The following is a 143,045-nucleotide window of genomic DNA, read 5'->3' as shown; positions in this document are numbered from 1 at the left end:
TTGGAAACTAGACCCCTTGAGGAACCTAACAAGGGGTACAGTGAGCATTTACCCCCCACTGGTGTTGTCACGATTCGGCTACCTGGAGGTGGATCCTCTGTGCCAGAGAGGGATTGGCGTGGACCGTGTCGGTGGACCGGTTCTAAGTTGCTACTGGTATTCACCAGAGCCCGCCGCAAAGCGGGATGGTCTTGCAGCGGCGGTAGCAACCAGGTCATATCCACCGGCAACGGCTCAACCTCTCTGACTGCTGAGATAAGCGCGGTACAAGGGAGTAGACAAAAGCAAGGTCGGACGTAGCAGAAGGTCAGGGCAGGCAGCAAGGATCGTAATCAGGGGCAACGGCAGGAGGTCTGGAACACAGGCTAGGAACACACAAGGAAACGCTTTCACTGGCACAATGGCAACAAGATCCGGCGAGGGAGTGCAGGGGAAGTGAGGTATAAGTAGGGAGTGCACAGGTGAGGATACTGATTAGGCCTGCTGTGCCAATCAGTGGCGCAGTGGCCCTTTAAATCGCAGAGACCCGGCGCGCCGCCCTAAGGAGCGGGGCCCCGCGCGCCGGGACAACACAGATGGGGAACGGGTCAGGTACGGGAGCCGAGATGCGCATCGTGAGCGGGCGCGTCCCGCATCGCGAATCGCATCCCGAATCGCATCCCGGCTGGGAGTAATATCGCAGCGCACTCGGTCAGCAGGTCTGACCGGGGCGCTGCGAATGAGAGAACGCTGCGAGCGCTCCGGGGAGGTGCGGGGACCCGGAACGCTCGGCGTAACAGGTGTCTGACAGATCTTTGGAACAGTGGGCTGTGCAAAAGTTTTTATTTTCACGGACCACTGTTCCAAAGATCTGTCAGACACCTGAGGGGAGTAAATTCTCACTGCACCCCTCATTACATTCCGTGAGGGGTGTAGTTTCCGAAATGGGGTCACATGTGTTTTTTTTTTTTTTTGCGTTTGTCAAAACCGCTGTAACAATCAGTCACCCCTGTGCAAATCACCTCAAATGTACATGGCGCACTATGCCTTCTGGGCCTTGTTGTGTGCCCCCAGAGCACTTTTTGCCCACATATGGGGTATCTCCGTACTCAGGAGAAATTGCGTTACAAATTTTGGGGGGCTTTTTTCCCTTTTACCTCTTGTGAAAATGTAAAGTATGGGGCAACACCAGCATGTTAGTGTAAAAATTTTTATTTTTTACACTAACATTCTGGTGTAGACCCCAACATTTCCTTTTCATGAAGGGTTAAAGGAGAAATAGCCCCCCAAACCTTGTAACGCAATTTCTCCCGAGTACGGCGATACCCCATATGTGACCCTAAACTGTTGACTTGAAATACGACAGGGCTCCAAAGTGAGAGAGCGACATGCGCATTTGAGGCCTAAATTAGGGACTTGCATAGGGGTGGACATAGGGGTATTCTACGCCAGTGATTCCCAAACAGGGTGCCTCCAGCTGTTGCAAAACCGCCAGCATGCCTGGACAGTCAATGGCTGTCCGGCAATACTGGGAGTTGCTGTTTTGCAACTGCTGGAGGCTCTGCTTTGGAAACAGTGGCGTACCGGACGTTCTTATTGGGGGGGGGGGTACTGTGTAGGGATATGTGTATATGTAGTGTTTTTAACTATTTATTTTATTTTGTGGTAGTGTAGTGTTTTTAGGGTACAGTCACACGGGCGGGGGATTACAGCGAGTTTCCCAGCGCAAAATTTGCTGCATCTCAAACTTGCAGCGAGAAACCCACTGTAAAACCCTCGCCCATGTGAATGTACCCTGTACATTCACAGGGGGGGGTGCACCAGCTGTTGCAAAACTACAACTCCCAGCATGCATGGACAGTCAGTGCATGCTGGGAGTTATAGTTTTGCAACAGCTGGAGGCACACAGGTTAGGAAACACCGAGTTGGAAACAGTCAATATTTCCCAACCAGTGTGTCTCCAGCTGTTGCAAAACTACAACTACCAGCATGCACTGACTGTCCAGGCATGCTGGGAGTTGTAGTTCGGCAACATCTGAAGGGCTAGATGTTGCTGAACTAAAACTCCCAGCATGCCTGGACAGTCAGTGCATGCTGGGAGTTGTAGTTTTGCAACAGCTGGAAGAGCACAGATTGGAGACCATTATACAATGGTCTCCAAACTGGGGCCCTCCAGAAGTTGCAAAACCAAAGGCTGTCTGGGCATGCTGGGAGTTTTAGTTTTCAGACTCCTAGAAGCAGCAGTGAGGAGCTTCACTGCTGCCTCTGAGGACCATGTACTTACCTGCCGATCCCGCCGCTGCTCCTCTACGTGGCCGGTCCCGCCACTGCTCCAGGTAAGGCCGCCGGTCCCTGCGTGTTCCCCCCCCCCCCCCCAACATGCCGTAGGACCCCGCGAGCCCCCGCAGCCATCTTCCCCCGTTCTGCCTGACTTCCAGGTGCGGGCAGTGCGGGGGATCTGAACTTTCACCCCAGGTCACTGTGATTGGTCCACAGGGACCAATCACAGTGATCACTGACCAGGACCATGAACGGATGTTCCTGGGGGGGTGAAGCAGAAGTTGTCTCCTGCTGGAAACAGCGGAACTTCTGCTGGTTAACCCGTGCGATGCTGCGCATCGCCGGGTTAACTGAATGTCATTTATAAACGTTGGGATGCGCGAACGCACTGCACAACCTGGCGTTTATATATGACATTCTGCGGGAAGGGGCTAATTCCTTTAGAACACAGGGGTGAATGCCATCTTGGCCTGGTGATTTGTCTATTTTGATTTTTTTTTTTTTTTTTTTTGTAGGTGGCACTGTACTTCTTCCTGGGTTAGGCAGGTGACCTGTACAGGGGAGTTTACCTTATCTCGCTGTATTTCACCTGGCATTTCATTTTCCTCTGTGAATACAGTGGAGAAGAATTTGTTTAATAGATCTGCTTTTTCCTTATTCCCATTTATAATTTCTTCCTCATCATTTTTAAAGGGCCAACACTTTCATTTTAACGTTTTTGCTATTTATATAGTTAAAAAACATTTTGGGGCTGGTTTTACTCTCTTTGGCAATGAGTCTTTCTGTCTCTATTTTTGCGGCTTTTATCTGTTTTTTTTTACATAATTCACAATTTTCTATATCTTTTTAATGCTTCTTTACTGCCGTCCTGTTTTAGTAGTTTAAATGCTTTATTTTTGTCATTTATTGCCCCCTGAACACTTTCATTCATCCATTTTGTTTTTTCTTTTATTTCTGACCCTTTTATTCCCATAAGGTATATACATCTTGAAGTGAGAATTTAAGATATTTTTAAAAGTCTCCCATTTAGTGTCAGTATTCTTGTTTTTGAGGACATTATCCCAATTTATATTAAGGGCTTCTCTGAGTTGATCAAACTTTTGCCTTCCTAAAGTTCACTGTTTTTGTGGCTCCTCGAGAGATTCCCTTATTGAAGAACAAGTTATAATGTATTATATTATGATAACTATTTCCTAGGTCTCCTTCTACGTGCACATTAGTTACTCTGTCAGGTCTATTGGTTAATATTAAGCCCCCTCTGGTCAGGCCCTGCACCATTTGGGACAGATGATTGTCTTTTTCTATAGTCAGAAACCTGTTTCCTTTATGAGATTCACAGTCTTCCAGTTTATATCTGGATAGGTAAAGTCCCCCATTATTATCACATCATTCTGATTTGCTCCCTTGTTTGTTTGCCTCAGTAATTGATCTTCTGGCTCCTCAATTATGTTTGGTGGCTTACAGCAAACCCCTATCTCCATATATTTCTACCCATAATGACTCCATATTATTATTTCCGTCCCATATATCCTCCTGTAGTGTGGCCTTCAGACTCGATTTCACATAAAGACATACTCCTCCCCTTTCTGTTTTGTCCGTTCCTTCCTGAATAGACTATAACACTGTATGTTGACCGCCCAGTCACAGCTATCGTTCAAACAAGTCTCTGTTATACCCACTATGTCATAATCCTCCTCAGACATCAACCACCCCAGTTCCTCTGTTTATTGGACAGACTTCTGGCATTAGTCAACATGCAATTTAAAGGTGTATGTTTTTTCTTCCTATGAAGCCTATCCCTATTGACTATTCTAACCCCTCCCTCCGCTCAACCCCCAGGTATTTTAATAACTCCCCCCTCTCTATCTACACTATCTTCCGCCTCTACCTTGTAGGTTCCCTCCCCCCCCCAGTCCCTAGTTTAATCACTCCTTCACCCTTCTAGCCATCTTCTCCCCAAGCACAGTTGCACCCTCCCCATTGAGGTGCAGCCCGTCCCTAAGGTAGAGCCGGTATCCGACAGCAAAGTTGGCCCAATTCTCCATGAACCCAAACCCCTCCTTCCTACACCAGCTTTTGAGCCACTTGTTTACCTCCCTAATCTCCCCCTGCCTTTCTGGTGTGGCTCGTGGTACAGGTAATTTTTCGGAAAATATTACCTTGCAGGTCCTTGCCTTAACCCCTTAAGGACGCAGGACGTTTGAGTACGTCCTGTCAAATCCCGGCCCCCCGCCGCTAGCCGGAGGGGAGCCGGTGCCCGATGCCTGCTGAAATCGTTCAGCAGGCATCGGGGCATATCGCCCAGGGGGGTCATTATGCCCCCCCATGTCGGCGATGGCCGCAGATCGCTGGACAATTCAGTCCAGCGATCTGCGGCAGATTCCGGGTCAATCGGGTCTCCAGTGACCCGTTGACCCGGAATTACAGGCTGTTCGGGGCCGTCGGAGACGGCCCCGAACAGCCAGAGCCTGCAGGGGTGAGGTGGCACTGGTGCCACCTCACGATCGCCCTGATTCGTCGGCCAGATTATCGGCCGACCAATCAGGGCGCCTGCTGCGGGTGTCACTCCCGCAACCCGCTCCGCCCCTCTTCCGGAGGACGTGAGCGGGTGCGGGACGTGCACCCCGGGTGCTGGGGACCCCGATCCCCGGCGTCAATGTTGGGATCGGGGCCCCAGGAGCGACGGCCGCGGCGGAGACGACGAGGAACTGACCTGTGCGGCGAGGATCGTTGGAGGTGAGTGACAGCCTCCTGCTGTTGCTTAGCAACAGCTCCCAGCATGCAAAAAGGGCATGCTGGGAGCTGTAGTTATGCAACAGCAGGAGGCAGACCACCACAACTCCCAGCATGCCCTTATGGGCATGCTGGGACTTGTAGTTTTGCAACAGCTGGAGGCACATTTTTTCTATGGAAAAGTGTACCTTCAGCTGTTGTGTAACTACAACTCCCAGCTTGCACCAACAGCTAAAGTGCATGCTGGGAGTTGTAGTAGTGCATCTGCTGGTTGCATAACTACAACTCCCAGCATGCCCGTTGGCTGTCGGTGACTGCTGGGAGTTGTAGTTTTGCAACAGCTGAAGGCACACTGAGTTATGTAGCAAACCAGTGTGTCTCCAGCTGTTGCATAACTACAGTCCCCAGCATCCCCAGCCAAAGTAGTATGCCTCCAGCTGTTGCATAACTACAAGACCCAGCATGCCCTTCCGCTGTCCGTACATGCTGGGGGTTGTAGCTTTTGCAACAGCTGAAGGCACACTGGTTGCAAAACACTGAGTTTGTTACCAAACTCTGTGTTTCACAACCAGTGTGCCTCCAGCTGTTGCAAAACTACAACTCCCAGCATGCACTGATAGACCGTACATGCTGGGAGTTGTAGTTTTGCAACAGCTGGCTGTTCCCCCCCCAATGTGAATGTACAGGGTACACTCACATGGGCGGAGGATTACAGTAAGTATCCGGCTGCAAGTTTGAGCTGCGGCAAATTTTCTGTCGCAGCTCAAACTGCCAGCGAGAAACTACTGTGAACCCCCCGCCCGTGCGACTGTACCCTAAAAACACTACACTAACACACAATAAAAAGTAAAAAACACTACGTATACACATACCCCTATACAACCCCCCTCCCCAATAAAAATGAAAAACGTCTGGTACGTCACTGTTTCCAAAACGGAGCCTCCAGCGGTTGCAAAACTACAACTCCCAGCATGCACTGATAGACCGTACATGCTGGGAGTTGTAGTTTTGCAACAGCTGGACGTTCCTCCCCCCCCCCCCCCCCCCCCCCCCCAATGTGAACGTACAGGGTACACTCACATGGGCGGAGGATTAAAGTAAGTATCCGGCTGCAAGTTTGAGCTGCGGCTCAAACTGCCAACGTGAAACTACTGTGAACCCCCGCCCATGTGACTGTACCCTAAAAACACTACACTACACTAACACACAATAAAATAAAAAGTAAAAATCACTACAAATACACATACCCCTACACAGCCCCCCTCCCCAATAAAAATGAAAAACGTCTGGTACGCCACTGTTTCCAAAACGGAGCCTCCAGCTGTTGCAAAACAACTACTCCCAGTATTGCCAGATAGCCACTGACTGTCCAGGCATGCTGGGAGTTTTACAACAGCTGGAGGCACCCTGTTTGGGAATCACTGGCGTAGAATACCCCTATATCCTCCCCTATGCAAGTCCCTAATTTAGGCCTCAAATGCGCATGGCACTCTCACTTTGGAGCCCTGTCGTATTTCAAGGCAACAGTTTAGGGTCACATATGGGGTATCGCCGTACTCGGGAGAAATTGTGTTACAAATTTTGGGGGGTATTTTCTGCTTTTACCCTTTTTAAAAATGTAACATTTTTGGGAAAAGAGGCATTTTAGGTAAAAAAAAAATATTTTTTTTACATATGCAAAAGTCGTGAAACACCTGTGGGGTATTAAGGTTCACTTTACCCCTTGTTACGTTCCCCAAGGGGTCTAGTTTCCAAAATGGTATGCCATGTGGTTTTTTGCTGTCCTGGCACCATAGGGGCTTCCTAAATGTGGCATGCCCCCAGAGCAAAATTTCCTTCAAAAAAGCCAAATGTGACTCCTTCTCTTCTGAGACATGTAGTGCGCCAGCAGAGCACTTTTCACCCCCATATGGGGTGTTTTCTGAATCGGGAGAAATTGTGCTTCAAATTTTGGGGGGTATTTTTTGCTATTACCCTTTTAAAAAATGTAAAACTTTTGGGAAACCAAGCATTTTAGGGAATTTTTTTTTTTTTTTTTACGTATGCAAAAGTTGTGAATCACCTGTGGGGTATTAAGGTTTACTTTACCCCTTGTTATGTTCCCCGAGGGGTCTAGTTTCCAAAATGGTATGCCATGTGTTTTTTTTTGCTGTTCTGGCACCATAGGGGCTTCCTAAATGTGACATGCCCCCCAAAAACCATTTGTCGCTCCTTCCCTTCTGAGCCCTCTACTGCGCCCGAACAATTAACCAGAAATTGGGTTTGAAATACAAGTAAAAATTTTCTCCTTTTTACCCCTTGCAAAAATTCAAAAATTGGGTCTACAAAAACATGCGAGTGTAAAAAATGAAGATTTTGAATTTTCTCCTTCACATTGCTGCTATTCCTGTGAAACACCTAAAGGGTTAAAACGCTGACTGAATGTCATTTTGAATACTTTGGGGGGTGCAGTTTTTATAATGGGGTCATTTATGGGGTATTTCTAATATGAAGGCCCTTCAAATCCACTCCAAACCTGAACTGGTCCCTGAAAAAAAGGGAGTTTCAAAATTTTGTGAAAAATTGGAAAATTGCTGCGGAACTTTGAAGCCCTCTGGTGTCTTCCAAAAGTAAACACTTGTCAATTTTATGATGCAAACATAAAGTAGACATATTGTATATGTGAATAAAAAAAAAATATTTTGAATATCCATTTTCCTTACAAGCAGAGAGCTTCAAAGTTAGAAAAATGCAAAATTTTCTAATTTTTCATCAAATTTTGGAATTTTTCACCAAGAAAGGATGCAAGTTACCACACAATTTTACCACTAAGTTAAAGTAGAATATGTCACGAAAAAACAATCTCGGAATCAGAATGATAACTAAAAGCATTCCAGAGTTATAAATGTTTAAAGTGACAGTGGTCAGAATTGCAAAAAATGGCTGAGTCCTTAAGGTGAAAAAGGGCTCAGTCCTTAAGGGGTTAAGCTTGTGACCTAAGTCCCTGAAATAATTAAGGACACTCCACCTACCTCTTACTTTGTCCTTGCTGCCAATATGTGCCATGACTGTGGGGTCCTCTCCAGCCCCCCAGCAACCTGTCAACCCAATCCGCGATGTGCCAAACTCGAGCGCCAGGAAGACAACACACTGTTCGGCGACCCTGGTCTCTGTCACAGATCGCTCTGTCTGTCCCCCTAATAATTGAGTCCCCCACTACCAGTAACTGTCTGGCCTGCCCTGCACTCCTCCCTCCTTATTGGAGCAGACACCCCCCTCGCGGTCAGAGGCAGAGTCCTGCTGCAGTACTGCTTGCTCTGAAATGGCATCCATCTGCCAACCATTGGCTCATCTGCCAACCGAGCAAACTTGATGGGGTGTGCCAGTTCAGTACCAGTCTCCCTGACGCTTTTCCCTCTACCTCGTTTTCTAACTGTAACCCAGCTAGCTGCCTGACTGTCCTGCACCTCCGTCCCACTATCCTCCCCGACCTCTACCCCAGAGAGTACTTGCTTAGTGAGCAGGCGACTCCTCTCAGAGTTGTCAATGCGTTTCAGTGTTGCCAGTTGCTCTTCTAGATCCAGGAGCTGGGCTTCCAAATGAACAACTCGCACAACAATATGCACCCTCAAACTGCTGTTCAAGGATTGCATACTTTGTGCAAAATGCACACTGGGCTGCGTTTTCCAACATGAAAGCCATACTAGATTTAGGGATTGCAAAAATTAACAGTAAGAAAAAAACAATAAAATATTTCAATTAAACTCCCTGAATTTTAAGTCCCTTAATTTTAAGTCCCTCTCACTTTCATACTTACACTCACTTGTCTACTTCAAACTCTTGTATACAGACACACTCACTAGCTCAAATAATCACTTAGTGTACTTGCTTTTATAGTTACCAGATACTCTCTCTCTTCTCTCTCTCCCTGGAAGTGAATGCAAAAGCAACATTTTAACTGGTCACATTGCATTTTAACATAGGACCCCTTATTTGATAGCAGCTTCACATGTCTTGCATCCATTGAATTTTTGGACAGTTTCTGCTTGAATTTGTGTGCAAGATGTCAGAATAGCCTCCATGAGCTGCTGTTTAGATGTAAACTGCCTCCCACCCTCATAGATCTTTTGCTTGAGGATGCTTCAAAGGTTCTTAATAGAATTGAGGTCAGGAGAGGATGGAGGCCACATCATGATTTTCTCTACTTTTGATGCAGAGGTATTCTTTGCAGCATGAGATGGTGCATTGTCATGCATGAAGATGATTTGATTACAGAAAGCATACTTCTTCCTTCTGTACCAGGGAAGATAGTGGTCAGTCAGAAACTCCACATACTTTGCTGAGGTCATCTTTAAACCTTCAGGGACCCTTAAAGCGCAACTGTCATGGATATTATACCACCCAGACTAATACCATGATATTATAGATGATGAAACTTGTAATGCAGCTATACTTTTGGCTGTTCTTTATCAGCAGGAAAATAGTTTTAATTTGCAGTCAGCAACTGTCGGATAGGCATGGCAGGGGAGCGTAATCCCTCACCTCCACCACGCTTATCCCCTGTAAGTGAGCGCAGGGATCACTGTGTGATTGACACACAGGTCCCCACCCTCGATGTCTATGATGTGCGGTTCGGCATGACTCCACTGAGCCTATACATATTATGTGCACCTTTATGATATAGGAAATACAGTGCCCATACTCCTCTTCTCCTGGTGCCGGAGATGCATTACTTCTGCTTTTACTAGAGGCAGAGAGCTCACTCCCTGCCTCTAGCACTGCACAGGCGCACTGAGCAGACAACGGGAGTGAGCGCTTTCTCTCTGCCTCTAGTGAAAGCAGAAGCAGCACGTCTCCGGCACCTGGATAAGAAAGAGGAGGAGTACGGGCACTGTATTTCATAGATCATAAAGGTGCACATAATATGTATAGGCTCAGTGGAGTCACGTCGGACCGCACATCATGGACATCGGGGGTGGGGACCTATGTGTCAGTCACTCAGTGATCCCTGTGCTCACTTACAGTGGATAGGCGTGGCGGAGGTGGGGCATTACTATCCCCAGCCACTCCTATCCGAAAGTTGCTGACCACACAATAAAACTATTTTCCTGCTGATAAAGAGCAGCCAAAAGTATAGCTGCATTACAAGTGTCATAATCTATAATATCATGGTATTAGTCTGGGGGGTATAATATCCATGGCAGTTGCGCTTTAAGGGGCTGACTAACTCTCCTCCCATGATCCTGGCTCAACACATGACTCCACCAATGCCTTGTTGACGTCGCAGCCATGTTGGAACAGGGTGGCCATCTACCAACCATCCACTACGCCATCCATCTGGACCATCCAGGGTTGCTCGGCACTCATCAGTGAACAGGACTGTTTGAAAATTTGTCTTGATGTGTTTTTTCTGCCCAATGCAGCTGTTTTTGCTTGTGAACATTGGTTAGTGGTGGCCAAATAGAAGGTTTATGCACAGTTGCAAGACTCTGAAGGACTCCAGAGGCAACAGCAGCTTCAAATATCTGTTTGCTGCTATGTAACGGTATTTAAGCAGCTGCTCTTTTGATCCGATGCATGGATCTGGCAGAAATCTTCCTCAATGGGCCTTTATCTGCAAGAACCTCTCTGTGCTATGAATCAGCCACAAATCTCTTAATGTGCGATGACCACGCTTACGTTTTCGTGAAATATCAATTGTTTTCATACCTTGTCCAAGGCATTGAACTATTTTACTCTTTTCGGCAACGGAGAGATCCTTTTTCTTCCCCAAGTTTTTAGAAAATGGTGCTCTGCTTAATAATGTGGAACACCCACCTTTTAGTAGTTTTTATTAAATTGGGCTCACCTGGCAATCAAAATATTTAATCTTTGTGACACTTAAATAGAATTTGCATGATTTGGAATAGGGTGTATGGAGAACCTTTTAATAGTTTTTTTTTTTTTTTTTTTTAAATAAAAAAATGCATAGGGTTCCCCATATTTTCATTCTCAGTCAGATACCAACCAAACAGCAACAGCCTGACGTTACAAGGGTGGGCGAGGACCATTGTTACTGGCCTTCCCCAGCCTAAATAACGCCAGCCTGTTACCGCTTAGGCCATGGTGCGCAGTTTTTGACACTCTGGGGCTGTTGGGACCGACTCTTGTGGCGGTGGGTATCAGGGTAATTTTGGGGGTTAGCGATAGCTGTTTTTTAAGATGGCCTCCACTACTAAGCCTGAAAATTCAGTTTAACCCCTTAAAGACCACAGATGTAAATGTACGTCCTGGTTTGGCGGTACTTCGCGTACCAGGCAGGTGCTAGCATCATACACGGCAGGTAAAACATATTTTTTACAAACATATTTGGTATCACCGCGTGCGTAGATATCGGAACTATCAATGTATGATGTTAATAATCCCGAACGGTGTAAACGTAAAAAATTTTAAAAAATCCCAAAATGCTGCTTTTTGTCACATTTTATTCCCCCAAAAATTTATAAAAATGAACAAAAAGTTTTATACATGCAAACGTGGTACAAAAAAAAAGAGCCCTCATACCGCCCTATATACGGAAAAATTAACTGATTTTAGATTACTGATTTTGTACAAAAAGTTTTAGATTTTTTTTTGAGCAGTACAAAAATATAAAAGTATCTAGCCATGGGTATCATTTTAATTGTATTGACCCACAGAATAAAGAACACATGTCATTTTTACCGTAAAGTGTACAGTGTGAAAACGAAACCCTGCAAAATTGTGGTTTTAATTTAAATTTCCTCCCTAAAAAAAAAAATATTTTTTTGGGTTTGCCGTACATTTTATGGTAAAATTAGAGGTTTCATTACAAAGTACAATTGATCACACAAAAAACAAGCCCTTATATGGGTCTGTAGAACGAAATATAAAAAAGTTTTTTATGGATCTTAGAAGGGGAGGAGGAAAAAGCGAAAACGCAAAAATAAAATTGTCCTGGTCCTTAAGGTTAAAATGGGCTTGATCCTTAAGGGGTTAAAATAACACGACACATTAGAAAAATGTATTTAAAAAAAAAACACTCCCCCCTCAACCCTCGTTAGCCATTTTATCGACCCCTTCAGGACCAAGCCCATTTTGGCCTTAAGGACCAGAGCGTTTTTTGCACATCTGACCACTGTCACTTTAAACATTAATAACTCTGGAATGCTTTCAGTTATCATTCTGATTCCGAGATTGTTTTTTCGTGACATATTCTACTTTAACATGGTGGTAAATTTTTGTGGTAACTTGCATCCTTTCCTTGTGAAAAATCCATAAATTTGATGAAAAATTTGAAAATTTTGCATTTTTCTAACTTTGAAGCTCTCTGCTTGTAAGGAAAATGTATATTACAAATAAAAATTTTTTTTATTCACATATACAATATGTCTACTTTATGTCTGCATCATAAAAGTGACGAGTTTTTACTTTTGGAAGACACCAGAGGGCTTCAAAGTTCAGCAGCAATTTTCCAATTTTTCACAAAATTTTCAAACTCACTATTTTTCAGGGACCAGTTCAGGTTTGAAGTGGATTTGAAGGGTCTTCATATTAGAAATACCCCATTATAAAAACTGCACCCCCCCCAAAGTATTCAAAATGACATTCAGTCATCATTTTAACCCTTTAGGTGTTTCACAGGAATAGAAGCAAAGTGAAGGAGAAAATTCACAATCTTCATTTTTTTACACTCCCATGTTCTTGTAGACCCAATTTTTGAATTTTTACAAGGGGTAAAAGGAGAAAATGTATACTTATATTTGTAGCCCAATTTCTCTTGAGTAAGCACATACCTCATATGTCTATGTAAATTGTTCGGCGGGCGCAGTAGAGGGCTCAGAAGGGAAAGAGCGACAAGGGGATTTTGGAGAGTACGTTTTTCTGAAATGGTTTTTGGGGGGCATGTTGCATTTAGCAAGCCCCTATGGTGCCAGAACAGCAAAAAACCCTCACATGGCATACCATTTTGTAAACTAGACCCCTTGAGGAACATAACAAGGAATAAAGTGAGCCTTAATACCCCAAAGGTGTTTCACGACTTTTGCATATGTAAAAAAATATATATTTTTTTTCACTAAAATGTGTGTTTCCCCCCAAATTTCACATTTTTGCAAGGGTTAATAGCAGGAAATACCCCCCAATATTTGTAACCCCTTCTCTTCTGAGTATGGAGGTACCCCATAAGTTGACCTGAAGTGCACTATGGGCGAACTACATTGCTCAGAAGAGAAGGAGTCATATTTGGCTTTTTGAGAGCAAATTTTGCTCGGGGGGCATATCGCATTTAGGAAGCCCCTATGGTGCCAGAACAGCAAAAAAAAAAAAAAACACATGGCATACCATTTTGGAAACAAGACCCCTTGAGGAACGTAACAAGGGATACAGTGAGCATTTGCCCCCCACTGGTGTCTGACAGATCTTTGGAACAGTGGGCTGTACAAGTTTTCATTTTCATGGACCACTGTTCCAAAGATCCGTCAGACACCTGTGGGGGGTAAATTCTCACTGCACCCCTCATTACATTCCGTGAGGGGTGTCGTTTCCGAAATGGGGTCACATGTGTTTTTTTTTTTTTTTTTTTTTTTTTTTGCATTTGTCAAAACCGCTGTAACAATCAGCCACCCCTGTGCAAATCACCTCAAATGTACATGGTGCACTCTCCCTTCTGGGCCTTGTTGTGCGCCCCCAGAGGACTTTACGCCCACATATGGGGTATCTCGGTAGTCGGGAGAAATTGCGTTAAAAATTTTGGGGGGCTTTTTTCCCTTTTACCTCTTGTGAAAATGTAAAGTATAGGGCAACATCAGCATGTTAGTGTAAAAAATTAAATTTTTTTACACTAACATTCTGGTGTAGACCCCAACATTTCCTTTTCATGAAGGGTTAAAGAAGAAAAAGCCCCCCAAACCTTGTAACGCAATTTCTCCCGAGTACGGCGATACCTCATATGTCGCCCTAAACTGTTGCCTTGAAATACGACAGGGCTCCAAAGTGAGAGCGCTGTGCGCATTTGAGGCCTAAATTAGGGATTTGCATAGGGGTGGACATAGGGGTATTCTACGCCAGTGATTCCCAAACAGGGTGCCTCCAGCTGTTGCAAAACTCCCAGCATGCGTGGACAGTCAACGGCTGTCCGGCAATACTGGGAGTTGTTGTTTTTCAACAGCTGGAGGCTCTGCTTTGGAAACAGTGGCGTACCGGACGTTCTTATTGGGGGAGGGGGGCTGTGTAAGGGTATGTGTATATGTAGTGTTTTTAACTTTTTATTTTATTTTGTGTTAGTGTAGTGTAGTGTTTTTAGGGTACAGTCACATGGGCGGGGGATTACAGCGAGTTTCCCGGCACAAAATTTGCTGCATCTCAAGATGCGAGAAACCCACTGTAAAAGCCTCGCCCATGTGAATGTACCCTGTACATTCACAGGGGGGGGGGGGTGCACCAGCTGTTGCAAAACCACAACTCCCAGCATGCATGGTCTGTTAGTGCATGCTGGGAGTTATAGTTTTGCAACAGCTGGAGGCACACAGGTTAGGAAACACTGAGTTAGAAACAATGTTTCCCAACCAGTGTGTCTCCAGTTGTTGCAAAATTACAACTCCCAGCATGCCCAGGCAGCTGAAGGGCATGCTGGGAGTTGTAGTTCGGCAACATCTGAAGGGCCAGATGTTGCTGAACTAAAACTCCCAGCATGCCTGGACAGTCAGTGCATGTTGGGAGTTGTAGTTTTGCAACAGCTGGAAGAGCACAGATTGGAGACCATTATACAATGGTCTCCAAACTGGGGCCCTCCAAATGTTGCAAAACTACAACTCCCAGCATGCCCAGACAGCCAAAGGCTGTCTAGGCATGCTGGGAGTTGTAGTTTTCAGACTCCTAGAAGCAGCAGTGAAGATCTTCACTGCTGCTTCTGAGGACCATATATTCACCTCCCGGTCCCGTCGCTCCTCGTCCTCGTGGCCAGTCCCGCGCTGCTCCTCGGTCCCGCCGCTGGATCTGGTAAGGCTGCCGGTCCCCACGTGTTCCCCCCCCCCCTATGCTGCAGGTCCCGAGCGAGCCCCCGCAGCCATCGTCCCCCGTTCTGCCCGACTTCCACCTGAACTTTCACCCCAGATCACTGTGATTGGTCCACAGGGACCAATCACAGTGATCGCTGACCAGGACCATCAATGGATGGTCCTGGGGGTGAAGCAGAAGTTGTCCCCTGCTGAAAACAGCGGGACTTCTGCCAGTTAACCCGTGCAATGCTTCGCATCGCCGGGTTAACTGAATGTCATTTATAAACGCCGGGATGCGCGAACGCACTGCACAACCCTGCGTTTATATATGCCATTCTGCGGGAAGGGGTTAAAAGAAAAAAATCCAATTTAGTTCTGTAGTGCAATGAATCCGCCATAATCCTCTGCATAAATGAATCCGAAACGAGAAGAAAAGGAAAAAAAAAAACTCCAATTGTTGCAAAAGTACAACTCCCAGCAAGCCCAGACAACCTTTTGCTGTCCGGGCATGCTGGGAGTTGTAGCTTAGCAACAGCTGGAGCTTTCCTGTCTGGGAAGACACTGTCAGAAGGGTCTGTTCACTTTATGCCAAACGTACAATGTAAACAGAGCCTCACACTTACCAGCCTGGCTCCCTTCTGTAGCTCTGCCACTAATGACGTCATCACTAGGGGACGGAACTACAGGGACCCGGTGGACAGGAGCAAGGGAGGTAAGTGGGGTCAGGGGAAATATACACAAAATGGATTTGGTGTTTTGTGTTTCCCCATTGATTCCCTGCTAACATCTGGCCGCAGTGTTCTTCCCACAAGAAAACGCTATGCGGCCGTTATGTTTTTTTTTTTTTTTGCAAAACTCCCAAAAAAATGTAGTGGAAACTTTAAAAGCCTTTTAAAGCCTTAAAATGGAGCAAGGACAGTGGAAGCCCCCCACCCCACATGTGATGCCATCTTGGAAACTGTACCCCTTAACAAAACCTCAAGTGGTGCAGTGACCACAGGTGTCTGACTGATTTTTGTATGAGTGTTTTAAAAATGAAAAATTTTATTTTGTTAAACTAACATGTCGGTGTAGCCCCATTTTTTCATTTTCACAGTAAAAAGAAAAAAAGGACTCAAAATGTAACCCCTTTAAGGACTCAGGGTTTTTCTGTTTTTGCATTTTCATTTTTTCCTCATCACCTTCTAAAGATCATAATGCTTAAAATTTTGCACATAAAATTCCATATGATGGCTTATTTTTTGCACCACCAATTCTACTTTGCAATGACATTAGTCATTTTACCCCAAAATCCACGGCGAAATGGAAAAAAAATTCATTGTGTGACAAAATTGAAGAAAAACTTTCGGGCGCTTCCGTTTCTACGCAGTGCATTTTTCAGTAAAAATAACATTCTCATCTTCTAACCCCTATAACTTTTTTATTTTTCCGCGTACGGGCCGGTATGAGGACTGATTTTTTGCGCCGTGTTTTTAAGTTTTTATTGGTACCATTTTCGTATTGATCGGACTTTTTGATCGCTTTTTATTCATTTTTTCATGATATAAAAAGTGACCAAAAATATGCTATTTTTTTGCGTGTTCGCCACTGACCGTGTGGTTTAATTAACGATTATTTTTATAGTTCGGACATTTACGCACCTGGCGATACCACATATGGTTGTTTTTATTTACACAGTTTTTTTTTTATGGGAAATGGGGGGTGATTCAAACTTTTATTAGGGAAGGGGTTAAATGACCTTTATTAACTTTTTTTTTTTTTTTCACTATTTTTTGCAGTTCTATAGCTCTGCACACACTGATCTTTTACCCTGATCGCTGCAAAGCCATAGCTTTGCATGGATCAGGGAGATAGGGGCTCGATTGCTCAAGCCTGTAGCTCAGGCTTGGAGCAATCAAATGCCGATCGGACGCGACGGAGCAAGGTAAGGGGGGGTCTCTGCTCGCATCCTAGCTGATCGGGACATCGCTATTTTTATCGTGCTGTCCCGATCAGCCCGACTGAGCTGCCGGGAAGCGTTTATTTCACTTTCAGACGCTGCGGTAAACTTTGATCGCCGTGTCTGAAGGGTTAATAGCGCGCAGCACAACGAGCGGTGCCTCACGCTATTAGCCCAGGGTCCCGGCTATCGTTAGCAGCCGGGACCGACCCGGTGTGTCACGGCGTGACCCCGTTTTAAACACCGGGACCGGGCGAGGGGCGTACAGGTACGCCTTTCGTCCTTAAGGAGTTAAAACACAATTTGAGTTCGGAAATACCTCATGTGGATGTAAAGTGCTCTGCGGTTGCACAGCATGGTTTATAAGAGAAGAAGCACCGCAGGGCCCCAATCAGCTGAGAGGATGGCGGGAGGAGGGCCCTTGCCTACTTCCTTGACATCCAATCGGTGCTCCAGGAAGCCTTAGCAGCCAAGATAACACTGATCAATGCTGTTCTATGGAGCAACATTAAAAAGTGTAAACAGTCTAAAGATTGCAAGTAATTGTCCCCTATGGGGACTAAAAAATAGTTTTAAAAAATGTTAATAAATGTAAATTAACTCTTTCCCTAATAAAAGTTTGAATCCCCTTCCCATTTGTTAAAAACAATTATGTCAACAGAAATAAACATATGTGGTATCACCATGTGTGTAAATTTCCAAACTATAAAAATAATGTTAATTAAACCACACTAATAGTGTATACTGTATGTAAAAAATAAAGTTCAGAATTGCGTATTTTTGGTCACCTTGTACCATAAGAAATGTGTAAAAAGCGATCAATAAGTCCTGTTTAAAACAAAAAGAGTACCAATAAATGCTACAGATCACAGTGCAAAAAATTAGCCCTCATACATCCCCGTATACAGAAAATAAAAAAAAGTTTTATAGGGGCAGAAGAGGACAATTTCAAACATACTAATTTTCAAATAAACAGTAATAATCTCTTACAAGAAGTAAAACAAAATAAAACCTCTATAAATTATGTATCGTTTTAATCATATGGACCTACAGAATAAAGAAAAGTTTTTACCGAAAAGTGCACTACGTAGAAACGAAAGCCCCAAGAGTTACAAAATGGCATTTAAAAAATAGAAATAAAAAAATTATTGTGCCCAACAAATAATTTTGTTTTGGGTTTCGCCATTGATTTTGTGGTGAAACAATTGATGTCATTACAAAATAAAATTGGTGGCATATAAACAGAGCCATCATATGGGTCTGTAGGTGGTAAATTGAAAGTGTTATGGTTATTAGAAGATGATAGAGAAAACAAAAATGAAAAATTTCTCAAGGTTAAAAATCTTTCAGACACTTGTGGTGTTACATTCCTTGAGTGGTGCAGTATTCAAAATGGGATCACATGTGGGGTTTTCTTTTAGTATTTATGTCAGAACCTCTGCAACTATCAGCCATTGCAGTGCAAGTCACCAATTTAGACCTCAAATTGGCTCCCCCCCAAGCCCTGTAATTTTTTTAAGGCAACAGTTTAGGTCCACATATAGGGTTTTTCTATAGTTAAGAGAAATTGTTACAAATGTATTTATTTTTTATTTTTATTTTTTTTTGTCCTTTTGGAAAATGTAAAATGTGGGGCTCTACCAGCATGTAGTGTAAAATTTAGACCCCAATCACCTTTGTGGTCTAAATGTCCACTGCACCCCTTGTTATATTCTTTGAGTGGTATTTTTCTCCAGGTCTTTTTCTCCTTTGTGAAAATAAAATTATGGGGCAACACCAGCATGTTAGTGTAAAAAAGGTAGTGCTAGTGTAGCCTCCAGTTTTACCTGCATGTTGCATATGGTAGAGTGGGGTTTTGTAAAGAATATCCCTACTCCAATATTGGATAATCTTTCCTTTGTGCAAACCCCTCCCCACACACACACAAAAAAAAACACAAGACAAAAATCCATGTATCCCCCAAAAAAGTGCTGATCAGTGGAAGATTGGGTTAAAGCAGAGTGAGAAGTATATGAATTAGGGATCGGCCGATTATTGGTTTGGCCGATATTCACTATTTTGAACGTTATCTGCAATTACCTTGCCGATAATCCGATAATGCACAGCCCCCACCGCACAGTAGCAGGACTCACTAGGACCCCAGGACAGTGAGGGGGAGTGAAGTGGGTGGCGGCGGCTGTCTCTGGCACCGCAAAAGCCGCTGCAGTTCATTGATTTAAAGCGCCCGCTTTAAATCAGTGATCTACAGCCTTGTGGGAGGGGTGGGGGGGGGGGAATAAATAGCCAATAATTTATACCATTCATACACGTTCGCTCTGCTTTCATGAATGTAGCTGAGCAGAATAACAAAAAAGCAAAGCACTCAGCCAGGTGCTTCTACCTCTTTGTTCTAGCAATTAAACGTGTGGGGGGGAAGTCAACTATGATTTTCGATGTGTGGCCCAGCTATTTCCTTTTATGTCCCTGGATGTTTCCAAAGAAATCCTCTCGCTCCTGCTCCCCCCCTCCCTTCAAAGATGGACACCATATTATTCAAGCAGTGGCTTGGGGCCCCTCACCCACCTCTTTGCTACATGTGATGATCTCTCCTGTCCTACCCCCTCTGTTTTTGAAAGCACAGAGTGTGGCGACATAGAATAGGAGGGGGATTACCCAGCAGTCTGCATGGAGCCGCGCTTACTGCCTGGGCCTTAAAAGCAACATGCACCATGTCAGATGGGGAGAGAAAACCTTTCTGTTTTATTATTTATTTATTTAAAATTAAACTCAGAACTCCATTTGAGGGTGAAATTTGCCCGATTCTAAAGGGATTAAATGCACTAATGTAGAAAGTCATTTAATGTATGTTTTTGCTTGACAAAGAATATTTCAGGACACAAATCTTTCTGTACATAGAAATGATAAAGGACTAATTGGAAATATACAATCCAGCCATTACTGTCTAACCAAAAGAACCAATTGCAAAGAGAAATTAAATATTTAGAAACCATAGCTTTATTGACTTAACCCCTTCCCGACATATGAAAATACATTTATGTCATAATAAACATAGTAACCAGGTTGTTCCTGCAGACTAATGTAAATGTATGTCAAAGTACATATATGTTAGAAGTATTAATGTATTATACCAGCGATCAGGTTATCACATGGTCAAATCCTCAAGTGGAACTAAAAACATTTTTTGTTAACTTTTTTCTTTGTTAAAATATTACGTAAAGAATAAAACACAACCTTTTATATAACAAAAATAGAGAACCATAGCCGCGCATACAACATTTGTATTTTGATCTATTTGCTTCTCAGCATAATTTTAAAAAAACTAACAGATTGTTAGTATACATTTTGATTAAAAAGTACAAGCCCACTCGCCATGTCAGGGACACCCAGTCAGAGTGGGTCCCCAACCTGACACTGGCGTAGCCTCGGGTGGCAACCACTGCCTCAGAGACATCAAGCTCACCAGGGGAATTACCCAGTGGCCAGGCAGCCCCACTGCTGCTCTACCAATTCTCTGGCTCTGGGCCACACCACCCCACAGACAAAGCATAACAGAAACAATGGCCACCATAGAGAACCACACCCGTGTGAAACCTACCATGTGCTCCCTGCCAGAGGAAACCCTTAGGCAGTCTCCTGCTAATTAAAAAGGTCTGGGCCAAATGGGTGGAGTTGAGTGCTGGACATGGAAGGAGGGAGAGACTACAAATGTACAACAAAAATGGAGAAACATAGCCGCACATCCACCATATGCATTTTGATCCACTTGCTTTGAGCACTCTACTCCACCCATTCGGCCCAGGCGTTTTTAATTAGCAGGAGACTGCATAAGGGTTTCCTCCTAACATTCTCCCAGCCCTCTGGTAAGGAGCACATGGTAGGTGTTCTCATTGGTGTGGTTCTCTGTGGCGGCCATTGTTTCTGTGATGCTTTGTCTGTGGGGTGGTGTGGCCCAGAGCCAGGGGCTTGATCGGGCAGCCGTGGGGACCGCCTGGCCACTAGGTCATTCCCTTTGTGGGCATGCTGTCTCGGAGGCAATGGTCACTGCCCGACGCTATGCCAGTGTTAGGTTAGGGACCCAATCTGACTAGGTGGTCTTGACGTGGGGAGTGGGCTTGTACTTTTTGATCAAAATGTATACTAAAAACCTGTTAGTTTTTTAAATTATGCGTAGAAGCAAGTTGATCAAAATACAAATGGTGGATGTGGGGCTATGTTTCTCTATTTATGTTGTACAACCTTTTTTTTTTTTTTTTATCCCAATACAAATGTTTTACTGTGTAAAAAAATATATATAAAGAAAAAAAGGACTCCTAATTGATTTATACCATCTCCCCAAATAAAAAGCAGTCAAAAACTGAATGTGTGTAAAAATTGTACAAATAAAAACTACAGATCATTCCAAAAAATACAAGCACCCATACAGCTCAGTCGACAGAATGATGAATCATTAATGACTCTCAAAATATGGAGACATAAAACTGAATAATTTCTGTGTGATTACTATAATCATACTGACCTGCAGAGAGAAATTGATATGCAAGAACACCCCCCAAAATTGTGAAAATGCTATCCTCATCCCCCCCCCCCCCCCCCCCCGAAAAAAAATCAATTATAAACTAAAACCGTGATGGTCAGAATGAAAAAATACAGAAACCACTGCGTCCTGAAGGCCAAATAGGCCATGTTCTTTATAGATTGAATACATAATAGTATAAAGGAGACCTCAGATACAAAAAAAAATCTTATTGACTGTACAGAGAGAATACAAGTCCTTTTCGACTACCGTTTATTAGAATAGATTGTATTAGAATTTTGTCAGGATGTCATGTGATTTATATTGTTCTTAATTTATTTGTGTTGACAAATTTTTGTGTGTTTTTATAAACCTTATCAGCATAGTACAACTGAAAGAAAAAATGTTAACTGTGCAAGGAGAATGCAAGTCCTTTTCTACTACAGTATATCAGTATACAGTAGATTGCACTGGGATATGTCAGGATGTCATGTGATTTATATTGTTCATTAATTCATCTTGACCCATTCAGTGTGTTTGTAAACCTTATCAGCATAGTACAATGGAAAGAAAAAATTTTGTTTGAAATTCTGCACTCATGTTTGCTTCTAGAGCTGTGCTGTAGTACCACACTGCATGATGAAAGTTGTTTCCAGTTTTCGGTTTCTTTGTTCAGGGTCCATGTCTTTTATTTGAGTGCAAAAAAAACCCATTATGGAATGTTTAATGTTAAAAAATGAAAGGAATCAGAACTTTCCGATTTTTAGGATAATCTTTGAATGTTTGAAGGTAAAACCTGAAAGAAAAATTTAATTTATAATTACATTTAAAACATAATAATTACATAATTTGTAAATTTTTAGACATGTAATGCAATTAAATATCCTGTTATTAAAAAAGCCAAACTCCACTGAAACTTCAAATTCCTACTCGCCCTATCATGTTTTTTTCAATTACTAATACAAATTATTATTTCCATTTAATATGCCTAACTTGAATGTAATATAGAAGTGCATTTCTGAAGAGCTATATGCAAAGTGGAATTAAACATTTCTTTCACGTAAACTGTGTTTTAACAACATATATATGTTGTTATTGCAGCGACAGGATACATGTTCAAACTAGACTTGCGATGTACATAGTTGACATAAGTGTTTGATCCTATATCCTGCCACTGCATCAACATTAGGAACTGTACAAATGAAGGTGGCAACATTACATAGTAACATAGTTCATAAGGTTGAAAAAAGGCCAGAGTCCATCAAGTTCAACCTATAACCCTAATGAGTCCCTACTGAGTTGATCCAGAGGAAGGCAAAACTAGAGGCATACTAGAGGTAAAAATTCCTTCCCGACTCCAAATTTGGCTGTCAGAATAAATCCCTTGATCAACGTTCTGTCCCTATAAATCTAGTATACATAACCAGCGATGTTGTTATTCTCCAAAAATGCATCCAGACCCCTTTTGAACTCCTTTACAGAGTTCACCATGACCACCTCCTCAGGCAGAGAATTCCACGGTCTCACTGCTCTTACAGTAAAGAACCCCCGTCTGTGCTGGTGTAGAAACCTTCTTTCCTCTAAACGTAGAGGATCCCCCCTTGTTATAATGTAGATACAGTCCTGGGTAGAGCTGGGCGGTATGACCAAATATGTGTATCACGGTATTTTTGTAATTTATGGCGGTACCACAGTATATAACGGGATTTCTTTCACTCCTCCCCCTCCCAACACAAATCATGATACCTGCCAGCGCTATTCTGCTTCCACCCCCACCCAAATCATGTTACCCGCCAGCGCTGTTCTGCTCCCCCCCAATTATTTATGATCCCAGTGGGGTACTACTCACATATGTCACCCGCAAGCACTGCCCTACTCCTCTTTGTTGTGGGCCACCGGTGTGACGGACGATGGAACTCTATACTGTATGCCAGTGGTCTCCAACCTGCGGACCTCCAGATGTTGCAAAACTACAACTCCCAGCATTTTGAAGTCGGCCATTTTGAATCCAACTTTTGTTTTTTCAATAGGAAGAGGGTCATGGGACACATCAAACTTATTGGGAATTTCACAAGAAAAACAATGATTTGCTTGGTTTTAACGTAACTTTATTCTTTCAAGAGTTATTTACAAGTTTCTGACCACTTATAAAATGCCTTCAATGTGCTGCCCATTGTGTTGGATTGTCAATGCAACCCTCTTCTCCCACTCTTCACACACTGATAGCAACACCGCAGGAGAAATGCTAGCACAGGCTTCCAGTATCCGTAGTTTCAGGTGTTGCAGAATGGGCAAAACAAAAATTGGAACAGGACCCTCAGTTTACGCAAAAGATTTTGTTCAGTGATGAGGCAAACTTTTATATGAATGGTGAGGTTAACAAACAAAACCACCGCTATTGGTCTGACACTAACCTACATTGGATAGATCCCAAGACTGTTGGAACACAAAAATTGATGGTATGGTGTGGTATATGGGGTACAAAGATAGTGGGGCCATTCTTCATCAATGGAAACCTCAAGGCCACTGGATATGCAAAATTGCTACATGATGATGTGTTTCCCTCTTTATGCACTGAAGCTGGCACGTTCCCAGAGTTTTTCCAGCAAGATGGTGCACCACCACATTATGGGTGTCAGGTCCGAGCATTCCTATCCACTGGAAAGTGGATTGGTTGTCGTGGGCCAGTTGAACGGCCCCCAAGGTCTCCTGATCTGTCCCCCTTAGACTTTTATCTTTGGGGTCATCTGAAGGCAATTGTCTATGCTGTGAAGATACGAGATGTGCAGCACCTGAAACTACGGATACTGGAAGCCTGTGCTAGCATTTCTCCTGCAGTGTTGCTATCAGTGTGTGAAGAGTGGGAGAAGAGGGTTGGATTGACAATCCAACACTATGGGCAGCACATTGAACATATTTTATAAGTGGTCAGAAACTTGTAAATAACTCATGAAAGAATGAAGTTACGTTAAAACCAAGCACATCGTTGTTTTTCTTGTGAAATTTCCAATAAGTGTGTGTCACATGACCCTCTTCCTATTGAAAAAACTAAAGTTGGATTCAAAATGGCAGCCATGATATCCACCCATCTTGAAGAGTTTCCCCCCCCCCTCACATATACTAATGTGCCACAAACAGGAAGTTAATATCACCAACCATTGCCATTTTATTAAGGTGTATCCATATAAATGGCCCATCCTGTATATTAAATAGAATAGGACCCAAGACGGACCCCTGTGGTACCCCACTAGTAACAGTCACCCAATCACATTAAGTACCATTAATAACCATCCTCTGTTTCCTATCACTGAGCCAGTTACTTACCCACTTACACACATTCTCCCCCAGCCCAATCCTTCTCATTTTATGCACCAACCTTTTATGTTGCACCGTATCAAATGCTTTGGAAAAATCCAGATATACGACATCCAGCGATTGCCCCTGGTCCAGTCTGGAGCTGACCTCCTCATAAAAGCTGATCAGGTAAGTTTGATAGGACCGATCCCTCATAAACCCATGCTGATATGGAGTCATACATTAATTTTTATCAATATACCCCTTGACCCCTTTTTAAACTCTTAAGGACTCAGGGCATACCTGTATGCCCTGTGCCCGGTCCCAGTGTTTAAAACGGGGTCACGTCGTGACCCCACATCACACGGGGTCTGTCCCGGCTGCTATTCAAAGCCGGGACCCTGGGCTAACAGTGTCTGAAAGTGAAAGTAAACACTTCCCGGCAGCTCAGTCGGGCTGATCGGGACATCGCGATAAAATCACGATGTTCCGATCAGCTAGGACGCAAGCGGAGGTCTCCTTACCTGTCTCCGCGGCGTCTGATCAGGGATTGATTGCTCCAAGCCTGAGCTACAGGCTTGAGCAATCGAGCCCCTATCTCACTGATCCGTGCAAAGCTATGGCTTTGCAGGGATCAACATAAGAGATCAGTGTGTGCAGTGTTGAAGGTCATTTAACCCCTTCCCTAATAAAAGTTTGAATCGCCCCCCTTTTCCCATAAAAAAAAAAAAACTGTGTAAATAAAAATAAAAATGTGGTATCGTCGCATACGGAAATGTCTGAACTATAAAAATATATCGTTAATTAAATCACACGGTCAATGGGGTACGCGCAAAAAAATTCCAAAGTCCAAAATAGCGTTTTTCTGGTCACTTTTTATATCATGAAAAAATTTATTAAAAGCGATCAAAAAGTCCGATCAATACAAAAATGATACCGATAAAAACGTAAGAACACAGCGCAAAAAATGAGTCCTCATACTGGCCCGTATGCGGAAAAATAAAGTTATAGGGGTAAGAAGATGAGAATTTTTAACATATAAATTTTCCTGCATGTAGTTATGATTTTTTTCCGAAGTACGACAATATCCAACCTATATAAGTAGGGTATCATTTTAACTGTATGGACTTACAGAATAAAGATAAGGTGTTATTTTTACCGAAAAATGCACTGCATAGAAACGGAAGCCCCCAAAATCTACAAAATGACATTTTTTTTCTTCAATTTTGTCGCACAATTAATTTTTTTTTTCCGTTTCGCCGTGGATTTTTGGGCAAAATGACTAATGTTACTTCAAAGTAGAATTGATGGCACAAAAAAATAAGCCATCATATGGAATTGTATGTGCAAAATTGAAAGCATTATGATTTTTAGAAGGTGATGAGGAAAAAATGAAAATGCAAAAATGGAAAAACGCTGAGTCCTTAAGGGGTTAAATATTGGCACCACATTTGCCAATGTGCCAGTCCTGGGGAACAGTCCCTGTTACTATAGAGTCCCTGAATATAAAAAAACGGGTCTGTCTATTACATTACTTAATTCTTTTAGAACACGGGTGAATGCCATCTGGACCTGGTGATTTGTCTATTTTGATTTTTTGTAGGCGGCACTGTACTTCTTCCTGGGTTAGACACGTGACCTGTATTGGGGAGTTTACCTTATCTCGCTGTATTTCACCTGGCATTTCATTTTCCTCGGTGAATACAGTGGAGAAGAATTTGTTTAATATATTTGCTTTTTCCTGATCCCCGTTTATAATTTCTTCCTCATCATTTTTTAAAGGGCCAACACTTTCATTTTTGACCTTTTTGCTATTTATATAGTTAAAGAACATTTTGGGGTTACTTTTACTCTCTTAGGCACTGAGTCTTTCTGTCTCTTGTGTTTTTTTTTTTTTTTTTCATATTTAAAATTTTTCTCTATGGCTTTTTAACCCCTTCCCGCTATTGGACGTATGCATACGTCCAGGCGAACTACACGTTCGCGCAAATGGACGTATGCATACGTCCAAGCGATCTCCTGCTCTTCCGCGGGCAGCGCAGGAGATCGCCGGCGGGACTCAGCTGTCGATCACAGCCGGAGTCCCACCACAGCTGTCGGGGCCACGATCGCGCCGGTCCCGGCAGCATTAACCCCATAGATGCCGTGATCAGTTCTGATCACGGCATCTATGGTGTTTGCAGGGGGAGCGCACTCCCCCTGCCCACCAACGGCGGCACCGCGATAAAATAAGGGGGATCGAGGGTGTCCAAGACACCCTCGATCCCCCTTGAAGAGATAGGAGTGAGGTGGCAGGGGTGCCACCCCTCCTATCCCTGCTATTGATCGGCGGAGCGACCGACCAATAGCAGACTGGGGGCGGGGGGGTTAAAGTTCGGTTCCCCCCGCTAGGCCCACCCATCGGTGTCCGGGCACAGCGGGGGGGAACCGTGTAGTAGCGGCGGCAGTCACTTACCCGATGGCGGAGCTCCAGATGACGGCGGCGGCTATGATCATGGCGGCGGTGGAGGTGAGTATGGCGCCGCGTGTCCGGGAGTCTGCTGCCTAGTAACATCTGCAGGGCGACAGTTTGGAGAGTGGTCTCTAAACTGTGGCCCTCCAGATGTTGCAAAACTACAACTCCCACCATGCCTTGACAGCTGTTTGCTGTGTTGGCATGCTGGGAGTTGTAGTTTTGCAAGATTTAGAGGGGTTCAGGCTAGAGATTACTGACAGTGGTCTCTAAACTGTAGCCCTCCAGATGTTAAAAAACTACAACTCCCAGCATGCCCAGACAGCAGTTTGCTGTCTTAGCATACTGAGATTTGTAGTTTTGCAACATCTGGAGGGCCACAGTTTAGAGACCACTGTCAGTGATCTCCAGCCTGAACCCCTCTAAATCTTGCAAAACTACAACTCCCAGCATTCAGGAACAGCAAAAGGCTGTCTCGGCATGCTGGGAGTTGTACTTGCGTGCCTCCAGCTGTTGCATAACTACATCTCCCAGCATTCCCTTTGGCAATCAGTACATGCTGAGAGTTGTAGTTCTACAACAGCTGGAGGCACACTGGTTGGGAAATACCGAGTTAGGTAATAGGTTCTATTACCTAACTCAGTATTTTCCAACCAGTGTGCCTTCATCTGTTGCAAAACTACAACTCCCAGCATGCACGTTCTGTCAGTGCATGCTGGGAGTTGTAGTTTTGCCCCCCCCTCCCATGTGAATGTACAGGTTACATTCACACTGGCGGCGGATTACAGCGAGTTCCCCGCTTCAAGTTTTAGCTGCGGCAAATTTTCCACCGCAGCTCAAACTCTTAGCGGTAGACTCAGTGTAATCTGCCTCCAGTGTAAATGTAACCTAAAACACTACACTACACTAACATAAAATAAAGAATAAAACACTACATATACACACGTACACAAGTACGTATCACAAGTACGTACAAATTTGTAACGCAATTTCTCCTGACTACGGAGATACCCCATATGTGGGCGCAAAGTGTTCTGCGGGCGCACAACAAGGCTCAGAAGGGAGAGTGCACCATGTAAATTTGAGGTCTGAATTGGTGATTTGCACAGAGGTGGCTGATTTTACAGCGGTTCTGACATAAGCGCAAAACAATAAATACCCACATGTGACCCCATTTTGGAAACTACACCCCTCACGGAATGTAATAAGGGGTACAGTGAGCATTTACACCCCACAGGTGTCTGACAGATCTTTGAAACAGGGGTCTGTGAAAATGAAGAATAACATTTTTAATTTGCACAGCCCACTGTTCCAAACATCCGTCAAATGCCAGTGGGGTGTAAATTCTCACTGCACCCCTTATTACATTCCGTGAGGGGTGTAGTTTTGAAAATGGGGTCACATGTGGGGGGGGTCCACTGTTCTGGCACCCTTGGGGCTTTGTAAATACACATGGCCAAATTCTCTCTCCAAAAGCTCAATGATGCTCCTTCTCTTCTGAGCATTGTAGTTCGCCCCCAGTGCACTTCACGTCCACTTATGGGGTATTTCCATACTCAGAAGAGATGGGTTTACAAATTTTGGGGGGTATTTGCTGCTATTATCCCTTGTAAAAATGTAAAATTTGGGGGAAAACATGCATTTTAGTGTAAAAAAAATTTTTTTTTTTTTACATATGCAAAAGTCGTGAAACACCTGTGGGGTATTAAGGTTCAGTTTACCCCTTGTTACGTTCCCCAAGGGGTCTAGTTTCCAAAATTGTATGCCATGTTTTTTTTTTTTTTTTTTTTTGCTGTCCTGGCACCATAGGGGCTTCCTAAATGCGGCATGCCCCCAGAGCAAAATTTGCTTCCAAAAAGCCAAATGTGACTCTTCTGAGACCTGTAGTGCGCCAGCAGAGCACTTTTCATCCTCATATGGGGTGTTTTCTGAATCGGGAGAAATTGGGCTTCAAATTTTGGGGGGTATTTTCTGCTATTACCTTTTTTTTAAATGTAAAATTTTTGCTAAACCAAGCATTTTTGGTAAATTTTTTTTTATTTTTTTTACATATGCAAAAGTCGTGAAACACCTGTGGGGTATTAAGGCTCACTTAATTCCTTGTTACGTTCCTCAAGGGGTCTAGTTTCCAAAATGGTATGCCATGTGTTTTTTTATTTTTTTTTTGCTGTTTTGGCACTATAGGGGCTTCCTAAATGCAACATGCCCCCCAAAAACCATTTCAGAAAAACGTACTCTCCAAAATCGCCTTGTCGCTCCTTCGCTTCTGAGCCCTCTACTGCGCCCGCCGAACAATTTACATAGACATATGAGGTATGTGCTTACTCGAGAGAAATTGGGCTACAAATATAAGTATATATTTTATCCTTTTACCCCTTGTAAAAATTCAAAAATTGGGTCTACAAGAACATGCAAGTGTAAAAAATGAAGAATTTGAATTTTCTCCTTCACTTTGCTGCTTTTCCTGTGAAACACCTAAAGGGTTAAAACACTTACTGAATGTCATTTTGAATACTTTGCGGGGTGCAGTTTTTATAATGGGGTCATTTATGGGGTATTTCTAATATGAAGACCCTTCAAATCCACTTCAAACCTGAACTGGTCCATGAAAAATAGCGAGTTTGAAAATTTTGTGAAAGGGTACGTTCCCACACGACATATTTTGCTGCGTATTTGCTGCGTATTTGGTGCTGAATATTTTCCTACCCATTGGCTTCAACAGGGAAAATAAAATACGCAGCAGCAAATACGCCGTGTGGGAACATACCCAAAAATTGTAAAATTGCTGCTGAACTTTGAAGCCCTCTGATGTCTTCCAATAGTAAAAACATGTCAATGTTATGATGAAAATATAAAGTAGACATATTGTATGTGAATCCAAAAAAAATATATATTTGGAATATCCATTTTTCTTAAAAGCAGAGAGCTTCAAAGTTAGAAAAATGCAAAATTTTCAATTTTTTCATCAAATTTGGGGATTTTTCACCAAGAAAGGATGCAAGTTACCACAAAAAATTACCACTATGTTAAAGTAGAATATGTCACGAAAAAACTATCTCGGAATCAGATTGATAAGTAAAAGCATTCCAGAGTTATTAATGTTTAAAGTGACAGTGGTCAGATGTGCAAAAAAGGGCTGCGTCCTAGAGGTGAAAATGGGCTGTGTCCTTAAGGGGTTAATGCTTCTTCACTGTCGTCCTGTTTTAGTAGTTTAAATGCTTTATTTTTGGTTTTCTTTTATTTCTGGCCCTTTTTATTTCCATAAGGTATATACATCTTACAGTGAGAGTTTAAGATATTTTTAAGTCTCCCATTTAGTGTCAGTATTCTTGTTTTTCAGGACATTATCCCATTTTTTATTGTTGGGGGCATCTCTGAGTTGGTTAAACTTTTGCCTTCCTAAAGCTCATTGTTTTTGTGGCCCCTGCAAGATTCCCTTATTGAAGTTATAATGTATTTTATTATGATCACTATTTCCTAGGTGTCCTTCTACTTGCACATTAGTTACTCTGTCAGGTCTATTGGTTAATATTAAGTCTAGTAGGGCGCCCCCTCTGGTCGGGCCCTGCACCATTTGGGACAGATAATTGTCAGAAACCTGTTTCCTTTATGAGATTCACAGGTCTCAGTCTCCCAGTTTATATCAGGATAGTTAAAGTCCCCCATTATTATCACCTCATTCTGATTTGCTGCCTTGTTTATTTGCCTCAGTAATTGATCTTCTGCCTCTTCCATTATATTTGGTGGCTTATAGCAAACCCCTATCAGAATTTTTTTATTTTCATCTCCATATATTTCTACACATAATGCCTCCACATTATACTTTCCCTCCAGTATATCCTCCCGCGGTGCGGCCTTCAGACTGGACTTTTCATCATCCTCCTCCACGCTATCTGAGGAGATGGCACCTTCCTCATTCTGGATCCTCCTGGCCTCCTTATTCAGCTCGTCATTCCTCAGGGTCTCAGCAGCAAGGTTAGCCTCTGGGAAAGGATTAGAGGTCATCCCGGTAACTCTGGCTTTCCCCATCACCCTATCCCTTTTGGCTTTTATCAAGACATCTTAGTTGGACTGGTGTCTTTTTCTTGCTGTTCCTCACTGAGCTCTCAGTTCTCTCACCTCTGTTAATCCCCTCCCCAGCAGATTCTGGCTCCTGATCTTCATCCGCGGGGGCCAAGACCGCATTAGCAAAAGAACGAGGACAACGACTGAATGGGTGACCTAAGTCCCCATACAGGTGACACCTAATTTCTGCACAAGATGTGGCAAGATGGCCTACACCCCCACACAAGGCACATTTCTGTATCGTACAGTTTGCACTGAAGTGTGTGGGGTCACAGCTTTGGCTGACCCTGGTAGAAAATCTGGATACGATCCCTACCGAGAAAGGCAGAGGGTGGAATATGGATAACTGTATTTCCTGAAGGCTTACGTTTTACCAAAAACATCCAGGCTCCTGACCAGATGCCAAACTCGTCCCTGTTCTTCTGGGGAACTCCCATGACCTCGCCATACTGTCCTAACCAGGTGATGATGTCTATACAAAGATAGTGATTTGTTATGGGTCAAAATGGTCACTCTCTTTATTTAGTTTTGATGAGACAATGCCTGCACAACAAAGTCTCACCAGCCGGGCTCATTCTTTACCAATTCATAGTTCTACCAGAAAAGCTCAAGCCCCTCTGGCCAAACACAACTGATATCGAATTCAGGAGAACCATAGGGATGTATAAAGGCATAGATATCAACCACCTTGAAGCACATATTTAGCAAGAGCTCAACCACTTTGGTCCTTGATGGACACATATCTTTGCCCTGCCACCAAAGACTAACCACATTCCTACGGTTACTACCTGTCCCGGCTGTTGCGAGGGACCACACAGTATCCCCCCTCTTTCCTTTCGGAAGGCAGAGAGACCATGCCCTTCTATCCAATATGACAAATCAACTGCTCTACCCTCTACATTGATCGACCTTTCCTCCTTTTTCAGAGCTTCCAGAAGAAGTAGTTGCAATAAACCGTCCCTAGATTCAGGAGATGAGGAAAGTATCCTACTACCCCCAGCAGTGACATTTGCATAACTCCTGTCTGTCACCAATGGGGGGACAACCGGAGAAGACCCTACACCACTATTTTTAACAATGCCCTCATACCCAGTCACATTACCACCACCCCCAATAACATTATCTCTAAGCATATCATCACCCTCGATGACAACATCCCCACCACCCCCAACAACAACATCAGCACCAACCCCAATATCATGGTCCCCAACAAAAATTTTTCTAGCCCCATCACCACCACCCCCAACAAGAGCAACACCACCACCTCCCCCAAAAACACTTTCCCTGGTAACATCAACTTCCATCCTCTCCCCAGTCATACACCCCACACCCCCATTTACCTTCTCCCTCACACTGGCTGGACCAGAGACAGATAAAACGTCAGCAGCAGATGATGATAATGATGAATTTTCAGTCCATTTTGCCTCGGTATCACGGGGCACTAGGGCTGGAACAACCTCCGCTGGCTCTTTAAGGGACTGGGCAGCATGCTTACCCAGTCTAGAGAAGGCCCCAGCCCTGTTCTTATTAGTGCCCTCTGCCTCATCAGCAATTTCACCAATCCTATCAGGGCGCCGCTGATCAGTGGGATCAGCGGCGCCAATGCAAAACAATATTTGTCCCTTACTGTCCGGGCTTTCGGCCGATGCCTTCTCTGCTCCATCCCTGCTACTGCAAACAGGCATGGAGCTCTATGCCCTTTTAGTACCTGTACTCTCCCCGCACCTTTGAGTCCACCACAGAACAGGGGCTGGACTGGGTAACGGGGCTCGCACAATGAGCTGATCCTGCGGTCGATTCAGGGTTTACAGGGAGGGAGGTGTAGATGTAACTCGCCACTTCTTGCTGCTTTGGCTTGGTCTTCTTTCTTTTCTTCTTACCCTTAGGTGCCTCATCCGGGAGGTAATTTCCGAATACCAGGTTCTGAGGACACACTGGGGATTTAAGCATTCTTATCTGGGCCATCAGCGCCCCTCCCTGGCCACTGCTGTCACTATCCTCCCCTGAGTCAGCAGTTGACACTGCTGGCTGCTATGCAGGGGGGCCACTGTACTGGTCTTGCTGCAGGCTACCAAGTGGATCTGGCTGTTGGTCTCTGTCCATCTCCTCCGCATCATCCATCTGGCTTTCAGGTTGCAGCCCCATCAAACTTCTCTTTGTTTTCAGCCATTTCCCTGAAGCGGTCGTTGTTTACCATTTTCTCTTTAAAAGGGCCACTCCTCTCCCTTAACTCTGCTTTCCTCTCCTCCAATGCATTGATTTCAGCCATAAGTCTTTTTATCTGTGCCTGAATTTCTGGCTTCCTCTTCTTCGGAGTAACATCAGCCCTGGCACGGGCACATCTTAGTCCCTCCTGAAGCCTCCTGGCAGCTTTGCTGGCGTCTTCATACTCATGGAGGTGACATATTACCCGGGTGCCATAGGTGGAAATAGACTCCTGGGTCCTCCACACTCCCCAGCCTTCCTCGCTGAGGTCGGCTTCACCTCCATGAGTACTCTGCCTTCCTCCAGATGCACCCAGCTTTCCTGAGTTGGGATCTTCATTTCCAGAAACCTTTCGACTTCTATCCTCTGTGGGGGGGAGTTGGAGCCATATTGCTGCGACTCCGGGTGGAACGCCTCACTCCCACATCCTCTGATGTACAGGCCGCTTGCTGGCTTCTCCTGCTCCCCTGCGGCCTATTCTGGGGAGCAGAAGCCTGTGCCTCGCCTCCCTCACTCATCCCTGGAAACCCACTCTTTCCCTGGGGGGGAGGAGGAAGCAGGCTCCAGGGGGAAAAGATGGTAACTCCCTGGAGTTCAGGAGGCACAGCAGACACATCTGAACTGAAGCATGACCACACCCACCATGAATTGGTCAGAACTCCAGAGCTGTACGCACTATTCTGCTGGTGGGGTCACTGTGTACATACATTACATTACTTGTTGGGGGGTAAAAAAATGCTGCGGCCAGATGTTTGCAGGGAGTCAATGTGAAAATGCAAAATACCAAACCCACTTTACGTTTTTGGGTTTGGTGGTTTTTTTTTTCCCCCCTGATCTGTGCGTTTTGCTGTGATTTGGCACTCGCTGGCAGTTTTCACAAATCGCAGCATGCTGAAGCAAAAACGCCATAATTCTTACATCGTAGGTAAGAAGTAATGCATAGCATCACTGCTTATCACCACCACCATACAGTATCCAGCAGTGTATACAGTCCCTGCAGCTCTATTTAACTCTTTCCTTGCTGGGAAAGTGGATAGCGATAGTGCTCAGCACAGCAAGAACTGCAAAAGCACAAGAAAAAATGCCCAAAAATGCAAAAACAAGTGAAAAAGCAGTGGCAGTTTTTGTGTGTTTTTCTAGGTAAATAAACAAGTGGAAACCTAGCTTTGGGGGTCTCTGGGAGCAGGAATCTGAGGACTTAGGGGGGTCTGGGGAGGGCAGAAGGGTTTGGGGGGGAATTAGGGCTCGTCCACACTATGTACTTCTGCCAGCAGAATTCCGCTTGTTTTCAATGGGATTCTGCTGCTTCATGTACACTATGGAATTGTCACAGCTAAAATCTGCCAGTGTAATGGATGCCCACCCAAAGACACAGTGTGTGGTTATATTATTTTCGGGGGGCATGTTGTTTTGACAGTATAATATACAGGGGGCACAAGGTCTGGCAGTATTATATTTAGGAAGCACAGTGTCTTGAAGGGTTATAATATTGTTGACTTCGTACAGAAGATAAAGATAGTCTGGCAAAGGGAGGAATCAATGATTTCAAGGCCTCAAACTTTACAGAGGAAGATGGAGCTGGAAAAAGACACGGCATCTGGACCAGATAAAGAAGAAATGGAACAACAACAGAGGAGACGTCTCCTGTGAGTCATTTTTATCATTGTATATTTTCATGACTGTCCCATCACTGCTGTAGTCACTTCTAAGTTTTTCAGTAATAACGGATGAAATTTGAGGCTCTACAGCTGTTACAAAACTATAACTCTCATCGGAAGCTCTCCAGACATAATGCGTGTTGTAGCTTTGTAACAGATGGAAAGGGCAACTTGATCTGAGGTGATTTTAGACTACATGCAGACCATTTTATTTTAATGGGCACCCAAAAAAAAAAAGGGGGCTGCATAGCCTAATATGCCTAAAATAGGCCTATTTTTGGTATGTTTCTTACTTGACTAGACGGCAACAAGTCTCAGTGGGTAAGGAGGGGGGACTGCCTCGGGGGAGTTGTTTGGGGACCCCATCATGCTGAACTGCTCTGTCTTTCAGGCAGCCTTAATCTGGCCCTGGTGCCAAGCAACGAGGATATAGGCAGGAGGGGCTAGCTGATGCTGGAGAGGGTATAAGCATAGTACAGCAGAGGCAGAGCTGAAATGGTGTTATAGCAACACAGAGTCTGTGGAACAGCAGAGCTGAGGAACTCTGGCAAATGCAGCCAGAACTCTGGCAAATGCAGCCAGGTGATGCAGACTTGATGAGAGTTTACATACCAAAATGAAAAGCTAGCAGTCATAAATTATTACAACATCCAAATTAGGGTTAAAAAATAAACTATTTTATTGCACATGAAAGACACAAAACATCTAAAATCAATTAACCCCTTCATGACGCAGGGCATATAGGTACATCCTTGCGTCCTGGTACTTAACCCCTTAGGGTGCATTCCCACACGGCGAATACACAGCGTATTTCACACTGTGCAAAATTTACAGCAGCAGCGGGAAACACGCTGCGTATTCCCTGCTCACTATACACACAGGGCTTTCCGGCAGCAGCCCTATGCGTGTAGTGAGTTTTAGAGGAGTTTTAGAGGCGGGGCCATGTGCCGGCGTGTGCCTCCACCTCCAAAACTCACTGCAGACATAGGGCTGCCGCCAGAAAGCCCTGTGTGTATAGTGAGCAAGGAATACGCAGCATATTTCACGCTGCTGCCGTAAATGTTGCGCTGCGTATACGCCGTGTGGGAGCGCACCCTTAAGGACACAGCCCATTTTGACCTTAAGGATTTTGCATTTTTGGTTTTTTCCTCTTCGCCTTCTAAAAATCATAACTCTCTTATGTTTTCATCCGCAGACCCATAGGAGAGCTTGTTTTTTGCATGACCAATTGTCCTTCGTAATGACATTAATCATTATACCATAAAGTGTATGGCGCAACCAAAAAGGTATTATTTGTGTGGGAAAACTGAAAAGAAAACCCCAATTTTGCAAATTTTGGAAGGTTTTGTTTTCACGCTGTACTCTTTATGGTAAAAAGGACATGTTTTCTTCTGTGCGTACCTTTTCTAATCACTTTTTATAAAAATTTTTGGAATGTGATGTCACAAAAAAGCAGCAATTTTGGATTTAGTTTTTTTTTCTACGTTTACGTTCACTGTACGGGATCATTAACATTATATTTTGATAGCTTGAACATTTACACACCTGGCAATACCAGATATGTTTAATAATTTTTTTTTCGCTCTGGGATAAAATGGAAAAAAGAGTCCATTTAAATTTGTATTAGGAGAGGGGTGTTTTTTCAGCGATGACTGATATCCGCCATTACCGGTGGGCCCCTGGTTGTTGATAGCTGCCGGGACTTGCAGTGCATGATGCGAGCATCGGTCCATGGACCATAGGACTAGAGATGAGCGAACTTACAGTAAATTTGATTCGTCACGAACTTCTCAGCTCGGCAGTTGATGACTTTTCCTGCATAAATTAGTTCAGCCTTCAGGTGCTCCGGTGGGCTGGAAAAGGTGGATACATTCCTAGGAAAGAGTCTCCTAGGACTGTATCCACCTTTTCCAGCCCACCGGAGCACCTGAAAGCTGAACTAATTTATGCAGGAAAAGTCATCAACTGCCGAGCCGAGAAGTTCGTGACGAATCGAATTTACTGTAAGTTCGCTCATCTCTACATAGGACCATAATAAATAATATTACAGATGATTATCACTAAATATGTACATCCTGAGAATCAGGATTCTCAGAGGTTGTATTCTCACTCCATTTTTTGCATTGGTCTGCTTTTTCTACTCAGACTTATTTTTCCAGGATAGCACTATTAGCCTAGATCCAGGGCTATTCCAGGTCTTTTGTATTTATGAATTGCTTTATTTTTCATTGCGGTTTTTGTGTTATTATTTATTTGCAAAGACTTGCTTTACAGATCAGTGATTCTTCATTCCTGCATATTCGGATACCCACTAGTAATTTGCTTTTGGATGTATATATTTTGTGATAATCATCTGTAATATTATTTATTATGGTCCATGGTGGAGTTTTTGTGATTACCTCTGGTTATTACACATATATTTCTTGAGCTTATTTATGCTCCCCACAGGGGGGAGTGTAGTTGGTAGAAGATTGGTTGTCTCCACTCCATTTTTCTGATTTTAATTGATTTTAACCCCTTAAGGACCAAACCCATTATGACCTTAAGGAATAGAGCATTTTTTGCACATACTTATGAATTTGATTCCGAAATAGTTTTTATTTTATTTTTTATTTTTTTGTGACATATTCTACTTGCATCACTTGAAAATTCATTTTGGATGGATATGCCAGATAAATTATATATTGATTCACATATACAATGGGCGAGATTTATCAAAGGATTTAGACTGGTTTTTCCTATTTAAAATTGTCGCACAGAAAGTCGCAGTCTAAATATGTGCAACTTTTGATTTAGAGGATTTTTAGAACATGATGCATTCTAGTCTATTTTAGATGGAAAAATGCATTGGTGCAGAATTTACCAAAAGCGACTTCTTGGCGACAAGTCGCATCGGCTGAAAGTACGCCGAAATGTCAGACCATGCTGGAGCAGGTTTAAATACAGTCTAAAGCATAGATCATGCAGTCAGTGCGCAGAATTTATCAAGAGCCGTGCGACTTATGATAAATTAGGCGCACAATAGACCAGCCAAACACTCTGTAGTTTGGTCTATATTGATGCGGGACATAGACAGCTTTCATAAATCCCCCCCAATATGTCTACTTTATGTTTGCATCATAAAGTTGACACGTTTTTACTTTTGGAAGACATCAGAGGGCTTCAAAGTTCAGCAGCAGTTTTCCAATTTTTCACAATTTTCAAAATGGGAATTTTTCAGGGACCAGTTCAGTTTTGAAGTGTATTTGAGGGGCCCTCATATTAGAAATACTCCATAAATGACCCCATTATAAAAACTGCACCCCTCAACGTATTCAAAATGACATTCAGTAAGTGTGTTAACCCTTTAGGTGTTTCACATGAATAGCAGCAATGTGAAGGAGAAAATTCTAAATCTTTTTTTTTTTTTTTTTTTTTTAACACTAACATGTTCTTGTAGACCCAGTTTTGAAATTTTACAAGGGGTAAAAGTAGAAAAAAACAAAACAAAATATGTAACCCAATTTCGCTCGAGTAAGGAAATACCTCATATGTGGATGCAGGGGTGTGGAAATTAGAAAAAAAACTACTTGTCCAAGGGACTAAAGCGGAACACAATCTACTTGTCCCTCAAGAAAATCCACTTGTCCTGGTAGATGAAATAATTTCAACCAAAATAGTACGATCCCCCCCCATTAGACCACCAGGGATGGTTATAAGATCCCTTTAGACACTGCTGTCAACTTAGACAGCGGTGATCTAATGGTTTAATAGCGGCCACGGTGATCACAGCATGCCAGGCTATTAGCGGCCGGAGAGCTGTAGATAGCTCCTTTTACACCAGAGGCAAGCCCCCATCTGACCCCTATAACTCCAATTTCTCCATATACAGGGATGTATGAGGGTAATCTTATGTGCCGTGATCTGTAGTTTTTATCGGAACCATTTATTGTCAGACCTTTTATTAGGAAAGGGGCTTATTCACAATATACGCACTTTTTAAAATATTTTAATCACTATTTCAGTCTTCATAGGGACTTACCGTATTTTTCGCCCTATGGGTTCAAAATAAAGATTTTGAACCCAATAGTGGTCTTCAACCTGCGGACGTTGGCTGTCCGGGCATGCTGGGAGTTGTAGTTTTGCAACATCTGGAGGTCCGCAGATTGAAGACCACTGCATAGGAGGTAATACTCACGTGTCCCCGCCGCTCCGGACCCGTCACCGCTGCCCTGGATGTCGCTCCATCGCTGTCGCCGTGTCCCCGTCTCTCCGGAACGTCTCTGCTGCAGGCCGGGTATCCACGCTCTCCGTCGCCGCCATCACGTCGTTACGCACGCCGACGCACATATGCGATGACGTGATGACGACGAAGGAGAGCGCCGGCCATACAGGAGATCCCTGAACGGAGAAGACACCGAGGAGGCAGGTAAGGTCCCTCCTGGTGTCCTGTAAGCACTAATCCGGCTATTCAGTTGGGCTGTTCGGGACCGCCACAGTGAAATCGCCTGACTGAACAGCTGGGTTAGTGTCACTTTCCCTTCAGACGCAGCGGTCAGCTTTGAACTTCGCGTCTGAAGGGTTTATACAGGGCATCACCGCGATCGGTGATGTCCTGTAGTAGCCGCGGGTCCCGGCTGTTGATGGCTGCAGGGACCGCCGCGATAGGGGTGTATTCGCCGTATAAGACGCACCGACTTCCCCCCCCCCCCCCCTTTTGGGTAAGAAAAAGAAAAAGTGCGTCTTATACGGCAAAAAATATGGTATATATGGAGTCTTTTGATTGGATAACAGTGAACACCGCTGTGTTACTGGGGGGGGGGGGGGGGTTCTGCTTCTCCAGTTTTTGTGGTCAGAAAATGCTGGAAGTTGCATTTAGTTACTAGATAACTACAACTCCCAGCATGCCCTGATACAGCCTATGGTTGTGTGGGTGTTGCAGCATGTTGCACTGTATAGTAGTCCCATTAAAGTTATTGTGTAACATGCTGGCTCTGCAGCTGACCCGAACCAAAACTACAACTCCAAGCATGTTACACATTATAGTTCTACAGTTTAGGTTATGGTGTAACATGCTGGAAGTTGTAGTTTTGGTTCGGGCGTGTTTGCATGCATCCGTGGGGCTCTTGGGCGGTGGGTGAGTATTAAGGGGGTGGGATTCTGGGGGTGCAATTTAGTGCGGGCGGCCAGAAACCACTGAAAAAAAAATAAAAAAATTAGATAGCAAAACTAGTAGCAGCCCTTGTCAGTCCGCCCCTGTACAAAACATACATGCATACACATATCATACATACACATATACATACACCAGTCACTGCCCCCTATATCATACATTACATACATACATCATACATACATACATACACCCGCCTCTGCCCCCCATCATACATACACATATACATACACCGGCCACTGACCCTTATATTATACATTACATACATACATCATACATATACACATCATACATACATACACCGGCCACTGCCCCCTATATTATACAGTATGTACATACATCATAGACACATCATACATACATACACCGGCCACTGCCCCCTGTATTATACAGCATATACATACATACACAGGCCACTGCCCCCTATATTATACAGTATATACATACATAGACACATCATACATACATACACCGGCCACTGCCCCCTGTATTATACAGCATATACATACATACACAGGCCACTGCCCCTTATATTATACAGCATATACATACATACACAGGCCACTGCCCCTTATATTATACAGTACATACATATATCATACATAGACACATCATACATATATACACTGGCCACTGCCCCCTATATTATACAGTATATACATACATCATACATAGACACATCATACATACATACACCAGCCACTGCCCCCTATATTATACAGTATATACATACATAGACACATCATACATACACTGGCCACTGCCCCCTATATTATACAGTATATACATACATAGACACATCATACATACACCGGCCACTGCCCCCTATATTATACAGTATATACATACATCATACATACAGACACATCATACATACACCGGCCACTGCCCCCTATATTATACAGTATATACATACATCATACATAGACACTAGAGATGAGCGAACTTACAGTAAATTCGATTTGTCACGAACTTCTCGCCTCGGCAGTTGATGACTTTTCCTGCATAAATTAGTTCAGCTTTCCGGTGCTCTGGTGGGCTGGAAAAGGTGGATACAGTCCTAGGAGACTCTTTCCTAGGAATGTATCCACCTTTTCCAGCCCACCGGAGCACCTGAAGGCTGAACTAAATTACGCAGGAAAAGTCAACTGCCGAGCCGAGAAGTTCGTGACGAATCGAATTTACTGTAAGTTTGCTCATCTCTAATAGACACATCATACATACACCGGCCACTGCCCCCTATATTATACAATATATACATAGACATATCATACATACACCGGCCACTGCCTCCTATATTATACAGTATATACATACATCATACATATATACACTGGCCACTGCCCCCTATATTATACAGTATATACATACATAGACACATCATACATACATACACCGGCCACTACCCCTATATCATACATAACATACACACACACATCATACATAGACACATCATACATATACATACACCAGCCACTGCCCCCTATATTATACATTACATACATAGTTACATACACATCATACATACACCCGCCGCTGCTTCCCCATCATACATTACATACACACATACACCATACACACATCATACATACACAGACATCATACACACATCACGCATACACTCAAACTATACATATACACCATACACATACACCATACATATACACCATACATATGCACACATCATACATACACCCGCCACTGATACACCCCCCCTAATTATACATTACATACATATACAACCCCCCCCCCCCCCCCCCCCCCCTGAGATTTCCGAAGTCGGTCCGGCCCTGCTAGCCCGATACAGGGCTAAATCTATGAAAAATTCACCTGCCCGGCGCCCAAAACTACTTGTCCCAGGCGTCGGGCGATAGGATTCCCTCATCCCTGGGATGTAAAATGCTCTACGGGTGCACTAGAAAGCTCAGAAGCAAAGGAGTGACAATGGGATTTTGGAGAGTGAGTTTTGCTGAAATGGTTTTTTTTTGGGGGGGGGGCATGTGGCATTTAGAAAGCCCCTATGGTGCCAGAACAGCAAAAAAATAAATAAATAAATAAACCCCACATGGCACACTATTTTGGAAACTGCACTCCTCATGGCACGTAACAAGGGGTACAGTGAGCCTTAACACTCCACAGGTGTTTGGTGACTTTCCGGTAAAGTTGGATCTGTAAATAAATAAAATAAAATTTTCACAAAAATGTATCCTATGCGGGTGCACTACAATGCTCAGAAGAGAAGGAGCACCATTGGGGTTTTGGAGAGAGAATTTGTTTGGAATGGAAGTTGAAGTCCATGTGCGTTTACAAATCCCCCATGGTGCCAGAACAGTGTACTCCCCCCCCCCCCCCACCCCCACACATGTGACCCCATTTTGGAAACTACACCCCTTATGGAATGTAATAAGGGGTGCAGTAAGCATTTACACCCCACTGGCGTTTGACAGACTTTTGGAACAGTGGTCTGTACAAATGAAAAATATAAATTTTCAGACACCTGTGGGGGTAAATATTCACTGCACCCCTTATTGCATTCCGTGAGGGGTGTAGTTTCCTAAATGAGGTCACATGTGGGGGGCACTGTTCTTGTACCATAAGGGCTTTGTAAATGCACATGGTCTTAAATTCCAGCCAAATTCTCTCTCCAAAAGCCCAATGGTGCTCCTTCTCTTCTGAGCCCTGTAGTGTGGCAGCAGAGCACTTTACGTCTACATATGGGGTATTTATATACCCAGTAGAAATGGTTTTACAAATTATGGGGGGATTTTTTCCTATTACCCCTTGTGAAAATGAAAAATTTGGGATAACACCAGCATTTTAGAGAAAAAAAATTCATTTACACGTCAAACTTTAACGGAAATTCTTCAAACACTTGTGGGGTGTTTAGACTCACTATACCCCTTGTTACGTTCCATAAGGGGTGTAGATTCCAAAATGGTATCACATGTGGGTGTGTTTTTTTTTTTTTGCATTTATGCAAGAACCACTGTAACGATCAGCCACCCCCGTGCAAATCGCCTCAAATGTACATGGCGCTCTCTGTCCTGAGCCTTTTTTTGTGCTCACAGAGCATTTTACATCCACATATGGGGTATTTCTGTACAATTGTGTTACAAATTTTGTGGGTCTTTTTTTCCTTTTACCTCTTGTGAAAATGAAAAGTATATGGCAACACCAGCATGGTAGTGTAAAAATATATATATATATATTTTTTTTTACAATAACATGCGGGAGTAGACCCCAACTTAACCTTTTCATAAGGGGTAAAAGGAGAAAAAGCCTCTCCCCCCCCCCAAACTTGTTAGGCAATTTCTCCTGAGTACGTAAATACCACATATGTGGCCCTAAACCGTTGCCTTGAAATACGACAGGGCTCCAAAGTGTTAGAGCGCCATGCGCATTTGAGGCCTACTCTAGGGATTTGCATAGGGGCAGACTCGGGTGCAAGAATTACACTTTCCTCCAATACCAAAATTAGCCTACGGCAGTGTTTCCCAAACAGGGTGCCTCCAGCTGTTGCAAAACTCCCAGCATTCCTGGACAGTGAATGGCTGTCTGGCAATACTAGGAGTTGTTGTTTTGCAACAGCTGGAGGCTCCGTTTTGGAAACAGTGCAGTACGAGACGTTTTCAATTTTTATTGGGGTGTCTGTGTGTATAACTGTGTAGGGGTATATGCAGTGTTTTTACCCTTTATTTTGTGTAGTGTAGTGTTTTTAGGGTACATTCACAAGGGTGGGGGTTTACAGTGAGTGAGAGTTTGAGCTGCAGCAGAGAATTTGCTGCATCTCAAACTTGTAACGATAAACTCAATGTAAACCCCCGCCCGTGTGAATGTACCCTGTACATTCACATGAGGGGAGGGGGGGGGGGGGGCAAACCTCCAGCTGTTGCAAAACTACAACTCCCAGCACGCCCTTTTGCTGTCCGTGCATGGAGGTTATAGTTATGCAACAGCTGGAGGCATACTGGTTGCAAAACACTGGAAGTTTACTTAACTCAGTGTTTTGCAATCAATGTGCCTCCAGCTGTTGCAATACTACAACTCCCACCATGTACGGTCTGTCTGTACATGCTAGGAGTTGTAGTTTGCTACAGCTGGAGGCACAAAAACTCTGTTTCGCAACCAGTGTGCCTTCAGCTGTTGCAAAACTAAAACTCTCAGCATTCACTTACAGCCGAAGAGCATGCTGGGACTTGTAGTTATGCAAAAGCTGGAGGCACACTACTGCAACACCCAGCATGCCCTTTGGTAGTTTGTGCATGCTGGGGGTTGTAATTTTGCAACAGCTGGAGGTACACTTTCATAGAAAAATGTGCCTCCAGCTGTTGCATAACTCCAACCCCCAGCATGCACAAACTATCAAAGGGCATGCTGCGAGTTGTAGTTGTGCCTTATGTTGCATAACAACAACTCCCAGCATGCCCTTTTGTGCATGCTGGAAGTTGTTGCTAAGCAACAGCAGAAGGCCAGCCTTACCTCCTGCTGCTGCGCACGCCGGATCCTCCTGGGGACCCGATGTCTGGGATCGGGGGCCCCAGCCTCAGGAACATACTCTCGGTGATGGGTGAGATTTTCAAACCTGTGAGATACTCAGACTGCTCCTCCTCTCTGAACTCAGACTGCTAAGGAGCGAGCTCTGTATTCTGAGAACTTAATTTACCATGGGGAGGTTGTAAGTTTGCACAGGGAAAATACAGAGCAGGGGGCAGGGAGAGAGGACGTACATGCACAGCTCTTCACGGACTTCTATCTGTGAAAAACGACATACTGCACTGCACTGCACGGGCTGGGGATAAGGGGGGGGGCATACTGCACTCCTCCCCTCTCTCCTCCTCACTCCTCCCCGCTCTAGCTTCGGAAAACTTCGGAGAGCGGTCCGAGTATCTCACGGGTTTGAAAATATCACCCGTCACCGACACCCGCTCTCGTCCTCCGGAACAGGGGCGGAGCAGGTGATGTTGGGACACCCCTACAGCACTTATCACCCGTTTTTTTCCGGGACCCGAGTGACCCTGAATCACTGCAAATCGTCTATTTGAATTGATGAGCGATCTGCAGCGATCGCTGACATGGGGGGAGGGGTGTCTCAGCAAGATTTCAGCAGGCATCCTGGTCTGGTCCCAGCCCGGCGTGCGGTGGGGACCGGAATTCCTACAGTCTTATAAGTACCAGGACGTCAGGGCTTATCTGTATATTAAATGATTTTTGTGTCTTTCATATGCAACAAAATGTTTATTTTTTACACTAATTTGGATGTTGTGTATTATGGCTTCTAGCTTTTCTTTTTGGTACATGTTTGAATTTTTGCCAGTTTGTTGCACTTGCCTCACTACTTCAGCTGTGCCCATTCAACAATTCACTTTGTCTTTGATTAGAGTTTAGGCATGGTTGGCAGTCCAAGTCATAAACTGGAGAATCAAGCAGGTACAAGGCATCAGGCAAGAGCAAGGTTAGGATATCAGGCTTCTGTATTTAAAAGTTTCTATCATATTCCCTCTGTCTCTTCTTTCTTCCAAGCTATACATGTTAAGATCCTTTTAACCTTTCCTAGTAAGTTTATCCTGCAATCCATTTACTAGTTGGCAGCTCTTCTCTGTATTCTCTATAAAGTATCTATATCCTTCTGGATAAATGGTCTCCAGTACTACACACAATACTCCAAGTGAGGTCTCACCAATGCTCTGTACAGCGGCACGACCACTTCCCTCTTTCTTCTGCTAATACCTCTCCCTATACACCGAAGCATATGGCTAGCATTTCCAGCTGCTCTATGACATTGTCTGCCTACATTTAAGTCTTCTGAAATAATGGCCCCTAAATCCCTTTCCTCAGATACTGAGGTCAGGATTATATCACATATTCTATATTCTACCTTTAGGTTTACATGCCCAAGGTGCATTATCTTGCACTTATCCACATTAAAAGTTGCCAGAGTTTTGATAATTTTTCTAGTTCACATAAACTCTTTTCCATTTGGCATATCCCTCCAGGAACATCAACTCTGTTACATATCTTTGTTTTATCAGCAAAATGACCATTACTTTACCTTGTATTCTGTCACTCCTATACCAACCTAAACCACTTGACAATATGGGAATCAAAGATAAAAGATTACAGTTTATTGATAAGTCTTCTAAGTGGCACAATGTGAAAGGTCTTACTAGAATCTAGATAATCGATGTTTAGTGCCCCTCTAGAATCTAGATTATCGATGTTTAGTGCTTATTTTTGTCACCCAAAGAAAAAAAATATCAATATGATTAGTTTGACATGATCTCCCTGAAGTTAACCCATGTTGTATAAGCCATGTGATTTTAATTACTCCACTATTGATGTTAGACTTGGTATTTAATTTCCCAATTCCTCCCTACTACCTTTTTACCTTTTTTGTAAATGAACATTTACTAATTTCCAATCTTCTAGAACTAAATCTGTTAACTGTTTTGCTAGTACCACGCTATGCTCTTTTAAAGTAGTTATCTGGCGGGTTGATCCTAACAATTCCCATTGTGTGGGCTATAAAAAATAATAATAAACCTCTATTTCCCTCCAGTGCTCCCACTGTGCCTACAGTGTCCTACTCTGGTCCCTCTGTGCTATCATCTTCCTGTGCTGCAACGTGACCACAGTCACGTCCCACTTTGGCCAGTAGTAAGTACCAGTATATTTTTATATCCCACACAATGAGCATTGTTTGGAAACCCCATCCTCTCCATCTGGATAACCCTTTTAATAAGTTTGAATGTATCCTATCAGGCACCTGTAATTTATTTGTCTTAACATTAGACAGCTGACATAGAACCTCTTTCTCTGTAAAGACATGTGCATCCAATAATTATTTAGTCTTGCTCAATAACTGAGGCCCTTTTCTTTCATTTTCTTCTGTGAAAACTAAGCAGAAGTATTGATTGAGGCAGTCGGCTAGTTTTTTTCTTCTACAAACCTTCCTTCCTTAATTTTTATTTTAATTATTCCTTGTTTTAATTTCCTTTTTTTCATTTATGTATCTGAAAAATGTCTGATCCCCTTTTTCACTGACTAAGCTAGTTTCTATTCTGCCTGTGCTTTAGAAGCTCTTTCTAACTTGCTTGGCCTCTTTTTGCCTAATCTTATAGTTCATTGTTCTGTTTTGTGTTTTTATTTTTTTATTTTTTTTTTATAATTACCACAGCGGTCGCTTCCTGCTTTTGCTAGGTTTTGTGTATTTCCCTTTTTATTGTCATAAAAACTGTAATGAAATAAAAGGTCGTAAAATAAATGTCTTTTAAATAATAAACAGTTGTGCCTTACTTGTGGTGATGATAAGCCCTTGGCCCAATGCAACTCATGGTGAATAATGCAAAGGCAAATGCTGGCAGAGACCATGTTGCTATAGCAAAACCATACCATTCCACAATTTCACCCAGGAAATTGGCGCCAGTTACAAAGTTAAACATTCCTCCTATAAAGAAAATAATCAAATTAACACAGCATATCCAAACAGATAACAGATTTTTTTTATCATGTGTCTGTGATGTCAAATTTATTTGTTATGGTGGAAAATTCAAAAGAAAAATGCAATTTTGCTAATTTGTGAGGGCTTTGTTTTTACGTAGTAAACCTTTATGGTAAAAATGACATGTTATCTTTATTCTGTGGGTCACCACGGTTTAATAATCCCCACACTTTTCTATTATTGTACTACTTTTAATAAAACGTATACTTTTTTTTTTTTTTTTTTTTTTTTTTTTAACAAAAAGGTATGTTTAAATTCCCCAATTTTTTGACCTCCTATAACTTTATTATTTTGTTAACCAGTTTATGGGGCTGTATGGGGGCTCATTTTTTGCACAGTGATCTGTAGTTTTTATCTGTACCACTTTTGCATGTATGTGACCTTTTTAATAAATTTGTATCTCCTTTTTTTTCTAGGATGTAATTAAAAATCAGCAAAGCTTGTGTCATATATGGTTGGACTCCTCATTTTGATTTGATGGCAGAATTACTGAATTTAGAAGAATTGGGAGGTGTGCAAGTGGGCGTTGTAGTAATTATTTTATGATCTAGTGCTGACACACAGTGATTTTAAACAGTTTTATTACTGAAATAAATTGCATGCCCAATTGAAGCAGTGCATGTTTGTGAAAATAATCACCTATATTCATGGACGTAAATGTTGGCACCCCTGAAATTTTTCTAGAAAATGAAGTATTTCTCACAGAAAACGATTGGAGTAACACATGTTTTGCTATACACATGTTTATTCCCTTTGTGTGTATTGGAACTAAACGGAGGAAAAAAAGCTAATTGGTCACACCAAACTCCAAAAATGGGGTGGAAAAAATTATTGGCACCCTTTCAAAATTGTGAAAAATTAACATTTTAAAGCATGTGATGCTCCTTTAAACTCACCTGGGGCTAGTAACAGGTGGGGGCAATATAAAAATCACACCTGAAAGCAGATAAAAAGGAGAGCAGTTCACTTAATCTTTGTGTGTCTGTCTGTGTATGCCACACTAAGCATGGACAACAGAAAGAGAAGAGAACTTGAGAACCAAAATTGTGGAAAAATATCAACGATCTCAAGGTTCCAAGCCCATCTCCAGAAATCTGGATTTGCCTTTGTCCACAGTGCACAACATTATCAAGAAATTTCCATCCCATGGCACTGTAACTAATCTACCTGGCGGTGGACGGAAGAGAAAAATTTATGAAAGGTGTCAATGCAGGATAGTCTAGATGTTGGAAAAGCAGCCCCAAACAAGTTCCAAAGATATTCAAGCTGTCCTGCAGGCTTAAGGAGCATCAGTGTCAGCGTGAACTATCCGTCGACATTTAAAGGGGTACTCCGGTGCTTAGACATCTTATCCCCTATCCAAAGGATAGGGAGTCCCGCTGCTGGGGACCCCCGGGATCATGCACGCGGCACCCCATTTGTAATCAGTCCCCGGAGCGTGTTCGCTCCGGGTCTGATTACCGGCGACTACAGGGCGAGTGGCGTGTGACGTCACGCCTCCGCCCCCGTGTGACATCACGCTTCGCCCCTCAATGCAAGCCTACGGGAGGGGGTGTGATAGCTGTCACACCCCCTCCCATAGACTTGCATTGAGGGGCGGAGCGTGACATCACAAGCGGGCAGAGGCGTGACATCACATGCCGCCCGCCCTGTAGTCGCTAGTAATCAGACCCGGAGCGAACATGCACCGGGGACTGATTACAAACGGGGTGCCGCGTGCATGATCCTGGGGGTCCCCAGCAGCGGGACTCCCGCGATCAGGCATCTTATCCCCTATCCTTTGGATAGGGGATAAGATGTCTAAGCACCGGAGTACCCCTTTAAATAAAATGAAACGCTATGGCAGGAGACCCAGGAGGACCCCCACTGCTGACACAGAGACATAAAAAAGCAAGACTACATTTTGCCAAAAAATGAACTTGAGTAAGGCTCAGTTTCCACTTGTTTTTTTATCTGGCAGTTTTTGAAAAACTTCCACTGCAGTTTTTGAGCCAAAGCCAGAAGTGTATTCAAAAGGAATAGGACATATAAGGGAAGCACTTACACTTCCCCTCCCTTATGGATCCACTTCTGACTTTGGCTCAAAAACTGCAGTGGCAGTTTTTCAAAAACTGCCAGAAAAAAAAACAAGTGGAAACTTAGCCTAAGCCCAAATCCTTCTGGGAAAACGTCTTGTGGACAGATGAGACCAAGATAGAGCTTTTTGGTAAAGCACATCATTCTACTGTTTACCGAAAACAGAATGAGGCCTACAAAGAAAAGAACACACTACCTACAGTGAAATATGGTGGAGGTTCAATGATGATTTGGGGTTGTTCTGCTGCCTCTGGCACTTGGTGCCTTGAATGTGTGCAAGGCATCACGCAATCTCAGGATTACCAACGGATTTTGGGTCGCCCTGTACAGCCCAGTTTCAGAAAGCTGGGTTTGCATCCGAGATCTTTGGTCTTCCAGCAGGACAATGACCCCAAACATCTGTCAAAAAGCACCCAGAAATGGATGACAACAAAGTGCTTGAGAGTTCTGAAGTGACCAGCAATGAGTCCAGTTACTACAATCCTTTTCTGCGAGAAATACTTTATTTTCTAGAAAAATTTCAGGGGTGCAAACATTTACAGCCATGATTGTATTTCTTAAAGGGGTTATCCAGGAAAAAAAACTTTTTTTTTTTTTAATATATCAACTGGATCCAGAAAGTCTAAATGCTCTCTGATGACACGTGTCTCGGGAACCGCCCAGTTTAGAAGAGGTTCGCTATGGGGATTTGCTTCTAAACTGGGCAGTTCCCGAGACACGTGTCATCAGAGAGCACTTAGACAGAAAAGAACAACCTTAACTTCAGAAGCTCATAAGTACTGAAAGGATTAAGATTTTTTAATAGAAGTAATTTACAAATCTGTTTAACTTTCTGAAGCCAGTTGATATATATATATAAAAAGTTTATTCCTGGAATACCCCTTTAAGTAGCTATAACAGTAACCAACTTTACAATGTACTGGAGCATTGGACCAACATTTAGTAATTACACTTTTTTTTTGTGTGCATTTAACCCCTTAAGGACCAAGCGTTTTTCAGTTTTTGCACTTAAGGTTTTTCCTCCTTACATTTTAAAACTCATAACCCTTACAATTTTGCACCTAAAAATCCATATGATGTTTTTTTTTTTGTTATTTTTTGCGCCTCCAATTCTACTTTGTAATGACAGCAGTCATGTTACCAGAAAATCTATGGAGAAACGGAAAAAAAAATAAAATGAAGGAAAATGAAAGAAAAAACAAAATTCTGTAACTTTTGGGGGCTTCTGTTTCTGTGCAGTACACTTTTCGGTAAACATGACACCTTATCTTTATTCTGTATGTTCTTATGATTAAAATGATATCCTACTTATATAGGTTGATTTTGTTGTACTTCTGGAAAATATCATAACTACACGAACGAACGAACGAAAATGAATACGTTTAAAAATTGTCATCTTCTGACCCACTAACTTTTTTTTCCCACGAATGGGGCAGTATGAGGGCTCATTTTTTGCGCCGTGATCTGAAGTTTTTATCCATACCATTTTTGTTTGGATTGCTTTTTATGGTATAAAAAGTGACCAAAAAATACGCTATTTTGGACTATTTTTTTGCGCGTACACCATTGAATGATATATTTTTATGGTTCGGACATTTATGCATGCGGCAATACCACATGTTTTGTTTTTATTTACACACTTTTTTTTGTTTTTTAAATGGGAAAAGGGGGGTGATTCAGATTTTTTTTTTTTAGGGAAGGGGTTAAATCATATTTAACTTTTTTTTTTATGCAGTGTTATTGTTACGCCGAGCGCTCCGGGTCCCTGCTCCTCCCCGGAGCGCTCGCGGTGTTCTCCTCTCTGCAGCGCCCCGGTCAGACCCGCTGACCGGGAGCGCTGCACTGACATTCACGATGGGGATGCGATTCGCATAGCGGGACGCGCCCGCTCGCGAATCGCAATCCCAAGCCACTTACCCGTCCCGGTCCCCGGCTGTCATGCTCTGGCGCGTGCTCTCTAGGGCGCGCGCGTGCCAGCTCTCTAAGATTTAAAGGTCCAGTGCACCAGTGATTGGTGCCTGGCCCAATCAGTCTAATTAGCTTCCACCTGCTCCCTGTCCATATAACCTCACTTCCCCTTCACTTCCTTGCCGGATCTTGTTGCCTTGTGCCAGAGAAAGCGTTTAGTGTTGTCCAAAGCCTGTGTTCCAGACCTTCTGCTATCGCTATTGACTATGAACCTTGCCGCCTGCCCCGACCTTCTGCTACGTCTGACCTTGCCTCTGCCTAGTCCTTCTGTCCCACGCCTTCTCAGCAGTCAGCGAGGTTGAGCCGTTGCCGGTGGATACGACCTGGTTGCTACCGCCGCAGCAAGACCATCCCGCTTTGCGGCGGGCTCTGGTGAAAACCAGTAGCAACCTAGAACCGGTCCATCGACACGGTCCACGCCAATCCCTCGCTGACACAGAGGATCCTGTGAACCTGGTCCAGGGTAATTCTTCAGTAGGCGAGTACGCCATCCAATTTCGTACTCTCGCCTCCGAATTGTCTTGGAATAACGAGGCTCTCTGTGCGACCTTTAAAAAAGGCCTATCCAGTAGCATCAAGGATGTGCTGGCCGCACGAGAGATTCCTGCCAACCTGCAAGAACTTATTCATTTGGCCACCCGCATTGACATGCGTTTTTCTGAAAGACACCAAGAGCTCCGCCAGGAAAAAGACCTTGATCTCTGGGCACCTCTCTCACAGTATCCTTTGCAATCTACCCCTGTGCCTCCCGCCGAGGAGGCTATGCAAGTGGATCGGTCTCGCCTGACCCATGAAGAGAGGACTCGCCGTAGGGATAAAAATTTATGTCTGTACTGCGCTAGTACCGAACATTTCTTGGTGGATTGCCCTATTCCTCTTCCACGTCTGGGAAACGCACGCACGCACGCACCCAGCTCACGTGGGAGTGGCGTCTCTTGGTACGAAGTCTGCTTCTCCACGTCTCACTGTGCCCGTGCGGATTTCTCCTTCTGCCAACTCCTCCTTCTCAGCCGTGGCCTTCTTGGACTCTGGTTCTTCTGGAAATTTTATTCTGGCCTCTTTGGTGAATAGGTTCTGCATCCCGGTGACCCGTCTCGTCAAGACGCTCTACATTTCTTCGGTCAACGGAGTGAAGTTGGACTGCACTGTGCGTTACCGCACAGAACCCTTGCTTATGAGCATTGGACTGCATCACGAGAAAATTAAATTTTTCGTCCTGCCCAACTGCACCTCTGAAGTCCTCCTCGGTCTGCCATGGCTCCGGCATCATTCTCCCACCCTTGACTGGACCACCGGGGAGATCAAGAATTGGGGTCCTGCTTGCCGCAAGAAATGCATCACGTCTGCTCCCAGTCCCGTCTGTCGGGCCTCAGTGTCTCCTCCTGTGCCTGGTCTCCCCAAGGCCTATCAGGACTGTGCCGTGCCTCCTCATAGCCCCCATCCTGGTGACACTCTGCCCTGTGACATGCTTCACCCTCTGCCCCCCCTCCCCATTCCTACTGAACTACCTGCCGCTGGTGTAGCTACCCAGGACTTCTTTTTGTTCTAGAAGGAGACTCAAGAGGCGTCCCCTATGTTCTCGTCTCATTTGAAGGGACAAGGAGACAAAAAGAGGGGGAGACCTAAGGGGGGGTACTGTTACGCCGAGCGCGCCAGGTCCCTGCTCCTCCCCGGAGCGCTCATGGCGTTCTCCTCTCTGCAGCGCCCCGGTCAGACCCGCTGACCGGGAGCGCTGCACTGACATTCACGATGGGGATGCGATTCGCATAGTGGGACGCGCCCGCTCGCAAATCGCATCCCAAGCCACTTACCCATCCCGGTCCCCGGCTGTCATGTTCTGGCGCGCGCGGCTCCGCTCTCTAGGGTGCGCGCGCGCGCCAGCTCTCTAAGATTTAAAGGGCCAGTGCACCAGTGATTGGTGCCTGGCCCAATCAGTCTAATTAGCTTCCACCTGCTCCTTGTCCATATAACCTCACTTCCCCTTCACTTCCTTGCCGGATCTTGTTGCCTTGTGCCAGAGAAAGCGTTTAGTGTTGTCCAAAGCCTTTGTTCCAGACCTTCTGCTATCGCTATTGACTACGAACCTTGCCGCCTGCCCCGACCTTCTGCTACGTCTGACCTTGCCTCTGCCTAGTCCTTCTGTCCCACGCCTTCTCAGCAGTCAGCGAGGTTGAGCCGTTGCCGGTGGATACGACCTGGTTGCTACCGCCGCAGCAAGACCATCCCGCTTTGCGGCGGGCTCTGGTGAAAACCAGTAGCAACCTAGAACCGGTCCACCGACACGGTCCACGCCAATCCCTCGCTGACACAGAGGATCCACACCCAGCTAGCCGAATCATAACAGTTATAGCCGCCTCTAGTGGCGTTAACATTGCATACACTGATTGCAGGCACTGTTCAATGCATTGTCACGATGCCGGCTGGCAGGTAGTGGATCCTCTGTGCCAGAGAGGGATTGGCGTGGACCGTGCTAGAGGATCGGTTCTAAGTCACTACTGGTTTTCACCAGAGCCCGCCGCAAAGCGGGATGGTCTTGCTGCGGCGGTAGTGACCAGGTCGTATCCCCTAGCAACGGCTCAACCTCTCTGGCTGCTGAAGATAGGCGCGGTACAAGGGAGTAGACAGAAGCAAGGTCGGACGTAGCAGAAGGTCGGGGCAGGCAGCAAGGATCGTAGTCAGGGGCAACGGCAGAAGGTCTGGAATCACAGGCAAGGAACACACAAGGAACGCTTTCACTGGCACTAGGGCAACAAGATCCGGCGAGGGAGTGAAGGGGAAGTGAGGTGATATAGGGAAGTGCACAGGTGTAAACACTAATTGGAACCACTGCACCAATCAGCGGTGCAGTGGCCCTTTAAATCGCAAAGACCCGGCGCGCGCGCGCCCTAGGGAGCGGGGCCGCGCGCGCCGGGACAGAACTGACGGGGAGCGAGTAAGGTACGGGAGCCGGGGTGCGCATCGCGAGCGGGCGCTACCCGCATCGCGAATCGCATCCCGGCCGGAGGTGGTAACGCAGCGCCCCGGGTCCGTGGAACCGACCGGGGCGCTGCAGTGAGGGAAGTGTAGCGAGCGCTCCGGGGAGGAGCGGGGACCCGGAGCGCTCGGCGTAACAGTACCCCCCCCCTTGGGTCTCCCCCTCTTCTTGGGGCCTGAGAACCTGAGGATCAGACTTTTGTCCAGGATATTGTCCTCAGGTTCCCAGGACCTCTCTTCTGGACCACAACCCTCCCAATCCACTAAAAAAAAAGTTCTTCCCCTGACCTTTTTAGAGGCCAAAATCTCTTTGACAGAGAAGATGTCCGAGGAGCCGGAAACAGGAGTGGGAGGAACAGATTTAGGAGAAAAACGGTTGAGGATGAGAGGTTTAAGAAGAGAGACGTGAAAGGCATTAGGGATACGAAGAGAAGGAGGAAGAAGAAGTTTGTAAGAGACAGGATTAATTTGACACAAAACTTTAAAAGGACCAAGATAGCGTGGTCCCAACTTATAGCTCGGGACACGGAAACGGACATATTTAGCGGAGAGCCATACCTTGTCTCCAGGGGAAAAAATGGGAGGAGCTCTTCTTTTCTTATCTGCGAATCTCTTCATGCGAGAAGAAGCCTGTAAGAGAGAATTTTGGGTCTCTTTCCATATGGTGGAAAGATCACGAGAAATTTCATCCACAGCGGGCAGACCAGAGGGCAAGGGGGTAGGGAGGGGGGGAAGAGGGTGACGGCCGTACACCACGAAAAACGGAGATTTGGAGGAAGATTCAGAGATTCTGAAATTATACGAGAATTCGGCCCAAGGTAGAAGATCTGCCCAGTCATCCTGGCGGGAGGAAACAAAATGTCGTAAATAGTCACCCAAGATCTGGTTAATTCTCTCTACTTGTCCATTGGATTGAGGATGGTATGCAGAAGAAAAATTTAATTTAATCTTGAGTTGTTTACAGAGAGCCCTCCAGAATTTAGACACAAATTGGACGCCTCTATCCGAGACGATCTGTGTAGGCAACCCGTGAAGACGAAAAATGTGTACAAAAAATTGTTTAGCCAACTGAGGCGCTGAAGGAAGACCAGGAAGAGGAATGAAATGTGCCATTTTGGAGAATCGATCAACGACCACCCAAATAACAGTGTTGCCATGGGATGGGGGTAAGTCAGTAATAAAATCCATACCAATCAGAGACCAAGGTTGTTCGGGGACAGGTAGAGGATGAAGAAAACCAGCGGGCTTCTGGCGAGGAGTCTTATCCCGGGCACAGATAGTGCAGGCTCGCACAAAGTCCACCACATCAGTCTCTAGAGTCGGCCACCAATAGAAGCGAGAGATGAGTTGCACAGATTTCTTGATGCCCGCATGACCTGCGAGATGGGAGGAGTGACCCCATTTGAGGATCCCAAGGCGTTGGCGTGGAGAAACAAAGGTCTTTCCTGGAGGAGTTTGCCTGATGGAGGCTGGAGAAGTGGAAATCAGGCAGTCAGGAGGAATGATGTGTTGAGGAGAGAGTTCAATTTCAGAGGCATCTGAGGAACGAGAGAGAGCATCGGCCCTAATGTTTTTATCAGCAGGCCGAAAGTGAATTTCAAAATTAAATCGGGCAAAGAACAGAGACCACCTGGCCTGACGAGGATTCAGCCGTTGGGCAGACTGGAGGTAGGAGAGGTTCTTGTGATCGGTGTAAATAATAACTGGAAATCTTGATCCCTCCAGCAGATGCCTCCATTCCTCAAGTGCTAATTTAATGGCTAGAAGCTCTCGATCCCCGATGGAGTAGTTCCTCTCCGCCGGAGAGAAGGTCCTGGAAAAAAAACCACAAGTAACAGCATGCCCGGAAGAGTTTTTTTGTAGAAGGACAGCTCCAGCTCCCACTGAGGAGGCATCAACCTCCAATAGGAAGGGTTTAGATGGGTCAGGTCTGGAGAGCACGGGAGCCGAAGAAAAGGCAGACTTGAGTCGTTTAAAGGCGTCTTCCGCTTGAGGAGGCCAAGACTTGGGATCGGCATTTTTTTTTGTTAAAGCCACAATAGGAGCCACAATGGTAGAAAAATGTGGAATAAATTGCCTGTAATAATTGGCGAACCCCAAAAAACGTTGGATGGCACGGAGTCCGGAGGGGCGTGGCCAATCTAAGACGGCAGAGAGTTTATCTGGGTCCATTTGTAGTCCCTGGCCAGAGACCAAGTATCCTAGAAAAGGAAGAGATTGGCATTCAAACAGACATTTCTCTATTTTGGCATAGAGTTGATTATCACGAAGTCTCTGAAGAACCATACGGACATGCTGGCGGTGTTCTTCAAGATTGGCAGAAAAAATCAGGATATCGTCCAGATATACAACAACACAGGAGTATAGTAGATCACGAAAAATTTCATTAACAAAGTCTTGGAAGACGGCAGGGGCGTTGCATAGACCAAAGGGCATGACCAGATACTCAAAGTGTCCATCTCTGGTGTTAAATGCCGTTTTCCATTCATCCCCCTCTCTGATGCGGATGAGATTATAAGCACCTCTTAAGTCCAGTTTGGTAAAAATATGGGCACCTTGGAGACGATCAAAGAGTTCAGAGATGAGGGGTAGGGGGTAGCGGTTCTTAACCGTGATTTTATTAAGACCGCGGTAGTCAATGCAAGGACGTAGAGAGCCATCTTTTTTGGACACAAAGAAAAATCCGGCTCCGGCAGGAGAGGAGGATTTACGGATAAAGCCCTTTTTTAAATTTTCTTGGACGTATTCAGACATGGCAAGAGTCTCTGGGACGGACAGAGGATAGATTCTGCCCCGGGGTGGAGTAGTGCCCGGGAGGAGGTCAATGGGACAATCATAAGGCCTGTGAGGAGGTAGAGTCTCAGCTTGTTTTTTGCAAAAAACGTCCGCAAAGTCCATATAGGCCTTAGGGAGACCGGTTACATGAGGAAGCACAGGGACACGGCAAGGTTTACTGGGAACCGGTTTTAAGCAGTCCTTGGAACAAGAGGGCCCCCAACTCTTGATCTCCCCAGTGGACCAATCCAGGATTGGGGAATGGAGTTGAAGCCAGGGAAGTCCAAGAAGGATTTCAGAAGTGCAATTGGGGAGGACCAACAGTTCAATCCTCTCGTGATGAGATCCGATGCACATTAGAAGGGGCTCCGTGCGGAAACGTATAGTACAGTCCAATCTTTCATTGTTTACACAATTGATGTAGAGGGGTCTGGCGAGACTGGTCACCGGGATGTTGAACCTGTTGACGAGAGAGGCTAAGATGAAATTTCCTGCAGATCCAGAGTCCAAGAAGGCCACAGCAGAGAAGGAGAAGGCAGAGGCAGACATCCGCACAGGCACAGTAAGACGTGGAGAAGCAGAGTAGACATCAAGGACTGTCTCACCTTTGTGCGGAGTCAGCGGACGTCTTTCCAGGCGGGGAGGACGGATAGGACAATCCTTCAGGAAGTGTTCGGTACTAGCACAGTACAGGCAGAGATTCTCCATGCGGCGTCGAGTCCTCTCTTGGGGTGTCAGGCGAGACCGGTCGACCTGCATAGCCTCCACGGCGGGAGGCACAGGAACAGATTGCAGGGGACCAGAGGAGAGAGGAGCCGGGGAGAAGAAACGCCTCGTGCGAACAGAGTCCATATCCTGGCGGAGCTCCTGACGCCGTTCGGAAAAACGCATGTCAATGCGAGTGGCAAGATGGATGAGTTCATGTAGGTTAGCAGGGATTTCTCGTGCGGCCAGAACATCTTTAATGTTGCTGGATAGGCCTTTTTTAAAGGTCGCGCAGAGTGCCTCATTATTCCAGGATAATTCTGAAGCAAGGGTACGGAACTGTACGGCATACTCGCCAACGGAAGAATTACCCTGGACCAGGTTCAACAGGGCAGTCTCAGCAGAAGAGGCTCGGGCAGGTTCCTCAAAGACACTTCGAATTTCCGAGAAGAAGGAGTGTACAGAGGCAGTGACAGGGTCATTGCGGTCCCAGAGCGGTGTGGCCCAAGCCAGGGCTTTTCCAGACAGCAGGCTGACTACGAAAGCCACCTTAGACCTTTCAGTGGGGAACTGGTCCGACATCATCTCCAAGTGTAATGAACATTGGGAAAGAAAGCCACGGCAAAACTTAGAGTCCCCATCAAATTTATCCGGCAAGGATAGTCGTATTCCAGAAGCGGCCACTCGCTGCGGAGGAGGTACAGGAGCTGGCGGAGGAGATGATTGCTGGAGCTGTGGTAGTAACTGTTGTAGCATAACAGTCAGTTGAGACAGCTGTTGGCCTTGTTGCGCAATCTGTTGTGACTGCTGGGCGACCACCGTGGTGAGGTCAGCGACAACTGGCAGAGGAACTTCAGCGGGATCCATGGCCGGATCTACTGTCACGATGCCGGCTGGCAGGTAGTGGATCCTCTGTGCCAGAGAGGGATTGGCGTGGACCGTGCTAGAGGATCGGTTCTAAGTCACTACTGGTTTTCACCAGAGCCCGCCGCAAAGCGGGATGGTCTTGCTGCGGCGGTAGTGACCAGGTCGTATCCCCTAGCAACGGCTCAACCTCTCTGGCTGCTGAAGATAGGCGCGGTACAAGGGAGTAGACAGAAGCAAGGTCGGACGTAGCAGAAGGTCGGGGCAGGCAGCAAGGATCGTAGTCAGGGGCAACGGCAGAAGGTCTGGAATCACAGGCAAGGAACACACAAGGAACGCTTTCACTGGCACTAGGGCAACAAGATCCGGCGAGGGAGTGAAGGGGAAGTGAGGTGATATAGGGAAGTGCACAGGTGTAAACACTAATTGGAACCACTGCACCAATCAGCGGTGCAGTGGCCCTTTAAATCGCAAAGACCCGGCGCGCGCGCGCCCTAGGGAGCGGGGCCGCGCGCGCCGGGACAGAACTGACGGGGAGCGAGTAAGGTACGGGAGCCGGGGTGCGCATCGCGAGCGGGCGCTACCCGCATCGCGAATCGCATCCCGGCCGGAGGTGGTAACGCAGCGCCCCGGGTCCGTGGAACCGACCGGGGCGCTGCAGTGAGGGAAGTGTAGCGAGCGCTCCGGGGAGGAGCGGGGACCCGGAGCGCTCGGCGTAACATGCATTGCCATAGGAATGCGTTGATCAGTGTTTTCTACGCTTGATTGCTCAAGCCTGGATTTCAGGCTTTGAGCAATCAAAGACCGATCAGACAGCGATTTCACCGCGGAGATCCTGAACAGCTCCACAGAGTTAGCCGTTATGGATTTCTCCAGTTTTAGACGCTGCAATCAACTTTGATCACGGCGTCTAAAGGGTTAATACCGGACATCAGCCCATTCGGCGATGTCTGGTATTAGCCGCGGGTCCTGGTTGCTGATAGCAACCGGGACCCTGCAGATACGAAGCGCGGTCAGCTTCTAAGTATGCTTCACAGATCTGGAGCCGACTATGGACGTAAATATACGCCAGTGGTCGTTAAGGGGTAAAAGGGAACCCTTTATAAGTATCAGCAACACCTTGTACATCTGAAGAACAGGTCCCTGGCTGGATGTAGTCTTTAAAAACAACTTTTAAAAATGTCCTGCAGCATGTGTAAATTAGCCATTGTGGCCTGCAGCTTTTGGTGTTAGTCACTGATCCCCCCATTCATAGTTTGTGTGAGTGACAGCCCAGGCAAGTCTGATGTCACTGCTCTTCTTGTTAATTTCCTGCATAGGCATACATCATACAACATAACGCAGTGTGCATGCCCAGAGATCAAACTGTGCAAGAATTTGTCAAGAAGAGCAGTTATATCAGTGTGATTACAGTCTGGGGCACGATGACTAGTTCTAAAAGCCATGTGCCAATTTTAACCCCTTAACGACCGCAGACGTAAATGTACGTCCTGATTTGGCGGGACTTCCCGCACCAGGACATACATTTACGTCCTGTGTATGACCGCGAGCATCGGAACGATGCTCCCGTCATACACGGCAGGTTCCGGCGATCATGCAGATGTCCACCATTAACTCCTCAGATGCCGTGATCAATACAGATCACGGCATCTGCAGCAGTGCGGTACTTAGAATGGATGATCGGCCGGAGGTCCCCTCACCTGGCATCTCCTGGGGTCTTCTGCGCTGGCCTGAGATCGAGCAGACCAGAGCAGAAGATCACCGATAATACTGATCAGTGCTGTGTCCTATAGCACTGAACAGTATTAGCAATCAAAGGATTGCTATAGGTAGTCCCTTATGGGGACATAAAAAGTGTAAAATAAAAGTTGAAAAATTTAAAAATAAAAAGTAAAAAAAAGTGAAAAATCCCCTCCCCCAATAAAAATGAAAATTGTCAGTTTTTCCCATTTTACCCCAAAAAGCGTACATTTTTTTTTATAAACATATTTGGTGTGTAACTGTCCATACTATCAAAATATTATTTTAATTATCCCGTACGGTGAATGGCGTAAATGTTAAAAATTTAAGTCCAAAAATGCAGCTTTTTTTGTCACATTTTATTTAAAAAAAAATGTATAAAAAATGATCTAAAGGTTTTATGTGCAAATGCGGTATTGATAAAAAGAACAGATGAAGGTGCAAAAAATTAGCCCTCATACCGCCCTATATATGGAAAATTGAAAAAGTTATAGGTGGTCAAAATAAAGCGATTTTAGATTACTGATTTTGTACAAAAAGTTTTAGATTTTTTTTAAGTGGTACAAAAATATAAAAGTATCTAGCCATGGGTATCATTTTAATCATATTGACCCACAGAATAAAGAACACATGTAATTTTTACCTTAAAGTGTATAGTGTAAAAACAAAACCCTCCAAAATGCGCCAAATTTTGGTTTTCCTTTAAATTTCCTCCCTAAAATTTTTTTGGGGGGTTCGCCATACATTTTATGGTAAAATTAGAGGTTTCATTATAAAGCACAATTGGTCACGCAAAAAACAAGCTCTGATATGGGTCTGTAGATGGAAATATAAAGGAGTTATGGATTTTAGAAGGCGAGGAGGAAAAAACGAAAATGCAAAAATAAAATTGGCCTGGTCCTTAAGGGGTTAAAGGTTGTTTTTACCACTTTATTGGACGGCCAAAAAGTCACCCAGACATGGTAAAGAACCTTATCTTCAGATGTATATGGTGTTACTGGTATTTATAAAGTTTATGCGTTATGTGAACTTAAACATATTTAAAATGTGTAAGCATTTATACACCCTGTTCCAAATTATTATGCAAATTCAATTTAAGTGTCACAAAGATTAAATATATAGTTTTTCAGTTTAACTCTTGGATGGCATTGGGCATTGTGTCTCAGGGCTCTTTTGATCACTGAAAACAATCTCTGACACCTACGGTAGATTGCCAGGTGAGCCCAATTTATGAAAAAAACTGGTGGGTGTTCCATTATTAAGCAGAGCACCATTTTCAAGCAATATGGGGAGGAAAAAGGATCTCTCTGCTGCCAAAAAGAGTGAAATAGTTCAATGCCTTGAACGAGGTATGAAAACATTTGATATTTCACGAAAACTTAAGCGTGAACATAGCATTATTAAGAGATTTGTAGCTTATTCAGAGCACAGATAGGTTTGTGCAGATACAGGCACATTGAGGAAGATTTCTGCCAGATCCATGCATCAGATCAAGTGAATTAAAATACCATTACAAAGCAACAAACAGATATTTGAAACTGCTGGTGCCTCTGGAGTCCCACGGACATAAAGGTGTATAGTGCTCCAGAGTCTTGCAACATAAACCTTCTGTTCGGCCACCAATAACCAATGCTCACAAGCAGAAAAGGCTGCATTGGGCAGAAAAACACATGAAGATTAATTTTCAAACAGTCCGGTTCACTGATGAGTGCTGTGCAACCCTAGATGGTCCAGATGGATGTAGTAGTGGATGGCCACCCTATTCCAACAAGGCTACAATGTCAGCAAGGCAGGTGGAGTCATGTTTTGGGCCGGAATCATGAAAAGAGAGCTGGTTGGCCCCTTTAGTGTCCCCGAAGGTGTAAAGACTACCTCTGCAAAGTATGTGGAGTTTCTGACTGACCACTTTCTTCCCTGGCATAGAAGGAAGAACTATGCTTTTCTGTAATAAAAGCATCTTCATGCATGGCAATGCACCATCTCATGCTGAAAAGAATAGGAGAGAAAGTCATGGTGTGGCCTCCATCCTCCCTTGACCTCAATCCTATTGAGAAACTTTGGAGCATCCTCAAGCAAAAGATCTATAAGGGTGGGAGGCTGTTTACATCAAACAGCAGCCCTGGGAGGCTATTCTGACATCTTGCAAACAAATTCAAGCAGAAACTGACAAGTTCAATGGCTGTAAGACTTGTGAAGCTGCTATCAAATAAGGGGTGGCCTTGACGTGGTGAGTGGGCTTGTACTTTTTGATCAAAATGTATACTAACAAGCTGTTTTTGAAATTTATGCTGAGAAGCAAGTAGATCAAATTACAAATGGTGCATGTGTGGCTGTGTTTCTCTTTTTGTGTTGCACATTTGTAGTCTCTCCCTTCTTCCATGGCCAGCACTCCGCTCCACCCATTTGGCCCAAGTGTTTTTAATTAGCAGGAAACTGTATAAGGGTTTCCTCCTACCATTCTCCCAGCCCTCTGGCAGTGAGCACATGGTAGGTTTCATACTGGTGTGGTTCTCTGTGGTGGCCATTGTTTCTGTGATGCTTTGTCTGTGAGGTGGAGTGGCCCAGAGCCAGGGGCCTGGTCGGGCAGTAGTGGGGCTGCCTGGCCACTGGGTCGCTCCCCCGTTGGGCATGGGGTCTCTGAGGCAGTGGTCGCCACCGGGCGCTACACCAGTGTCAGGTTAGGGATCCACTCTAACGAGGTGGCCTTGACGTGGCGAGTGGGCTTGAACTTTTTGATCAAAATGTATACTAACAACCTGTTCGTTTTTTAAATTATGCTGAGAAGCAAGTAGCTCAAATTACAAATGGCGGATGTGTGGCTGTGTTTCTCTTTTTGTGTTGCCTATGTTAAAATGTAACCTGACCTGTTAAAATGTTGTTAAAAGTTTGATTGAAATTGCTTTTGATTTCAGTAAGTATGCTGCAAACACAACAAATGACAATTTTCAGTTCTTCACAACCTATAAAATGTTTTGAAACTTACTGTGTGTAATAATTTGGAACAGTAAATTGTACGTTTTTTTTATGTAAAAAAAAAATGTTATCATTTAGGTTTGTTCAATAAAATTTGAATTGTTGAATTGTTCTTTTTAATAGTTGATAACATGAGAATTATGCTGACTGTAAAAATAACATTTGCATACTAATTTGGAACAGGGTGTAAACATGTTGTGCTTGAGAGATATAAATACTACCCCCTATGTTCTCTCTTGGTTTTGTCCTGTTGCCCTTGGTTATGACTATCTTTGGGTATCCACTGAGATGGTTGGGCATACTTAGTTCAACAGCATATTGCTTGTTAGTATTTACTGTGTATGCAAGCAAGGGGCATTTGTGGTGTCCCAGCACCAGTAGCTGTCCCATGGCTGGGGTGTCTTGGGCAGCTTTACAGCAGAGGGTGTTGGGACCACTAGAGTTCTACTGTTACCTTAATTATGAGTGTCTTTTAATGCCAGATAACATATTTTTCTAAATTGATGTATGTAGTGTACTCTTAAATAAGAGCAGTGTGAACCCCATGTGATCCTGCCTGCCAATGAGAACCCCAAAAGTCTCCCCTATCAGTGGGGTGCAGGGGAGGAGTTAGTCTGTTCACCCTAGTGTGGCTCCTGAGCAACACCTTAGCTCAGGTGTGCTGTGTGTCATGTGCTCTAAGGAGAGGCCTACTTCAAATAAAATCTCTCATCCTGCATAATTACTCGCAAGGAAGAAATTCATGCCTCTGCGGACAAGTCTTCAGTATTTGACAGGACCCTAGCTACCAGGAATCAATCTTCCATCTCACAAGTCAGTATAAATCTGTTGGGTGTAAGCACCACAAGTCTCAGCAAGGCAACAGGGCTCCCAAGGGGTTACACTGCACGTTCACGTCAAAAGCTAACTGTATGTGTATTACCATCTGTAATCTAAAACCTGACGTCTGTGTGTTCATTTACTCCCCGTGTCTGGCCAAGCTGTCTCCAACTTAGAACCGTGTATAGGATAACTATGCCCTGGCGTCACAAAGTGATCAGGTATTTCCACGAACAAAACCCTTTGTCACCACAACCAAATCTTGGCATGCACGAACAGGATTCGGGTGTGTGCCTATAAAACCCCCCAGTCTGAACTGTATGCTAGAAGCCGCACGGAGTGTGCAACAGTTTATGCACCAGAACCATTTTACGGGACTTTGCGTTATGCAGACCGGCGTTAAGGAAATAGAGGGGGAGTACTTTTTATTCAAGGCCATACTGTGTGTGAAGATTGCTAAAGGCTATGTATTTCTAGTTTTCCAGTATGTGTAAGCAGCACAACAAATTCATGCTGTGTCACAGAATCCAATCTGCCCCAGCAGTGGTCAATCCAGCAACCGCAAGGAATTTCCGCCAGACGGAACGCCCCGCCCCTGGGTGTGGGAACCAAGTTGTTGTACCAAAGCCTAAGTGGAAGTCAAAGGACCGCCCCCCTGTTGCACAGGGAATTGTTGAAGAGGTTGCACAGATCATGTACTTCCGGTTGGTGGCCATTTTGGGGGACCCTGCTATAAAGCCTGCAGCAGGACTCCACCCATCAGATTTGTCTTGTGGGGAAGGAGGGGAAGTGCACCAAGATGGAGACTCCACGTGGGAAGCTTAGCCAAGCGGGCCCGCAGCAAGCGGCAGCCGCTGAAGTTTTGGCGGCCCGTTCCATCGGCCTAAAGGACCGCGTCAGTGATGCCAGCATGTCACCGGGGACTCCGCCGGCCAGCGAAAGTCCGAATAAGCAGTCTTCTGTATCATCCCAGGCACCATCACCAGTGAGGCTCTCGCCCCACTTCACCTTGTGGGGATCCTGGGCATTGCTCCGCAGTGAAGTCTCGGAGGTTAGTACCCCTTCAGTGACCAGGTTCACCTCACTGTGTCCTTGCTCCAGTTCTAAACCGGTGTTTGCCACCATGCTAGATCCGGAACCCATCGTAAGGCCCAAGTCGCCTCCGCTACCACGGTGGGTCTTTGGGGATGAGACCCAATTTCTGAAGTATATGAGGGAAGCCTTGGATCCGTTGCCAGAAAATGGAAGAGCTGGCGACGGTTCCCTTTCCTAAAGCTACAGCAATGCTGAGGGAGAAACTACACTGGTCCAAAAAATAAAGGGAACACTTAAACAACACAATGTAACTTCAAGTCAATCACACTTCTGTGAAATCACACTGTTCACTCAGGAAGCAACATTGATTGACAATCAATTTCACATACTGTTGTGCAAATGGAACAGACAACAGGTGGAAATTATAGGCAATTAGCAAGATACCCCCCCATAAAGGGGTGGTTCAGCAGGTGGTGACCACAGTCCACTTCTCAGTTCCTATGCTTCCTGGCTGATGTTTTGGTCACTTTTGAATGCTGGTGGTGCTTTTACTCTGGTGGTAGCATGAGATGGTGTCTACAACCCACACAAGTGGCTCAGGTAGTGCAGCTCATCCAGGATGGCACATCAATGCGAGCTGTGGCAAGAAGGTTTTGCTGTTTCTGTCAGCATAGTTTCCAGAGCATGGAGGCGCTACCAGGAGACAGGCCAGTACATCAGGAGACATGGAGGAGGCCGTAGGAGGGCAACAACCCAGCAGCAGGACCGCTACCTCTGCCTTTGTGCAAGGAGGAGCCCTGCAAAATGACCTCCAGCAGGTCACAAATGCGCATATGTCCACTCAACGGTCAGAAACAGACTCCATAAGGGTGTTATGAGGGCCACACGTCCACAGGAGGGGGTTGTGCTTACAGCCCAACACCATGCAGGGCGTTTGGCATTTGCCAGAGAACACCAAGATTGGCAAATTTGTCACTGGCGCCCAGTGTTCTTCACAGATGAATGCAGGTTCACACTGAGCACATGTGACAGACTTGACAGAGTCTGGAGATGCCGTGGAGAACGTTCTGCTACCTGCAACATCCTCCAGCATGACCAGTTTGGCGGTGGGTCAGTAATAGTGTGGGGTGGCATTTCTTTGGGGGGCCGCACAGCTCTCCATGTGCTTGCCAGAGGTAGCCTGACTGCCATTAGGTACCAAGATGAGATCCTCACACCCCTTGTACAACCATATACTGTTTTCAGTGGGCCCTGGGTTCTTCCTAATACAAGACTATGCTAGACCTCATGTGTCTGGAGTGTGTCAGCAGTTCCTGCAAGAAGAGCGCATTGATGCTATGGACTGTCCTGCCGACTGTCCAGGTCTGGGAGGACATCCCTCAGGAGACAATCCACCACCTCATCAGGAGCATGCCCAGGCATTGTAGGGAGGTCATACAGGCACGTGGAGGCCGCACACACTACTGAGCCTCATTTTGACTTGTTTAAGGATATTACATCAAAGTTGGATCAGCCTGTAGTGTGGCTTTCCACTTGGATTTTGAGTGTCACTCCATATCCAGACCTCCATGGGTTGATAAATGTGATTCCCATTGATAGTTGAATGTGCTAAAAAATTATGTAAAGACGAAAGTATTTCAAACGATTAGTTTATTCATTCTGATCTAGCATGTGTTATCTTGTGTTCACTTTTTTTTTGAGCAGTGTATGTTCCCTAACATCAGCGCCACGGTCCCCTTGCCTGAAGGTTTGGCCAGAAGAGTGGGTGCTAACTGTGTCTACTGCAGCGCGTGCTGCCTCTATTCAAGTGGTGGTCACAGTCAGCCCAACCTCTCTGGGTCCCAACTGTCCGGGGTCTTCTAGATCCAGAGTATTACTACACCCTCTGAGACCCCTCGTTCACCTTGCCATCTGATGAGGAAAGAAGAAAGAGGTTGTCCACCTGAGTGGGAACTCCAACCTCCACCCTACTAAAAGTCTGCAACGGGGGGGGGGGGGGGGGGGGGAAGTGTGGCGTGGCTTGGATGGCTGTCTGAGCAGACATGTGCTAAGTGAGCTCCTGCCATCCTGTAGATAATCCTGTGAATATCCTAACCATCCTGCTTGAAATCAAGTGCTGCACTGTCCTGCAGGGCCCCTGCTGCTTGGGGGATCCCTGTGAAGGTGCTATTTGGAGTTTGGGGGGTGCTTGGAGTGTGCCCGGCTGTTGGCTGTGCTTTGGGCCTTGAAGCCTGTGGCCTCCGGCGGCCCCTGCCTGCATCTGCTTGCTGCTGCGGGGCTCCCTGGAGAGCTGAAGAGACCCCCTGCCTACCTGTCTGTCCAGCGCCGGTGGGTCCGGTGCCCGGGAGCTGCGGAAGACCGGTGGCGGGGGCTTGCGGAGATCCTCTTCTGGGCGGCTGCGTGGTCCCGGGCGCCATCTTGGGAAGATCCTCTAGGCCTTCTGTCTCCGCAGCCGCTTGCTGGCGGGTACGCCTCCGCCTGTGCAGGGAAGTGCGCTAACGGCGGAGTCCTCGGGGACCCGGTGAAGCGGAGGAGGCCGCGTCGCTGAGGAGGAGCGCTTCGGTGGCACGGGTGGGAGAGTGGTCCTGAGGCGTGGAGGCCATCATCCTGTCGGGCCTGCGGGGGCTCTTGCCGGAGTCCCTGCACTGTGAGCAGTAAGTGGCTGGTCCTGCTGGGGAGACTTCCTGGGCAGTATTTTGAGGGTGGGGGGGCGCCCCAGTGACCTTGTCCTTGAAACAGCTGGAGGTTCCCTGTGTTGTGGGGTGGGGAGCTGCTGTATTGCACCTTCCTAAGGACTGTATGCTGGACTGTGTACTACCTGTGTGTATCTGGGGGTGCTGCCATACTCTCCTTTCCCCCCTGTTGCCCCATCATCCATCATTACCTCTGCTCCTCGCTCCCCCCTCCCTTCCCTCCTCCACGACTGCCGGCCCTAACATCTGGACTTTATTGTCTTCACTACTACTGGACTTTCCTCAGTATTTGCTTTCTCAGGGCACTGCGTGTTTGTTCTATTACATTATCTGGCCCTTGGTATGGACAGGAGGAATAAAGACAGCTCAGGCCCCTCACAGTAGGGAGCCGGCGGGCCTACTACATCTAGTACTGTGGTGGCGATACAGCAGGAGGTAGCTGCTAAACTGGAGCAGTTTGCACTGAGGCCGCTGTCCCCTGACTCTCCTATCCGTAAGGACGGCCCCTTACCAATTGCTAATATGGGGACCATTGTGGCGGATTCCTTGGTGTCGTTGCCGGACACCCCCTCTGCTCTCATTGGTGTGGCAGCTGTCGCCCTCAAGGGACCTCCTGCTGAACCCACCATGGCTGCTGTATTTGCGGAAATTCAAAGATGTAATACTACCCTCTCTCTGCTCACTGCTCAAGTGGGTACTGTGCAGATATATCCCTAATGAGACATGATGTTACGCCGAGCGCTCCGGGTCCCCGCTCCTCCCCGGAGCGCTCACAGCGTTCTCCTATTCGCAGCGCCCCGGTCAGACCTGCCGACCGGGTGCGCTGCGATAATGTTCCCAGCCGGGATGCGATTCGCGATGCGGGACGCGCCCGCTCGCGATGCGCATCCCGACTCGCTTACCAGACCCGTTCCCCGTCTGTGCTGTCCCGGCGCGCGCGGCCCCTTGCGATTTAAAGGGCCAGTGCGCCACTGATTGGCGCATGAGGTTTTATCAGTACCTTCACCTGTGCACTTCCCTTCTTATACCTCACTTCCCCTGCACTCCCTTGCCGGATCTTGTTGCCATTGTGCCAGTGAAAGCGTTTCCTTGTGTGTTCCTAGCCTGTGTTCCAGACCTCCTGCCGTTGCCCCTGACTACGATCCTTGCTGCCTGCCCTGACCTTCTGCTACGTCCGACCTTGCTCTTTTCTACTCCCTTGTACCGCGCTTATCCCAGCAGTCAGAGAGGTTGAGCCGTTGCCGGTGGATACGACCTGGTTGCTACCGCCGCTGCAAGACCATCCCGCTTTGCGGCGGGCTCTGGTGAATACCAGTAGCAACTTAGAACCGGTCCACCGACACGGTCCACGCCAATCCCTCTCTGGCACAGAGGATCCACCTCCAGCCAGCCGAATCGTGACACATGACCTGCAAAAAGTGACTGACCGTACCTCTGCTGCAGAAGGCAGGATTAGTGATGTGGAGGATGCTGTTGTTGCTTTAGTCCGGGACTCTACCAGACACAGTCAGGATATTGCCCTGCTCAAAGCTAAAGCGAATGACTTGGAGAATCGCTTGCGCCGAAACAATGTGCGCATAGTGGGATTGCCTGAAAAATGTGAGGGACGTTCACCGACCGAATATATGGAAACAGGGCTTAAGGATGTATTTGGAGCTGATAACCTGACTCCCCTGTTTGCGGTTGAACGAGCCCATCGGGTTCCCAAAAGGCCGTTCCTCCCCCCTGGTGGCCCACCCCGTTCTATGCTGGTGAAACTTCTCCATTACCGAGACAGAGAGTTGATACTTAGACTGGCTAGAGAGAAACCACGTGTAACTGGACAATGACATCATATTTTTTTTTCCTGATTTCTCGGCAGAGGTGCAAAAGAAGCATGCCTCCTTCCTGAATATTAAAAAGAGGCTGCGGTCCCTGGATATGCAATACTCCATGCTGTATCCTGCCAGATTACGGGTGGTTGCCTTGGGTACCACCCACTTTTTTGAGGGGGTCGAAGCTGCTGCGAGATGGTTAGACTCCCATGAATCCCAACTGCGCTGTAAAGCCAGGGGAGGCTCCCCGGGACCTAATCCGGACTGAACTGTTCCTCCATGAGCTCATGCTGATAGTTGCAAATGTTTGATGTTATTGAGTATAGGAATCTGTATTATCATGGGGGAATTCTTGTAGTCTGCGGTTGGTGACCTTCTCTGCCTGTTATCGATGTTACATTTCTGGTCTCATAGTGGGGTCTTTATAGTACTTTACTGTCTGACTATTGTTATTTACAGTGCACCTGTTGGTGGGGGGGGGGGCGGGTACTGTCGCACTATGGATGGGATGGTGTAAAAATGGTTGCTGTATAGGATATCATCAATATGTTTTCATTGCAGGAGTGACACGTATGCATATTCGATAGTGTTTGGTTGGCTGTTTGTATGCATGCTGTATGCTCTCACCTTGCTGAGGATCTCCTGCCATATTACCCGAGTAAGTCTGGTTATGTGTGGTGTGGGTATACTAGCGCCCCTGAGTGCCGTGTGACGCTGCGACTTAGTGTGGCTGTCTTTGTTCTTTGTTCTGGGGTGTTTGTTCTGTTTTCCGTCCCTCCCTATGTTGTTGTTTGCTATAACTGTGAGTATACGGTTGGTCTCTCTCGGTGTGAGGGTGTCATTATCACCCTTTTATGCTCAAATGTCCCTGATGGCGGTTATTAATTTTATAGGTTGGAATGTTAGGGGATGTGGCAAAGCGTTATGCAGTATTTAATTTGGTGAGACACTTTCATCCTGCCATAATATGCCTTACGGAAACCCATCTGACAGCGGACAACACCTCGGTCCTTCAAAGGGCTTGGGTCGGGTGTTCTTATAATTCTACCTTTTCTTCACATGCTAGAGGGGTTAGTATATTAGTTCATAAATCTATTCCGTTTCAGGCTAGTATTGACCCTGATGGCAGGTTTGTCTGTGTGTTCTGTGAGGTGTCTCACCGAATGCTTATTATAGTTGGGGTATATATCCCTCCCCCTTATAGTGGAGATGTAATGCAGCGTATTCTAACCATAGTTTCAGGACTTCCAGTGGCCCCTGTGCTTGTGTGGTGACTTTAACCAGGTATTGGATGCTTCTATAGATACATTTTGGGGATCTCATGCCCCTCCCTCCTCTAGACCTACTGGTCTTGCCAAGTTGTTGAAGGAAGTAGAGCTGTTTGATCTGTGGCGCCTTCGTAATCCCAGTATTAAACCATTCTCCTGTTACTCGGCTACCCATGGTACCCTGTCCAGGATAGACATGGCCGTTGGGAATGGGGATATGGCTAGCCTGGCTAGAGAAGTTGAGTATTTGGCCAGAGGGTTGTCCGATCATTCCCCGCTTCGTTTACGACTTGACTTACTAGGGGGCGCTGGAGGGGTACGCCCTCTATGGAGACTGAACCCGTTCTGGTTGCAATTGATAACTACTGCCGAAATTGTCGGCGTTGAACTCAGGGACTATATCGCCCTTAATAATGGTTCGTCTTCGGTCTCCATGGTTTGGGACTCGCTAAAGGCGTTCCTGCGTGGCCTATTTATTCGACACATAAGTATTCACAAGTCCTTTACTAGAGAGAGGGGTGAGAAGTTGAGATTGTCTGTTACTGACGATGAAGCTGGCTATGTTTTGGAACCTACCTAATGAAAAAGCCCCGGGTCCAGATGGTCTTCCGAGTGAGGTGTATATAAAAATTCTCCGGGATACTCCTGCCCCAGTTGTTGCGAGTGGTCGAGTCGGCGGCTTTAGATGGTTCTTTACCTCAGTCCATGATGGAGACCATTGTTGTACTTTTACCAAAACCTGGCAAGGACCCACTATGTGCCGGTTCTTACAGACCGATCTCATTATTGTGTGCCGATGTGATGCTGCTGGCCCGGGTACTCGCTAACAGATTAGCTGGGGTTGTGTTGTCTCTGGTCCATGGTGATCAGACAGGCTTTATGCCGGGTAAGTCTACAGTTGATAATATTAGGAGAGTGTACCTCAATTTGCAGATGTCTCAGGAGGGTGCAGGAGCAAGATCGATTTTTTTTCGTGGGACGCTGCCAAAGCATTTGATAGCGTCGAATGGAATTATCTGTGGAGGGTGCTGGGGGCTATGGGGTTTGGACCTAGATTCCTTACTTATGTTAAACTTCTCTACCAGAGCCCGACCGCCCGTCTCCGGGTTAATGGCCGGGTGTCCCCATCATTTGCACTATGGGGCACGCGACAGGGGTGTCCCCTGTCACCTGTGTTCTTTGCGCTAGCCATAGAGCCGCTGGCTTGTCTCCTGCGAGCCTCACCTGATCTGATTGGATTCCGCTACGGTTCCATTGACGAGAGAGTGGCGATTTACGCTTATGACATGCTACTATTTTTGGGTGATACTGCTAGGTCCCTGACCCCTGTTATGTCTCTTATTTCGGAGTTTGGTACCTACTCTGGCCTGCTTATTAATTGGGACAAGTCTGTTCTGATGCCCTTGGATACTCTGCCTCATATTCCTCAGATAGCCCTCTCTAATATACAGGTGGTTAAGGAATTTAAGTACTTAGGTATTACCATCACACAATTTTTGCATGATTTTATACCCCGGAACCTGACACCCCTGTTGGACAAAAGTTCTCAGAAGGTGGCTGTCTGGTGCAAATTGCCGATTTCGGTGGTTGGCCGGACTAATCTAACAAAAATGGTCCTTATGCCGCAGTTGCTATATGTGCTGCAGAACTCTCCTGTGTGGATAGCTCCTGTGTGACTTAATTTCGCAGAATACAGCGGCTTTTTAGACAGTTGGTATGGGGGGGGGGGGGGGGGACTGCTAGGATCAAACTTGAAACGTTACAAAGGGGAAAATCTTCGGGTGGGCTGGCGTTACCTAATCCCTGGCTGTACTATATCGCCTCGCAACTTCATCAGTTAAGAGGGTGGGCGAAGGCATCTTTATTGGGTCCTACGGGTCGTTTATTTATGGCTAAACATGGAGGGAGAGCGCCACTGCATATTCTTGAAGTTGGAGCCTTGACCAGACCTCCGGACTCTTCTCCCACTACCCTGCTCCTCTGCAAGCTCTGGGGCATTACGCGTAAGTTACTGGGCCTTACCAATTTTATATCACATACACCGCTGTGGCGTAACCCGGGCTTGCAGGTTTTTTACTCCTTTGCGGATGCTGGTTATTGGGAGAGGAGGGGATTGTGTGAACTGGGGCAGCTAGGTGTACAGGGGGTAATTAGATCTTTTGAGGAATTGCAGGAGGAATTTGCTTTACCGCGCTCCTCATTCTACCGATACCTGCAGCTCTGTCATGTGTATGAAACTCAGAATCGGCTGTGGCTGATGGAGGTACAGTTTAACAGGGTCCTAGAATCTGTGGTTACGAAAAGGGAGTCTGCAGGTATTATTTCTTGGCTTTACGGTGAGTTATTAAGCTCCTACCATGAGCATTTCCCCTTGACTGTTCGCGCTAAGTGGGAGAGAGATCTTGGTGGATTGAATGATGAGGAGTGGTCTATAGAGCTTTCTCTTACTCCGTCTTTGTCAGAGTCTAATAGATTATCACAATTGTTCTTTTTGCATAGGGTGTATAAAACCCCACTGTTCTTACATAACATTGGTGTTCGGTCTGACTCTGCTTGCCCCAGGTGTGGCATGTTGGAGGCTCATTTGTTACATATGATGTGGGCATGTCCTGTCTTACACACATATTGGAATGTTGTGATACGGCTTATTAAGACAGTTTACGGGGTGACGTTGCTTAATGCACCTGTGCTTACTTGGTCTTATTGGATGCGATCGGGAACCCTCCATGAGAGAAGTGGGAATTTTGCGTGTGTTATATCAGGCCAGGAAAATTATAGCGCAATTCTGAATCAGACCGTCTCCTCCGCGAGTAGCTGATCTCATCCTAAGAATATCGCAGATAGTGCGCTTGGAGAAAGGGATATATATTAAGCGTAAAGTTGTCAGGAAGTTTGATGGTATCTGGGGACCCTGGGTAACCCACTTTGACCCCCCGTCGACTGACTCCTAGATGATTGTACGTTCTTGGTCTGTCTTTGCTGTATTATGATTGGCCTACATGCTGGAGTTCTGTGAATGTGGCTCTATTTTTTCTCCTACTCACATCTTTCTTTCTACCCTCTTTTGGTGGTTTTGCTGGAGCGCCTGTAGGTACCGCTTGTTGTGGTTCTGAGTGTGTGGTGCGAGGGAGACTGGTCATCGGGACAGAAGTTTCTTAGAACCTTTGGTTAACTACAAGTGTGTTTTGTGCTGCAAAGGGATAGAGACGGAAGGTTTCTTTGTGTGCGGGTTTACTGTTTGTATGTTGTTTTAAAATGTTTGAAAAACCTTTAATAAAAATTATCTGATTTAAAAAAAAAAAGTCTGCAACGGCGGAAGTGAGCCACAATAATGCGCATCCCTTCAAGTGCCTCTTCCCTTTTTTTTTTTTTTTTGTGTGTTTTCCTGTTACCACTATATTTTGGCATCAGAGCTTAAGTTCAAGTTCCTGAGTTCATCTGCTATTCCAGTCTGTGTAGGACATTTGGTAATAATACCCCAGGACTAATACTTGTTCTATATACCAGCCTGTGTAGGACATTTGGTAACAATGCCCCAGGACTGCTATTCCAGTTTAAAGTTCTGCAACAGTTTAAAGGGGTACTCCTGTGAAAAACTTTTTTTTTTAATCAATTGGTGCCAGAAAGTTACACAGATTTGTAAATTACTTCTATTAAAAAATTCTTAATCCTTCCAGTACTTATTAGTGGCTGTATACTACAGAGGAAATTATTTTCTTTTGGGATATCTTTTCTGTCACTACCACAGTGCTCTCTGCTGACACCTCTGTCTATTTTAGGAACTGTCCACAGCAGCATATGTTTGCTCTGGGGATTTTCTCCTGCTCTGGACAGTTCCTGACATGGACAGAGGTGCCTTAACGTGCCTTAAAAATGTCTTGCCTAGTTAGGATTGCCTAGAGCAGAAAATTTTTATATCCTAGATAATCTTAAAGTGTACTTATCATATTGTCTCATTTAATCGTCCTTTCTTTAAATTACTGTCATGAGTAATGCATATAGCCAATCAGTTAAAAAAATGCCTTTTCACATCCAGTCAGGATGTATTTTTCTCTTTTTATGTTATATGTGTTAAGTGTTTCCTGAAGCACATGAGAGCCCCCAAAATTCAAGGAGGTACCTTGGTTGTTGTGGAAAGAGAAGTTTCTAGAAGCCAAAGGGTCCTGTGGCACCGGAACAGTTGCGAAATTATAGCCTATGGCAGCGCCGGCATACCTTCAGGAGTTTCCTCAGAATAGTCCTGCTGCAACCCATGGTGCACAGCAAGGCCTGTTCAATGTATGTCATGTCCTCTGTATTTGTACATCCTTATGCAGTTACAAGATTCAAAACCCTAGCATCATCTGTCTGGTTAGCACAAAACTTAAAAAAAAGCATTTGGTTTAACAATGGGCACCAACTTTAATTTCATGGTGAAGAGACTTCACCTTTTTGCACTACCTTCTTCCTCCAAAGGACTGCCCTTTGCCACTCCTCAGCCGCCAAGACTGGGCGCCGAGGGTGGCTGCGTTTATAAAGGAGGAGTTTGTGGTGTCTCAGCACCAGTAGCTGTCCCATGGCTTTGGACTGGCAGTTTGGCAGCACAGGGTGTTGGGCCCACTAGAGTTCTACTGTTCTCTAGAAGTATAGATAGGTAATCGGCTCACCTCTGCAGCCCTTTTAGCGACATTGGCCGGTACGGACCATGATCCCACAGAAAGTATCCAAACAGAGGAGGAAGGTCCTCAGAGGAAGGAAGGAGGAAGAAGGTTTGCTCAGATGCAAAAAGTATCTTTTATTAAAGAGTACCTGTCACCAAATATAACTTTTACTATAGCGTTCCTTGTGTAATTAGCAGAAACTTTCCCATTCACTTGCTTTAGAAATCAATATAAATATTTTTTAAATGTAATAGAATAAAAAGGCCACTAGGTGGCTCTGTTCTGTTCCCTGTCACAATTAATACAGTGAGTTTGGTCTCCTGGCCTGGCAGGGGACCAAACTCAGGAAGTGTTTCTCTGCACTGAGCTTGATTGACAGCTGCAAAGAGCCTAACTGAAAGCTGTAAAAAGCCTCACTGAAAGATGCACAGAGCTTGAGGTCTTCTATTCATCACAGCACTGCAATGATGTGATGGCAGAAGTGTTCTCCCAGCAGGCTTCAGTGATGTCATTCCTGCTGGGAAACGCCAACTTTCTCCTGCTGAGAGCAAGAATAAAGGTAAGATACAGAGCTTTTTAAAGTTCTGAAATGTTTTTTAAGGGTGGGAGGAGTGTTAGGAGTACTTAGGGAACATAGCCTGAGTTAGTTTAGAAAAGTTTATTTGGTGACAGGTACTTTTTAAACTTCACAGGACATGACAAATGCCCACATGTGACGCGTTTCGGTCACGTGTTGCGACCTTAGTCATACAACTATTGTAAGCACACAGATCTCTTCAATAGGGAGGAAGGGTTGTGTGCAGGTAAATGTAAAACACCAGGACCAACCATATTAACCCCTTCTTTACTCCACTTTACATGGTTCCTTAAAATATCTTGAACAAATATAAAAGACAAAACACAGACTCTATATAGAAAAAATACTATATATATTTATATATATATAATGTTCATTCCTAGTACAATATTCAAATTACCATCAGAAGAAAAAGCTTTAAAAACATTACATCAAAGTACCAAAAAAATTATATTTTTTTGTATCTTTTGTATATGGAAAAACTACATATAAAAGAGAAGAATTGTAGCAGAAAATTTGACTTCCAATCGTACAGGCACTCCAAGTACCCCTTATGAAAAAATAAAGCATGAGGCTAAACCAGCATGTTAGAGTAAAAAAAATTACATTTTTTACACTAACATGCTGGTATTGCCCCATACTTTTCCTTTTCACAAGAGGTAAAAGGAAGAAAAGACCCAAAAATTTGAAATGCAATTTCTCCTGAGGAAGGAAATACCCCATAAGTGTACATAAAGGGGGAGATTTATCAAAACCAGTCCAGAGGAAAAGTTGCTGAGTTGCCCATAGCAACCAATCAGATCACTACCTTTATTTTTCAGAGGCCTTTTCAAACATGAAGAAGCGATCTGATTGGTTGCTATGGGCAACACAGCAACCTTTCTTCTGGACAGGTTTTGATAAATCTCCCCCAAAGTGTACTGCAGGTGCACAACATGCCTCAGGAGTGAGAGCGCACCATGTACATGAGGTTTAAATTGGTGCTTTGGTCAGACGTGACTGACAGCTACAGCGGTTTTGACATAAATGCAAAAAAAAAAAGTGGTAAACTACACCCCTCAAGGAATGTAATAAGGGGTATTGTGAGCCTTAACATTCCACAGGTGTTTGACGAATTTTCGGCAAAGTTGGACATGAAAATGAACAATGTTATTTTTTTGTGACAGGTTGGATTTGTAAAGAATGCTCTTGTCCTTAGGGTCAAAATGGGCTTCGTCCCCAAGGGGTTAATGGTATGGTTTCTTCTCTCCCAAATATCAGGAATGGGCTATTAAAAGGGCCATTAAAGTAGCAGAAAAAAAAAAAAACAGAACAGAACTAATTTACAAAAATACTAATAAAGACAAAAAGATCCCGACTAAAAAACCACTTGTATTTTCCACAGAATGTAGTCAGGAATTTAAAATTATTTTGTGAATTATTAATAAATTCCTGCCATTGTTACTATATGATCCAGCATTTTCTGAAGTTTTCAAGGATGGTTATAAATGTGTAGCACGCAGGGGCCCCACTGTAGGACAATGCATTTCTAAGAGTTCATACTGCAGTAAAGATTCATCTAAACAAACATGGCTCAATACAAAGGGCAGTTACAGGTGTGGACATAATATTTGTACCTGTAACTAAGGAAACTTTGTACCTGTAACTAAGGAAACCATATATAAATTGTAATATAGTTAATGTCATTTACCTTATTACATGTGAGCCATGTCAATTACAATATGTCGGCTGCACTAGTAATTCTCTGAAGAGGAGGACTAGAAAACATTTATCAGCTATACCGCACTTTAATTCCCGCCATGTTTCAATGGCCACATAACATTGCTCCGAAATACATGGCGGTGACTTTTCAGTCCTCATTCTTCAGGGAATAGAAAAAGTGACAGCTCTCCTGAGAGGAGGCGTCATAAATCAGAAACTCTGCAGCAGGTACCTGTAAAGGCAGCATACAGAGGTCCTTCAGTGGCGGATCCGCAGCATAATACGCTGGGGATCCGCTTGTGTGAACGTACCCGTATACTGGATTATCAAGCTACAAACAAGATATCTTCAGTGTCTGAACCATAGACGAGAAGTGATATTACAAAAGTGATGGTAGTTAGACTATTATTTAAGATTTCCAGTTTGCCTCTCTATTTTCATCTATGTTCAAGTATGTTCACATTTACATGGTGCTCTAATTATAGTGAATGTGTAGGTGTATTGTATATACTGATATTGATATAACAGCTCAATATAGGTCTGTCAATATTCACATGGTGCGTTAACTGTAATGGTTTAACTTAATGTGTTAGTAGGTGTACCAAATTAATATATTTATTTGATGTTCTCCAGTTCTGTCAGCAAGTGACACATTTCCTTTATATGTTCAGTTTTTCCCTAATACAGGATATATACAAAAGATACAAAAAATTTACAATTATACATTTTTGGTACTTAAAAAAAAAAATTGTAATTTTTCTTTTGATGGTGATGTGAATATTGCACTAGAAATGAACATTATATAGTATTTTTTTTTTATATAAGATCTGTGTTAGTCTTTTTATAGATTTGTATACATTGTCGTTTTATTATATTTTAAGGAACCATGTAAAGTTGAGTAAAGAAGGGGTTAATATGGTTGGTCCATGTGTTTTACATTTACCTGCACACAACCCCTCCTCTTTCCCCTATTTAAGAGATCTGTATGCTCACAATAGTTGTATGACTAAGGTTGCAGCACGCGACCGAAACACGTCACATTTGTGCATCTGTAATGTCCTGTGAAGTTTAATAAAATACACTTTTTGCATCTGAGCAAGCACTGGACCTTCCTTCACTGTTTAATTAATTATGAGTATCTTATAATGCCAGATAATATATTTTTCTAAATTGATTGTTATTCGTATATGTATACAGTGACCCCCCCCACGACCTACGATGGCCCCGACATATGATCAAATCGACATTCGATGGCCTCTCAGAGGCCATCGCATGTTGATGTCAGCATCGACATACGATGCTTTTTAATGTCGGGGCAATCGCATTGTGCTATCCGGCAGCGCAAAATGCTTACGCTGCTGCCAGATAGCAGCTTAATGTTCCCCGTGTGGTGCGGTAAGTATTACTTACTCCTCCACGATGCTCCGGGGTGCCCTCCGGGTCCAGCGCTGGTCTTCCGGTGTCTTCTCGGCACTCTCCGATGACGTCAATACGCTGCTGCGCACGTCATCCAATAGGAATGGCGTACGCAGCGGCGTAATGACGTCGCTACGCAGGCCCAGTAAGGCCTTGCGGAAGAAAGCAGAGGACCAGAGAAGACAGCAGAGGACCGGAGAAGACAGCGGAGAGCCCAGCGGAGGCCCGGGGTCACCATCGGGAGCGGCGGGGACACCATCTCGAGCGGCGGGGACCGGTGAGTACAGCTTCCTATACTTTACATTGCACGAATCCCTCAACATACGATGGATTCGACAAACGATGGCTCGTTTGGAACGAATTACCATCGTATGTTGAGGGACCACTGTACATGTTTTATATGTGTACTGTACCCTTAAATGAGAGCAGTGTGAACCCCATGTGACCCTTCCTGCCAATGAGAACCCCAAAAGTCTCTCCTCATAGTGTGGTGCAGGGTAGGGGTTAGTCAGGTCACCTTAATGTGGCTCCTGAACAACAGCTTAGCTCAGGTGTGTTGTGTGTCATGCGCTCTGAGGAGAGGCCTACTTCAAGTCTAATCTCTCAACTGGTCATCCTACAAGGATTAATCGCAAGGAGAAAATTCATGCCCCTGCCGGCAAGTCTTCAGTACCTTAACAGGACCCTAGCTACCTGGAATCAATCTTCCATCTCACAAGTCAGTATAAATCTGTTGGGTGTAAGCACCACAAGTCTCAGCAAGGCAACAGGTCTCCCAAGGGGTTACGCTGCACTCTCACATCAAAAGCTAGCTGTATGTGTATTACCATCTGCATCAGACAGTTATCCGTAACCTAACATCGGTGTGTTCATTTATTCCCCGTGTCTGGCCCAGGAGAAGCTGCCTCCAACAAACCACCCTGTGTCACCACACATTGGCCCTGATTTACTAAGAGTGGAGTGGAGTTTTCCTTGTGGGGTTTAATTTCCTACAATTTTTTTTCCCACAGTGTTAACTAAGGTTTCCTTACATTTTGCACTTTTCCCTAAATGTAGTTCTTTTTTTACAAATGCTCTGATCTGTCGGGTTTTCCTCAGCTCAAATCCACTACATTTTCTGTGAAAACCTTAGTAAATATGGTGGATTTTTTTAATGAAAATTTCAGGGACACTCCCCCTTTTCAGTGGGCACTCCCCTTTTTCGGGTTTTCTCAGTTAAATGGGGAGTTAGACAAGTTTGTTTTGTTTTTTTCAATTCTGGCCCACAACCTAACAAAACATGTCAGGTTTACAATAGTAAATTAGGGCAATTGTGTGAATGTGTGTGCTCATTTCTCAGGGAAAATCAGAAAGTCCTCAAATCCATGGGGGAGGGTGGTACAGGGATGTAGCTCATTTTACATAAATACGGCACATTTGTATTCCTTTACATGCATCTATGTGGTACACATCAGATTTTTCCAACTTTTCTACTAACTTTGCTTTGTGATAAAAACTCTTTAGTTCAGTTGCTTTTTTACATGTATATTGGATGTACATAATCTAATATGTTACCTTGTGGAATTTTGTAAGTGACTTCAGTTGGTTTTCTTAAATTGCGCAGAATATGGTCACTATGTAGATTAATACTCATTCCAAGGAAGAAAATGACAACCCCTGAAATTGAAATACAGTCAATATAAACTACATTATACAATATGGGAATGCATTTTGTTGCCAGCTTTCAAAGTTGTAACTGTGGGCAAAATAATAAAGGGAAGGTAAGGGCTTTATTACACGGGACGATTTTTGGCCAATATGATCTTCCATAATAGGGCCAGTGATCAGCCGACAAATGACCGTTGATCGTGGCTATCTCCCTGGGGATGTGTGGCCATCACATGACAGAAGAAGAGGGCTGCATGAACAATCCAGTTATAACTCGTGCAGCCCTCCTGCACTTTGGTTGAGCCCTGCAATAGAATCTTTAACCCCTTAAGGACCAGGCCATTTTACACCTTAGAACCAGAGCGTTTTTTGAACATCTGACCACTGTCACTTTAAACATTAATAATTTTGAATGCTTTTACCTATCATTCTGATTCCGAGATTGTTTTTTCGTGACATATTCTACTTTATGTTATTGGTAAAATTTTGTCGATACTTGCATCGTTTCTTAGTGAAAAATTCCAAAATTTGATGAAAAAATTGAAAATTTTGCATTTTTCTAACTTTGAAGCTCTCTGCTTGTAAGGAAAATGGATATTCCAAATAATTTTTTTTTATTCACATATACAATATGTCCACTTTATTTTTGCATCATAAAATTTACGTGCTTTTACTTTTGGAAGACACCAGAGGGCTTCAAAGTTCAGCAGCAATTTTCCAATTTTTCACAAAATTTCCAAAATCACACTTTTTCAGGGACCAGTTCAGGTTTGAAGTGGATTTGAAGGGTCTTTATCTTAGAAATACCCCACAAATGACCCCATTATAAAAACTGCAGCCCCCAAAGTATTCAAAATGACATTCAGTCAGCATTTTAACCCTTTAGGTGTTTCATAGGAATAGCAGCAAAGTGAAGGAGAAAATTCACAATCTTCATTTTTTACACTCGCATGTTCTTGTAGACCCAATTTTTGAATTTTTACAAGGGGTAAAAGGAGAAAATGTATGCTTATATTTGTAGCCCAATGTGTCTCCAGTAAGCACATACCTCATATGTCTATGTAAATTGTTCGGCGGGCGCAGTAGAGGGCTCAGAAGCGAAGGAGCGACAAGGGGATTTTGGAGAGTACGTTTTTCTGAAATGGTTTTTGGGGGGCATGTTGCATTTAGGAAGCTCCTATGGTGCCAGAACAGGAAACAAAAACCACATGGCATACCATTTTGGAAACTAGACCCCTTGAGGAACGTAACAAGGAATAAAGTGAGCCTTAATACCCCACAGGTGTTTCACGACTTTTGCATATGTAAAAAAATTAAAAAAAAAATTTCACTAAAATGTGTGTTTCCCCCCAAATTTCACATTTATGCCAGGGTTAATAGCAGAAAATACCCCCAAAAATTTGTAACCCCCATCTCTTCTGAGTATGGAGGTACCCCATAAGTTGACCTGAAGTGCACTACGGGCGAACTACAATGCTCAGAAGAGAAGGAGTCATATTTGGCTTTTTGAGAGCAAATTTTACTTGGGGGCATGTCGCATTTAGGAAGGACCTATGGTGCCAGGACAGCAAAAAAATACCCACATGGCATACCATTTTGGAAACTAGACCCCTTGACGAACGTAACAAGGAATAAAGTGAGCCTTAATACCCCACTGGGGTTTCACGACTTTTGCATACGTGTAAAAAAAAAATTTTCACTAAAATGTGTGTTTTCCCCCCAAATTTCACATTTTTGCAAGGGTTAATAGGAGACAATACCCCCCCAAAATTTGTAACCCCATCTCTTCTGGGTATGGAGGTACCCCAAAAGTTGACCTGAAGCACACTACGGGCGAACTACAATGCTCAGAAGAGAAGGAGTCATATTTGGCTTTTTGAGAGCAAATTTTGCTCGGGGGGCATGTCGCATTTAGGAAGCCCCTATGGTGCCAGGACAGCAAAATAACCCCCATATGGCATACCATTTTGGAAACTAGACCCCTTGAGGAACGTAACAAGGGGTACAGTGAGCATTTGCCCCCCACTGGTGTCTGTCAGATCTTTGGAACAGTGGGATGTACAACATTTTTTATCTGCACAGCCCACTGTTCCAAAGATCTGTCATACACCAGTGGGGTGTAAATTCTCACTGCACCCCTCATTACATTCCGTGAGGGGTGTAGTTTCCGAAATGGGGTCACATGTGGGTTTTTTTTTTTTTGCGTTTGTCAAAACCGCTGTAACAATCAGCCACCCCTGTGCAAATCACCTCAAATATACATGGTGCACTCTCCCTTCTGGGCCTTGTTGTGCGCCCCCAGAGCACTTTGCGCCCACATATGGGGTATCTCCGTAGTCGGGAGAAATTGCATTACAAATTTTGGGGGGCTTTTTTCCCTTTTACCTCTTGTCTAAATGAAAAGTATAGGGCAACACCAGCATGTTAGTGTAAAAAATTGATTTTTTTACACTAACATGCTGGTGTAGACCCCAACTTCACCTTTTCATAAGGGGTGAAAGGAGAAAAAGCCCCCCAAAATTTGTTAGGCAATTTCTCCCGAGTACGGCGATACCCCATATGTGACCCTAAACTGTTGCCTTGAAATACGTCAGGGCTCCAAAGTAAGAGCGCCATGTGCATTTGAGGCCTGAATTAGGGATTTGCATAAGGGTATTCTACACCAGTGATTCCCAAACAGGGTGCCTCCAGCTGTTGCAAAACTCCCAGCATGCCTGGACAGTCAACGGCTGTCCGGCAATAATGGGAGTTGTTGTTTTGCAACAGCTGGAGGCTCCAATTTGAAAACAGTGGCGTACCAGACGTTTTTAATTTTTATTGGGGAGGGGAGAGGGCTGTGTAGGGGTATATGTAGTGTTTTTTACTTTTTCTTTTATTTTGTGTTAGTGTAGTGTAGTGTTTTTAGGGTACAGTCACACGGGCGGGGGATTACAACGAGTTTCCCGCTGCGAGTTTGACCTGCCGTGCAAAATTTGCTGCATTGCAAACTTGCAGCCTGATACTCACTGTAAGCCCCCTGCCCATGTGAATGTATCCTGTACATTCACAGGGGGGGGAACCTCCAGCTGTTGCAAAACTACAACTCCCAGCATGCACAGTCTATCAGTGCATGCTCTTAGTTATAGTTTTGCAACAGCTGGAGGCACACGGGTTGGGAAACACTGAGTTAGGAAACAGACAATGTTTCCCAACCAGTGTGCCTCCAGTTGTTGCAAAACCACAACTCCCAAACATTCTCAGGCATGCTGGAAGTAGTAGTTGGGCAACATCTTTAGAGCCAGATGTTGCCGAACTACAACTCCCAGCATGCTTGGAGTTGTAGTTTGCAACATCTGGAGGACTACAGTTTGCAGACCACTAATACAGTGGTTCCCAATCTGTGCCCTTCCAGATGTTGCAAAACTACAACTCCCAGTATGCCAAAACTGTCCAGGCATGCTGGGAGTTGTAGTTCTGCAACATCTGAAGGGCCAGATGTTACAGAACTACAACTCCCAGCATGCCTGGACAGTAAGGGCATGCTGAGGATGTGTAGTTTTGCAACATCTGGAAGGGCACAGTGGTCTCCAAACTGTGGACCTCCAGATGTTGCAAAACTACAACTCCCAGCATGCCCAGACGCCAAGGGCTGTCTGGGCATGCTGGGAGTTGTAGTATACAGGGTCCTAATACAGCAATGCATGTCGCTTTACGGCGACGTGCATTGCTGTAAATGGCCCGACCGCGGCTGAAGATCCACTCATCTGTCGCCGCCGTCTTAATCGCCGGGATCCGGGTCTTCAGGGACGAGGTAAGTACCGGGGCCGGGCCCCAGCATTCCCCCCGTCCCCCGCCACATCCTCCGGTCTTCCTCCCATCCTCTCCGGACTTCCAGGGGCCGAGCAGGGCGGGAGGAAGTAACCGCCCAATCCCCCCCCCCCCCCCTGCGATTGGTCGGTTAACTAACCGAAGAATCGCAGGGGATCGGAGGAGGTGGCAGGCTTGCCACCTCGCTCCTATACTTTAGCATGGTCCTGGCTGTCTGTGACAGCCGGGATCATGCTAAATTACCGGGCGGTCGGGTCCCAGAGACCCGATCAGCCTGGTATCGCCGCAGATTGCAAGGGCGATTTCCCTTGCGATTTGCGGTGATCGCCGACATGGGGGGCCTACATGGCCCCCCTCGGCGTTTGCCCTGGATGCCTGCTGAAGGACTTCAGCAGGCATCCGGTTCCAATCTCTGCCCGGCGAGCGGCAGGGACCGGAAAACGCCATGACGTCCTGGGACGTCATAGGTCCTTAAATGGGCACTGTCACCAACTTTATTTTTTGATATGTTGTAGTACTTATGTTCTACAACATATCTCTAATATACTTTTATTTTATTTTTTTCATTAAAAAGGTTTAATTTACATTTAAAAACCGGCCACTGAAAAAGGACTGATTTTGGAGTGGCAATCAGTCCTTTTTCAGTTAGGCTGCACTCGCACCCTGCCTGTCAATCAGACAGGCGGGAGCGAGCGCATTGGCTCCCCGGCCACTGGCTGGGAGGCCACTCCTCCCGCACATCGCCGCCGCCTCGTTGCCGCCGCTGTCCCTGCACGCCCGCTGCCAGACTCTGCAGTAACTGCAAGTGTAATGAGGGAACGAGGTATGCGGGGCGGGGGGGGGGGGGGAGGAGGGAACGGGCTAGTGCCGTAGCGGAGGGGGGGGGGAACGGGCTAGCAAAAAAAAAAAAATAGGATGGTGGGAGCTACCCTTTAAGGCCCAGGGTGCCATGACATCCCAGGACGTCTTTGGTCCTTAAGAGGTTAAATGAGCACAGAACTAAACCGGCGCTAATTTAAACAGTGCCTCAACCCATGTAATAGAGCCCTAACAGAGAGGTAGAGAGATAGATAGATGTAGAATTACAAAACTGACTCCATACTTTTACCTAATAGGAATCGAATATCCATGTACCAATCGTTGGGGTATGCAGCAACAAATACCATGCAGTGAGCTTGTAAGAAACCATTGTAGGAACAAAACAGCACAGCCATAGCTACTATATACAAAGGTGTAGGGCTTCCTCTTGTAAATGCAGAATAGATGAATGTCCTGAAAAAAAAAGAAGGTTACTGAGTAAGTAACTAACCAAAAAAGCAAAATTTTAACAGCTTACTAAAATGAATTATTAGAAAAAAAAAATGTAAAAATGTGTATAAATATTTAATTAAAGCGGCCAGTAACTTGTAAGGAAATATCTGGGGAAGTAAGTCACTTTTTGACCAGGAATTATATAATTTGTTTTATTTTCCTCCAATTTCCTCCAATTGTACTGACAAAGGATACTCTAATTGTATTATATTTGCTGACATTGTTACTTGGACTAGCTTTCTTTGTAATACATTTGAAATATCTTCATTTCAAAAACTGTTTCTGTACTTATAGCTTCATGGCTATTGCTCTTTATGGTAATCCTCTTTTAATGGTGACTTTATGGTTTCTATTACATATGAGATTTGTCGGATCTAAATTGATCCTAATGTAGCCCAATGACTTACAGTATGTTGGTTTAGTCAAACTTCTGTTATATTTATAGAATTCGATAGAGCAGCAAGCCACTCTGTTCTGCCCAGTACAGTGGTCTTTTAAGATAAAAAGGCCTTAGGTTACAATATTTCAGCATACAAGGGTCCTTTCTAGATGTAAAAATAAATGTGAATGCGTAGCTCAACAACATGAAATGCACGAGGTTAACTGAATACCTCTCACCCAAAAGAGGAGAAGAAGAAAATGTTCAAAAAGAAAAAGTGTGTCAGTAAATATGTAGTACTGCACTGCATTGTGGAGAGATGCCAACCAGTGCATGCACTTCAGGAATACAAAAGTTTTACCAATGAAATGCTTGCTCTGATTTATCAGATCTTCCAGCCATTCACATCTAGAAAGGAAAAGTGTGTCAGTGCATTAACTCCACAAAAAGTTAAATGGCCAATGTCTGGTATCGCCAAGAAAGGAAATAAACGTGATAAATGTACCAATAGGTATAGATTTATTATATATAAAAACTCATATAAAAAAATGTTATTGACAAAATATAATTAAAGAATGGTAAAAATATTGTGCCTTACATGGGGCCCCATGTGGGCACTGATAAAATGATAAAAATAGGATGCCACAGATCTGTATAGAGTCTGTGGTCACAAATTCACACAAGAATTGAATATCTCACAATATATGACTGAATTCAGTTTTATCCCCTGTAACAAAACATTAACCTGCAATAAAGAAACAACCTGTAATAAAAAAACACCTGCAAATGAGAAATATAGCTATAGATACAAATAAATATTGTAAGTTTTCGTTGGTTGTGATTTCCTGTAGGGGACTAGATCGCAATCTTAGTGCATAGTCCTGTGTGAGAATGTGGCCACATTCATATATCCCGTATATAATGTTGCAGTCTCTCAGTCTTTTAGTTATATTCTGCCAATTTCATCCTCTTTTTAATATTATCACATATACACTGTATCAGTGTTAATTCCGTGTATTGTGCTCTTTAAGTTCACTGTATTGACATGCAGCGTAATGGCTGTTAATAGAGTTGTCGGCACTTTCGTGCCACTCACCGCTCCTGGGGTCTGGCTGGCTGTATCACGCTCGAGCTGGGGTGGCGATATACGGCCACATCTCCCTCAGTGAGCTCCGAGAATAGCAGTACTTGGCCGGTCAGCGTGGTTCCCAGTGGCGTCTGACGTCAGCAGTCAGCTGATTGCAGGTCAGCTGACTGTTTAGTTGTAACGTTCGTTCCAAAAAAGAGGTTTAAAGTCCTTTTCAGCCTCAATGGGATACATCAGCTTGTAGTCAACATACGGTCAACGTTCTCAGGTGGATGTATGGCATACAGTTCGTTCCTATAACGTTGTTATAAGCAATGAAAAACGCACCGGGATAAGTGCTAAGTGTGAATGAAGTTTAGTGGCATCCGACTTGCAAATATACACAGATGCATTTTGGGGTATGGCAAATGAACACCCCTTCTTCAGTGGTGTATAGGTTCAATTCTTGTGTGAATTTGTAACCACAGACTCTATACAGATCTGTGGCATCCGATTTTTATCATTTTATCAGTGCCCACGTGGGGCCCCACGTAAGGCACAATATTTTTACCATTCTTTAATAATATTTTGTCAATAAATAGTTTTTATATGAGTTTTCATATATAATAAATCTATACCTATTGGTACATTTATCACGTTTATTTCCTTTCTTGGCGATACCAGACATTGGCCATTTAACTTTTTGAGGAGTTAATGCACTGACACACTTTTCCTTTCTAGATGTGAATGGCTGGAAGATCTGATAAATCAGAGCAAGCATTTCATTGGTAAAACTTTTGTATTCCTGAAGTGCATGCACTGGTTGGCATCTCTCCACAATGCAGTGCAGTACTACATATTTACTACTCTTTACCTGGGCAAGGCTGAGCTGATTGATTTACCATAGTTTTTTTTTTTTTGTATTTTGTACATGACCATGAAGAAGCACTTGCTTGATATGCATAAAGTGATTTGTAGCTTTCAGCAGCTCTTTACTTACAGTGGCTGTCTTGGAACCAATCAATATTTCTCTATCGGCTCCATTGGGGAACACAGACCATGGGTGTATGCTGCTGTCTCTAGGAGGTATGACACTATGGACACAAAAAAGTCTGCTCCTCCCAGCAGGATATACCCACCTCCAGGCCCTGAGCTAATCAGTTTTAAGCTTAGTGTCTAAGGAGGTGGACATGGTCTGGAGTTCTCTCCAGACCAGATCTTATGTTTTATTATTTTCCTAGATTTAGGGATGTGTTAGATTTTTTTTATTCCATTTTCTGTCCTGTTTTCAGGTGGGGACTCAGAAACTGCGGCTCACTGTTTCCCCATTGCGAGTAAGGGGGCACAGACATTGCGTATATGCGCTGTTCACCCCCTCTCGCCAACGGTCAGCGCCTGGGTTTGTACCTCATGGGTCCGGGTCCCCCTATTCCCTGCTCGCCTCGCTAGCACATGGTAGCCCGGCATGATGCAAGTGACAAAAGCTGGCTGAAGACTTTATAGGAAGACTTCATGAGGTAAGTTCTTCTGGCTGAGGTGAGTATATTTCCCTTTCTCCTTAGGTGCAGATTTTCAACATCTGGAGACCCTCAGTTTTTGGCCCACCTTTCTCATGGGTCTAATGGGGCTGGCCTGGACAGGGGGTCCTTTATTACTGGGGTGAGCAGTGGCAGTTTGGATGGGGCACAGCTTTCTTCACTTTATTCATATATGTATATATATGTGTGTGTGTGTGTGTGTGTGTGTGAAAACGACTGTGTGTCTGTTTTTTACATTGAAGTGGCTGACAGCCGCGGCGTTCTTCTATGCGGGCGCTCTGAGCGCCGGCTTACTTTCACTTTCAGCTGCCGCTGCTGCCTGCGGGTCTAGTCCGCTCAATTACCCGTGAGCTCGGGGCAAGGAGCGGGCGCCATTACGGGACTTCTTGTTAGTACTCCGCCCACCCAGGGCCGCCGAAGCTTCTCCGGGCGTGAACTGAACACCAATCAGCGATGTGCGCACGATTATGGTGGCAGGGGCCAATCAGCGGTGCCCCCTGCTCCTAACACTCCCCTCCCTTGCTATTGGCCGGCATTTCTCCTCTCTGACAGCCTGGAGACCACCATGGGTTCGAGTCCCGGGGTGGGACAGAGTGTTACAGTGTTGTGGCTTAATTTTAAAATAGGTTCATTGTGGTCTATGGGGATCTCAAGGCATAAGCAGACTGTATCAGCAACACAGTGGAATGGAACAGTGTCCTGGGTGAGAGAGTCCAAGAACGGCCTCCCTCTAAACAGATAACTGGAGTGTTAGCCACTCCTTTAATCCTTTAATACTGTAACTCTAAACTGTCTAGTTCTGCTGAACCACTTGTTCTGCCTGCTCCACTGCTCCCCCTGCTACTCTACCCTGGTTGTTCTTCCAGACCCGGTGGGTTCGGCCGCCCCTCCAGCCTGGGTTCCCTCCCTCTCCCAGTCTATATCCGACTTTGCTCAGGTCTCCCGTTATGTGCTGACTGCCTTGGAGAGGCCCTCCCTACACCGGCCCTCCGGAGGGTCCCGCTCTCCCCCTATTCTGACGCTCTCGCAGCATCATAGGGGTGTTTCATCTGACTCATCCCCCGAGTCTTCTGGCAGTCACGGGCGCTCCCCTCGCAAGCATTGCCCCGTTACTCCGACCTGTAGCAAGCGTAGCAAGCGTCGCTCCTCTAGAGAATGCTCCCAGGGTCGCCGCTCTGGCTCTCCAGACCCACGTACCAGGTCCGTCTCTCTTCCAGGGCCGCCTCACACGTTCCCATTCACCTGGAGAACTTGTGGAAGAAGTTTCTGATTCGGCCTCCGACTCAGAGGACCGCACGGATGTGCCTAATGTGGTGTACTCATTGGTCGCGGCCATAAGAGACACCTTCCAGCTAAAGGACCCAGGAACTTCGGACGTGGCTCCAGCAGTCTCCTTTCTTTGTGCCCGACCGGCACTCAAGACTTTCAGCTCTCATGCTGAATTTTACGCCCTGCGGGTATCCGCCTGAAGTCACCCTGACAAGAAGTTACAGGAAACGAAGAAGGTTCAAGTGCGGTATTCCTTCGCCAAGGATCTCATTGCTCGGTGGACCTCCTCTCCAACTGTGGATCCGCCGGTCTATCCTCTTTCTAAACCGCCTACCCGGCCGTTGGCTGATGCGGCTGCCTTCAAGAATCCAGCGGACATGAAGGTGGATACTTTGGCAATCTCTGCCTTTGAGACAGCAGGTTCTTCCTGCTTTTGCTTCTGCCTGGGTGTCAAAGGCCCTTTTAGTATGGTCTTCCAACTCCACCAGGGTAGTCTTCAAGATCCCTCCGGAGGATTTATTTAATCTAGCTCTCCGATGCTCCGCAGCCGGAGATTTTTCTGTGTTCTGCTTCCATGTGCAGCCACTGTGCTGCCTTTACCACAAGCTACCTGGTAGCCACCGTCCCTTCATGTGGCCTGGAATGCGCACGCCACCTTCAGGAAGTGAGGCGACGGGCGGGGAAAAAGAGTTCTTTATTACCTCTGATAAGACTCACAGAACCGCTTTCCGTGGTAAGTCTTCCTTCCGGTTCTGCAGACCTTTGGTACCAACAAAGGGTACCAACAAAGGATCCAGCCAGGCGCCTTCATGGGAAGAGGGCTCCTCTTTCCGATCCCATTCCTCCCGGAGGTCGGCTATCCGTTCCCAGAGGTCGGCTATCCGTTTGGCGGCCCAATCAGGCACCCGTAGGCCTTCCTCGGCCTGAAGGGTCGCCCCACCCGCCGACCTCTCTCGGGTGGTTGGTCGCCTCTTACCCTCCGGGATGCCTGGACATGCAGCTTCAGGGGAACGTTTTCAAGGTTTATTCCAACCTCTTTGTGGTCTCCAAGAAAAGCGTTTCTGTTCGCCCAGTCTTGTTTCTTGAGTATCTCAGCCAGCATCTTGCGTTCCCCGAATGGAGTCTCTCCATTCGGTGCTGGCGTCCATGGTTCAAGGGGACATCAAGGATGCCTGCCTCCACATCTCATTGTTTTCCGGTCATCAGCGGTACCTCCGCTCTGCAGTTCCGGACGGTCATTTTCTATTGTGGCTATCCATTTCGGTCTTTACCAAAGTCCTGGTGCCTATGATAGCCTTTTTACGGACAACAGTTGTTTCCATGATTCCTTATTTGGACTACCTCCTGATCTGAGCTCCAGCCAGGACCCAGATCCTGGAGAGTCTTAGACTCAACCTTCAGACCTTGTCTCACTTCGGTTGGATGGTCAATTGGGACAAGCCCAACCGCTCTCCTGGGGCTCCAGTTCAATGCGGCCTCTGCCTGCTTTCGACTCCGCCGACTCTTTTCAAGAGTCTGATGACTTCGGCTCCCTGCTCCAGTTTCCATTTGCTTTTGCATGGATGTCCTGGGTCGGTTGGTGGAGGCCTTGCCATTTGCCCAGTTTCATCACCGACCTCTTCAACAGGTGATTCTCTTCCGGTGGGACAGGTCTCCATTGTCTCTCGACCGCAAGATCGTTCTCTCTCGTCAGTCTTGTCGGTCCTTTTTATGGTGGCTTTGTTTTCCCCCTCATTTTCCTTCCTGTCCATCCCTGCCAGTCTGTCAGGCTGGGGAGGTGTTTTCAGGGACCGCCCGGTCTGGGGTCTTGGCCCCCCGAGAAGCTTTTTCCCCTTCAGCATTTTTGGGGCCTAGGGAAATTCTTTCTTTGCTTTCTTCTTGGGAATTTCCCTCCTGGGCGGAACTCAGGTTTCCAGCCATCTCAGTTATCTTCAGTCTGGCCGTCCCTGGGATGTGGTCTTCACGGTCGGTCCTCAGTCGTCCAAGGCCACTGGTCCCTACATCCAGGGGTGTTTGCTGTGATCTGCAACCACTGGGGTGCTCCAGGCGTGGACCTCTGCTTGTCCCGCCACAACCGAAGCGTTCCTCTCTCTTGGTCAAGCCTTGCCCTACCTTGTCTGTTTGGTGGTCGGGCTTTGCCCTACCTTATCTGTTTCCTCCCTTTCTTCTCTGTTCGGAGTCCTGAGGAAACTCTCAGTGGGGCGTTTCCGACATTCTAGTGGCCCAGCCTGGGCCCGGCGGGTGTGGTTCGTCGTCATGGTCAGGCTCCTGAACGACTTAACGTTGCGCCTTCCCTATCATCCAGACCTACTATCTCAGGTGTCCTGTGCCACCCCTATTACCGTCTCTGCTTTTGACGGCATGGCGGTCGAGACCACGGTTTTGAGAGCCGCGGTTTCTCTTCCCAAGTCATTCGCACCATGCTCAGGGCTCATAAGTCCTCCTCGGCAAAGATTTACCACTGTACCTGGCGGTCTTAATTTAGTTGGTGTGAAGCTCAGGTCTTGTGTCCTGTTACTTTTTCGGTTTCCCGTCTTCTCTCTTTCTTGCAGTCAGGATTGGATCTGGGGTTGTCTCTCAGTTCCCTTAAGGGTCCAGTTTCGGCCCTTTCTATTCTTTTCCAGCATCCTCTGGCTTCTAATTCTCATGTCCGGACCTTCCTTCAAGGAGTAGCACATGCTGCCCCTCCTTATCGGTCCCCTTCTCCCCTGTGGGACTTAAATCTGGTTCTGGGTGTCCTCCAAGGTCCCCCTTTTGAACCTCTTAGGGAATTGTCCTTGCGCATTCTTTCTTGGAAAGTGGCATTTCGTATAGCTATCACCTCTATTCGGAGAGTGTCCGAATTGGCAGCTCTTTCCTGCCATTCTCCGTTTCTGGTGATTCACCAGGACAAGGTCGTCTTCCGGCCAGATCCTTCTTTTTTGCCTAAGGTCGTTTTGGCTTTTCATCTCAATGAGGACTTCATCCTTCCGTCCTTTTGTTCCGCTCCTTCTCATCCCAAGGAGCGTTTACTCCACAATCTGGCTGTGGTGCGGGCCGTTCGGTCCTACCGCTCTGTCACTGCTTCCTTTCGTCAGTGCGATTCCTTTTTCGTCCTTACGGAAGGTCGTTGCAAGGGACAACCTGCTTCCAAGGCCACCATTTTTCGGTGGATCCGGTCTGCTATTTCGGAAGCCTATCACTGTAGGGGGAAGATCCCTCCCTTCAGGGTTTTGGCTCATTCTACCCGTTCTGTTGGGGCATCTTGGGTTCTCCAGAACAAGGCCTCGGCCCTGCAGGTCTGCAAGCGGCTACCTGGTCGTCTTTGCATACTTTCTCAAGGTTTTTACCGGGTTCATACCTTTGCATTGGCTGATGCTAGTCTGGGCCGGAAGGTGCTGCAGGCGGCGGTGGTCCAGCCGTCCGCCTAACAGTGTTTTCTTCTTCCCACCCAGGGGACGGCTTTGGTACGTCCCATGGTCTGTGTCCCCCAATGGAGCCGATAGAGAAAAGGAGATTTTTTTTTAACACTTACCGTAAAATCTCTTTCTCGAAGGATCCATTGGGGGGACACAGCTCCCGCCCTTATGGGTTTCTCTTTGGTTCTCTGTCCGAGGGTGAGTTCAGTTATATATTTTCTCTGGTTCTCGGACAGTTCGTGTTTTCTTCAAGACCTGTCGGTCCTCTGGAACTAAAACTGATTAGCTCAGGGCCTGGAGGCGGGTATATCCTGCTGGGAGGAGCCGACTTTTTTGTTGCCATAGTGTCATACCTCCTAGAGACAGCAGCATGCACCCATGGTCTGTGTCCCCCAATGGATCCTTCGAGAAAGAGATTTTACGGTAAGTGTTAAAAAATTGAATGGACCTACCCCTCCACCTAACCAACTTACCTGTCCACTTTACAGTGTGAGACACCAAAGGGGCATTATTACTGCTATAGGTGGCAAAGATGATTAAGGTGCTGCAAAAATGTGGCACCTACAGTATTTTTCCAGCAGGCTCTGCAGAGAGGAGTTATGGCTAGAAGAAATCATTGCGGCTGTCTGGGCAAGATAGAGAAAAAACAGGAAAGTGATCAACTCCAATCAGAGAAAACCTCTCCTGAGAGTCATGTTTATAGAGGGGTTTTCCCTGTTTTGTACTTGCAAACACGTTTTGCATAGATAGCTTTGTTCCATTGGGACAAAGCTGCAATAATTATTTTCAGGGGGTGCAATATAATTGATATCAGTGGGTACAATATGTATTATAATGCATTTCAGAGGGTACAGTGTGTTTTATTATAAATTTCAGGGGGCACAGAATTGCAGGAAGCATGGTTTGGCATCTGGTAGCTATAGTTTTACATTGTGAAAACTTCTATAGTGTGTTAACCTGACTTGGCAATTTGTAGATTTGATTATTAGAGTAGAAATGATTGATCTACATTATTAATGATGTCAGCAATACCGTATATACTCGAGTATAAGCCGACCCGAGTATAAGCCGAGACCCCTAATTTCAACCCAAAATCCCAGGAAAAGTTATTGACTCGAGTATAAGCCTAGGGTGGGAAATACATCATCCCCCCCTGTCATCATCCAGACCCGTCATTAACATCCTCATCATCATCACCGCCTGTCATCATCCAGACCCTCATCATCATCACCTGTCATCATCCCCTTGTCATCATCCCACACATCCCCCCTTCATCATCCCCTTGTCATCATCCCCACCCCCCTTCATCATCCCCTTGTAATCATCCCACACCCCCCCCTTCATCATCCCCTTGTCATCATCCCCACCCCCCTTCATCATCCCCACCCCCCTTCATCATCCCACCCCCCCCCCCCCCTTCATCATCCACTTGTCATCATCCCACACCCCCCCTTCATCATCCTCTTGTCATCATCCGCCCTCAGTGGTCTTCAACCTGTGGACCTCCAGAGGTTTCAAAACTACAACTCCCAGCAAGCCCGGGCAGCCATCGGCTGTCCGGGTTTGCTGGGAGTTGTAGTTTTGAAACCTCTGGAGGTCCGCAGGTTGAAGACCACTGCGGCCTTCGACATCATCCAGTCCCCTCTCACCCCCCTTTAGTTCTGTACAGTACTCACCTCCGCTCGGCGCTGGTCCGGTGCTGCAGAGCTGTCCGGTGAGTAGGTCGTCCGGTGGGATAGTGGTTCCGGGCTGCTATCTTCACCGGGGGCGCCTCTTCTCCGCGCTTCGGGCCCAGAATAGAGGCGTTGCCTTGACAATGCCGCAGAAGTACGTTGGCAATGAACGTACCTCTGCGTCGTTGTCAAGGCAACGTGACTATTCTGGGGCCGGGCCCGAAGCGCTTAGAAGAGGCCTCTCCGGTGAAGATAGCAGCCCGGAACCACTATCCCACCGGACCACCTCCTCTCCGGACAGTCCTGCAGCACCGGACCAGCGCCGAGTGGAGGCGAGTACTTTACAGAACTAAAGGGGGTGAGAGGGGGCTGGATGATGTCGAAGGCCGCAGTGGTCTTCAACCTGCGGACCTCCGGAGGTTTCAAAACTACAACTCCCAGCAAGCCCGGACAGCCGATGGCTGCCGGGGCTTGCTGGGAGTTGTAGTTTTGAAACCTCTGGAGGTCCGCAGGTTGAAGACCACTGCGGGTGGAGAGTTCACTCGAGTATAAGCCGAGGGGGGTGTTTTCAGCACGAAAAATCGTGCTGAAAAACTCTGCTTATACTCGAGTATATACGGTATTTAAAGGAGTACTCCAGTGCAACATAATTTATCCCCTATCCAAAGGATAAGTTATAGATCACGGGGGGTCCGAGCGCTGGGGCCCTTCGGGATCTTCTGGACGGGGCCACGGCAGTCTGCAGGAAGTGCAATTTCGTCCCCAGCAGAAAGCCGCGGCAGACACGCCTCCTCCATGTATCTCTATGGGGTACATGGAGGGGGCATGTTGGCCGCCGCCACATCATGCGGGAACGGAACTCCCCTTACCCCCCCCCCCCCCCCCCCCCACGTTCTACAACTATAGGGGATAAGTTATATTGCACTACGATGTCCTTTAAACAAGATTTACCCTGTTGGACAAATTACCTAGTGAGTGCCCTGAATACTATACTCATTTATGTTCTTTGAAATATCTTGTTCCTTAACAGCTGAAGCTCTACCATGTCCCATGCTTTTGTTATATAAAGATTTGTACAATTGTTTGCAGCAATGTTTTGGTTGAACTTTATTCAAAAGGTCATTTCTTTCATACTTTGATGGTTGTAACCTTTAATAACAATAATGAAGCTGCATAAAGCCCTTGTTTTTAGTCTATGCCATGTCTAAGGATTGCCTTTGACTCATACGTTCTTTTTGATCCATGGTGAATTGTTTTTTTATAATGCCTGTTGAGGTGCCGCCACAACACCAGTGACCACTCTTGTGTGACTTAAGCAAATAGTTATATTGAGGTTTTTGAAGTTGCGCTTCATTAACAATGACATTGCTAAGCTAGTGCATGTACAGTGACACAGCCTTGTATTTGTAGTGTTGTAGAAACCATAACTGTAATAAATGAATTTAGTTTTATATAGGTAAATAACCCTTTTACAGGGGGTCCTGTAGCTATTAGTCAGGATTACAAAAGATGTGTAACTGTCTACATAAAAACTTTAACACTGCAATACAACTCACATTCTTAACTTGCTTGCAGTAGCCTGACATTGGTTTCAGTGAAATTCTGCTGCTTATTTCAAACTAATGATGATATAGAAAAGTCTGTCAATGGAACAGCACTTATGTCCCCGACAGAATGTGTGACCGCTCACAGGGGAAAAGGCTCCAGGAAAGTATTCAGGATACATATGTGGCTTTCAAGTTCTGGGAGCTGTGGGGGAGCGATTGAGAGGTGAGTTTTGTTTTTCAATGAAAGTTAGTATTGGGGCCTACTACTATATGGGACAAAGTGGAGGCCCACTATACTGGGGCCCAGAGGGGGCATAACTACTCCATGGGACACAGAGGGGGCCTAATTACTATATGGGGACACAACATGGGCACAACCATTGTTGAGTGGGGCAATACATATCGAGAGAGTTTGAAGGGGGATTGGGCTGGAATATGGAACATAGTGTCCATCCAGCATATTCTGAAAAGACTGTTTTATGCACCTAGCTCCTAACTAGTACATCCTTATTCTATACTACACTAAGACATAATCCTTATAGTTTCACTCACTGTGCCCCTGAAAATAATAGTATCACACATGATACACCCCGAATTGTTCTGCACACACTGTGCCTGTGTATATAACACTATTCAACTGAGTGGGGCTAAATACACAATGGCCCCTGAATATAACATGCAACATCTGCCTCAAAAATCTAAACACCACAAATCATACTCCTTTCAAAAGATAGTACCACACAAGTACCCTGAAAATATAAATCTGAGCAGGTAACAGATGAAAAGAATAGAAACTCATCATTAAATGACAGAAACTGAATGATAGTGGAACAGGTGATGGCACAAAGTAGTGATAAAGTTTGCAGTCAGAAATAGTAGCAGAGAGAGTGAACAGGAACAAACTGACTAGATTTACTAGATCCTTAAAGAGTAATTCAAAAGTTAAAAAAATGTATATGTTGCTGGGGCCTGGTAAAAATAGAAAAAAAAACATAATTACCTACCTACAGTTCTTCGCTGATCCCTCCCACTCCTGTTATTCTCTTTTCAGTCCCCCAATGCTTCTGTGTTTTTGACTGCTGCCAAGACAATTGCTTGGTACAGTCCTTGCCCACTCAGGATGATCTCTACTATTTGTAACAGCAAGTTCCGTTACAGCCATACATATTTATGAACAAAAACACACATCAGTGGCTCCAGGAAAAGTAGGTAAATGTCTTGGAATGGCCAATAAGAGTGCAATGACTCGTCCTTGTCTGTCCCAAAGGGTTAAACTTTCTTGAGCTTTGGTTTGTTTGCTGGCTACACCCTAGATATCTGGGCTAGTCAGCTGATCATGCTGAGATTGCACCTGTGTAGCTGGCTATTTAAACCTGTAGTGTGCTTTTGGTCCTTGCCGGTGAAAGACTTTGTTTAGTAACCAGCAATCTTTATAGTGTTTCTGACTTCAGGTTTTGATCTTTGGCTTGGCTTTTTGACTACTCTCCTGCTTAGTGTTCCTGTACTCCGCTATTTCCTGGTACCGACCTCGGCTAAACTGACTGATTTTGACCGTGTGTGTTAGCGTATGTCTGTTAGTTTGTGGTGCCTACAGCTGTTTCCCGACTCCTACTGTTTTGTATTTTATTATTTTGACAACGCTGTCCTAGCACTTAGCAGGGAGGGTTTGTCATCGTGGTTGTCGATCCATCACTCAGGGCAGATAGGCAATAAGTAGGGACAGTGGCTGTGGGTGAGTTAGGGCTTCACTGTTCCCTGCCCATACATGACAAAGAAATTTAAAATCAATCAATTACACTGTGGACTATCTTAGAGAAGGCTTCACAAGGTACATTCTCCTTTAAGTTGATAATTATTAATTATTTTGCAATGTCCAAGTGTGCTCAGGGGATATTACCTATGGCTTTACTAAAAGATACAAAGGATTTTCCAATATGTTGCACTGGTGTCCTGTCCTGACCTTGGATGCCAATGTGAGATTGGTGGGGGTACACCTAGTAGATATCCACTGAAGCAGTGTTCAAATGTATGGTGCTGAGCTGCAGTACCCAACACAAACACAACTACTTGCGCATAGGCCACTGTTTGATAGAATTTGTTCCGATGTTCAGGACATGTTTTTTTTTTCTTGTGTTGAGCAATTGCTCTTTGCACTTATTTCAATATGTCCAATAGTACCTGGAAGTAAAGCAATAGAAAATGTGTTTCTTAGCTTAGTTTAGTAGTAGTCTAGTCAGACAATTCTATGTCTCCTCCTAAACACTGATCTACCTTATCAGTATTAGCTAGGAAAAGTAAAGAAAATGAGGAATGGAATCAGCCAGACTCGGGCTTTCATGAGTACTGTAACGTAAAAAAAAAGTTGACAGTTTTGATCAGTCAGTGCTGAGACCCTGACCAATTGTTAGATACAGCCAGGAGAAGTGCATAGCTGAGCAGTTCTCTTTCAGACTGGTGTCCTTTCATCCCCCAACTGTAGTGAACAATCAACACTTTTGACATGTCTCTACGATGTGTCTAAATGTTTGGTTTTTTTTTGTTGTTTTTTCACAGTGACATTTTAACTAACAGGCTTGGTAAATTCTGTTTTTAAAAGTACATATAAACATCATTAATTACAAAAGCAAAAACTAAACAGGGATGAACATGAGAAAAACAAAACTTAATTTGCAAAGATTTTATGGTACAAAAATAATACAACACATTTTGTTAATAAAATGTGTAGTACTATTGACCAAAGGATGCAAAAAAAAAAAAAAAGTGATGAAGTGAGAAAACTGTTGTATCTAGCAGAGTAACCCTGCACTTGGCACTCCTATATACAGTAATTAGTATAAAACACATGAACAAGTCTTTTCCTAATATCAGCCCATCATGTAAATGTTCAAAAAAGAGATAAACATGTACAAGGAACACTTATAACTGGCAACATCACATAATAAAATTCAAATGGCTTTAATAAGTGTAGGTTGTGTAACATATAGTGATGAGATTTGTGGTAATGAAACTTGTTCAGCTCCTTATATCAGTAGGACTTCACCGGGCAAAGTGAGCAGACACTGAATATCAAAGATATTTAACTTCCAGACCACAATTTCTAAATATCCTCATCCCTGATAATACATTTCTTTTCTAACCTAGATTACCAAGTACTTAAAGGTTTTTTTTTTCCATCTGACAAAGTTCTCTAGCCAAAGAATAGAGGTTAACTAGCTCATCGTGTGTGGTCTGACCGCTGCCCCCCCACAAACCCAGTCACATGTTGCGCACGCATGCTGTCCCTCCATTCTTTCTTAATGGGAGCTGTCAGAACCAGCCAAATTTTGTACTCAGTTGTTTATGATTCACCATGCTAGGTAAACAAAGATATATCTCCATTTCGTTGTCATACGCTTTCACTTACTTTGGCCAACAGTTATCTCTGACCTCCCCTTACACCCTCCTGTGGGGATACTAGGGGTAAGTTGCTGCCAAACAGTTCTGACACATGCTTATCTGTTCCAGAACAGTGTTTTTTTCCCCGCTGAGATCATCTGCACGTGAGTGCCGAGGTTGTCATATGTCTTAGATTGTCGACTGAACCCGCTGAAAGTGGCAGGTTTAACTGACTTCAGTCCAGGGTGTATGGACACCGTTACTTATTTAACTTCTATAGACCAGGAGAGGTGTCACTATTAAATCCTTTACCACCCAAGACTACCAGAGAATTTACCATTCGCATTAGACTTTCTGAAATATTACTATTAACCCCTTTACAACCTTAGATTAAATTAACATTGGTAGTATTTCTGTTACAAAACATACAGGTATCACCTATTAAAGAGTACCTCTCATGATCTTGTTAAATTTTATGATCCTCCCAGTTCACTGCCCCCATCATGATAAACCACCCCCTGCCTTTATTTTTTATTAGTTTTCTACCTTGATATTTCTCTGTATTTTCTGCTCAGTCTTAGTCAGATTCACAGACTGGGAAGGGGCGTTCCCCAGCAGGTGTGACATCATCTGAAGCCATACAGGGGGGAACTTCCTCCCTCATTCTGCTACACATAGCCCAGAACAGTTCAGTGTGTGCGATGAGCTATGATAAGGCTAAGTAAGGCTGCACACACACCCCTCAGCACTCCAGACTGCATTTCCTGATTTTGGACTTCTGCCAGGCCAGCAGGAGTCCAAAGTCTGTGCAAGAGATAGGGGAAATGTGGTCTGGACAGGTAGGGAGACACCTAGTGGCAACTTTTTTAAACACAAATAAAACAGAAAACTTCATTTTTTTTAAACAAAGTACATTAGAAAAAATTAGAGTGCAATAGCAAAAAATTTTTTAATGACAGTGCCAATTTAATCATAAATTTGATTTTCAGATACATTTTGTTAGATGCAATGTCACATTTCATGTCTGTACAAGTGCATCAGCCCTTTGATCAACTGGTGCCATATTGTTAAACATATTTGTAACTTACTTCTATTTAAAATATTAAGCCTTTCAGTACTTAACAGCTGCTGTATGCTCCAGAGGAAGATATGTAACATAGTAACATAGTTCATAAGGTTGAAAAAAGACCAGAGTCCATCAAGTTCAACCTACCATATTTTTCACTGTATAAGACGGCTGTCCGGGCATGCTGGGAGTTGTAGTTTTGCAACATCTGGAGGTCCGCAGGTTGAAGACCACTATTGGGTTCAAAATCTTTATTTTATTTTTATTTTGCACCTATAAATTGGGTGCGTCTTATATGCCGGTGAGTCCTATAGGACGAAAAATACGGTATTTCCCTAATGAGTACCTACTGAGTTGATCCATAGGAAGGCAAAAAACCCTCATACTCGAGGTAAAAATTCCTTCCCGACTCCAAATATGGCAGTCAGAATAAATCCCTGGATCAACGTTCTGTCCCTATAGATCTAGTATACACAACCAGCGATGTTATTATTCTCCAAAAATGCATCCAGACCCTTTTACAGAGTTCACCATGACCACCTCCTCAGGCAGAGAATTTCACAGTCTCACTGCTCTGACAGTAAAGAACCTCCATCTGTGCTGGTGTAGAAACCTTCTTTCCTCTAGATGTAGAGGATGCCCCTTTGTTATAGATACAGTCCTGGATATAAATAGATAATGGGAGAGATCTCTGTACAGTCCCCTGATATATTTATACACAGTTATTAAGTCTCCCCTAAACCTTCTTTTTTCTAAACTAAATAACCCTAATACTGATAATATTTCTGGGTACTGTAATCCTGCCACTCCTCGTATTACCCTAGTTGCCCCTCTTTGAACCCTCTCCAGCTCCACTACATCTTTCTTGTACACTGGTGCCCAGTACTGTACAAGAGTATTCTATCTGTGGTCTGACTAGTGTTTTGTACAGCGGTAGAATTATTTCCTTGTCATGGGCATCTATGCCCCTATTGATGCACCCCATGATTTTATTTGCCTTGGCAGCAGCTGCCAGACACTGATCACTACAGCTAAATTTACTGTTAACTAAGACTCCCAAGTCCTATTCCACGTCAGTCATCCCAAGTGTTCTCCCATTTAATACATAATCCCAGCCCGGATTTTTCTTCCCCATGTGCATTACCACATTAATCAGTGTTGAACCTAATCTGCCACTTCCTAGCCCAAACCTCCAACCTATACAGATCCATTTGTAATAGTTCACTGTCCTCTATTGTGTTTACCGCTTTACAGAGTTTAGTATCATCTGCAAAGATTGCTACTTTACCATTCAACCCCTCTTCAAGGTCATTAATGAATATATTAAACTAGCTGAGTACCCGGCGTTGCCCGGTTTTTCCTTCCTAATCCTTTTTGGATAGGAAAATCAACAAAGGAGGAAGCTTTTGACTTCATATCCCATCCTCATATATTATTGTGATATCCAAAACCCATATCCCATCCTCATATCTCGTCGTCATATCCTAACCTCCTATCCCGTCCTCATTTCTTGACCTCCTATCCCGAACTCATATCCTGTCCTCATATCCCGACCTCATCTCGACCTCCTATCCTGACCTTCTATCCTGACCTCCTATCCAGTCCCCATATCCTGACCTCCCATGCCATCCTCCTATCTCGACCTCATATCCCGACCTCCTATCCCAACCTCCTATCCCATCCTCATATTCCGACCTCATATCCCGTCCTCATACCTCGACCTCCTATCCTGACCCATAATATGTGTACCAGGTATTATTGAAATATCTCCAGCCATACGGAAGTTATGTGGGAACATACATTTCCCATTGATTTGCATGGGACTTTAAGCAAAAACCCCGACCCTCACAAATGGGGGTATTTAAGGATTAAATTAACTATCCTATATTTTAAGTGGACATATAAGTAACATGTGACCAAGTATTATCGAAATATCTCCAGCTGTTTGTAAGTTATGCAGTAACATATATTTCCCATAGACTTGTATGGGACTTTAAACAAAAACCCCGACCCTGGCAAATGGGGGTGAGTAAGGGTTAAATTACCTATCCTATGTTTGTTGTTGACCTATAAGTAACATGTGTGCCAAGTTTCATGTTAATTTCTTTAGCCGTTTGGACGTGATGCTGGAACACACACACACATACATACACACATTGAGTTTTATATATATACTACCTGAGTACCCGGCGTTGCCCGGTTTTTCCTTCCTAATCCTTTTTGGGGAGGAAAATAAACAGAGGAGGAAGCTTTTGACTTCATATGCAGTCCTCATATATTGTTGTCATATCCCGACCCCACATCCCGACCTTCTATCTCGACCTCCTGTCCCGACCTCCTATACCGTCCTCCTATCCCGACCTCCTATCCCGTCCTGCTATCCCGACCTCCTATCCCGTCCTCCTATCTCAACCTCCCATCCCGTCCTCCTATCCCGACCTCCTTTCCCATCCTCATATCTAAACCTCCTATCTTGACCTCCTATCCCATCCTCCTATCTCAACCTCCTATCCTGACCTCCTATCCAGACCTCCTATCCCGTCCTCCTATCTCGACCTCCTATCCCAACTTCCTATCCAGACCTCCTATCCCGTCTTCATATCCCGTCCTCCTATCTTGTCCTCCTATCCCGACCTCCTATCCTGACATCCTATCCCGACCTCCTATCTCGACCTCCTATCCCGTCCTCCTATCCCGACCTCCTTTCCCATCCTCATATCTTGACCTCCTATCTTGACCTCCTATCCCGTCCTCCTATCTCGACCTCCTATCCCAACCTCCTATCCAGACCTCTTATCCCGACCTCCTACCCCGACCTCATATCCCAACCTCCTATCCAGACCTCTTATCCCGACCTCCTACCCCGACCTCATATCTCGCCCTCATATCCTGTCCTCCTATCCCGACCTCCCATCCCGTCCTCATATCCTGACTTTTAATATGTGTACCAGGTAATGAAATAGCTCCAGCCTAACGGAAATTAGATGGGAACATACATTTCCCATTGATTTGTATGGGACTTTAAAAAAAAAAAAAAACCTGACCCTCACAAATGGGGGTAGTTAAGGGTTAAATGAACTATCCTATATTTTAAGTGGATATAAAAGTAACATGTGACCAAGTTTTATCGAAATATCTCCAGCCGTTTGGAAGTTATGCAGTAACATATATTTTCCATAGACTTGTATGGGACATTAAACATAAGCCCCGCCCCTGGCAAATGGGGGTGAGTAATGGTTAAATTACCTATCCTATGTTTGTTGTTGACATATAAGTAACGTGTACAGAGTTTCATGTTAATATCTTTAGCCGTTTGAAAGTTTTTGTGGAACATGCATACATACATACATATATACATACATACAAACGCACACACACATTGGGTTTTATATATATATATATAGATAGATAAGACAGGACCCAAGACAGACTCCTGTGGTACCTCACTAGTAACAGTCACCCAATCAGAATAAGTACCATTAATAACCACCTTCTGTTTCCTATAACTTAGCCAGTTACACTCTTACACACATTCTCTCCCAGTCCAATCCCTCTCTTTTTATGCACCAACCGTTTACGTGGCACCGTATCAAATGCTTTGGAAAAATCCAGATACCCCTGGTCCAGTCTGGAGCTCACCTCCTCATAAAAGCTGATCAGGTTAGTTTGACAGGGCCGATCCCTCATAAAGCCATGCTGATATAGAGTCATACATTTATTTAATTTTTATCAAGATATTCCAAAATAGCATCTCTTAGAAAACCCTCAAGCAATTTACATAAAGCAGAGGTTAAACTAACAGGTCTATAATTCCCGGGGTCACTTTTTGACCCTTAAATATTGGCACCACATTTGCCATGCGCCAGTCCAAGGAATCAGTCCCTGTAAGACAGGGGTTTGTCTATTACATTACTTAATTCCTTTAGAACACAGGGGTGAATGCCATCTGGACCTGGGGATTTGTCTATTTTGATTTTTTTGTAGGCGGCACTGTACTTCTTCCTGGGTTAGACAGGTGACCTGTACTGGGGAGTTTACCTTATCTCGCTGTATTTCACCTGGCATTTCAATTTCCTCTGTGAATACAGTGGAGAAGAATTTGTTTAATATATTATCTTTTTCCTGATCCCCGTTTATAATTTCTTCCTCAAAATTTTTTAACCCCTTAAGGACCAAGCCCATTTTCACCTTAAAGACCAGAGTGTTTTTTGCACATCTGACCACTGTCACTTTAAGCATTAATAACTCCGGGATGGTTTTACTTTTCATTCTGATTCCAAGACATATTCTACTTTATGTTTAGTGGTAAATTTTTGTCGATACTTGCATCATTTCTTGGTGAAAAATTCCAAAATTAGATGAAAAAATTTAGCATTTTTCTAACTTTGAAGCTCTCTGCTTGTAAGGAAAATAGACATACCAAATAAATTATATATTGATTCACATATACAATATGTCTACTTTATGATTGGATCATAAAGTTGACATGTTTTTACTTTTGGAAGACATCAAAGGGCTTCAAAGTTCAGCAGCAATTTTCCAATTTTTCACAAAATTTGCAAAATCAGAATTTGTCAGGGACCAGTTCAGATTTGAAGTGGATTTGAAGGGCCTTCATATTAAAAATACCCTACAAATTACCCCATTATAAAAACTGCACCCCTCAAAGTACTCAAAATGACATTCAGTAAGTGCGTTAACCTTTTAGGTGTTTCACAGGAATAGCAGCAAAGTGAAGGAGAAAATTCTAAATCTTCACATGTTCTTGTAGAACCAGTTTTTGAAGTTTTACAAGGGGTCATAGGAGAAAAAGCCCCACGAAATTTGTAACTCAAATACCTCATATGTGTATGTCAAATGTTCGGCGGGCGCAGTAGAGGGCACAGAAGGAAAGGAGCAATAATGGGATTTTGGAGAGTGAAGTTTGCTGAAATGGTTTTTGGGGGCCATGTCACATTTAGGAAGCCTCTATTGTGCCAGAACAGAAAAAAAAAAAACACATGGTATACTTTTTTGGAAACTACATCCCTCAAGGCACGGAACAAGGTAACCCTGCACAGGTGTTTGACGACTTTTCGTTAAAGTCGGATGTGTAAATGAAAAAAAAAGTTTTTTTCACTAAATGTACCATTTTTACAAAGGGTAATGGAAGAAAATGCCCCCTAAAATTTGTAACCCCATCTCTTCTCAGTCTGGAAATACCCCATGTTAGGACGTAAAATGCTCTGCGGGCGAACTACAATGCTCAGAAGAGAAGGAGTCACATTTGGCTTTTGGAAAGCAAATTTTGCTGAAATGGTTTTTGGGGGGCATGTCACATTTAGAAAGTCCCTATGGTGCCAGAAAAGCAAAGAAGAAAAAAACCCACATGGCATACTATTTTGGAAACTACACCCCTCAAGGAATGTAACGAGGGGTACAGAGTGAGCCTTAATACCCCACAGGTGTTTAACTACTTTTTATTAAAGTCAGATGTGTAAATGAAATGTTTTTTTTTTTTTTTTTTTTTTTACTAAAATGCTGGTTTTTCCGCAAATTTTACATTTTTACAAGGGGTAATAGGAGAAATGCCCCCCAAAATTTGTAACCCCTTTTCTTTGGAGTATGGAAATACCCCATGTGTGGACGTCAAGTGCTCTGCTGGCGCACTACAATGCTCAGAAGAGAAGGAGTGCCATTGAGCTTTTGGAGAGAGAATTTGTTTGGAATGGAAGTCAGGGGCCATGTGCGTTTACAAAGCCCCGTGGTGCCAGAGCAGTGGACACCCCAACATGTGACCCCATTTTAGTGAAAAAAAAAATATTTTTTCATTTTCCCATCCAACTTTAACAAAAATTTGTCAAACACCTGTGGGGTGTTAAGGCTCACTATATCCCATGTTACTATCTGTGAGGGGTGTAGTTTCCAAAATGTGGTCACGGTCAGAACCGCTCACACTCCTGAGCCTTGTTGTGCGTCCCCAAATTTTGGGGGTCTTTTTTTCCGTTTACCGCTTGTGAAAATAAAAAGTATGAGGTAACACTAGCAAGTTAGTGTAAATTTTTTGTTTTTTTACACTAAAAGGCTAGTGTAGACGCCAAATTTCCTTTTCATAACGGGTAAAAGAAGGAAAAGCCCCCCCCCCCAAAATTTGTTACGCAATTTCTCCCGAGTACGGAAATACCCCATATGTTGCCCTAAACTGTTGCTTTGAAATACGACAGGGCTCCGAAGTGAGAGAACACCATGCACATTTGAGGACTGTATTAGGGTTTGCATAGGGGTGGACATTGGGGTATTCTACGCAAGTGATTCCCAAACACTGTGCCTCCAGCTGTTGCTAAACTCCCAGAATTCCTGGACAGTCAGTGGCTGTCCGAAAATGCTGGGAGTTGTTGTTTTGCAACTGCTGCAGGCTCCATTTTGAAAACACTGACGTATGATACGTTTTTCATTTTTATTGGGGGGGGGGGGCAGTGTAAGGATGTATATGTAGTGTTTTACCCTTTATTATGTGTTAATGTAGTGTAGTGTTTTTAGGGCACATTCACATGGGCGGGTTTACGGTGAGTTTGCGCTGCGGCAGAAAATTTGATGCAGCTCAAATTTGAAGCAAGAAACTCACTGTAAACCCACCCGTTTGAATGTACCCTGTACATTCACATGGGGGTGAGGGGGGGGGGGGCAACCCTCCAGCTGTTGCAAAACTACAACTCCCTGCATGCACTGACAGACCGTGCATGCTGGGAGTTGAACTTTTGCAACAGCTGGAGGCACACTGGTTGGAAAACCTTCAGTTAGGTTCTGTTACCTAACTCAGTATTTTCCAAACAGTGTGCCTCTTGCTGTTGCAAAACTACAACTCCCAGCATGTACTGATCATCAAAGGGCATGCTGGGAGATGTAGTTATAAAACAGCTGGAGGTACGCAACTGCAACTCCCAGCATGCCGAGACAGCTGTTTGCTGTTTGGGCATGCTGGGATTAGCAGTTTTGCAAGATCTAGAGGGCCACAGTTTAGAGACCACTGCAGAGTGATCTCCAAACTGTAGTCCTCCAGCTGTTGCAAAACTACAAATCCCAGTATGCCCAAACAGCTGTCTGGGCATGCTAGGAGTTGTAGTTTTGCAACATCTGGAGGTCTACAGTTTAGAGACCACTGTATATAGTGGTAGACTACTCGCCGTGTTCCGTAGGATCCATGGAGCCTGCTGTACGTCATTGCCGCCGCCGAAGATCGCTGCCAAGGGTAAGTGACCTCCGGCGCCGGTCACCGTTGGTTCCCCTGCTCTGCCTGGACTACAGTGGGTGGGCAGAGCAGGGGAACCGAACGTTAAACCCCCACCCCCGATCTGCTATTGGTCGATCGCTTATGATCGGGTACGGAAATTCCCACGGGTGTATAGGTGCGCCCTTGGTCCTTAAGTACCAGCAAGCAAGGGCATACCCATATGCCCATGGTTCTTAAGGGGTTAAAGGGCCTACACTTTTTTTTAACCTTTTTGCTATTTATATAGTTAACTCCTTAACGATGCAGGACGTATATTTACGTCCTCCGCCGGCTCCCGCGATATGCGGCGGGGTCACGCGTTGTCCACGCGTCATATTGTGTCAGTCCCGGCTGGTATCAACGGCTGGGACCCGCGGCTAATACAGGACATCACCGATCGCGGTGATGCCCTGTATTAACCATTCAGACGTGGCGATGCATCCCGAACAGCTTACAGGACACCTGGAGGGCCCTTACCTGCCTCCTCGGTGTCTGTTCGACGAATGACTGCTCCGTGCCTGAGATCCAGGCAGGAGCAGTCAAGCGCCGATAATACTGATCACAGGCGTGTTAATACACGCCAGTGATCAGCACGAGAGAGCAGTGTGTGCAGTGTTATAGGTCCCTATGGCGCAAAAAATGAGTCCTCATACTGCGCTGTACGTGTAAAAATAAAAAAGTTATAGGGGTCAGAAGATGACATTTTTAAACGTATAAATTTTCCTGCATGTAGTTATGATTTTTTCCAGAAGTACGACAATATCAAACCTATATAAGTAGGGTGTCATTTTAACTGTATGGACCTACAGAATAATGATAAGGTGTAATTTTTACCAAAATATGCACTGCATAGAAACGGAAGCCCCCAAAAGTTACAAAATGGCGTTTTTTCTTTGATTTTGTCACACAATGATTTTTTTTCCATTTCGCCGTGAATTTTTGGGTAAAATGACTTATGTCACTGCAAAGTAGAATTGGTGACGCAAAAAATAAGCCATAATATGGATTTTTAGGTGGAAAATTGAAAGGGTTATGATTTTTAAAAGGTAAGGAGGAAAAAACGAAAGTGCAAAAACTGAAAAACCCTTAGTCCTTAAGGGGTTAAAGAACATTTTGGGGTTAGTTTTACTTTCTTTGGCAATGAGTCTCTGTCTCTATTTTTGCGGATTTTATCAGTATTTTTTACATATTTTAAATTTTTCTCTATAGCTGTTTTATGCTTCTTCACTGCCGTCCTGTTTTAGTAGTTTAAAGTGTACCTCTCATCAAAAAATGTTTTGATATTTTATTACAAATAAAACGATTTACTAATTGTGTTCAATTAAATTTTTTTATTATTCTATGTTTTTTATGTCTTTAAACTTTTGACCACTAGGGGTCTCCCTAGGAGTTAAATTTTTGTTGATTTCGGACTCACCGCCGGCCTGGCGGCTGAGTCCGAAATCTGATACTGAGCGCTGCTCCCGCCTGTCATGCAGACAGGCGGGAGCGAGCACTGTGCGCGCATCCCTTCCATTTTAATGAACGTAATGTTATCCCTGCAGGGCACGGCAGCTCAGTCATACGTTCCTCTTCTCTGTATGGCTTGCACATGTATATCCATCCCGAGACGGATCGCAGCATACAGGAAGAAGGGCGGAAGCAGCCGGGCGAGGCTTCAGATGACGTCGCGCCTGCCGGGCCCCGCCCACTTCCTCCCTTCTCAGACGCTCCTCTCTGAGCTACCGAAGATGAACAAAAAAGTAATTTTAAGTGTTTATTTATAAAAAAAAAAACGCTGGGATAGACAGTTAGTGACAGGGACAGATGGGGAGGGGGCTTAGGGAAAGTGGAGTTGATGATAGGTGCTCTTTAAATGCTTTATTTTTGTCATTTATTGCCCCCTTAACGTTCTTATTCATCCATATTGGTTTTCTTTTATTTCCGACACTTTTATTCCCATAAGGTATATACATCTTACAGTGAGAATTTAAGATATTTTTAAAAGACTCCCATTTAGTGTCAGTATTCTTGTTTTTGAGGACATTATCCCATTTTATATTGTTAAAGGGGTACTCCGGTGCTTACACATCTTATCCCCTATCCAAAGGATGGGGGATAAGATGCCTGATCGCGGGGACACCCGTGATCATGCACGCGGCACGCCTCCGCCCCCGTGTGACGTCATGATGCAAGCCTACGGGAGGGGGCGTGATAGCTATCACACGACGCCGCCCTGCGGTCGCCCGTAATCAGACCCAGAGCGAACACGCTTCAGGGACTGATTACAAACGGGGTGCCGCGTGCATGATCACGGGCATCCCCAGCTGCAGGACTCCCGCGATCAGGCATCTTATCCCCTATCCTTTGGATAGGGGATAAGATGTGTAAGCACCAGAGTACCCCTTTAAGGGCATCTCTGAGTTGATCGAACTTTGCCTTCCTAAAGTTCATTGTTTTTGTGGCATCTCGAGAGATTCCCTTATTAAAGAACAAGTTATAATGTATTATATTATGATCACTATTTCCTAGGTGTCCTACCTGCACATTAGTTGTTACTCTGTCAGGCCTGTTGGTTAATATTAAGTCTAGTAGGGTGCCCCCTCTGTCTTTAGCTATAGTCAGAAACCTGTTTCTTTTATGAGATTCACAGGACTCCGTCTCCCAGTTTATATCAGGATAGTTAAGTCCCCCATTATTATCACATCATTTTGATTTGTTGCCTTGTTTATTTGCCTCAGTAATTGATCTTCTGCCTCTTCCATTATGTTTGGTGGCTTATAGCAAACCCCTATCAGAATTTTTTTATTTTGATCTCCATATATTTCTACCCATAGTGACTCCACATTATAGTTTCCCTCCCTTATATCCTCCCCACAGTGCGGTCTTCAGACTCCTCCCCCTTTCTGTTTTGTCCGATCCTTCCTGAATAGACTATAACGCTGTATGTTTACCGCCCAGTCACAGCTATCATCCAACCAAATCTCAGTTATACCCACTATGTCATAATCCTCCTCAACTCCAGTTCCTCATTTTTTCTTGGAGAGACTTCTGGCATTAGTCAACATGCAATTCAATGGTGTATGTTTTTTTTTCCTATGACGCCTATCCCTATTAACTATTCTAACCCCTCCCGCTCCACCCCAGGTACATTAATAAGTCCCCCCTCTCTATGTACACTATCTTCCTCCTCTATGTTGTTGGTTCCCTCCCCCCCTGTCCCTAGTTTAAACACTCCTCCACCCTTCTAGCCATCTTCTCCCCAAGCACAGCTGCACCCTCCCCATTGAGGTGCAGCCTGTCCCTACAGTAGAGCCGGTATCCGACAGTGAACCCAAACCCCTCCTTCCTACACCAGCTTCTGAGCCACTTGTTAACCTCCCTAATCTCCTGCTGCCTCTCTGGTGTGGCTCGTGGTACAGCTAATATTTCGGAAAATATTACCTTGGAGGTCGTTGCCTTAAGCTTCCGCCCTAAGTCCCTGAAATCATTGGAGCCAATATGTACCTTGACTGCTGGGTCCTCTCCAGCCCCACCCAGCAACCTGTCTACCCGATCCTCGATGTGCCAGGAAAACTAAAACACTGTTCGGCGATCCCGGTCTTTGTGACAGATCGCCCTGTCTGTCCCCTAATAATTGAGTCCCCCACTACCAGTACCTGTCTGGCCTGCCCTGCACTCCTCCCTCCCCTCCTTACCAGAGAAGACACCCCCCTAGCGGTCAGAGTCCTGCTGCAGTATTTCTAGCTCTGAAATTGCATCCCCCTCATCTGCCAACCGGGCAAACTTGCTGGGGTCTTCCAGTTCAGAACAAGCCTCCGTGACACTTTCCCTCTACCCCGTTTTCTAACTGTAACCCAGCTTAACTGCCTGACTGTCCTGCACCTCCATCCCACTATCCTCCCCAACCTCTACCCCAGAGAGTGACCAGGAGACTCCTCTCCAGGTTGTCAGTGTGTCTCTGTGTTGCCAGTTGCTCCTCTAGATCCAGAATCTGCTGTTCAAGGATTGCATACATTGTGCAAGATGTACAATGGACTGCATTTTCCAACATGAAGGCCATACTAGCTCATTCCAGCCTGACCACAGTACTCTCTGCTGCTACCTCTGTCCGTGTCAGGAACTGTGCAGAGCAGGAGATGTTTGCAATGTGGATTTGTTCTTGTTCCGGACAGTTCTTGACATGTACAGAGGTGGCAGCAGAGAGCACTGTGGTCAGTCTGGAAATAACTACACAACTTTTTCTATAGTATACAGCAGCTAGAAAGCTTAAGATGTTTTAATAGGAACTTAATGCTGAAAAAAAACTTTCGTATTGGTTCTGCAGGGAACAACACTGGATATTACCTTCCAACAATTAATATAAACCAAGAAACTGGGCTATTGTCGCCAGTGATGGAAAGTGCTTAAAGGAGATCTGTAGTGTAGCGATCTCCTGTACGGGGCCACGGCAATGTACAGGAAAGGGGGCGTTCCGTCCCCGCATGACGCGGCAGCCAGCACGCCCCTTCATGAATCCCATAGTGATACATGGAGGGACGTGCCGGCTGCCACGTCATGCGGGGGATGGAACGCCCCCTTTCCTGTACATTTACGTGGCCCTGTACAGGAGATCGCGGGGGGCCCCAATTGATTTTAAAACACTTTCCATTTTCCAGTGGAGTACCCTTTTAAAGAAAATGAGAATTCATCATTGGTTTCACCCTATTTTTGTGGTGTAGCTGTGTCTCACAATTTCTCTTTTGCTGTTTAGAAACTTTTCATTGCGGCTTTTGCTTTAGAAGCTTTTTCTAAAGTTGAATAGCTATGCCATGGTCTGGTTTAACTTTTTGAAGAAGTCAGGAATTTATCATAGCACTTTGTCACACAATTTTGCACAAATCTGCACCAGCCCTGTCCTAGCTTACAAAACCGACGTGAATAGCATTTAAAAAAAAGTCACACATTTTGGCACACAGGTTAAAAAGTTGCAGAAAAAGTCACAATGGAGGCACCATACAAAGTGAAGTACTGAAGTAAAAAATATGTACCAAAACCAGATGCCCTGCACCGTTGAATAAATTCAGCGCACATACAAAGAGTTCACCACACAAATTAAAGGAGGTAAAAAGACCACTCTTGATGAATAAATTCCCCCCCCAATGTTTTATCAAAAAATGAATTATTGTTTAAATCTAATTTTTATGTTATACATATTTTGTTTAAGAATTTTTCAAATTTTCCATTTTATTATCTACATAACAAAATAATCCCGAAATATTGCTATTTTTAGTTTAGCCACCAAGCCTAAAAATAACATGATAATTCCTGTTCTGTGAAGACCAGCGGTCTTCTCCTTATCATCACAGACTATTAAATGGGACATCAGTATTTAGATAAGATGGGATCAGGCTGTTCACAAAAGGTGATGCTGGGGGTCAGCCTGAACAATAAACTCTGCAAAGGTTACATGCCTAGAAAACATTACCATGAAATTATAGGGTTAGTTTTAATCAATTGTGCATACGTCCATGAATGCTGTTAAAAGAAGCTCGGGCAAGATGGCTACCCCCCCTCCCCCATATGTAATGTACTATAAGGGAATATGAATATTTAAAATGAGTAAATAAAACCAGATTAGCGAAAAGAACATGTTACAATATCTGGCTGTAATCAGTAAAAAAAATCTAGTACATACATTCCTTTTAGGTTGTATTCACACATACTGGATGCTGCACATTTGAAGCTGCAGATTTATGCTGCAGAGTTCAATTTAAATTAAATGAGTGAACACAGAATCAAATCTGCAGCTTAAAATCCTGCACATCAAATATTCGCAGGATAATGTAAATACACCCTTAAAGGGGTACTCTGGCCCTAAGACATCTTATCCCCATCCAAAGGATAGGGGATAAGATGTTTGATTGCGGGAGTTTTGTTGCTGGGGAATTCCGCAATCTCTCCTGCAGACACCCACCTGTGGCGGCTGCTCAGAGCAATGTTCGCTCCGTGTCTGAAGGGTCACGACTATGGGGCCGGAGTTTCGTGACATCACAGGTGAGTGTCTGCATGAGAGATTGCAGGGGTCACCAGTGGCAGGACCCCAGCTATCAGACATCTTATCCCCTATCCTTTGGATAGGGGATAAGATGTCTTAGGGCCGGAGTACCCCTTTAAGAGTTTTGCCTTTAAAAAAAGTTATCCCCTTTCCACAGACCATTGTAATTGTGATCACCTACCTTTTAAGGCCATGTTCACATGGCACAATGTCCGTGCTGCCTATTTTCTACAGCTGATTTTGTCACCCATTGACTTCAATGGGTAGGAAAATTCACAGCAGCAAATACTCAGCAAAATATGGCATGTGTGACCCTACCCTTAAAAAAAAAAACTCTTTACATGTCACACAGACATTTCAAAAGTTTTAAACAGTCATTGTCTTGAAACCTCCATATTTCAAGGAAAAATGTATGGAGCCCATCTGCTGCCATGAATTGGACTGAGTGGCAAGCAGAAAACAGCATAGCTGCATGCTTCTCACACTGTATCTAGAGATTGGCGTGGGTCTCAGACTCTGACTGATCAAATCTTTAGACATGTCTGTGTGACATCTAAAGTTATTAAAATGACAATAATGCTTTCAAATGTTTCATAGTCATCATTACTATAAAAAAACGTAGTTCTATATGTTCTTACTGCTGTCTTTGCATTTATTATAAGCATGTACTGTATTGTCATTGTGTGAGCTAGTGATTTCACTCCTACACATACCTTACTACTGTATGTGCTGTCCTTGAAAGCACTTTTATTTGGTGTACTGCAAAAATTGAAACATTGTCCCTATCACAGCAAATGTTTCCTGAAATTCCACAGTTGACTATTCTATTGGCACAATACTTAATGTACAAATATTATTTAGTGGCATGAATGGATTTATAAATATGGCACATAAGACTTAGGGTATGTTTACACACAATGGGGTTTATTTACTAACGTGATCCCGACTCTTTTTTTGTCGGGTTTTGCACCCAAATTGTGTCGCACGTCTCTTGCGACACAATTTGCGACCAAAAAAAACCCCTCCATTTTACAAGCAAAATCCAAAAAGGGGGCGTGGTCATGGGATAAAATGGGTGTGGTCCAGACAAAGGGGCGTGGTCCTGACAGTTTTGAAAAATCCCAACATATTTACAATGGTTTCCATAGAAAATGTGGTGGATTTGAGCTGAGGAAAACCTGACAGATCACAACAGTTGTAAAAAAAAAAAAAAAAAATGTAGGGAAATCTTAGAAAATACCAGTTGAAAACTAAAACCCACAAAGAAACCTACACTCCACTCTTAGTAAATAAACCCCAATGGCTTGTTAGAGAGATTTCTGCAACTGAAAATCTGTACCATGCATGCGAATGGTGTACCTACAGCATAGGCACAGTTTTCTGCAAGCCCCATTGTGGGTACTCCGCCCCTAGACATCTTATCCCCTATCCAAAGGATAGGGAATAAGATGTCAGATCGCCGCGGTCCCGCAGCTGGGGAGCCCCGGGATCCCCGCTGCGGCACCCTGCTATCATTACAGCACAGAGCGAGTTCGCTCTGTGCGTAATGACGGGAGATACAGGGGACGGAGCAGCGTGACGTCATGGCTCCACCCCTCGTGACATCACGGCCCGTCCCCTTAAAGCAAGTCTATGGGAGGGGGCGTGACGCCCGCCACGCCCCCTCCCATAGACTTGTATTGAAAGGGGCAGGCCGTGACATCACAAGGGGCGGAGCCGTGACGTAACTATGCTCCGGCCCCTGTATTGCCCGTCATTGCGTGCAGAGCGAATTCGCTCTGTGCTGTAATGATAGCGCAGTGCCGCAGCGGGGATCCCGGGGATCCCCAGCAGCAGGACCGCGGCGATCTGACATCTTATCCCCTATCCTTTGGATAGGGGATAAGATATCTAGGGGCGGAGTACCCCTTTTAAAGGGTTTTTGACACCTTTATTATGTTGAAAAAAAAAAATCATTGCTGTTATTATGGAGATGTTACTTGCCCACACTATGAGGCTTCCGTGTGGCCCTGTCCTCTTACACCACCTGGCTCTGATTTTGCTTGATCTTCGGTCCCTGCCGGCATCTGGATGGTTTATCGTCAATACATTGCTGCCTATGGAGGAGAACGTGATGATACACGTTATGTGTATTGTCATGTGCTCCTACATATGCAGCCATGTATGGCCAACTGGCTGCCCAGCTGCTGGCAGGGACGGAAGACCAAGCGGGAGTGGAGCCGGTGATGTAAGAGGACAGGGCCACAGGGAAGCCTCATAGTGTGTGAAACATCCCCATAATAACAGCAAGTCCACAATAAAAAAAAGAAGAAATGGAGCACTCACCAGGTCTTGAAGGACAATTCAAGCTTCCTTATTTAATCTTGCTTGACAACACATAAACACGAATGGGAGAGCGGACAGTACGTTTTTTTTTTAAAGGTTTCTTTGTCTAGCACTGAGGTTGTTGTCATGTGTATGTAATTGTATCCATGGTATTGGTTTCCCCTTGCCTTTATAACACACCTGTGGAAGTAATGAATCATGGGCCTGACGAAACGCTACGTGCGCGAACACGGACTGTCGCCCTTAGCCTCTCCCCCACCTGTTTGTACTGTCCGCTCTCCCTTTCGTGTTTATGTGTTGTCAAGCAAGATGAAATGAAGAAGCTTGCATTGTCCTTCAAGACCTGGTGAGTGCTCCATTTCTTCTTTTTTTTTATTGTGGACTTGCCATTACACTTACCTGATGTGAGCACAGGGAAGGTCTGACGGAGTGCAGCGTTAGCGGTTTGGTGGACGGCTACACAGCAGTGCCAGGCGCCTTTCCGTTTAAGGACTAACCATAATAACAGCTGTGATTTATATAAAACCATAATAAAGGTGGCCAACCTCTTTAACAAAAACATATGTAAACATGTCTACAGAGTTAAAATATAAATATTCATATTGCTTTTGACTTTTCCCTAGGCAGTATGTTCCATGCCAAATCATTTAAATAGCAAAAATGATAGTAAATTAGAGAGTCAATTTTTCTTTCTGCTATGATAAAGTGTAGAGTACTAAGAGTATTACAATGAGTAACGTAGCATTAGCTAAATTTAAAATAGCTAGAATGCATGAAGCTATATATTGCTCATTAACTTTGTGTAATAGAGCTATTCCCCAAGCACGTATCTCAACAACCACAGCTACAGAGGGCACTGTTTGCTTAGAGTCATCTTGTTTATATAGTCATGTACATAGATCGCTATAGATATATACACCTACATAAAAAACAAATAGTACCTCCTCCTAAATTTCCAGCACACAGAGACCAAACTTAAAAAGTTTATTGGCAACAAAAAAGGTTACGTTAGCCACAATTGCCTTCTACAACAACTAGGATATGTTAAAAACCCTGTATACAAATGAAATATAGTTATTTCTCACCTTTGAAAATAGTGTCCACAAAACATGAAGAGCAGCATCTTACATCCAGTAGTATGACATGATCCATTATACAGTATAATCACAAGGGGGATGAGGAATGAAGGTAGCTCCTGGATAAACCAACCAAACTTCGCTGAAACCAGAATACACGTTTGTTTATACTCTTTTTGAATATGCTTCCCATAACGAGCCGGCTTGTTCCCTTGTCTTAAAAAAAATAAAAGTCCTATAATCAAGAGTGATATACTCATATAAAAGTCCAAGTCTTGGGTGCAGTACATTCTTCAGTCTGATATTTGCTCGGGATTACAGGCTGTGTTGCACTTCTGGAGCTCTGCAGTGTTGTAATATCCACCTCTTCATTTACTATGAATCCTACGAGTAGAAAAACATCACTACTGAGGTGATTGATGATGGATGTTCTGAAACATTATACGTTCTGGGAAAAAGTACAATGAGAGTGGAAGCAGAAAGAAAACCTTCACACTTTCTCACTGAATGAAACACAGAGACTTTCCTTTGTTTTGTTAAAAAAAAATTATATTCACAATGCACAATATATAATTATTATACCAAATACTTTAGATGTGCCATCTCTGATATGAGAACAAACAATTCATTGTCATGTTCAATTTCCAATTTTAAATAAAAAGTAGGAAACTGCACAAATGGTGGTGTGTTTGTACCTTTTCTCTACAAAAGATGTCCTCAAGAAGTAGCTTATTTCACAGCCATGTGCAGTTGGACTCCCCTATTTCTATAAAGTGGCTATGTCTCTCTTCCTCTGCAGTTAGTCCATGCATGGGCAGTTTGTCGGTTTTGTCTTCACAGTAAAAAATGAGCATATGTAAAGCACTGTGCTTAACCCTTTGCTCAAACTCCTTGGCTTTTTGTTGGTACCATTCAATTCTGTGAGAGCTACAGCTAGGCATGCGCAGAAGACTAGAAGCATGAACCACCAATGTGGAAAGAGCATTTGAACTTAAACATTTTTATTGAAATACTAAAAATAATAGAAGGTTATACCAAGGGTATCATTCTGTGCAATTTCCTTAGAGTATCATTAACTTCAGGCAGGGTGTAGAAGAGTAGCGACTGTTGACTGCACACAGAAGAGCAAAGGGAGATGCAATATACTTTAGATAGTTGTTTGGCCATGACATTTTTGTTTTGACTTCACCATAAACATGCACTCTGAGACAGAATTAGAGTGTTTATATTTTTTTCTAAAGTGAGAGGAGGGATAAGCCAATGCCAGACTCCTCTGGCAGTGGCTTATCTAACAGGGTCACAAAGTATTGGGCACATTGGATGACAACATGTCTGATCTGGCTTTCACCCCCACATCTACTATATGAAATCAGCAGATTTTCCAAAGCTTAAACTAATAATAATTCCAAAGTGTATTCACATGTACAGTATCCTGTGCATATTTGATACACAAGATTTGATGCACAGGATTTAAAGCTGTGTTCATTCATTTAGTTTACATTGAAATCTGTAGCAAATACTGTACGTGTGAATAGATCCTCAAAATAAAAGTATAACGTGCAGATGTCTACATAGTTAAAGGAAATAACCTGTGTATGGTGTCAAAAAGTATAATAAAGCTACTTACTAATGTAATATTATTAACCACTGATATCCACATATCAGCTCTCCTCCTAGCTGTGAAAGCACATCACTCCCCTCCTCTCTGTTCAGGGTGAGGACATTGATGTGAAGAGGGAAAGCTCACATCAATACATTAGATTTTGTCAGCAGAAAGCATTTCTCAGTCTTAAGAGTTTCAGTAAGAAACTGCCGTCTTATCTGAGAAAATCTTCCTGCTATCTTAAAAATCTAATGCCCAGTAATATGAGCTCCCCCTCTTCACATCAATGGTCTCACCCTGAGCAGACAGTAGGGGAGGTGGGCAGCAGGAATGGAGCTCTGAGTGTGACGTGATGTCACAGCTACAAGAAACAAATCACAGCTGATAATGGAATATCTGTGCACTATGACCAATAACATTCTATTAGTAAGTAGCTATATTATACTCTTTGTCACTATACACTGGTTGTTTCTTTTACTTGACATCCCCTGTAATATGTAAAAAAAAAAAATAGTTGTCCATCAAGGTCAGCCAAGGGTGGAGAGAAGATGGTGATGTTGAGGAGAGATATGGGGAACCTTGCTTTTCCTTAATCCAGAGTAAATTAAGAAATCCATGAGGCAAAAATCTGTCAGCTTGCCCCACGTACCCACCTCCCCCGTACCCAGCGGTACTTGCTGATAGTACGGGGGACGCTGATCAGTTTTATGTCTACTGTGCCAGGATCCGCCTGGCCAAAATCTTTTTCTGTGTATGCTAATTAGGTGCTATCTGGCACAGGCGGGGTAACTGGGACTCCGACGTCAGCGGCCGCAGCTCCGCCCAGCTCATCAATATTCCTCCCCTCCCTCCGCCTCTCCCTCTTAATTACAGAGTGAGGAGAAGAGGGAAAGGCGGAGGTAGGGGAGGAATATTGATGAGCGGGGTGGCACTGCAGCCGGCGGCTGCTGACGTCAGAGTGCCAGTTACCCCACCTGTGCCAGTTAGCACCCAATTAGCATATACGGAAAAACAAAGATCAGCCAGTACCGCTGGTAAGTGCGAGGGTAGCAAGCTGACAGTTTTCCTTTTAATTTGGTTCCTGGTTTTATTTATCTGGCCAGGTAGGTTAGTTGATAGGACCCGCACCATTTGAGAAACCTTGGCATGGTGTGCGGGCTCAAGTGTGTCCTTCATATAAGGATATACTGGCTAATGTCTCAATTTTACATCAGTTTTGAGGGTTAGCTAATGTCATTGTTTACATTAACCACAGTTGTGAAACCACATTGTGATCCATAGGTGCAGGTCATCCACGCCAACGTAGGTGCACAACTGCACTTGGAGTTGAGCACCTTGTATCACCTTAGATCACATCAATGTAAGCAGTTTTCCTTTTAAAAAGAAAAATGACCTTCCTGATAGGAAGTGACGATCAGACTGGATCAACATGAAAAAACTACAATTTTATACACTAAAATGAGCATTAATGTTATTTGGTTGTAAGAAATAGTGTAAGCCTTTTTTGAAGCCCTCAACACGGTTGTTATGATAGTCTTTTCGCCTCTAGAGATTACATTTTTCTTCTTCCAGAGGGAGTGTACCATTGTCTTGTTAAGGGGTTTAACACAATACAGCTTTTCACCATATTTTTTACAGGCCATTTATATATTTAGATGAGTCAATGATGCCCTTACTTTAGACATCTCTTCCCATAAGTAAGATCATCTATCAGTTTAGTTGCTCGACTTTGTACTTTTTCCAACTCCATCCATTATATGAACTGGTGCCAAAAAGTAAATCTAGATAACCCTGCATCAATGCTTTTTAAAAAGGAAGTTGTAAAGTTTCAAGTAATAGTGTGATTAATCATGTATGTGTTGAAAGCCAGAAGATCAGTGAAGTATACAGATGAAACTCGAAAAATTAGAATATCGTGCAAAAGTTCATTCTATTTAATTAATGCAACTTAAAAGGAAAGGAAGCATGAAGTGCTCCAAAATCTCCTGGTAGACTGATGCGTTGACCCTGGACTTAATGAAGCACAGTGGACCAACACCAGCAGATGACATGGCTCCCCAAATAATAGTCATTGGGGGGGGGGGGCTTTGGGGTTTTCATGAGCTGTAAGATGTAATCATCACAATTATGACAAATGAAGGCTAGAACTATCTTGCTTTGCATGTATTGAGTCTCTCTCATATATTAATTTCACATTTTAAGTTGCATTACTGAAATAAATGAACTTTGCATGATATTCTAATTTTTCAAGTATCACCTGTATTAAGAGTTGTCTCTGTAATGGAAGTCAGGACTCCTATTTCTCCTCCGGCTGCTATGAAAGTTGCATTATTACATTTACACATAAATAGTGTTGTGCTTGGGGTATCCTACATGAGTGCACTTGGCAAATGAGGATCAATGTGGATAAATGAAAAGTTATATCCTAGAGGGAAAAAAAATCAGGAGAGTCACTTGTAGAAAAGGATCTGGGTGTACAGTATGTATAGATCATAGACCACAAAACAGCATGTAATGTCAGTTAGGCCATCATGATATTGACAAGTATTAACAGCATTCAAGGATGTGCTTACAGTTAAGCCAAGTAGTTAACCATACAGTTTAAAGGGGCTCAAGGAGGCAGTAAAAACTGTAAAACCATCCCTTGTGTATACCCCATGTATATTTACTACCTTATGCTGTCTTCATGAGTATTTATTGTCCACTAGTTTTCCTCATTACTTTTCATGTTCTAAAGTCCAAAGTTCAATGTCTTGTATTCATATGTTATGGGAATTCAGTGCTGCTTCACAGTCCTGCATGACACTCCTGCCAGCAGCAAACTTGTTTGTAGAGTTCCCCATGCTCTTGTGAGATTTAGTATGTGATATCATAACTATTGTAGAGCGGCCAGTTGGACATACATCCACAAGCTCAGAAGTCATGGCTTCTCCAGGGAATTGCTTGACTCCCTGGATCTCACATTTATATGCTGTTAATCTTTCAGAGCACGGAATCTACTTTATTGTAAATATACACATTATTGCATTCATTTCCAAATGCAGATAAGCTTAAAGGGGTACTCCGGGGAACTAAAACTATAACCCATCCTTTCCTCTCACCAACCTATTTATTTGTCTAAATATCATTCATTAGCTATATAGAGCAGTTTCCCTCTTTCAGCTGTCACATGCATCAAGTGAGAGAAAGACATCATTATCAGATCCCCCTTGTCTTTGTGCAAAGCTCTCACTGAGACTAGCCCACACCCTCCTGGAAGACAAAACACCACGTGATTTCTGTCTTGTCTGGCTTCACAGCCTCCCCCTCCCCTCCCTGTGTGAGGATCTTGCCAGGAAAAAACAGCCCAGCATCTCCTCAGCACATAATGTGGTTCTCTGCCTGCTGTAGATCTAATCACTGACTGCTGCCATTTAAAGAATAGCATGATTTATTGCTGGGGGCAGGATAGTTTAAAAGAAAAGACTTGTACAGTGTGTGCTGCTGACTGTGTTTACAACAACGAAGCATGCATACACATAGTAAAAGCAATTGGCTGGCAGCCATTCCATAGAACCGCACTGACTGCTGGGAGTTGTAGTCTGGGCTGCAAGCAAGGAAAAAGAATATTCAGGAGATAACAGGTGCCACAGGAGCTGGCAAAATCACAATGATTAATACAGGGGACACAGAACAGGTATTGTGGTGGCTTTGGGGCATTTTTATTTTTCTTAACTTTACCGGACCACCCCTTTAAAATGTTAATATCATTAAAAAAAACTTTTTATATTTCATACAGACATGTCAAAAGTTTTGATCAGTTAAGGTCTGGATGTATAGACTCCAACCAATTGCTAAAACAAGCCGGAAGAAGCACTAGGCTGCTCTCTCTGAATCTCTGCCAGAACCAGTCTCCTGCAATGAGACAGAGAGATAACAAGCTGAGGGGACATTGTGAGGTCTTAAGGATAGGTTTCCACACAGGTTTTTGTCTGGCTTTTTTTGCTAAACTTGAGCCACAGTTAGAAGTGTATTCAAAAGGAATGGGGAATATAAAGCAAGGACTTCTACTTCTCTTTCCTTTATGAATCTACTTCTGACATTGGCTCAAAAACTGCAGTGACAAATTTCCCAAAAAATTCCAGAAAACAAACATGTGGAAACGTTACCGAAAACCCACACTTTGGCCAAACAAAACGTTTGACATGTCTGCATCAGTGGCGTAGCTATAGAGGTCGCAAGGGTCGCAATCGCAACCGGGCCCCTTAGCCCTCCCCCAGCTTACGAGCAGTGCGCGGCCGTACAGATACGGTGGGTGTGTAATGACGTTTCCAAAATCACAGTAAGGGTGCGTCACTATGCTCTACGTCATTACGCGGCCGCCGTTTCTGTATGGCCACGCACAGCTCGTCATCTGGGGGAGGAACTTCTGCCCAGCTTCCAAGGTATCTCATCTCCAATGCGAATGGACCGGGGACCGGAGTATTGAATGAAAGCCAGAAGCGGTACAACTTTAGCTTTTGCCTCCGACTCCTACAGCAGCAGCAGCAGCTGCATCGTCCTCTATGAAAAGTGGTGCACTGCTGGATGCAGCTACATGGTAAGTGAAGGGGACTGTCTACTGGGGGGGGGTCTAATCTGAGGGGGGGGTGATATGAGATTGGGGGTCTAATCTGAGGGGAGGGGGGAATGATATGAGATTTGGGGTCCAGAGGAGGGGGGGGGGGGGAATTATATGAGATTTGGGGTCCAGAGGAGGGGGGGATGATATGAGATTTGGGATCCAGAGGAGGAGGGGGGATGATATGAGATTTGGGGTCCAGAGGAGGAGGGGGGATGATATGAGATTTGGGGTCCAGAGGAGGAGGGGGGGATGATATGAGATTTGGGGTCCAGAGGAGGAGGGGGGGATGATATGAGATTTGGGGTCCAGAGGAGGGGGGGATGATATGAGATTTGGGGTCCAGAGGAGGGGGAGGGGGGGAGATATGAGATTTGGGGTCCAGAGGAGGGGGGGGATGATATGAAATTTGGGGTCCAGAGGAGGGGGTGGGGGGGAGGGATGATATGAGATTTGGGGTCCAGAGGGGGCGGGGGATTTGGGGTCTGGAGGCAGCGGGTGTATGAGTGATGTGTGTGTGTGTATGTATATGTATGAATGATAAATATTGTGTAATCAAGATGTATATATGATGTGTGGATATGTATGATATGAGTTTATGTATGTGTATGTATGAGGTGTATGTATTATGCATGTGTGGGGGGTCCAGAGGCGGTGTTTGTATGAATGATGTATGTGTACTGTATGTATATGTGTGTATAAATGATAGATATGTGTAAGCAAGATGTATATGTATGATGTGTGGAGATGTGTGTAAGCTAGAAGGATGTATGTATGATGTGTGGAGATGAATAATGCAGAGGGATCTGGAGGCGGCGGGTGTATGTATGATGTGTGTGTGTATATATTATGCATGTGTTGGGGGGGGGGGGGGTCCGGAGATGGCGTGTGTGTATGAATGATGCGTGTTTGAATGATGTGTGTGTATGAATGATAGATGTGTGTAAGCAAGATATATGTATGTATATTTATGTATGTATGATGTGTGGGAGGGTACAGCATATAGCATGGTTATTTTTGAGAGTTTATATTCAGGGGCACAGTGTGTGGCAGAATTATATTCAGGGAGAACAGTAGGTGGCAGTATTATATTCATGGGCACAGTGTGTGGCAGAGTTATATTTAGGGTGAACAGTAGGTGGCAGTATTATATTCAGGGGGAACAGTAGGTGGCAGTATTATATTCGGGGGGTACAGTAAGTGGCATTATTATATTCAGGGGGTGCAGTGGGTGGCAGTATTATTTTCAAGGGGTACAGTGGATGGTTATTTTATATTCAGGGGATACAGTGTGTCGCAGTATTATATTCAGGGGGGACAGTAGGTGGCAATATTATATTCAGGGGGTACAGAAGGAGGCAGTATTATATTCAGGGGGTACAGAAGGAGGCAGTATTATATTTAGGGGGAACAGAAGGAGGCAGTATTATATTCAGGGGGAACAGAAGGAGGCAGTTTTATATTCAGGGGGTACAGAAGGAGGCAGTATTATATTCAAGGGGTACAGTGGATGGTAATTTTATATTCAGGGGATAAAGTGGGTGGCAGTATTATATTCGGGGGGTACAGTATTTAGCAGCATAATAATGATTATTGTCTTCATACAGAGGATGAGGATCTACTGACAAAGTGAGAACCTATGGTGTCTGGATGTCAGACTCTGCAGTGAAGATGGAGCGGGAAGACGTCCTGACATCTGGACCAGATGAAGAAGGAAACAAAAGATAACAGAGAAGACGTCACTCAGGTCACAGATATCATTGTGTATTCTCCTGACTGTCCCATCAGCTGGAGTCACTTGTAAGTTCCGCAGTGATGATGGGTGACGATGTACCCTAATCTATGGCTCTCCATCTGTTGAAAAACTACAACTCCTATAATGCCTGAGGCTCTCCAGACATGATGGGAGTTATAGCTTTATAACTGGTGATTGGTGGGGGTCCCAGCAGTTGGATCCCCATCAGAAAAATGGGCTTCTTATTCTTAAATGCCTGTTTTGTCTGTCTGGCCCTGCCTGTTAGTCACTTCTATAGTTGTGTATTCTCCTGACTGTGTCCCATGCAGTATCTTTGTGCAGCCGAGTAAGGGGTCGTCTGGGATTGGGGAAGAGGGTCGTCAGGTGGTAGGGGGGCACATGGCAATTTTTCGCACCGGGGCCCCATGGTTTCTAGCTATGCCCCTGGTCTGCATCAAATGTCAAAAGCTTTGTTCAAATGGTTGTAATGCTTTAATATACACAACTTTATTCATACCATTTGATTACAGAATAAAAAACATTAAAATATCTTCCTTTTGTCAGATCCATCATAAAATGATAAATATACGATAAAAAAGGCAGATACCTAAGGAAAAACTAAATTGCCTATATAAAGCATAATAAAAATATTACTCACATTGGTGTTCTAATATAAGGCAACCAGAGTCATTTACAACCACCTGGGTGCCTACTGATAAAAAATGGAACTGTTCAATTTTATTGTTCTATCCATTCAGAATGAGTCTATCTATGCTATAAATATCTATTTACTTTCTGCTTTGGGCATTTTTTACTATAGATCCCTGTCCTTCATTCTACGTGCATTTTATCTATGGCAAAAAATATTCCTGTCAGGGAAAATGTTCCTACCAGGGTACCTAAATGTACTTCTGCAACGGTCTCCAAAATAAGTGCCCTAAGTACCTCCTTATAACATTTCCCATTTGGCAAGTGAATGCACTGTTCTACAAGCTTGGTGTCATTTGGAAAAAAAATACTGAGAAAAAAAAACTGCTGTTAATCCCATTCCCTATATCCTTAATGAAAATTTTAATTAGGTGGACCCAATACTGAAACGTAGGGATTCAAGTAGAACCATCCCATTTAGAAGTATTTTGTTCAGCACAGCAAAACCCCTTCCAGTCAAGTGAACATTGTGGCCCAGTGCTTTACGAACTAAAACCCTTCTCCTTTTACACCAAGACACACAGATATATGTATATATTTTTAAAGGGGTACACCGCTGGAAAACATTTTCTTTTAAATCAACTGGTGCCAGAAAGTTAAACAGATTTGTTAATTACTTCAATTTAAAAATCTTAATTCTTCAAGTATTTATAAGTTGCTGAATACTACAGAGGAAGCTATTTTCTTTTTCAATTTCTTTTCTGTCTGACCACAGTGCTCTCTGCTGACCCCTCTGTCCATGTCACAAACTGTCCAGAGCAGGATAGGTTTGCTATTTGATTTTGCTCCTACTTTGGACAGAGGTGTCAGCAGAGAGCACTGTGGTCCGACAGAAAAGAAATTCAAAAAGAAAAGAACTTCCTGTGGATCATACAGCAGCTGATAAGTACTGGAAGGATTAAGATATTTAAATACAAGTAATTTACAAATCTGTGAATTCGGGTAGAAAACAGACATGGTGCACATCTACAATCTTGTATAATGATCTGATTGTTTCTCAGCATAATATCAAAAACTAACAGGTTGTAAGTATACATTATTTGATCAAAAAGTACAAGCCCACTCGCCACGTCAAGGCCACCTATTTAGAGTGGATCCCTAAAGTCCCTAGCATAAAATGGCGTAGCACTGGGCGGCGACCACCACCGCCGCGACACCAGTGCCCACGGGGGGGAACGACCCACTGGCAGAGCGGCCCCAATGCCACTCGAACCAGTCAATGGGCCACCCAGCCCCCCCCGCGCAGACACGGCGCCACGGCAGCTGCTAGGAAAGAAATGGCCCTTGTGTAGCTAACTACTACTTATATAGGGGTGGGGAAGAGTGCAGACACATGTTCAAAAAAAAAAAAAGGAGGGGACAGAAAACACAGTGTGAATTCGGGTAGAAAACAGACATGGTGCATACAATCTTGTATAATGATCTGATTGCTTCTCAGCATCATATCAAAAACTAACAGGTTGTTAGTATACATATTTGATCAAAAAGTACAAGCCCACTCACCACGTCGAGGCCACCTATTTAGAGTGGGTCCTTTAATTTACAAATCTGTTTAACTTTCTGGCACCAGTTGATTAAAAAAAACTTGTTTTCCACCAGAGAACCCCTTTAAAGGGGTATTCCATGATTTTTTTTTTTATTTGGCTACAGGGGCTGTAAAGTTAGTGTAGTTCATAGTATAGTGTCTGTATCTGTGTATGACAGTTTTCTCACAATTCTTCAGTGATTTTCACCCCAATATTTATTTTAAACAGCATACAAAATGACTGTTGTCTCAGTTTTTTCCCAGATTGCAATGCGGCCGAGACCTGACTTACTAGTCAGCTGATGATAGTGAGCCTGTCTGCTTCAATGGGTGGAGCAATCGCTTGGTGGGAGAGAGATCAATGTGCAACTAATGCAACAGCTGTAGGCACCCTGATTGAAAACCACAGGTCTTTTGAATGGATGCAGCAAATGTATGTTTCAATAGGTGGGGTGGCTGATGTGTGGGAGGGAGGAAAATGGAAGTATGGGATTTGTAGTCAAAAAAAGAAAACTGAAACTGTAAATACCAGTTCACAAAAAGCTAGCCACAGTGATATGGTAATCTCACAACATAGCCATTTAGCCCCAAGACAAGCACAGATCCTTCCTAAGCATGTCCATTACTGTCTGCCAGGTACATACTAAAATCACCTTATGTGGATAACCCCTTTAAGTACTACATTTTTAGATTGAAATATCTGATCTTTACATGCTTAGGAGTACAGTGGGTGATCCTAACGACACTATTGCTGAACTCCTAAGAATAGAAAGAACAGAGATTAAAATCAATTAAGTTATAAGTAATAAAACATTTTTTTTTTTCCTATATATCAATCTGCTCAATTCTGCCAATAGAATAGATAGCATTTTCTTGGTGACAGGTTCTCTTTATGGATTCTCCACCCACAATGTATTCTGATATTGGTTCCATAATGACGACAACAGTTAGGTCATTACTAGTGCCACCCAGTAATTTATTAACCCATTCCACCACAGGCTGAATTCTGGCACCAGTAAGACCGCATGCCATTTGGTTGTGGCTTGGTTACATATTATTCTATCTGTCTGCCTAGTTATAGCATCCCCTTGTCAGGAACTTATCCTTCCTGGATCACTGGGGCAATTTGTTGCTGAATTTTCTTCATTACCCATTGTGTTTTCTGACTCTTTCCTTGACATATCTGTGTGGTATTGACCTGGCTTGTCTGACCCTCACCGTAAGCGCTTGGTGGAGAAGTAGGTAGGAACCGTGGTTGGGGTGAGTTAAGGGCTGCACTGTTACCTACCTATTGTGACAATCATACACTTTTTCCGGTCTTATCACTAATGTGCACTTACAGATGGGCAAGATGCTTGTGTCTGCCATAGTGGTATTCACTATATAGAGCCGGTTGTTTATACACTGAAGAGAACCTCTAATATTGCATTATTTCAGTAACAAAGAAAGTAAAGAAATAAAGAAAAGTACTTATACAAATGTTACTCCTAGTTTTAACTCTTGTTAATACCACTCCTTCACAAGACTGAATACAAGCACCAACTGCATAACTGCTTAAAGGGAACCAATCATCAGATTTTACCCTATATAATGCTTGGCAAAGCGTTATATAGGGTAAAATCTTTTTCATCACCATCCCTGGGGGACATTACTGCCTGCGGGGATGGTAAGGATATGAACTTATAAACTGCTGCAGCCATAAGTAGTCCCCTGGGCGGGGAGCTCCTCTCACCTAGTCCAGTGTCTTCAGCCAGCAGCAACGCGCCCTCTGCTTGATTGATGGGGCACCCGTTTAGTGAGCAGAGCGATGAAGCGGCCTGTCAATCAAGCAGAGGAGCCAAAGACACAGGACTAGGTGAGAGGAGCTCCCTGCCCAGGGGACTATTTACGGGGCTGGCAGGGAGCATCTTATAAGTTCATATCCTCACCATCCCCGCAGGCAGGAATGGCCCCTGGGGATGGTGAGGATAAAGATTTTACCCTATTTGCCAAGCATTATATAGGGTAAAATCTGATGATTGGTTCCCTTTAAGGAGCTAAAACTCTGGGCCCAATGATGCTCGGCTCCGGCTACCCATGCTCCCTGAAGCATAATGTATAATCAAAGTAATTAAGAAAAAAATACTATGGTGCACACTATCATGTACTACTAAAGCACACCTTAAAGGAGTAGTCCAGTCCTAAGGATAGGGGATAAGTTACGATCTCCTGTACGGGGCCCCGGCTCGTCAGCCAGAGCGCGCGTGCCAACATTCCCCCTGACTACAGTGCCATAGCAGAGCCAGAGATTGCTGAAGGCAGCGCTCCAGCTCTGCCATAGAGTTGTATTGAGGGGGCATGTCAGCCGCTGCTTCATGCGGTGGTAGACTTGCCCCGTTTCCGTAGGCTGCCGGGGCCCCGTACGGGAGATCGCGGGGGGTCCCAGCGGTCAGCCCCCCCTGGGATCTGAAACTTATGTCCTATCCTTAGGATAGGGGATAACTTTTTCAAGACTGGAGATCTCCTTCAAGTTTGTATGGATTTACTCTAGATAGAACTTAGGAGTTTGCCTTTTTTTCTGAAAATTTTATTTTTCAATAGCTCTACCAGAAAACTCATCTTATTCATCATTTTTTCATTTTGTTAGCAAATATTTATTCAGAGAACATAAAAATATTTTGGATATTTTCCATTCTAACTTCTTGTCGCCTCAGTGGAAATTTAAACTGTAACTGCCTTCATTTAGGAAAAATGCAAGGTCTATGGAGAAAAACTGTGAAGATGACAGTATTGTATGGGTTCTTGGAAATGAAACAAACTATTTGGAATGTTATTGGCTCAAACTAGAAATAAAAGAATGCTCAAACTATTTTTGGTTACACAAATGAAAAACTGAGCACATTTACGAATATTAGATAGAATACTAGTATTGCACAGAACACTTATGGTGAAATATGGTGTATACTAGCAAACCTGACATTATTTACTTTTCTGAATATAAAAGATATTACCTCCTCTGTTTTCCAATGACCCTCTTCTGCCCTGCACGCGTCTCGGAAGACAGAATACACATATATTCCCCACAAAAACAGAGAAATGCACAGAGCATTTAATTGTGTGTATTATCCCTTTACTGTGATGTCATTGTGTGTAGTATGCCTGTACTGTGACAACACTGCACGCATCCCCCCCCTACTATACTTTCCCTATGACCTCCTCCTCTGTGCACTTATGCAGGACTTTTCAGGACATGATAATGTCATCGCAGGTCCTTGTGCTGTTCTATGGGCTCTTCTATGGGCTCTGTGCAACCCAAACAGCTATAGGACAACACCTACGTTATTGCAATCCGTAGGATTTGCAGAAAATCACAGCATTTTTACTCAATTTTACACAAATGCGGCAAAATGCCGTAAGGCATCAAAAGCAGGTGCTTTTGGTTACATAATACAGTTTGAAAAAGAGACATGTCCATCAAGTTCAACCAAGGGAGGGGAGGGGAGGGGTAAGTGTAACATTAGACATCATATTTTTTCACCTGGATTATTAATTTCTTAGGAAAAATGTGGTGCACCCATATAAAGTTGCACAGTTGTGCTCTAATTGGGTTTATCCCCTAGAGGACGTAGGGTGTACAGTTACACCCTGGCCGCCAGGGACTTTAAACGTACATGTACAACCTGCATCCCGCCAGGGGTATGAAGCGAGTGCAGAAGCTGTGCTCGCATCATAGACCTTGGGTATCAGCAGCCAGGGACCTGCCGGTATTGATGTCCACCATTGTCCCCTGTGGGGACAAAAGGAGTGTATTAAAAAAAAAAAGGAAAATAAGAAGTTGTAATAAAAGCGAATAAGCCCCTCTTCCAATAAAAAGTAAAATTCCCCTTGTTTCACATAAAAAAAAAAAGAAAAAAGAAAAAATTTAATAAATCAACATACTTAGTATTGCTGCATGCGGAATTCTCCGATCTATTATAATATGATGTAAATGATCCCGTACGGTGAACGTTGTAAATGTACAAAAATACCAAAATATAGATGTGAATCAATATTGAGACAAGAATGGTACCGATAAAAACTACAGATCATGGTAGAAAATTAAAAAGTTATAGGGGTCAGAGGAGCACATTTTAAATATACTGATTTTGTTCAATAAAGTTTGACTTCTTATTAAGGTAGTGCAACATTCTTTATATATATATATATATATATATATATATATATATATATATATATAATATAAATATATATATATATATATATATATATATATAAATAGGGTATTTTTTTATTTGCATTGAACTACGGAATAAAGAGTAAATATAATTTTTACCATTTAAGTGCACTGCGTGGAAACAAAACTCCCCTAAAGATGCAAAATTGTAGTTTTCTCTTCAATTTCCCCCCAAATAATACTTATTTTTAGTTTTGCTGTAGATTTTATGGTAAAATGAAAGGTGAGGGGTTGTGCAGAGTTCTTTCACAGTGTTTGTTTTTCAATTGGCTGAAAATTTGGTGCAAAGAAATGTGCTCCACAGCTGAGTCACAAAAGCTTACCCTAAACTGTTTGGATTTAAATAGTAAATCTGGGATACTAACATTATTTTCTAATCTATGTGTTTTTGAAACCCCTTTTAGCTGTAGTCTTCTAGTAATCTTTTCCCTAAACACAGCTGCACACTCCTCATTTAGGTGTAGCCCATTTCTACTAAAGTGCCTATAGGCTCAAATACTGTAAGTTATCCCAGTTTTCCAAGAATCCAAACCCTCCCTTCCAGCACCTGTCCTTTGTACCACTTGTTTACCTCCTAATATCCCACTGTCTCTCTGGTGTGGCATGTGGTAAAGGTAGTGTTTAGGAAAATACTACATTTGAGGTCCTTGTTGTAAGCTTATTGTAAAAGTCCCTGAAATATTTTTGAGTATTCTCCACATACCTGCCAATGTGCACCATGACTGCTGAGTTTTCACCAGAACCCCCCCCCCCCCCCCCCCGTAATCTGTGAACCTAATCTGTAATATGTGGTTCTTCTGGACTGAACTTGCAGGATTTTACTGTGATCTAAGTTTAGTTTACTCTTGTGGCTTATATCTTACACAACTTGTGACAAAATAATTGCATGGATACCATTTTTCTTTTTCAGCATAAGATAGGTAAGTCCCTGTTGTTCACAGGAGGTCCCCAATTTTTGGGTTTTGTTTTTAGGACATTCTCTTTGTGATATAAGTGACACAATCGCTTCATTCTAAAGGTCAATACAATTACAGAAACACCAAATGTATATAGTTTAAAAAAAAAAAATACTTTTGCAAGACTCAAAACACTTTAAGGGGTTATCCCAAGATTAACACTCATCAACCATCCAGAGGATAGGTGTTAAAGGAGATATCCAATAGTGAAAAATCTGAAAATAAGTACCTTGACTCCATGATGCCACCACACTTTTCATTATATGAAAACGTCCACAGCTCTTCACCTCCATAATGTTTTCAATGTGTGAGGAGACATACTGCACTGCAGGGGCTGGAGATGATTTCTATATGTGAGGAGACATATTACACTGCAGGGGCTGGGGATGATTTCTATATGTGAGGAGACATACTGCACTGCAGGGGCTGGGGATGATTTCTATATGTGAGGAGACATATTACACTGCAGGGGCTGGGGATGATTTCTATATGTGAGGAGACATATTACACTGCAGGGGCTGGGGATGATTTCTATATGTGAGGAGACATATTACACTGCAGGGGCTGGGGATGATTTCTATATGTGAGGAGACATATTACACTGCACGGGCTGGGGATGATTTCTATATGTGAGGAGACATATTACACTGCAGGGGCTGGGGATGATTTCTATATGTGAGGAGACATATTACACTGCAGGGGCTGGGGATGATTTCTATATGTGAGGAGACATATTACACTGCAGGGGCTGGGGATGATTTCTATATGTGAGGAGACATATTACACTGCATGGGCTGGGGATGATTTCTATATGTGAGGAGACATATTACACTGCACGGGCTGGGGATGATTTCTATATGTGAGGAGACATATTACACTGCAGGGGCTGGGGATGATTTCTATATGTGAGGAGACATATTACACTGCAGGGGCTGGGGATGATTTCTATATGTGAGTAGACATACTGCACTGCAGGGGCTGGGGATGATTTCTATATGTGAGGAGACATATTACACTGCAGGGGCTGGAGATGATTTCTATATGTGAGGAGACATACTGCACTGCAGGGGCTGGGGATGATTTCTATATGTGAGGAGACATACTGCACTGCACGGGCTGGGGATGATTTCTATATGTGAGGAGACATACTACACTGCACAGACTGGGGATGATTTCTATATGTGAGGTGACATATTACATTGCAGGGGCTGGGGATGATTTCTATATGTGAGGAGACATATTACACTGCAGGGGCTGGGGATGATTTCTATATGTGAGGTGACATATTACACTGCAGGGGCTGGGGATGATTTATATATGTGAGGAGACATATTACACTGCAGGGGCTGGGGATGATTTCTATGTGTGAGGAGACATATTACACTGCAGGGGCTGGGGATGATTTCTATATGTGAGGAGACATATTACACTGCAGGGGCTGGGGATGATTTCTATATGTGAGGAGACATATTATACTGCACGAGCTGGGGATGATTTCTATATGTGAGGAGACCTACTGCACTGCAGGGGCTGGGGATGATTTCTATATGTGAGGAGACATATTATACTGCACAGGCTGGGGATGATTTCTATATGTGAGGAGACATATTACACTGCACGGGCTGGGGATGATTTCTATATGTGAGGAGACATATTACACTGCAGGGGCTGGGGATGATTTCTATATGTGAGGAGACATATTACACTGCAGGGGCTGGGGATGATTGCTATATGTGAGGAGACATATTACACTGCACGTGCTGGGGATGATTTCTATATGTGAGGAGACATATTACACTGCAGGGGCTGGGGATGATTTCTATATGTGAGGAGACATATTACACTGCAGGGGCTGGGGATGATTTCTATATGTGAGGAGACATATTACACTGCAGGGGCTGGGGATGATTTCTATATGTGAGGAGACATATTACACTGCAGGGGCTGGGGATGATTTCTATGTGTGAGGAGACATATTACACTGCAGGGGCTGGGGATGATTTCTATATGTGAGGAGACATATTACACTGCAGGGGCTGGGGATGATTTCTATATGTGAGGAGACATACTGCACTGCAGGGGCTGGGGATGATTTCTATATGTGAGGAGACATATTACACTGCAGGGGCTGGGGATGATATCTATATGTGAGGAGACATATTACACTGCAGGGGCTGGGGATGATTTCTATATGTGAGGAGACATATTACACTGCAGGGGCTGGGGATGATTTCTATATGTGAGGAGACATACTGCACTGCAGGGGCTGGGGATGATTTCTATATGTGAGGAGACATATTACACTGCAGGGGCTGGGGATGATATCTATAGGTGAGGAGACATATTACACTGCAGGGGCTGGGGATGATTTCTATATGTGAGGAGACATATTACACTGCACGGGCTGGGGATGATTTCTATATGTGAGGAGACATATTACACTGCAGGGGCTGGGGATGATTTCTATATGTGAGGAGACATATTACACTGCAGGGGCTGGGGATGATTTCTATATGTGAGGAGACATATTACACTGCAGGGGCTGGGGATGATATCTATATGTGAGGAGACATATTACACTGCAGGGGCTGGGGATGATATCTATATGTGAGGAGACATATTACACTGCAGGGGCTGGGGATGATATCTATATGTGAGGAGACATATTACACTGCAGGGGCTGGGGATGATTTCTATATGTGAGGATACATATTACATTGCAGGGACTGGGGATGATTTCTATATGTGAGGAGACATATTACACTGCAGGGGCTGGGGATGATTTCTATATGTGAGGAGACATACTGCACTGCAGGGGCGGGGGATGATTTCTATATGTAAGGAGACATACTGCACTGCAGGGGCTGGGGATGATTTCTATATGTGAGGAGACATATTGCACTGCACGGGCTGGGGATGATTTCTATATGTGAGGAGACATATTACACTGCAGGGGCTGGGGATGATTTCTATATGTGAGGAGACATATTACACTGCAGGGGCTGGGGATGATTTCTATATGTGAGGAGACATATTACACTGCAGGGGCTGGGGATGATTTCTATATGTGAGGAGACATATTACACTGCAGGGGCTGGGGATGATATCTATATGTGAGGAGACATATTACACTGCAGGGGCTGGGGATGATTTCTATATGTGAGGAGACATATTACACTGCAGGGGCTGGTGGTGTATAGACTACAGGGAATAAATATCATACTGGGGGTGATTTCTATGTGTGAGGGGGGGGGGGGGGACTCCTGAATGACATGCTGGGAGTTGTAGTCCCTGTTATGTGTGTGTATGCAAGTGTTTCCCAACCAGGGAATGCTGGTAGTAGTAGTTTTGCAACATCTGGAGGCACCCTGGTTGGGAAACACTAGTGTAACATGATGTGTATGCTGAATAGGCTAGATACAGTGTTTCCCAACCAGTGTGCCTCCAGCTGTTGCAAATCTACAACTCCCAGCATGCCCAAAGTCTGTCAGGGCATGCTGGGAGTTGTAGTTTTGCAACAGCTGGAGGCACACTGGTTTGGAAACACTAGCATAAACACACATAACAGGGACTACAACTCCCAGCATGTCATTCAGGAGTCCCCCCCCCCCCCCTCACACATATAAATCATCCCCAGTATATTTATTCCCCTGCAGTCTATACATCCCCAGCCTGTGTTATGTCTCCTTCACACACGTCCTCCCTCCCCTCCCCCATGCAAACTTGAAACCTCCCCATGATAAGTTAGGTCCTATGTAGACAGAGCTGGGGGGGAGGAGCTGTGTACATCCTCATTCTCCCCCTCACACTTCTCCTGGCTTACAGCACGGCACCCATGTGACCAGGCTAAAGCAGGACTGCTGTGATTGGTTCAATGTGTGAGTGCTGTGATTGGTGAGCACTCACATATTGAGAACTATGAGGAAAGGAGCTGACCACAGGCTGTAGAAGAAGGTGGAGATGCTGGATTATGCAGCGCTTCCTGTCTAGAGAGAAATCACTGAAAAAGGTACTTTCCGTTCCAAATGGGTTATGTGAGTATATTACAAAGTTATATAACTTTTTAAACTGTTGCTAACTGTATAGAATTTTTCACCATTGGACTACTCCTTTAAGTAATCAATGGGGTCTACTGCTGAACCTAGAGCACATGTGCGCTGGCCCTTTAAGTAGCAGGGAGTGTGTTTGTGCACCTTACAGGTCGGACTAGGAATCACAGTTAGCATGGTGTGTAATATAATTACCGTATTTATCGGCGTATAACACGCACTTTTTAGGCTAAAATTTGTTAGCCTAAAGTCTGTGTGCGTGTTATACGCCGATACACCCCCAGGAAAGGCAGGGGGAGAGAGGCCGTCGCTGCCCGCTTCTCTCCCCCTGCCTTTCCTGGGGTCTAGAGCGCTGCTGTCGGCCCTTCTCTCCCCCTAGCTATCGGCGCCGCTGCCCGTTCTGTCCCCCTGACTATCGGTGTCGGCCAGTGGGAGAGAAGGGGCAGCGGCACCCATTGCCGGCACCGCTGCCCCGTTGCCTCCCCCCATCCCCGGTGGCATAATTACCTGAGTCGGGTCCGCGCTGCTCCAGGCCTCCGGCGTGCGTCCCCGGCGTCGTTGCTATGCGCTGAACGGCGCGGCGCATGACGTCAGTGCGCCGCGCCGTGCATAGCAACAACGCAGGGGATGCACGCCGGAGGCCTGGAGCAGCGCGGACCCGACTCAGGTAATTATGCCACCGGGGATGGGGGGAGGCAACGGGGCAGCGGCGCCGGCAATGGGTGCCGCTGCCCCTTCTCTCCCCCTGGCTGTCGGCGCCGCTTCTCTCCCCCTGGCTATCGGCGCCGGCAATGGGGCGCCGGCACCGATAGTCAGGGGGACAGGACGGGCAGCGGCGCCGGTAACCAGGGGGAGAGAAGGGCCGGCAGCAGCGCTCTAGACCCCAGGAAAGGCAGGGGGAGAGAAGCGGGCAGCGACGGCCTCTCTCCCCCTGCCTTTCCTGGGGATGTATCGGGGTATACACGCGCACACACGCGTGTTATAGGCCGGTGCGTGGTATACCCCGATAAATACGGTACTATTAGGTGGCATAGTGTGTACTATAAATAATATCAGGGGTACAATGTTTATCATGAGTAATACCAGGGGTACGTCAGAATTTTAGACGGAAATTCTGCTGCCTGAGGGTAAAATGTAGGTCAATGGGTTTTCTGTTACCCCATTCACACTGAGGAATTTTCTGGGCGTAATTTCCATCAGAAAATTCAGATCTAAAAATTCCGCCAGAACATTGAACTTGCCCAGTGTTCTGGCTTGAATCCGCGCCGCAGACATTGGCGTCTATCTGGACATCAATGTCTGCGCAGTGCTAGCGGCAACGGATGTTGGCGTTAGCCGCAAACGGAATCTCCGGACGGAATTTTTCCGGATGGAGATTCTCAATGTGAACCTGGCCTAACAGTATAGGTTTGTTTAACAAGATTAAATGTCTTATTTCATTGATATTCTTGTGTCTTAATTTAGTTTGGGTCTGTAAAGTCTCTAAGCCGGCTGCAGACCAGCCTGAGGCAGTCCTGGCCAGACATAAAAATAACAGTAACTTGTCTCCTGGCATATAACAAAGTGTCCTTGAAACGGTTCATAAGGGTCCAGGCCTCCTGAATAACCTCAGCAGTGTGATCCCCAGGAAATAGTCCATAAAACAAATAGTCCTGGGAACAGAGTCTCTGAGTTCATACAAACAAACACTACCAAAAGAGGTGCAATGTTGTTTCCTCTACAGAAGTGCACCTTGGGCATAACCTGGTGTTGCATGCAAGAAAGTTCTCAGGGGAAGGCCCTACTGAATGGTCATCCATAATAGGTCCTTGTAGTCAGTCGTGAACCTGTTAGAAGCTTTAAATTTCCACACAGTCTCAGCTGTGACTTCAGAGAGCACTGAAATAGACTCTGGTGAATCCATTGGATGAGCTTGTGGATAGTCTTTGGTTTCCACAAGTGGGGTTGAGTCATATAGATATACTGCCAGCACCAGAAGCTCTGTCACGGCCGCATCGTACGTTGAACTCTTTATACATCTTACACACACTGATCCTTTCTTTGGGATCCGGGACATGTGTTATAGATCCCCCAGTGAGTCCCCCTTCACCTGCACACCCACAGGATGGCTGGGCTACCGGGAATCCTGGCCCTCATCCAATGGGTTCTCAAGACTGGTGCCTACCTCACCTAAAGGTGGCGCTGGCCCTGCTGGTATCATATGACCAAATTAGAGTAATGAAACAAATAGATGCAGCTGTGCTGGAATCAAACAAATTTTGCTGAACAACTAATGACGGTGACTCTGCATAATATGGGCAAAAGAAAATTAGATTGAACGGAAATTGCTATTTTATTGAAATGTCCAGATTGCTAGTTCTGGGAGACTTTACCTTGCTACTATGTATGCTCAGAAGCTGGCTACACAGATGGTTTCGGAAGCACATCACCCCCACCCAAAGTATGTTGTTTCTAGATAACCTCAGCTGGGACATGAACTGAGGAAGGTACCCAGCACACTTATGGTTGTCATCGAAAGAGATGGTTGTATATTAGTGAATAATATTACTTTTGTAATATTTAGTTGTTGAAAACAGTGTGTGTCAATATTGTGTATTACAACGAAGATTAGGGGCGAATTTTGTATTATAAATAATTTCAGAGGGCATGGTGTGTATTTTATTTTTAATATCAAGGGGCACAGTGTGTAGTATAATGAAAGTGGTTATCCAGCAATAGAAAAACATAGTTTCTTCCAAAAAACAGTGCCACCCCTGTCCACAGGTTGTGTGTGGTATTAAAACTTGGCTCCACTTCAGTTGAACTGAGTTTTTTTTTTTTTTTTTTTTTTAATCAGCAATGTTTTTTCTAATGCTGGATATCTCCTTTAATATCAGTGGACACAGCATGTATTATAAATAATATCAGGGGGCATGATGTGTTATATAAATAATATCGAGATGCACAGTAGGCATTATAATTCATTTCAGGGGTAAGGTGTATTATAATGAATTGCAGGTGCAGTTGTTTTCCGTATGTAGCCATACCATATTCAGAGGGTGCAGAATGTGGGGCTGGTGTTTTTAGGGGGCACAGTGTGTGACAGTACCATATTTAGGGGTAACAGTTTGTGGCACTATAAGGCACTATAAACAGCATGAAGGAGCTATGCTTACTCTTAAAGGTGACTATATAGATAAAGTTTTACCTTCTTATCTTGTTTTATAACTAGGAAATATGCTAATACAATGACAGTAGCATGAGTAAATAAGGAATTTTTTTAACCAAATGAGAGCAAGAAATAAATCGGAACTGTATGGAAAGACATTTTTACTTACCACTCTACTCTCTCTTGGTCAGCAATACAAACTCCTTGACAGTTTTCTCTTACCCTTTTTATCATACAATGTTGGTTATTTATTAACTTAAGTTACTTTCTGGGCATTGATGTGACATCCTTGGTTTGTCATAATTTGAAGTTAGCAGTAAATTTTTTTTGCTTTAACAACACAGGATAGATCTGACCCTCAGTGTTGATGTGTTCAAAGTCCATGGACAACCAACATTATTTACCTATCTACAGTGTGTGCCTGACCCTTCTACTATTTAGTGACAACTTAACAGATCATGTAGGGCAGGGGTCTCAAACTCAAATTATCTGGGGGCTACTGGAGGTAGTGGCTGGGTGAGGCTGGGCTACATGTCCCCCTCACATATAATGCCCCCATCATGCGCCCCTCACGTAATGCCCCCATCATTCGCCCCTCATCATCCACCAGCAACACCCCCCACCAGTAACACCCTCCATTATCCACCAGCAACACCCCCCCATTCCCCCTAACCTCCTTTAGTAATAGCATGAGCAGACAGATGATGGGGGTGCTACTGCTGGGGGGAAGCATTAGGTAGGCAGCAGTTTCCCTACATTAGGAAGGTAGCAGTTTCCCCACATTAAGTAGCATAGTTTCCCCACATAACGTAGCCTTAGCACAGATTCCCCACATTAGGTAGCCTTAGCACAAATTCCCCACATTAGGTAGCCTTAGCAAAGATTCCCCACATTAGGTAGCCTTAGCAGAGATTTCCCCACATTAGGTAGCCGTAGCAGTTTTCCCACATTACGAGTCTAAGGTGCCGCTGGTCTTCACCAGAGCCCGCCGCAAGGCAGGATGGGCTTGCTGCAGCAGGCGACACCCAGTTCACTACCCCCGACACGGCTCGACCACACAGGTAGCCTGGCAAGGCGAGGTACTGAAGGATAAGGCAGTAGTGTAGTCAGATGTAGCAGAAAGTCAAGGCAGGCGGCAAAGGTGCGAAGTCAAATAACATAGCGGGAAGGTCTAGAGAAACCGATAAGGTAAACCGGCAACAAGGAATGCTTAATCTGAGGCTAGTGGCACTGAAGATCTGACAAGGAAGAGGGGGACGTGCAGGAACTTATAGACAAGTGTCAGGTGTGTGACATAATTATGGGTGCGCTGGCCCTTTAAATCCGGCACGCACACGCCCTAGGGGACGGGGACACGTGTGCCGGAGCTGAGAAGCAGCAGCGGAAGAGTCAGAGGAGCTACACAAAAAGAAAGGGAGATACGCAATATAATGCACACCCAAAATAACTATAATCGAAAAAGTATATCTTTATTACATATAAATAGTACAAAAAGCAGACAATACAGTTAAAACCAATTAAAAAGGCCCAATTGGCCACTGCACAAACGAGGGGGGGAACCCCCTACCAAAAAGCAGGGGAGAAACCCCACCCAGGGCACCTGCCTCCACAAATACTCAGGTTATCAACCTATCATACAACAAGAATGTTAAATCAATACAGTCCTATCCCTAACACCAATATTATGTATACAACCTGAATATCCTCAGTATATAGCACAGGGGACTGGTAGTAGAGGACAATAGATGGAGGAGTAATATGGCAGGTGCCCCCCTAAAGACCCCACGCGTTCCGTTGCCCGTCGGCAACTTCCTCAGAAGAAGTTGCCGACGGGCAACGGAACGCGTGGGGTCTTTAGGGGGGCACCTGCCATATTACTCCTCCATCTATTGTCCTCATCTATTGTCCTGGTATAAGAAAAATCTGCAGGTTAAAGTTTTCCCCTTAGTAGACTTTTGCGTTAACACTGCACCTGCTCCAACTGAAG

General features: G+C 44.5%; 1 protein-coding gene across 2 annotated transcripts; it reads right to left on the bottom strand.

Moving 5' to 3' along the window:
- Positions 1 to 21,487: 21,487 nt before the first annotated feature.
- SRD5A2 (steroid 5 alpha-reductase 2) lies at positions 21,488 to 131,698 on the bottom strand. Of its 2 annotated transcripts, none has more exons than XM_056567161.1 (6): positions 131,683 to 131,698; positions 118,531 to 118,905; positions 86,342 to 86,505; positions 81,334 to 81,435; positions 47,538 to 47,688; positions 21,488 to 22,214 (listed from the first exon to the last, which is right to left on the bottom strand). In XM_056567161.1, exons 2-6 carry the CDS (start codon positions 118,809 to 118,811, stop codon positions 22,148 to 22,150), a joined length of 765 nt encoding a protein of 254 aa, XP_056423136.1. In that variant the 5' UTR covers positions 118,812 to 118,905; positions 131,683 to 131,698; the 3' UTR covers positions 21,488 to 22,147. The 2 variants fall into 2 exon arrangements, with proteins under 2 accessions (XP_056423136.1, XP_056423134.1); XM_056567159.1 differs by lacking the exon at positions 131,683 to 131,698 and adding an exon at positions 119,217 to 119,418.
- Positions 131,699 to 143,045: the final 11,347 nt, after the last annotated feature.

Source organism: Hyla sarda, chromosome 3, assembly GCF_029499605.1.
Source record: "Hyla sarda isolate aHylSar1 chromosome 3, aHylSar1.hap1, whole genome shotgun sequence".
In the NCBI taxonomy this organism is placed as follows: domain Eukaryota; kingdom Metazoa; phylum Chordata; class Amphibia; order Anura; family Hylidae; genus Hyla; species Hyla sarda.
This window is presented reverse-complemented; position numbering and strand designations above follow the sequence as displayed.

What these genes read in the sequence shown, in the direction of transcription:
- SRD5A2 (XM_056567161.1), bottom strand. Translation starts at nt 118,811, where the DNA reads ATGTACTGCACCCAAGACTTGGACTTTTATATGAGTATATCACTCTTG. An exon ending in TGTGGACACTATTTTCAAAG is followed by an intron (nt 86,506 to 118,530) that starts GTGAGAAATAAC and finishes TTTTTTTTTCAG; the next exon opens with GACATTCATCTATTCTGCAT. An exon ending in GGATATTCGATTCCTATTAG is followed by an intron (nt 81,436 to 86,341) that starts GTAAAAGTATGG and finishes TTTCAATTTCAG; the next exon opens with GGGTTGTCATTTTCTTCCTT.